Source organism: Emys orbicularis, chromosome 3 (genome assembly GCF_028017835.1).
Source record: "Emys orbicularis isolate rEmyOrb1 chromosome 3, rEmyOrb1.hap1, whole genome shotgun sequence".
NCBI lineage: Eukaryota > Metazoa > Chordata > Testudines > Emydidae > Emys > Emys orbicularis.
In genome coordinates this window covers 31203524-31347702 of record NC_088685.1, presented here as the reverse complement: position 1 = coordinate 31347702, position 144179 = coordinate 31203524, and the positions used below count along the sequence as shown (strand labels likewise).

Sequence of the window (144179 nt, the reverse complement as noted above, 5' to 3'; positions counted from 1 at the left end):
TATATGGCATTAACTGGACATCACCTATGTTACATATGGCATTCTTCCTATGCTTATTTTTCCCCTCCTATAACACTCTTCTGATGTAAATCTGCTTTGAAAACAATGACTAGAGGGAATGTTGATGGATCCCCATGGAAGAACAGTGGTCAAGGGCTCCTGCCCCACACCGCCAAATCTGCCTATCTGCCGCCTTTTCTGTAGAACGAGGACTGGGCTACAGTTATCCTTGCCTTGGTCACCTTGAGATTGGATTACTGCAATATTCTTTACATAGGGCTAGGTATTAAAGCCATTCACTTGCACATTGTAGTGGATGGCAGGATGAGGGCCACCAGGACAAATTCTGCTTTGTCACACCTCTAGTACGCCACATAATTTATTTACAGATTTCTCTCATGTCCATTAATCAATTTATCCTCACAACATACCAGTTGATAGGGGAGAGATATTGCCATTTCACAGGTCGGGAACTGAAAGACAGAGAGATCATGACAAGCCCCAGGTCACAGAGGAATTCAGAGAAGGAGCTGGAAACAGAACCCTGATCTCGTGTCCCATTTTGCTGCCTTAAGCACAAGATCACTCTTCCTTGTCTGAAATCAAGAGAATTACCATGGATTTACTCTGGTGTAGCTGAAGACAGAATCTGATGCATCATATCTTCTTTAAAATCATTCTTACTTCTATCTATTTTTAGTTTTCTCAGCCTATTGAAAGCTAGGGGGTGGGTTTATATCTTGACAAAGAGGGGTGCCAACAAGATGCCACTTGCACGATGCAAAATTTCCCCACTAGTGGCAGTGCTGAATAATAATAATTAAAAAAATCTTTGCTTTAGTATTAGTCGCTTTTGAAATGTAGGCTGGTTGGGATATTAGCCAAGCATTTTCTGTTTGATTAAATCTTTGGTCCTAGATTTCAAGTAATATTCAACCACAACATTAAGTTACATGATTTTCAGATCTGAAAGTTACATTATTTGCATGGACTTTTAAATGGAGTGTCATCTGCTATTGAACTGTGCCCTTAAACTACAGGCAGGGATCCCAGACTGCCACGTGATTGATACATCTGTATACACAGAACGTTTTCAGGACTGTGCCTGCTTCGTGTTTTTCATAGGATTTGAATTGCAAGGCAGTTGGTACCATTGTATGATTACCTCACTTGATTGCAACATACTGTTGGCTTCTACTAATGAACAATAATGTTTGCCAGTGACAATTCCTGCTACAGGGGTTCTGAAATGTGTTTACTTCATTGCTTGTCTAACTTATTTAGAAAATTTCCCCCCATTACTGCTGGTAAAAAGAGCTAATCCATTAATAAGTACAGACATTTTCTTATTTTAAAAATAATTGCACTCAACTGAACTGTGTTTTTAAGCTATTTAGGCCCCAGACTAGTCCAGTAGGTTCAGGGCAGAGAAAGAGGACAGTAGGGGTGGATAAATATGCATGACTCAGGATCCATCCCTTGTATACATGTTCCTAGGGTTCTGGGTCATGAAGCAGACAGCCCCATGCAAGCCACCTGCCTTCCCTCCTTAGTCCCACCCGAGCCCCTAATGCACTCAGTCATGCAAGCAACTTCTCTGGACTGGGCTACATGTGTAGATGGCAATCTGCCACCCCAAAACTTCTCAGCTTTTGCAGAACTCAATTCAGCAGCATGAGCCTATGTAGCCTAGCCCTACGGAGGCACAAACTGATCCACCACCTCGCATAGCATGTAACCTTCTGCAGAGTGAGGAAATAGGGCAGGGAGAGTTACGAAACCAAAGGGAAAAGAGAGTAACACCCTGAGGTCATTTTAAAAAACCCAGAGAAGAAAAAGCTTGAGAAGGAAAAAAGAACTGTAGCAAAGGGGAAGGAAAGAAAATCAAGAGAGATGGCAGAAACTTTGTCCAGAAAAGGCAGTAGGAGGACACAGGGAATGGCCTCTCTGCCAATGCCTCTCAAAAAGGGACAAGGCTCCACTAGACCAAGACTGAACTCCCCGTCTCATAGGGTGCAATTATGAAGTTCACTGAAACTACTTACATTAGTATTCTCCATTCATTTAAAAGCATCATCAGCCAAATCAAGAATGGGATTTATAACTTCATCTTCTATTGTCTATGATGCATGTTTTTGTTTTTTTTTATTCACTGACTTTTGTATTAGATGCTGTGCTGGGTCTTTTAATCTTTACATGCTGTTTAAAAAAACCTTCTCCTTCCTATCATCTTGTATACTGTTTTCACAGCATCAGCTTTAATCTTGTATTATGTTTTCCCAGCATCAGGAGGAGAAGGCAGGCTTTATAGTTAAGGTGCAGGGACTGGTTGTTGAGAGATCTGCTTCTAGTTCTGACACAGACTTTCTATGTAGCCTTGGGTAGATTATTTAATCTCTCTGTGCTTCAGTTTCCTCACCTGGAAAATGAGGTCAATAATACTTACTGACCTCACACAAGTGTTCTGGGGTTCAGTACATTGATGTGTGAACATCATGTTGTAATCCTTAAATAGACGGTTCCTCTGGAAGTGCAAGGTATTATTATACACACCAAAGAGCTATTTGCCAAGCCACCACCTTCTCATCACTCAGATCCCTCCTAAAACTCACTTTCTGTGTGTAGCAGGGTTCACTTGGAGATCAGCAGGTCTAGTGGGCAGGCCATGGCTCAACAGTCTTTCCACCCCCAAAGTCCTGGGATGGGCTTGCCTGATGGTCAGTGGGGCCAGCAGTCAAACTGCAGTCCATTGTTCCCCAAATAGAGGGAGAGGGGAAGGTAGAAGGACCCAGACTCTACCACTCCACCAAGTCCCAGCTTAGGGCCCAAGGGGGAGAGGCATTTAGTGTGTCAGATGCCTCTTTCTGGTGCACCTGACCAGCTGTCCCTGGGCCACTTCCTACCCCCCCTTCAGTTTGGGGCATTGTTACAGCCCCTACCTCCCACAGCAGAGAGTGGGGGAGGGAAAAGTGTCAGGCTCCTACTCTCCTGGTTGGGGTCTTATCCACAGCCCAAACCCTTTCCCTGTGGCTCAGTGTCCTCAGAAGCTGCAAATGGGCTACCTCCTTGCCAACAGCTTCTCCTTCACTCTCCCTGCTGCCTGTTACCCACAGGCTGTTATCCAAAAATATATGTATCTATCTATGTTTGTAATACACATACATGTTTAATGGAATCTTTAAGAATGGCACCTACACAGAATTGGGTGAACTTTTACTGTGACTCTTGTTCTGTCTCTGATTCCCCCTACTGTTCGTTTTTACTTGCTTAGGCATGTCTAAATTAGGTTCTTTTGGACAGGAATCACGTCATGCCTTTTTATTTGCGCTGGAAGGTTCCTAGCACACTCTTGGGTGTTGTATAACGAAATAATGTTAATTCAAGGGTAACATTAATTTTTTGTAAGCGTTCATGCCTCAGAAGCTTGGGAATTTGAATGTTTGCAGAACACACAAAGGCTGAAAACTCGCCTATATTTGATTTTGAATTAATATTGATGGGAAATCTTTTAAAGGATTTGCTCAGCTTTAGTTAACACCATATTTATGGATCCCATATGATTAGTGCCTTTCCTTCCATTCCCTTTTCCCTTCTTTTTTTAGTGTATTCCCTCATCTCTATTAATCTCTTTCAAAGTGGGAGGCTTTTAAATATTTTGACTATGTATTAATTCATTTTATCATGTTTTACTGCTGTAGTGTGCTTTATACATGAAATTATTATTTTCTACACTAATATAAAAATATTACTCCCGCTGAAGGAGACCAAGCTACAGATGCTGTTTGCAACCCTAGGACTCTAAGTCTGCAAATGCTAACATAGCTGCTTAACTTTACACAGTATGAGAAGTGCCATCATAGTTTTGCCACTGCCACCAATGGGGTCAGGATTTCACCCACAGTCCATAAAGTTAAGTGAGTACATCAATCCTTGTAGGATCAGGGGCTAAGTTTATTGAACCACACTAATTTTTACGATGATCAGAGCCTAAAGGACTAAACGTGAGTTCTTTCTTTCTTTCCTTGTTTTTTGTGTGTTTTGTTTTGTTTTTAATATGTGTGCCAACCTACCGAGACAATGAACAGTGGAGCAAGACAGGGAGAAAGCTATGAACTGTGGAATAAGCAGCAATCCAACACACCAGCTGAATAAACATTAACAACACTTTTGCATTTGATCTTTAGGACATGTAGAGCTAAATGCCATGTATGGATACTTAGATGATGGGGGGGGGGGGGGGAAGGGTGAGCTAGGGTGCCAGGAACCTCTCTCACCCTCTTGTATTCCTGTGCTGGGGCTAGACACAGTCCTAGGGTTCGATTCTGTGCTGTGCCTCCTAGAGGTGCAACCCTGGGGGATGAGGGGCAGAGATGGCTTTATATCACCTTTGCACCCTCTGGTTTCTGGGCTGCCCCAAGGGGACTGAAATACCTATGGTAGTCCTATGCTGTGCCTGCTTTGGGGGAATTCTTCCTCGGCCCCTTGGGGTGCATTAGTGGCCCCTATATTCCACCAGGGCTGTGAATATGGGCTGGAGGAACGAATCTGTCCCCTATTGTCCTCAAACAGGATGGAAAAGCAAAGCATGTGGGTTCACAGCCCAGCTCTACCCTTTGCACAGGCCAGTGCACCCTACAGAAGAGTAAAGAGTCTGATCAGGCCAGAGGTCCAGAGCTCCTGGGCACTCTGACTTGGGTGGCACAGTGCCTTTGCACACTGGTTGCGAAAATGGACTTCTAGAGCTAGGGAAAAAAGCAGAAGTTTTTGAAACTTGTTTTCAATGTAGCTAAAAGGTTATAATGGACATGATAGCAAGATAGGTGTCTTACACCGCATGAAAGAAGCGGGAGGAGACGTGTATTACAGCAGAGAGACTCCAAAGGGAGTTTGTTGATGCACGGATGTGCCAACCCATTTTAATTGCTAAGTTTTATTTCTCACCATTTCTCTTTGTTTATTTGCTTTTAGATTCCACTGATGAGGGATCCTGGCTGGATCCGAAATGTCTGGACTTGTAACCTGAATGTGAGTGTGATTTCAGTTGTTAACACTATTTATTTTATTGTGTGGCTCAGTCTGCAGTAGGATGCACAGGGCCACATTCAGCCCCTGCCCCAGCTTCCATTATCCCAACACCCCATATCCCAACATACCTGTCTGCATGAAATACCAACACCTCCCTGCCGGTTGGTGAGGCTGTGCAGAAACGGGTGACCCCCTAATGTGGTTGTCACTAGCAGGGGAGAGGAAAATGGCAGCAGCAGGGAAACTTTGAAGAACTTGCCCTGAGAGAGGAGAATAGAATCAACACGAGAACCATTGAACAGGGATGATGTGGGGAGAGTTCCACTTCACAGGTGTGGTTAGGGCCGCCATTGCATTGCCATTACAAGGAGCGATGCATTAAAAGAGGAAGATCGAGGCAACAACGGAAGAATTCTGTCAGTGTCTTTCGAATATATTTCTTAAGAAAAATAAAATGCTGCTGGGAAATACTCTCACTGTGGTGGAGGGGAAGGAAGTTTAGAGGCAGGACTGTCTGAAATCTGATATGGGAAGTCCATGACCCAGACCTACTAGGAAACAACTCTGCTCTCGGTTGTTGTGGCTGACTCATCTTTGTCTCACGATGCACCTTCTGTACAGGCCAGATGGCTTGTACAGCCCAGCAGCCTTTTTGTTTAGACAGGACAGATTGGGGTCAGGATTTCAATGGGGTGATGCCAATTTACAGCAGTTGACGATTTAGCCCTATATGTTTAATCTGGGATTAACAATGGAATGAAGGTGCTGTGGACAGGTGGATGACTGGAATAGACAGAAAGAGAGCTGAAGGTGGACCACAGCTGGAATGGGTTAGATTTGGACCTTCAGCTCAGTGGATGAGCTAGGTAAACAATGCAATGACCTGGAAATCCAAAACTCCTGCAGAACAACAGTCAGGGAAAGAGCTCAGATGCTAGAGAGAAGCTCAGATGATACTGTAGCTTCTGGAAATCAGTTTACTGGTAACTAAAGAAAGTTTGCTCCAGATCTAACCTCTTCACCCCAACAGTGAAGTTTCTGGAAAAATTTGGATCTGCATCCAGATGAGATTCTGAATTTACCAACACAATCTCACCTGCACTTGTGATATGCACTCATATTTGTTTGTTCTATAAGTGTGGAGAATTTATTCCTGCTATTATGTACACTGAAACACTGTAATCCAAGTGTAGTTATCAATGGTTTGCTGTCAAGCTGGGAGAGAATATCTAGTGGGGTCACACAAGGGTCAGTCCTGGGTCCAGTACTATTCAATATTTTCATTATTGACTTGGATAATGGAGTGCAGAGCATAAAATTTGCAGATGACATGAAGCTGGGAGGGGTTGCAAGCACTTTGCAGGACAGGATTAGAATTAAAAATGACCCTGATAAATTGGAGAATTGGTCTGAATTCAGCAAGATGAAATTCAATAAAGACAAATGCAAAGTTCTTTACTTAGGAAGGAAAAATCAAATGCAACTACAAAATGGGGAATAACGGGCTAGGTTGTAGTACCGCAGAAAAGGATCTGGGGGTTATAGTGGATCACAAATTGAAGATGAGTCAACAATATGATGCTGTTGCAAAAAAGGCTAATATCATTCTGGAGTGTATTAACAGAGTGTTGTAAGTAAGACACGGGAGGGAATTGTCCTGCTCTACTCGGCACTAGTGAGGCCTCAACTGGACTACTATGTTCAGTTCTGGGCACCACACTTAAAGTTCTGGACAAATTGGAGTGAGTCCAGAGGAGAGCAACAAAAATGATAAAAGGTTAAAAAAACTGGGCATGTTTAGTCTTGAGAAAAGAAGACTGCAGGCGGACATACCTGATAACAGTCTTCAAATATGCAGAGGGCTGTTAGAAAAAGGACAGTGATTAGTTGTTCTCCATGTCCACTGTAGATAGGACAGGAAGTAATGGGCTTAATCTGCAGCAAGGGAGATTTGGTTAGATATTTGGAAAAACTCCCTAACTATAAATGTAGTTAAGCTCTGAAATAGGCTTCCAAGGGAGATTGTGAAATCCTCGTTGGAGGTTTTTAAGAACAGGCTGGACAAACATCTGTCAGGGATGGTCAAAGTTTACTTGGTCCTGCCACAGCACAGGGGACTTGACTTGATGACTTCTCGAGGTCTGTTCCAGCCCATTTCTATGATTCTGTAGTATTGGAATACATTTTGAATGTATGGTTTGTCTGGGTTAGATTTTGATTTCCTCTTTCTTTGGTATCATTGCTGTTCTGTATAGCTAGATCCCCACCTTTTGTCCTGTGTACTACTGGAATGTTGCATATAGAAAAATGGAACAGAAGGGGAGAAGTGGTCTTTTAAGAATAGCTGCCTTCTAAATGTTACATTAAAATGAAATCATAGGAGATTAGGAAACCCCAGTCTGCTCTAGGAAACAGAGGATCTCAAAACATTTGACACACAAAAATCACTTTGTATGCTAAAGTGCACCTGCTTCTGGAATGAGACATGTCATCTGCACACCACAACCCTACCCAATGTCTTGGAAGAGGAAGGGAAGAACACAATATACAATTGGATCCACAAGGGGAGTTAAGGTAAACAGAATTAAATTAGTCAAATTGTAATTTGGCCCAGGCCCCTGTGCAGACATTTGATTACATGATTCCATCCACACAGGAGAATATTTCAGTGAAAACTCTGAGAAGGAGCTGGGCTGTCATCTATGGTTGTAGAGGACTGGCATCCGCTATCACCATGCTGAGTACCTTGGAAGCTTTGTTTTGTTATGTCCATATTGCAGAATGTGAGTGTGATGGGGAAAACCTGGGTGTCCAAAAAGTGTAGCTCAGAGGCAGTCATGTATGCTGACATGACTCTGAGCTACCCGTGGATAGGATTTTGTTTATTTATTCTATTAAATGTATTTTCTTTCTATGTTTTCTGAGAAGGCCTTTGTGTTATTCTGGTGCTCTAGAGCTAGATACTTTTGCATCTGTTTTTCTATTGTTTTACCTATGTGGTGTTCAATACAGAAACACAGGCATTTTTTAAGTAACCTGTACAAAATATTCAAAATAATGGGCCAGATCCTCAGCTGGTGTCAGTGGAACTGTGCTGATTTGAATGAACTAAGAATCTGGCTCAAACGTTTTTTGATAGTCTCTATCCTGAAGAGCTAACAATCTTTATTTATATGTGATGTACAGTGCTGATCACACTGGCAGTGCTAAGCAAGTAATATTAAAACAAGCTTCTCTTTCATCTATAACTAAAATCAAGGTGCTTAAGGGAAAAGAGTTGTTCCTAGCTGGTAGATTTACCTGTGAACCAAGGGAAGAGCAGGAGGAATGGAAACAAGTCTCTGATAAGCTTCCAGTTAGTTCATAGTGTAAATGAATCATGTAAAATGTACTTGTCAGGATTAAACAGAAGGTTTGTGGCATAGAGAGAGCCGAAGTCTTCCCTGGCATAGTTCCACTGAAGTAAATGATTCCAGTGTACTTTCTGAGAAAAATGCTTGCACATCAGAATAAACACCCTCAAACTCATTGGCATCAGTGGTTGATTTTTTCTGTTATTTCCTGCATGCAATCACTTCCTCACTAAGAATGTTGACATACATATTCTTTATTTTTGTGTCTACATGCAAGTGCTTGCAATTACTTTTTAATTATGCACTGAAATAAATAGATCCACAGCCAATTATGCCTGATCCTTGTGGGGAAGGGTGCAAAGAGCTTTTTCCTCATTGCACAGCATTTTTCCTTATTGCACAGCAAGCAGAATTGCAGTTCTTGGACGCTAGGGACTGCTCTGTCCCAAAATTCCTAGGGGTTCCTGGAGACTAAAATGGGGACATGTTCCCCCCCAGACTAGCCCTCTGTAGTCCTCTCCCTGGAACAAAGTGACTGAACATTGCCCCTTTACTATCTCCAGAAGATGTTGGGCGATGAGGCGGTTTAAAGACCAATGAGCTGCCACCTATAGGTCTTCTAAATTAATACATTGTGGGATTGAGAGCCTGAGTCCTCTCCCACTCTCTTCTCCCATCATAACCAGGAGACAAGGTCTCTGAGCTGGGAGCTCTTTTCTTTCTTCCTGTCTCCCTCAGGATGTGTCCCTAGCTGTGAAGGCCTCTCTTCTTCCCTCTCACCTGCGGAGATGGGGTCCTCTAAGAGAGGTTTCTCTTCTCCCATGCTGACCTTGGAGACTCTAGATAGGGCTCTAGGAAGTTGGGGGCCTGAGAGCTAGCTGGGTGGGTGGGAAATTATTTGTTGTGAGACAGAAAAAAGATCAAGAGGCCCTCTTGGCAAGAGGTGATATGTCCCTAAAAGTTTCCAGATGAAGGCACAGATTTGCTGTTTATGCCAATGAACTAGAGGGGACAGGAGCTTGCTGAGGAGGGAAGGAGGATCTGTTATGGAGCAGGCTGGAGATGAAGGGGATTTTGTGTGGATGAAGGGCTGCAGGGCCTAGTGGGGTAACTGTCTAAAGCTTATCCATATCAAAGCAACTGAGCTTCCCCAATCACTCTGCCTGTGTACACGTTTAGAATGCTGATGCTGGTTTACTGCCGGCTGTTATTGAGTTGTTTGCAATATTGATCTTAGGGTTCTGGGTGCAGTTATGTTTTGTCTGTGGTGAGTGTGGTTGGCTCTTTGCTCTCACAGGCACAGTCGAAAGGTGAATGATGGGGCTTATGTGTTTTTAATCTTATTTTTATCACGTTCCTAGGAGTTGGGCAAGTATTATAAAGAGGAGGTATTGTATCAGTATTATGATCACAAATAGAGCTGGTTGGGAATTTTCCATCAGAATTATTTTTTTGATGGAAAATGCAGTTTCTGAAAAATTGAAATTTTCCATGCAAAAAAATGTATGTTGCAGATTTTTTTAAAATTTCCCCTGGGAAAACTGATATAGGATATTTTGGTTTGGGTCAGTTTGACCTAAATTGAAATATTTCAGTTTGGTGAACTGACCCAAAACATTTCACTTAGAATCCATTCAACATTAAAATGCATTCCTCTATGGTGACACATTGCCTCATAGGAGCTGTTTGAATATATGATGGCCCTTTCTTTCCTGTGGGCCAGGCTCCCTGGCCAGATTACATTTCCCATGGTGCAATACAGTCTGCCTAACTGACCGAGAGGCATAGTGCATCAAATATTTCCAAATTAAAATTTTTCTGAAAGTTTTGTTCTGTGAAAAAAACTTTGTCCCAATTCAAATGCTGAAATACTGGAATTTCCAGTGTGATGAAAATTTTGATTTTTTTGCTCAAGTCTAGTACACGTGAGCAAGAAAAACTAGAAAAAGATAAAATTCTCTATATTCCTACAAGCCGTGGGTCTAGCATCAACAGTTGGATTTCCAAAATCAAAACATGACAATGGGGTTTCTGCAAGAACAAAGCCAAGTCTGGCTTGCCCCACCTCTGCTTTTTAGACTAGATACATTCTATCCAATCACCTTTTCTCCAGTTGCTGAACTGCACGGATAAATTCAGGGAACTTTGTGCTGCAGGTATAACCTGAAGTCACCAGTGACTATTAGAAACTAAGCAAGTCTCCAAGCTAAAGCAGGAGATGGAACATGTCTGGACGAGAACAAATTAGAAAAAGGTCTTTAGTTGTGTTCTTATTTTAGTTGAGTCCTCAGAATTGGTGAAGAGCTGTTGACTCCACCTATTGTTCTATGTCTGAGATTTGGATGACCTAATTCTGTGTCTGAACCATGTGTAGACTTGTTTCTAGGAGTTCAGCATAATTCTGATAATTATCTTATTTAATAATCCAAGGTTTTCTAAAACATATGACCTCAGGAACAGTAAGATAAAGGTAGCTTTGATCTCAGGCAGGACCAAAAAGAGAAGACCAGATATTTAGGCCTAGGATCCTTTTTCATGCTAATACATTGTCACACAATGGATAAATAGCCTGTAGAACAGTGGTTCTCAAAGCCGGTCCGCCGCTTGTTCAGGGAAAGCCCCTGGCGGGCCGGGCCGGTTTGTTTACCTGCCACGTCCGCAGGTTCGGCCGATTGCGGCTCCCACTGGCCGCGGTTCGCCGCTCCAGGCCAATGGGGGCTGTGGGAAGCAGCGGCCAGCACGTCCCTCGGCCTCCGCTGCTTCCCACAGCCCCCATTGGCCTGGAGCGGCAAACCGCGGCCAGTGGGAGCCGCAATCGGCCGAACCTGCGGACGTGGCAGGTAAACAAACCGGCCCGGCCCGCCAGGGGCTTTCCCTGAACAAGCGGTGGACCGGCTTTGAGAACCACTGATGTAGAACACACTGCTGACGGATTTCACTGAGGCAAATTACAGAGGAATCTTGATTTTACGGACACAAGTCTTACGAATGACCAGTTATACGAACCATTTTTCCCAATTGGGAAAAAAAGATCACAAAATGAAAGTGATATTGATAAAGAAGAAGTCAACATACCTACATATGCTGATACCTTCAATGCATTGGAAATCGCTTGGCAATGGTTTGAAGGACAAAAAGAAAGCAATGACGTTCACCATCTGGCAACTTATGCACCGGACCTGCTGTACTTTTGAGATGTTCAGCATTATGAAATTTCTGATTTTTATGAACTCCTCAAACCCCAATTAGTTTGTAAAATAGGGGTTCTACGGTATCCCTAATGCAGGTTTCTTGCAACAGCATCTGAAACATCTGGTTCTGACACTGTCAATGACAAGATATTGGACTAGATCAACTTCTAATCTATACCCAGCTGCAGAAGCCAGTTATGACAGCTCACCTCCTTATCATCCCTGGGCTTAGGGGATGAGTATGGGAATGATGCCAGACTATAGGAGGGAGTGGGCAGATTTGGGCTAGGAGAGGCTGTGGCCAGAACAGATCTGCAACCTAGATATTCTGTGCCTCTGCAAACCCCCACTGAAGCAAGGGTGAGAATTGCCCTAGTCTACACCAGTGGGTGCATTGACCCCCACATCCACTGAAGAGGGAAGCTTCAAGCTACCTAATCTTTTCCCCTGTGCTGGGGCAGGGATGAAGCAGACTTTTCTTTGGAGTTGAAATCTCTCATGTTTAGTCTCATGCCCTGAGGGGTGTGCATGGCTATTTATTTATTTTTGATTGAGCAAAATTTCTTCAGATGTTTTTGAGTGAGGGAAATGTGAAATCACGCACAAATGACAGAGGGCCAGACTGCCACCCACTCTCACAATAAAGGTCATAAAAGAGGGCTGAGGATGAGGAAAACTGCATGAAAGTCACATCTCAGAATTCTTCCCTGGACAAGGGTTTGTCCTCCCATCTCCATCAGGTCTCTTCACAAACCCTAGGAATCTTCAAGAGGCCCAATAATCCTGCTGCCCTTTCCTAGCCCCTTAGACAGCAGGATGATAAAAGCACCTGTGTCCTGTCTACACTGGTAGCACCCGTGCAATATACCTGACAAGCTCATTAGATGTCTGTTGTAGAAGAAGAAAGCCTGCTTCACCCAGACATGGGCAAGCAATGGACAGAGCTAAGTCACTCTCTTAGATACCACTACACTTAGCATGCATGTCTGTGTACTCGGCTGCATTAAGAAGCTAAGGAATGCTAGTGTTAGAGCAAAAGGCACAAAAGGCTGGGAGTCTTAGATTGTAAAACTCAGGGAAGTCATTTGAAAGTCCCATTGGAGTTTTACCATTGACTTCAGTGGGAGCACTACTAGATCCTTAACAATACACAGCCTATTACAATAGAAGAAAAGGTTGAATATACAAAAGACCTATATGTTATCTTAAATTGGCTACTGCTGTTAAACTCTTGCCTACTACTAAAAAGTGTTGAAAAGGGGTATTGTTTTACATAATGATGATTTAAAACAGTGAACAAACCATGCACAGGTGCCAGAAACTATTTGTCAGTCAGCTAAACAAAATATTAGAAGCTGCTGGGTAGATTAATTCAGTGTCAGCAGCAGAACTGCCCAGTGAAATTGAGGGCATGAGAGAGATAAAAGAAGCAATGTTCTCAGGGGAGTCAGTTCTCAAATGTTACTTGCCCTCCAGGATTAAACCCACTATTCAAGAGTCGGGAGGAGACATGGGAAGAGTAAAGCAAATACTATATTCCTCGGAGTATAGTGGCTCTTTGTCTAACCCTGAAGGCCCCCAAAGAAAGGTTTGTACCATTTCCTTGTAGATGGTTTAATGAACAGTATTAATTTTGTTTTACTTTTGATTTGCTATGCTGTGCTTTCAAAACGTACTATATTCAGGCATATGCTTCACTTCTCATGTGTGGGGTTAACACCTGTGAGAGAATCTTCCTTTACTTTGTTTGGCCAGGACAGCATTTGTGGAAGATGCCGCATTGTTTCCTAAAAGAGGATTGAGATGACATTGCTAGATATGTACCCAATGGATCTGATCTTGCATTCCTTAAAACCTCTGTAGATGTCAATAGGTGTTTTGTCTGAGCAGGCACGCCACTGGACTTATGAGCTCAGGAATATTTGGTCTATGGTTGAAGAGAACAATGCAGAGCAATGCAATACATTGACTTTTATCAAGACTCAGAAAGCGTTTGTAAGCATTCAGCTTCCACTTGTGTAACTTGGGCATTATTACTTACAGTGCTGAGACACAGTTCATCTGTGGTGCAACTCCACTGATGCAAGTGGAATTACATCAGTGTTGATTTATAGCCTTTCATCTCTAATTTAAATATTCCCTTTGGTCATTTGTGGACCAAAGAAGTAAAAATTTAAAAATTTAAAAAATTGTTCCAGCAATCAAATATGCCGGAGCACAGTGTTTTTAAAGAAATGTCTTGGGGTGAAACCTCTTTCAGGATGCTAGGGATAAATGATTCAATGAGGTTTGCATGACAGTCTAAGCTGAGTGGCAGAGCTGGGGGTGTGGGGGAAGAGAGATTCAGAATCTTTCTTCTGAGAACCTGTAGATTCAAGTCATGTAATTTTCTGAGCAGGTAACTTCTCAAGTGGCCCATTAGCTTCCTTATAGTTAATTTTGGTGGAACTATTTTGCAAGGGCAAGGAAAGGAGAGAAAATCCCTCATCATACAGTGCAAAATCAAATCTGGTTATCCTAGATTCTAATGCCAGAAGGGACCACAGTGATTGTCTAGCCTGACCTCCTGTGTAACACAAGCCACAGAACTTCCACGAAATAATTGCTCTTTGAACTACAGCATATCTTTTAGAAATACATCCAATCTTAATTAAAAAATTACTAATGATACAGAATCCACCACAACTCTGGCTAAATTATTCCCATGATTAATTACCTGCATTGTTAAAATTTATACCCTATTTCCAATCTGAATTTGTTTAGCTTCAACTTGCAGTCACTGTATCTTGTTACACTTTTAACTGCTAGATTGAAAAACCCATTATCAAATATTTGTTTTCTATATAGGTAGTTTTAAACTGTGATCAACTCATCCCGTAACATTTTCTTTGTTAAGCCACATAGATCGAACTCCTTGAGTCTATCACTATAAAGCATGTTTTCTAATCCTTTACCACTCCCATGACTCTTCTCCCAACCATCTCCAATTTTTCAACATATTTCTTGAATTGTGGACATCAGAACTGGACATAATATGCCAGTAGCACCAGTGCCAAATACAAATACTCTCTACTTGAGATTCCCCACTTTATGCATCCATGGTTTGCATTAGTCCTTTTGGTCACAGCGTCACACTGGGAGTTCATGTTCAGCTGATTATTCACCACGACTCCCAAATCTTTTTCAGAGTCACTGCTTCCCAGGATAGTGTCCCCCATCCTCTATATATGGGCTACAATCTCTGTTCCTAGATGTATGACTTTACATTTGACTGTGCTAAAGCACATATTGTTCTGAAATATGAGCCACAAGGGAGTGAAATGAGATAAGTTTAGTATCACTGTAGTGGAGCATTCTGTTGTGTACACATTATCTTGCTCTGGTCCTTTGGCTAACTCCAATTTTAACAGCTCCTGGGAAAGTAACTACAATTTTTAATTTGATCATTTGACAAACTGTTCTTCTCTTGTTCCCTTTTTATCTTGACTTTTCTTCTCCCCACCTTTCACTCTGACTTACAATATTTCTGATGATGATATGGTCCCCCTGAGGATGATGTCACAATCACACCTCTCAACAATGAGCTCTTCATAGGACATAGGGACGATATGGGGGACCAAAGAAGTGAGAGAAAGAAGGAAGAGAAGAGAGGGTGACAGAAGAGCCTGGTCTAATGCATCTGCGATGAAGCAGGCTATGAGACTGTAATGTATAATGTAAGATTTGTTTCTATATGGAAAACAAAGTCAGAAAGCTAAAATTCATGGAGTGCCCGGATCTCAGACAAAGACAAAGCAGATTTGAGTGTTGGTTTAGGCTGGTATCAGCTGCTTTAGTATTTGACAATTTAGACACAACACAGAAGACCAGATGGTTTCCTAGGGAATAAGGTAAAAAGATAATGCTGTATTAAGATAGGGTAGGGCTAACGTTTTTTATATATTTTTCTAAAAGCAAGTTGTTTACTATTCAGGGCTCGAGCCAGCTGAAATTGGAATCAAGGGGAGTAGGACTGGGTCCAGGAAGCAATGGTTTTGTAAGGATAGGGGACTAAAATTGATAATAAGGCACTAAAGAAAAGAGGGGAAAACATTTTAGAAGTCTGCAAAATTAAATAGCTTTTACTGAAACATGTTTCTATGGAGTCCTCGAATAAATAAGACATTTGAGAAGAAGATTAAATGCCAAGATTCACATACTGCAGCGACAGGTGCTGCTGTGACCTAAATCAAATGAGGGACAGAATCTGATATTAGACAACTGCTCTTGAACCTGAGTTAGACGAACTGTTCTTTTTTTCAATTGACGCAGCATTTATCTAGAAAATCTGCAGTCCAGGGCCCAATTCTTCTCGCATGCTTACATCAGTGTAAAACTAGAGCAACCATATACATTGACATCAGCTTAGCTACTTTGGATTTATATACTGGTCTAAGTGAGAGAGAAGATTAGCCCCAGATTCTAGTTCCATCTTTGGTTATGAATTCATTGTAAATTCACTGAAGGCCAAGCATCCCTGTGTAGTGAATGAAAATATTAATGCATGTACAGTATGCATATTAAAAGTGTAACATCTGGAAATACATGCATAGCTAGAAACTTGTGAACTGAAAGACGAGCTCTGGCTTAGAGGGGAGGAATGCTGGGAATTATCGATTATAAATTAAAGAGTCTTTTAGTTTGAGTTGGGATTTTGCTCACCTTCCAGGAAAGTCTAGTGACCCAGGTTTGGATCCAAACTTTTGACATCTCCCTGTAAATGAATATGGTTATTGCCATGTAGGAATCTGTGACTGAGTGTTCTTAACCTTGCTTGTGCCCTTAAAAATTGTAACAGTTTTACTGTCGGAACAAGAGATGGGCCAACATCAGTATCTTTAACGTGAACCCCCTTTTAATGTTGTGTGTGTGGGGGGATTCAGATTCAAATCCTGGGACACAAACCAATGTCACTACCACTCTTATCACCTTCAACAATAAATCTCGGGAAACAGCAGCGTTACAGTGCCAACTATGTGCTGATTTACAGTCTGGCAGTGGATTGTCTGTGGTCTAAGGGCCAGATTCGTATAGTCTCACTCAAACAGGTAGCAAAATAGCTTACTACTCATGCAATCTTATTGAAACAAGTGGTACTACTTGTCCAATAAGGTATTATGCAACATGAGTAAGGGCATCAGAATCTGACCCTAAGTTACTGGAGAATTTGTCCCACGGGGGTAGCCTGAAAAGTCCAGAACAACCAGGACAAGGGACTGTCAAAAAGAACAGAAAATAGTAGGTTGAAGAACCAGGATGCTGTACTGCTGTTAATGTAAATTTAGAGCTGCTTTGCAAGCACTTGGCTGCATCTGCAGTATTATATTTGCATCAAGACTATATTTTCTCTAAAGACTAGGAAGTGCAAATACTACAGAGCACATCATCATAATGGTATAATGGTTGGCCTGTGTTTAAAAAAGTGGAAGTCACAGTCAGGTTATCCCAGGCCAAGCAGTATATGGCTAGACATGTTAAATATTTGAGCACATAACTCCATAATTCCCAAAGCTAGAATTCCAGAAATTAAAGGGAAATAGATCAACGAGGAAGAGAGAGAGCACAGAGAGTAAGGAAGAGATAGAGGATAAGAGGTCATACAGAGACAATGAGGAGAGTAAACAATGGTGTGTAGCAAAAGATAGCAGAGAAGGAGAAAGGAGCAGTGAATTGAAATCATGGAAGGGCAGAAGTTTTGCTGAACTATCCCTGTGGAAGCTATAGGATTGGAAGACTAGCAGCAATCATGGACCCCGAGGCATAGAGGAGTTACATGATGTCCATTCACTCAAAGGACAGGCCAATAATGGATTAGATCAAGGGTCTTAAACTCCCGGCCCACAGGCCATCTGCGGCCCGTGAGCCTCCCCAATGTGGCCAGCGGGACTCCAGCAGTTTGGGGGCCAGGTCTCTCACTTGGCCCCACCTGCCACCCCCGGGTGCTCCCCCCTCAGGGGCCCCAGCAGCACAGCGGAACTGACCCCCTCCCCACACCCCCCAGCCCCCAAACTCCCTCCCAGAGCCTGCAACCCCTCCCACTCTCCCCCAGCCCCCAAACTCCCTCTCAGAGCCTGCACCCAGTCCCCACACCCCCTCCCACCCCCAAACTCCCTCCCCGAGCCTGCACCCTCTCCCTCTGCACCCCCTCCTGCCCCCAAACTCCCTCCCAGAGCCTGCACCTCATCCTCACACACCGACCAGCCCCCAAACTCCATCCCAGAGCCTGCACCCCCAGACCCCCTCCCCCACTCAAACTCCCTCCCAGAGCCCAACTTCTCACCCCTTCTGCACCCAAACTCCCTCCCAGAGCCTGCACCCCAATCTCCTATCCCAGACCTCCTCCCCCACCCAAACTCTGTCCCAGAGGCTTAGGCAGGTGGGGGGGTGGAGGTTTTTGGGGGGTCGGAGTTTTTGGGGGGCTGGTTCTGGGTGGCATGAGTGACATTGGCCCGCTGGGAGGATTTGAGGACTGGCACTGGCCCTAAGGTACATTGAGTTTGAGACCCCTGGATTAGATTCTAGATGCTAATACAGCAGAGTGCAGACCAAAATCTAATCACCTCTATGTCAGTGCTGGAATTATCTACTGGTATGTCTCAAGGCCTGGGATGACTACTGTCTATTGGTAAAGCATTGGATAAGAGTGGGAAAGAAAACCAAAAGGACTAAGAGTTAACTTCAGAGAACAGTAGGATATTGTTAGGGCTTTTTCCTTGAATGTTACATTGAATGAATAAGCTTGTTAGCTGTTCCTTTGTGTGAACTGTGATTCATTTTGGTTTTTAACAAAGATATAACCAATGACATAGTTTTAATTTGGGAAGTGCAGGAGCTGGAAATAAACAAAGAGTTTGAGGGAGTCTGGAAGGCTGCACAGGGTCCAGTGACATCCAGCAATTAAGCTTTGGTGGTGAGCTGTATGAGCACTAGCATCACAACTCCTTCGGGGTTAACAAAGGTGGGGAAGGGATCAGTGGAAAGAGAAAGATGTGCTGCCAGAGATGATGAGTCTGCTGGAGGGATTAGAATATGAAACCTTTTGGAGGAGGGCCTAAGGGAGAGATCAGGCAGGTGCTTTCCCAACATAACTGAAAAACTAAGAAAAAATTGAAACGATATTGAGTAGTTATTTGAAAGTGAACTTTGCACATGCCTGGATTTTGTGCTTGCAGAGGGAGCTGCACATATTAAATAGTAGCTTTGAAATCTGGCCCTAGAATACCAAAGGTAATGTGGCCCTCTTCTTCCTCAAACCTAAAGTTGTCTCTCCTTTACAAAATGTCCGTATGTGTATCATGTGCTACAGTGCCTCTAACCCATCTCTTCAGTTTAATGTCTTCCCCAACACTGTTTTTCTCTTTTCTTTTCTCCTTCTTCTCTTTTGCTATGCACCATTGTTTACTCTGCTCATTGTCTCTGTATGGACTGTTATAGTCTATCTTCTCCTTACTCTCTGGACACTCTCTCTTCCTCACTGCTCCACTCAGGGCTGGCTCCAGGCACCAGCCGACCAAGCACGTGCTTGGGGCGGCACCTGGTAAGGGGCGGCCAATCTTGGAGTGGCGGGGGGCGCTCAGGGTTTTTTGTTTTTTGGGGGGGGGTTCGGTCGGGCGGCGCTGGGGTGGGTTGTTTTTGTTTTGGCGGCTGGGGGGGGGATTCAGCAGCGGCGCTCGGGGGGGGCGGCGCAGCGGGGCGCTCCGCGGGGGGGGGGGGGTTGGCAGCGCGGCTCGGCGGTCGGGGTGTTTAGCGGCGCTCCGCGGGAGGTGTGTGTGGCGGTGGGAGGGTTCGGCGGCGCGGCCCTCCGCGGGTGGGGCGGTGTTCAGCGGCGCTCCGCGGGTGACTGGGGTGGTTCAGCGGGGGGGTTCGGCGGCGCTCCGCGGGAGGTGTGTGTGGCGGCGGGAGGGTTCAGCGGCGCGGCGCTCCGTGGGGGCGGGGGGTGTTCGGCGGCACTCCGCGGGGTTCGGCGGCGCTCTGTGGGGGGCTGGCGTGTTCGGCGGCGCGGCGCTCTGCGGGGAGCTAGGGGGGGTTGGCGGCGCGGCGCTGGGGGGGTTCGGCGGTGCGGCGCTCCACGCGGGGAGGGGATGGCAGCGCGGTGCTGAGGAGGTGTGTTATGGCGGCGCTATGGAGGGCGGCACTCTTTTTTTTTTGCTTGGGGCGGCAAAAGAGTTAGAGCCGGCCCTGGCTCCACTTCCCCTTTAATTTCTCCTTTGCATACTATCACAGCCAGCTCACCATAACAGACCTTAAGTATTTGGGATTCTCCCTAAAACCTCATTTAAATATGTTTACCATGGTTAGCAACCCCCTACTTTGAATGTATAAGTAATTCAGCGTACAAGGCTTTCTCACACTTTCTCTCTGTTATATATTACAATAGTGGGTTAATGAGAGTGAATTACTATTAGGCTAAAACCTTCTACTTTATAATCTATTACAAATAAAGATGATAAATCATCTGGTCAGGGTGGGGTGGAATTGAAAGGAGTGTTGCCCAGTGGATAGAACACTGGAGTGGAACTCAAGACTGGGTTCTCCTCTCAGTTCTGCCAGTAGCCTGCTAAATGACTTTGGGCAAGTCACTTCATCTCTCTGAACCTCAGTTTTCTCTGTCTATAAAATGGGCATAAGAATACTGTCGTCCTTTGTAAAGTGCTTTGGAATCTATTGTTGAAAAGCCCTACATAAGAACTAGATATTATTAATTATTATTACTATTCCTAGCTATCAAAACTATGGGCTAATTAAAAAGAATAATAGATATTATACGGGGGGAAATGATGAAAAATGACCTGATTTGACACTTGGACTGTTTTTGTATCTACTCCCACAACTTCTCAACCACATTACAATCCTCCCATAGTGTGTCTACTCAGACAATGTGAATACTAATGATTACCTTTAAGGATGACTAGCTCAGCTGGCCTGCACTCTTGGAACCCATTCCCTCCTGGTGGTGTCACAGGAAGATTTATGCACATTAGGATTCCATACCTTTCCCCCTAGAACATCAATGATGTAGTCCACTGGTGGTCCAAGGCCTTTGTGGTGGTCCACATAGAGTTGGCAGGTCAAGTGGTGGTGCTGATTCTCTTCCTCATTACCAGCTGATAAACTGTATTACAAAAAGCCTACAATAAATTAATCTTTTTCCTGATATTACTTCTCCATGTAAGCAACTGCTGTCATTGCCACAGAGATGTTATTTGATCATGAATGGGAAAGAAAGTCTCTTGCATGATCATAAATGGGAGATCCATGAGGTCATCTACACTTTGTAAAAGTTTGAGAACATCATTCCTAGAAGCCTTCTAAGACTTCTGAGTTCTTTCTGTTCAAAATTCTTTCCCCTCTTCAGTCCCATTACGGTAAGCTTGTAAATAACACTCTGAAGTTATCTTGCTTTCTCTCCAAGGATCTTAGAGCACTTTGTAAACGCTAATGAATTAAGCCTCACCACACTTCTCTGAAGCAACTGTTAGTAATATCCCCATTCCACAGATGGGAAAATGGAGACAGAGAGAAGTGTAGGTGCCTTGTTGAAATTCACAGAGAAGTCTGTGGCAGTTGCAGGAATAGAACAGATTGCTGACACTCTCTCCTGTGCTTTAACCACAAGACTCCTTCCCCTCAAAAATATATCTTTGGAAGTTACATTTCTGAGGTCCTTGGTGATGCGAACAGTCTGTATTTGGTACACAGAGAAGAACGCTGCAAATTCTATCCTGTATTCCTCTGCTGACTGCCATTTCCTAGTTCCTTTTCCTCTCTCTGTCCCCATCTCCCTTTTCCTTTCCTCTGCTCTCATACATGCAATCTCCTTTGTGACCCTTCGCTCCCCCTCTGCCCAATCCTGTTTGGCTCCCCCGGCAGCCTAGCAGCTTGTGTTTCTGCTGTGCCGCCCTCTGAGCACTGGCCCACTCCTTGCATGATTTGCATCTTCCTATCAGAGAGCTATGAAGATGCATTTAGCAGAGGTGATGAAGGAGCACACCCGTGGGTTGTGAGCAGCTCTCGCACTGAAGGGAGGTGGAGACTCAGTGGGAAAAAGTGCCGTAATAGCTAGGATAGATGCACGTGTCTAGCTGAGATCATCCTGGGAAAGGACCTGGCCATGGTTTTATTACTGAGTGCTACTCAGGTGAGAGAGATCAGTGTATCACAGAGCATGAATCTCCAAAGGACCCCACCCACCCACACACTAATCCCATTGAAGCAGTCAGAAATTGTGCAAAATACTTTTACTCTATGGCTAAATCACGCCACTTGCTGCAACTTCGGGGTTGAGCTCTGCCCTCCGTGGTTATATAACACCCCTCCTCCCCATTCTCATATCTGCTCGGGAACAGACCGTTTACATGACACATCCGCGCCGCAACCCCCCCCAAAACTCATGCAAACAACATGCCAAGCCAACCCCCTACTCCCAGCGCTGGCGAGTTCAGGCTGATTTTTCACCTCCCACCCAGCTGTGTTGGGCTGAGCCCAGGCAGCCTCCTGATTGGCCGGCGGGATCACCTCAGCTCTCCGCCTCCTAGCGCTGAGTCACAATACAAGAGGCGGAGGCAAGCCTGGGAGGTGAGGGCCCCGCTAGGGGGACTCCAGACAGCGGCCTCGGCGAGCCATGGGTGTGTGAGACAAGCGCGAGTGACGTGCTACGTGACGCTGCTTCCCCCCAAAAGGAAGCTCCTTGCAAGTTCTTGGTGGAGAAAGCACCCAGCGTTGCCCACTTACAGGCTGGACCCTGCATCCCCCCTCCATGCACAGAAGTGCCTGATTCCCAGAAGAGCGTGGTGTGACTCCAGATCGTCTCTCTCTCACTTAGGGTGACCAGATAGCAAATGTGAAAAATCGGGACAGGGGGTGGGAGGTAATAGGAACCCATATAAAAAAAAGCCCCAAATATCTGGGCTGTCCCTATAAAATCGGGACATCTGGTCACCCTACTCTCACTAACAGAAGTTGGTCCAGTCAAAGATATTATCTCCCACCCTGCCTCTTGTGATTCCCCGGGCTAGTCCTGTGGGTGTAAACCTAGCAGGATTGGGCCCTTAATCCGGTCACTTTGGCAGGGACGCCATATGATGAGGAACTGCATTTGCAAAAGGCGAACGCTTCTCCTTTCAGAAACCCCTTTAAAGTATCCCCCAGGTTTCTGATACAGAGCTTGATTTCCCTCCCACCCTTTAATTAATGCCCTGGCCTGTTTGCTTGCTGGCTGCTTTTTTTTTGTTTTGTTTTGGCTGGTCCACCCAGGATTGTCAGATGAGGGTGAATTGTAATTTGGGCTTTTTCTCTCCTGAGCTCTTAATTTTTTTTATGTCTGGCCAATGTATAAAATTAGGTCCCGCATTTGCCTCCCCCACCCCCCAGGTGTTGGCATACAATGTAACTTTTATTATAAAATATTTGGCCAAAGACCTCCCTGATATAATCCCACTGATGGGATTTCAGAGTAATGCCTGTAGACATCTGTTTAATTTCTAATGAACCCTATTGACTTCATCCCATTAAATTCTGTAGGACTTTTCCAGCAGGGGAGGCAGCTTTGAAATGCACCCCCACACACCAAGATCTGTCTGCACTGAATTATGAGATTTACAAAAAGTGAGTGAACATTAAAACCCCAAGGAGGCAGAGTTTCCTTACCTAGTGCCTGATCCAAAACCCATTAAGTCAATGAGAAGAGTCACTGACTTCAGGGAGCTTTGGATCAGCCCCCAAATGCCTTATCCGGTGGGATGCTGAGTCCCTCCTATGAGATGCTGGGCTGCTTTAATTCCTGCTGATGTCAGTGGTTGTTTGGGAGACCAGGTGAGTGAGGGAATATCTTTTATTGGACCAACTTCTGTCAGTCAGAGAGACAAGCTTTCGAGCCACACAGAGCTCTGTGTCTTGTCTCTTTAATATCCTGGGACCCACAGGGCTACAGCTACACTGCATACAGCAATGGGTGTCGGGGAGATTCAGAACCTCAGGATCAGGCCCCAAGCGACTGACACTTGATAGGTCTGTTGCAGTGTAGGCTGAAGGCTGCTGTTCTGAGGCTCTCCCGATTCCCCTTTCGTCCCCCCACCTACCCATGTCTGTATCCTGTGGGTCCCTCCTCTAGGGCGGGCACCAGACAGCCAGTGAGGTCAATTGACATCTCTGCAGCAAGCTGTTTGCACACAAAGGCCAGTTCCAGGACAAGGCAGTGAGTAACTGAGCTTCCTCTTAGAGCGATAAGGTGGGTTGGATAATATCAGTTATTGGACTAACTTCTGTTGGTGAAAGAGACAAGCTTTGGCGCTTACACAGTGCTTCTGCTTGATATTCTTCCCTACCTCCTTCTTTGCCCTAGAGGAGAATGAGGTGTGTGGTGGTGGTGTTTATGTGTGATGCGTTTTTGCCTTCCTGTGGTCCTGGGAGCTGTTGATGCTTTCTGTTGGGGGGCGAAGGGGCAGAGAATCGACTGATAAAAGGAGGAATTGGGGAATTTATAAAACAAAAGGAGGATTTGGAGGGGGGCCAATGTGAAAGAAAGAGCTGGGTTTTTAATTGCTTTGGGGTATCTGATCGGTACACATTGAAATCCTGAGCTTTAAGCTGGCATCACCAGGCAGGCTTTTCATACTCCTCTGGCATGTGGTGCCATGACCTTGGGGGCCCCTTCTCTCACCTGCTTGGATTCAGATCTGTGCCTTGGAAGGTCTGACCTGCCTGGAGCACCAGCCCTTTCTCTTAATTCCGGGTCTGGTTTTAGTAACAATTTAAGTGAAAATAATAATTTTGGTGAATAAATGATATAGCTTACTTTCCTCCAGCTAAATTTTGTTTTCAGGGTCATCTGGGTATTTAATTTTAAATTGGCTTGCTGGAACCATCAATGCTAGGTTTTAGAAAGTGCCCCACCAGATCCCCAAAAGGCTAGGATGAGAAATCGTCTTTCCCTGCTTGTCTCAGTCAAAAATGAGAGGAAAGGAGAGAGCTGGGTTTCTCTCTTTAGTTGTTTATTCTCCGCAAAGTGTACCCTACTCCCCTATAGGTAGCTGTGAACTGAGCAGGAAGCTAGGAGTTAGGAGATGTGGAGTCTGTTCCAAACTCTGCTACTGACTAACTGTGTGACTTTGGGCAAGTCACTTCACCCCCTGTGCTTCACTTTTCCCATATGTATTTACCTGCCTTTGAGATCTACTGAAGAAACATGCTACATTAGTGTCACTAGACTACATCCCAGCTTTATCTGAGAGGGGAAAAAGAAAGGGGGATAACCAGGCCTGGCATAGATTTAAGGTTACAGTGAAAGCTGGGTAGAGTGTAGTGGAATTTTATGTGTAAAACTGAACTTTAATTTTTGTTTTGTATTGTTTTCTTTCTGTAACAACTAGCAGTTGTTTTGAGCGATGGACCCTCTTTGTCTTTTAAGAAGAGGGATTTAAACTTTCATTATGTACTTTAATATAAGGTTTTATATGAACGTCATTATATTCACCCTCATATTTAGACTGTGCTTCAGTGAGAAGAATTTGTGTTGTGTTTTGAAGAAATGCTATATTTTGTGCGAATTATATTTTTATTATAAGACAAGAGTGTGCTTCACTACTATGTAGTAGCCTGTCTAATAATACTTGGATAACCAAGATGATGTTTTCACCACCGGTATGTGATAAATCTTAACTATGCTTTGGAGTTGATTTTCTCTTTCCTATGTAAACTCATTGGCCTACCAATAAACCCCTTAACCTCCAGTTTGTTCTGTTTTTTGTTGTTGTTTGTTTGCTTGTTTTCACTACCATGGCAGAAAATATGTGTCAGCAACTTTTAAGTAGCTATAGATAAGGATTTGTCATTGTCAGCATTTCAATTATAAAGTCAGATGGAAATTTCTGCTTGCTTTAAAACTGGCATAAATTCCTGGAGTGAATTTAAAAATGAAAATCAAGTAAAAGAAATTATTTGACAATCTCAAGGGTAAGGCTGCGAAAAATAAGAGTAATGGAACACTAATGGATTTCTGATGCTCTTAGATCTCTAATAGCTTTGTTTTAAACTAAAATCTTCATGTTATTAGCCCAGGATGTGGACTACATGCTAATATCTGCTTTCTTGACTCATGGGAGTACCCCATTCACTTCAGTGTGACATTGGGTTATCAGGAAGATGAACAGGATTTGATCGTAGGCTCTTTTTCATACATCATATGTGTATGCCACGTAGGTATGTGTGTGTATATGCACACACACAAAATGATGATCAGAAGAGCTCAAAATATAATAAGGCTTTGATTTGAAACTCTTGAAATCCAGAAGATATACAATCAAAGACTAAGAGACAAATCTCACTTTGTATTATTATAAACCATACAACTTAATTGAAAGAAAGGGACACTAGGCCACAGAGAGGTCCCAGCTCAGAGTTGAATATGCCTTGAATCACTGGACCACATACTGCATTGACTTACCTACTTAAAACTCCTTGACTTCAGTGGAATAGCCTGCAGCAGCACCAGAATATAGCCTGCTGTATTTTCTCCAATTATTTTAAAAGTTTCTAAATCTCACGTACCAATTTGTACTTTGCTGTCTATCGGTTGCATTTATTTTGACCCCATCGGTAAAGTATTGAGCACCTCAGAATCTTTACTGTATTTATCCTCACAACAGCCCTATGAGAAAGGGAAATATCCACATTGATCCTCATTTTACAGATAGGAAACTGAGGCACAGAGATACTAAGTGCCTAAGGCCACTGTGGTAAAGGAGGCAGTTGAACCTGGGTCGCTCGACTCCCAGGCTAACATGCTAACCACTGACCATCCTTCCTGCCTTTGCACATGAGGATTTATCACTACCAAACTTCCGCTCTCCAGTCTGATTGAGCTCGCGTTTTTGGTTTAAAGTGCTTTCATAAACATCTAAACACAGTACTGCATTTTTATATAACATCAACATTTTCAAACTGAAGGACTTCCTGGGCTTTTGGAATGACAGATGTTGAAAGTGATGGTAACTCCATACAAGCTAAAGGGCATTTTTACAATGACCTATTGCAGCGGTTCTCAAACTTCATTGCATCGTGACTCCTTTCTGACAACAAAAATTACTACATGACCCCAGGAGGAGGGACCGGAGACTGAGCCCTCCAGGGTGGTGGGGCCAAAGCTGAAGCCCAAGGGCTTCCGCCCTGGGCGGGTGGCCTGTAACCTTAGCCCTGGGTGGTGGGGCTTGGGCTTGGGCTTCAGACTTGCTGTGGTCCTTGTCCAACACCAGCCTTGGCAACCCCATTAAAATGGGGCTGCAACCCACTTTTGGGTCTTGACCCACAGTTTGTGTAAGATAAAGAAATACAAGTATTTGAATAAAAACATTCTTGTTCGATATGTGCTTGTGTAACACCAACAGACCCTGGTTGTTGGTAGGTAGGCTTGACCCTGGGACCTCTGGAGATTAGTGTATGAGCCTCTACTCCATGAGCTAAAGGCCAATTGGCTGTTTGCTAAGGCTGTAGAGCAGACTCATTAATCTCTTTGTCTCTCGCTAAGTGGTCTCAGTGCCACTAGATGGGACAGAACACCACACTCAGAAGGTGTGTGGGTTCAAACATGGAAATACAGAAGTGAACTGGGAACTTTATTTACTAGGGTTGAACTGCAGAATATTTCTGATATTTTAAAAATAATGGTAGGGCCTAATACATTAACAGAGGGCAGGTTACTAGGCACCTGGTAGACAAACACAACAGAAATGTGTGGGTGTGGTAGGGGCATTTTTTTAGCAACTAGGAAGCTGGTGGGCCTGATTTTTCTCCTAGGCTGCTGCCCCTGGACCATGCTTGGGAGGCCTTTGGTTTTGGCTTTGGCTACTAAGTATGTGATTAAAATATGATATAATTAAGCCATATCCCAGCCTTTCTTGTTGCTTTTCTTGCTTAATCTGATTTACAGAATAGTCTAAAGCAAACTTTTTATCTGTCATGTTGGCAATGAGATGAATTTTTAAATGCCAGGCATACCATACTTGGAGCTTATAAGGTCATATCATCATGGCCTACATAGGCTATTTCTGAATAGGTGAGTGAGTGATCCATGACTTCAAACAGGTGGAGTTTCCTCCTTATTCTTCACTTGGGTGGGTGGCAGCAGGATTTTTCCTCTTCTTCCTTGTGGTGATACCAGGAAGTTTACTCCAGTCCCTGCCCCCAAATGAGCATATCACTTGTCATCTATGGAGGCCAAAGCTGTTTGCTTAGGGGAACCTGTGTATCTGCACTGGTATTCAACCTACCCCAACTCTCCACAGCATTTTTGCCACTGGTTTCTCTGTCATTTGCTGCCCTCCTCACCCAGGAATAGCCCTGTAGGAGTTTTTCACATCACAGAGGGTGAAAGCAGGTCAGTTAATACTGACACTATCAACATGATTGCTCTGCTGAAGACCCAGTTTATTGGCGGGAGACAATGCTGTGGAGAGCAGATCTGTATCTAGCTGTGCACTGTGGACCCTGACTCCTGTGGAGCAATCACAGAGACCCTGTGTCAGAGAAAGGGGGAATGAGGGTGTGAAGATGACCCAGCATATTGGACAGCCCTATCCAGATCCACACCGCCTTTGTGTCCCCTCCACCACTATGGGCAGAGGGAACGATATGCCTCATGATGATCAAGAGTTTAAAAATTAACACACTTGGGAGGAGCTTCAAATACATGTGACCATCCACTTCTTCATCAAGCTCTCATCCCTCTCTTTCCTTATGAAAGAACCTCAGGGCATTTCTAAGATTGTATGCTTAACAGTTATGGTCCTATCACCATAATATATGAACATTTTCACAATCTTCAATGCACTGTATTTATTCTCATAACACCCCTATGAAAGAGGAAGTGCTATCACCCCCATTTTACAGATGGGGAACTGAGATACAGGGAGACTAAATGACTTGGCAGCAGTCATGTAGGAAGCCTGTGGCAGATCAGGGTCTTAAATCCATAACTCCCAAGTCCTACGCTGGTGCCCTAACTATTGGACCATCCTTTCTTTCTTCAGGAAAGGTTGGATCTAGGCTTCTGGTTTGGTTTTATCTTAGAGCTAAGCCCAAGGAATGAACTGTGAGTCTGGATATTGAATCTGCTCAACAGCTCAGGAGTGGGTGTTCACCACTGGGTACCTGGGTTGGACCCATCTCTAGTGCTCAACAAATATAAAGGACAAGATTTTCAAAAGTGACTTGTGATTTTGGGTGCCTTCGTTTTTGGATCCTCTACTTGAGATGCCTGAAGGACAGCCTTATAGTTAGAAAGTGTTGGCTTTTTCAAAGTGCCATGAGTTGATCACCCCAAAATCACTAGTTTCTTCTGAAAATCTTGGGCATAGGTTTTAGGTTTTGTATTTCAATGACAAAGAGTGGTACATCCAATTTTTGAAAATTACAGCAATGACTTTTCATGAGATACTTCAATCTAATAAATCAGTCGTTATTGTGGTTCATGTTCAGACATGTAGCATTAATCTTAATTTTGTAAATAGCCATCCAAAGAATTTTCATCTGAAGTATATTCTTCCCTTCAGCATGCTTTTAGCATAAGTCTTTCCAAAATGTACAATCTTATAAGGCTTTTTTCTTGGCAAAGAATAAGCCTTAGAAGAATGCCATAAAGTACTGTAAAAGGAGCTAGTGTTTAATAATGCAAACAGCATTGAACTCTTAGACCCCAGAAAAAAAATCAATAATAATAGGATACTGGCAATTAGAACTCATTTTACAAGTTTTAAAATGATACATTGTGGGCAAAACTCTCCATCCATTTACACTAGTATGAATAATGACTAACTCATGGAGTCTGGAGGGGCCAAAATGTGGTTTTAGGATGTAACAGTTACTCTTCCTGGTTTTACATCCTTGCAACTGAGACCAGTGAGCAGATCCTTAGCTGGAATTGTCACAGCTCCAGTGACTTTAATGGAACTATGATGAACCAGCTGAGGATCTGTCCTCAGGTTTTGGCCACTTCCAGCATTGCACTGGTTTAGTGAAAAGTTCCTGCTTATTAAAGGGATAGTATACATTATTATTAACTGTTGTAATTTGTTATTTGTATTGTTATAGTGTCTAGGGACCCCATTCATGGGTGAGAGTTCCACTGTTCTAGGTGCTGTACAGATATACCAAAAAGACATCTCTGTAGATGTTTTTTATTGAGCTTTTGGTTTGCCTTGCATTTTACCGTGCTGCAGATCATCTTCTAGCAGCCTGCCAGACAGCTTTAAGTGCAACATATTTCTGACCCAAGAACTTGTTAACGGCAACTGGAAGTGCAGAGGGGTTACAGGAATCTCCTGATTCTGCTTTGTATATTCTGGTTCATCAATATCATTGTGAAATGTATGTACAGATACTATGTAAGGAGTTATGTATATATACTGAAAATGTTATTGAAGTCTATTTCAAGGTATTAGTCACCAGAAAACAGGTTTTCTGTCAGACAAGAGATGTTTAGCCATCTATCAGTTTACGTGTAAATTGACTGTTGCCTCATTCACCATTGGTCCCTTATCACCAGTCTGAACTGAATGCAAATGAAGAATTGTAAAAAGGAATCTCAGAAATAAACTGACAGGAAGAGGAACACAGCAGAGGAAGAGAACCTTATCTTGAGGTGCATATAAAAGGTTTGCTTGAGTATATTTGGGGGTACAAGGGAGATGCCTGGGCATCCCTTAAATAGGAAGTAAATGGACAGCAGACTTGCTTCGTGAAAAAGTGGTCTCAACTAGAGTTAGCTGAAAACAGTGAAAAGAACTTTGGGTGAGATAAGCTTCTTTAGAGAGGAGGTTAACCTGTTAGCTAAGTTTAGTCTCTAGAAAGCATGTTATGATTTTGTTATTATATGTAACCATTTGTTCCCAATATTCTTATTCACTATCACTTGAATCTCTGTTTTTCGATAATAAACTTATCCTTGTGTTCACTATAAATATAGCTAAGTGCTTTGGTGTTAAGCAAATGACTGGTCCTGAGTTGACTCTTACGAGCAGGCCTGGTGATTCTATGAGTGTTCAGTAGATAAGGGGCTGGACACTACAGGGAACGCCCACAAGGCTTGGTGTGTGCCTATCACTACCTGTACAGAGAGAGAGAGAGGTCTGTGGAGGCCTGGAAGGTAGTGCTTGTGCTGCCAGAGGTTATTGGTTTCAGGGAGCTGATCCACAGCCAGCATAGACAAAACTACTTTGCGCTAAGTGCAGGTGGTGGTAAGAGCCTCAGAACCCTGGGTACCCCTGGGGAGTGGCACAATGTTACCAAAGTTGTTATTGCATGGGATTTTCAGAAAGCACCAAGTGACTTAGGAGCACAAATCCTATTGAAAGTTAATGGGACTTATATTCCTAAGTGATTTATGTGCTTTTGAAAATTCCATCCATTATTTGATAGCACCCAAAGGTGTGCTAGGCCCCCTTACAAAAGGAACAGAAGTCCTGCTCAAAAGACTTTACAATCTAAATTTTGATGTGACCTAATGAGTGAGGGTGAAGAACAGTAAGGTGGGGAATTGGGATGACAGGAAGGGTACAGGAACATGATTATAAGGTAACTCAGTTAAAAGTATGTGGACGTTATGGTGGTGCCTTTTAAAGATTTTTATTTTATAGGTATATTTATATATAAAACAGAGAATAAAGGTGTAAGACAGTGAACTTAGTTATTGTGGGAGAAGTGAACTTTTAGAAGAGATTTAAATGAGTAGGTGGTGGTGGCTTACATAGATCAGCCTGGTGTAGGTTAGTAAAATATTTAATATGACAGCTAACCATTTGTTTTTGACCTATTCATCTACCAGAAAAAGTGTCTTCATTGGGAGCCCAGTTTTGCAATGCAAAATGCTGAATGTGTCTTACAGTCAAAGTGAGATGAGGATGCTCAGCAGCTCTCAGAATTAGGCTCATGTGTCTTCAGGCTGAAAATGATATCAGGTAGTGGGAAAAGTTGGCTAAGTGCTTTTATTTTCATTGTAGCTACATGTTGTTGTCCCAAGGTACAGATCTGCCTGTACATTCTAATTCAGTACAAAGAACAAAACGATAGCAATTGGGAAATTCTAACAGAAGCCATGCAGATAGTCGGCATAATTTCTCTTTGATTTTTTTTAATGAGCTTGGAGCGGAATGGCTTTATATTTTCCCAGTAGCAACAATATTTTCATATGGTATGGCATCCACTACCATACAGAGAAATATTATGTCTTTGTACATTGTGTTCTTGTGGAGGTCAGAGGGCCACTAAATTCAGTGTAAGGAACACTAAAGGTTATAGCCCCTGAGCTGAAGTTGTTTATTCTTGGAACTGCTGCCTGGATAGCGAGTAAAAGACTTCTTGGAGCAACTGGAGTAAAACACGTTGCCAAGCCCACGTGCAGCCTCCTTGGGAATTGAGGAATGTTTCCTGGAATGCTGACATTCTCTGGAACTGACCCTGGACCCAGAATATAAACTCTCAGACCTCTGTAGGCACTGAACAATTTAAGCTTTGGTTGTATTGCTCTTTAAAAATTAAATGTGGTTGGGAATCTCAGTCAGAATTCTGAATTACTTCATGCTGTAAATAGCCTTGTGCCCCTTTCATGCCCTCGAAGTACAACCACTAAAGCATTTTTTAGAAGTTTGAAGCAATCCCAAAATTTTTCCATAGTTTTCATCAGCTCTATCTGGTGGCCAGCAGTTTAAAAAGTATCAGATCCAGTTTGCCTGGACTTCATTTTGGAATGAATGAGGATGTATGAAAATACACATAAAGATGGAATAGGATTTCTTTATGGTCAGGGAATGTTGGACATTAAACAAATGAACAAAGCACCAGAGGCAAAGGCATTATTGAGAGGTTAAAGTCATCTGAGCAGTAGCAGAGCGGTGCAAACTGCACCTTGACTCTCTGCACTCTCAGAGGGCTTCATTCTGAGGATAGGCAGTATTGCTGTGATTTCTGCTGGGTGAGGGTAACTTTAAAATCCTCTCATGGCTGCTTGGGAGTCCGACTGGAGTAAGCTGCTGAGGGGATGCACTGAATCAGCACATCCCCAATCCTCTTCCCTGGCTGGTATCATTGGGACTATGCTGGCCTCCCAAGTTCCCTCTCACGTGAGGAGAGTTTGTGGCTTCTTTGCAACCACTCACCTACTAGACAGACAGTCTGTTGTTGCAGGACTCTGCCAGGTCCTATGGCAGTATCAGGCATAGACTGGGGCGAATCAAGGACATGATGTGCTGGGCCCAAGTGTAACAATCTTTAAATTTGTTTGAGCTGAAAATAAAATCTGTTTCTTACTAGATCTTAGTTTAAAAAAAAAAATTGCCAAGTAGAAACAACGGTAATATTTCGAAAGCAGCAGTCTGTGCCCAGAGCTCTAGCTGCACTAGGATACTGCTGCCTCTTAAATGTGCATTCAGCCAGATGCATGTGTAATCAAAGAGCCCATAGAGGGAGAGTGGTTTGACCCCCTTTCTTGATAGAAGATTTTACTCCTATGCACCAGTTAGTGAATATTTCTTATTAAAATTAGTTAATCAGGAACATATTTTCTAAATACAATATGTTCCCTGAATTTAGCAGAATAAATAATGAACAGGAGACATTTCATATTCATGAAGATTAGTGAGCTCCCTGCATATGATTGTATACCTCTTTCAGCTAACTCAAAGCTCCATTGGTCATTCCAGCATCCATTGGCACACCATGTGGATTTGTGCTCCTCTCTGAAAATTTTCACACCATGAACCCATTACTTAATTACAAACATCCATATAGTATTAATTATATTACATTATTGCTCAAGTTCCCAAAACTTCCCATTATAAGATCCTGTTTTCAGTTGCTTATAACTTTGCCAGACTTTAACCTTTTGAGACAAGCTTTTCTATGCTGGAAATGAGCATCAGGCTGAAATCTTGTGGAAAATTTCAGACGAACCACTTCAGCCATTTCCAAGAATGAAGTTAGTGAAAAATACACTGTTTTGGCCATGTTAAAAAACACTGACAACCTCTCCTTTGAAAAGCTGTAGTACCCCTGTTCTTTGGAACAGGGACTTGAAATTTGGCAGGGTGGTGACCTTTTTGTTAGGGATTTGCCTTTTGCTGTCCCTGTGAAATCCACCCAAATTTGACCAAGTTATAATCCTTTGAAAAATCTCAATTTGCACATGCTGTGTGAGGAGCTCTCTGATGACCTGACAATCAAAAAGGAATCATACAAAAAGTGGAGACACTGACAGATTGCTAAGGATGAGTATAAAAAAATAGCACAAGCATGCAGGGACACAATTAGAAAGGCGAAGGCACAAAATATGTTTCACCTAGCAAGGGCAATAAAGGACAATAAAAAAAGGTTCTATAAATATATTAGATGGAAGAGGAAGGAAAGTGTAGGTCTATTATTTAATGGGGAAGGAGAGCAAATAACAGATGATGCAGAGAAGGCTGAGATGTTAAATGCCCTTTTTGCTTCAGTCTTTGCTAGAAAGGTTAATTGTGACCAGATGCTTAAGACAATTAATATTAACAACAAGGGGGAGATTCTTGGGCCAGAATAGGGAAAAAACAGGTTAAAGAATATTTAAATAAGTTAGATGTAAGGCTTTTGACACAGTCCCACATGATGCTCTCATAAGCAAACTAGGGAAATACTGTTTAGATGAAAATACCTTAAAGTGGGTGCATAACAGGCTGGGGCCCCCTTTCATTATGATATAACATTTAATTCATATTTCAAAGTCAGAAGGGACCTTGTGATCATCTAGTCTGATCTCCTGTATAATGCAGGGCAAAGAATGTCCCCAAAATAATTGCTAGAGCAGATCTTTTAGAAAAATGTCCAATTAGTATGTGATCATGAATTTTTTTGGCAGGAAAAGTCTTATGAAGTTTCTCTTTCTCCTTTTGTACTGGAGTGGGAGATTTGCTATTGACTGAAACGTGGTGGGAGAATTGGACCAGTGGAGGGGCAACGCACTTGCCCAATCCAACTACACAGGCCAGGCATACTCAATATTGAAAACAAAAGAAAGTGGTGTAGTGGAGGAGGGATATGAAACAAAAAATCTTGTCGATTTAGATACAATTGGAGCAATATTTGGGAGTTGCAGAGTCTCAAAGTCTGACTGTGGTTTAGAATACAGCTGCTCTCTGGAGTTTTGGAAGTAGTTATCACTCTGAGTTGAGCGCTGCACTTCATTTTGCCTTCTAGTGTCTGTTCAAAAGTACAGCCACTATAAATAAATTAGACTGGGTATTCCCATTCTGCGTGAAATCATTTCTTTTCTAACATGAAAATAATTCATTGCTGGAATCTAAAGGTTTCTGGATTGTTCAGAAGTCTTGACAATATCAGATTTTTTTGACTACATGTATCTTCTGTATGCTTCTTTCCAGGCACAAACCATGAATTACGTTGGGCAGTTAGCAGGCCAAGTATTTGTTACTGTGAAGGAGCTCTACAAGGGATTAAATCCTGCCACGCTATCTGGATGTATTGATATAATTGTTGTACGTCAGCCAGATGGAAATCTTCAATGTTCCCCTTTCCATGTGCGCTTTGGGAAAATGGGGGTTCTGCGTTCTAGAGAGAAAGTGGTAAGAAAACAGAAGTCTTGTTACTTTTCTCTTGTTTTCTCAGTGTGTGAACTCATTGCATGTAGTTACAGAGTATGTTAACAATGTAGCAGTCAAAGCTTTCATTGGAGGGTCTTTATAAAGACTCTAAATTGTATTTTCAAGGTTCAGTTAAAATGGTTGATAATGCTATCATTATTTTAATGCATAATATGTAGACAGTTGATCATAATAACTACAAACCAAACTACAATTAGGCAAATGTATTGACTGAAAATACAGTTTCCATGTCTACATTTAGACTTTTACTTGGAATTTCACAAGATATAACTATGGCTCATGTTATTTAACTTGATAATATTTATAGGTTTGGGTTGGCATATTGACAAATATTTTAATTAAAGTACATCTCAAGATTCCTCTCATTATAGCTAAACTTTAAAGTTTTGCTGTGGTTTCTGTTGAATAATGATCGATACATGCTCACGATGAAATACTTTCCATAATTGTTGCAAAATTCCTTTTCAATATGGCAAAAGGTTGACAGTACAGACCTAGGTTAACATTAAGTTCTCATGGTTTTACACTAGGACCTTGTTGTTCATCATGTTTATTAATGACCTGGAAAAAAAGGTGTGAATGGTGAGGTGGTAAAATTTGCAGATAGCAAAATTATTTATGTTATTCAAAGCTAGAGAAGGCTGTGAGGGACTTCAGAGGAACCTAACAAAGTAGGAGAACTGGCAGCCTCATGTCAAATGAAAGCCACTGGTGACAAATGCATGATAATTTGTACTACTTACAGTTAATTTAGAACCTAAAATGTGTGTAATCGCTCAGGAAACAGACCTGAGTGTCATTGTTGATAGCTGAGTGAAAACTGTTGCTCACTACTTTTCTGAGTCAAAAAGGAAAAGTGGGTATAAAGAGTGGGTAGAAAATACTGGATAATGTCATTATATAAATCAGTTGGATGCCCTGGCCTGAAATACTGTGTTCAGTTATGGTCACCCTAATCTCAAAAATGATATAACAACTAGAATGGGTGACTGAAATGATTAGAGGCATAGAGATACTTCCGGCATGGAGGAGAGATTGAAAAGATTGGGGCTATGACCGTGATTAAACAACAATGAATGGTGTGAAGATGGCAAATCAGGTTTTCCTATGTCTCCTTTATCATAGTGCCAAGACAGGGGCATTTAATGAACTTGAAAGGCAATACATTTACAACTGATAAAAGGAAATACAGACAAATTGTACATTGAGTGAAAATGTGATACTTTTTGACCAAAAGTATCACCGAGGTCAAGATCTTAGTAGGATTTAAAATAGATTAGAAATTTATGTGGCTAATGCAACATTGTAGGGAAGCAAAGACTCACCGGCGCTGCCTGCTGGTCGTCCTGGGAATTAGCTCTTGTCCAGCCCATAGCGTCCCTCTGCAGGCCGGTGTCTCGCCTGCCTTAGGGCCCAGTGTCCCTCCCGGATCCCGGTGCCTTTTACCTCAGGGTTCTGCCCTGCAGTACCCCCCACTCTGGGTCTCCCCTCCCAGGGGAACCCCCAAGCCTCTAAACCCACCTTGCCTCAGTGGTTACTGCCAGTCGTCATCTAGCCCCCTCTCACTGGGGCAAACTGCAGTCTGTAAACACCACTCATCATTGGCAAGGGGGTAGGACCTGCTGCCTTTGCCTGTCCCCAGGCTGCCTCTCTGCAGCCCCCAGTACCTGTTTTGGCCTTTAACCAGGCCCACAGCTCCTCTGGCCTTTCCCCAGCCCAGCCCAGCCCAGCCCAGCCCTGCCCTGCCCTGCCCTGCCCTGCCCTGTCCTGTCCTGCCCTGCCCTGCCCTGCCCTGTCCGTTCCCAGACAGCTAGGTCCTTCTCCCTCCAAAGCTGGAGAGAGACTGACTCAGTCAGTGGCTCACAGCCCTTTATAGGGCCAGCTGTGGTCTAATTGGGGCGTAGCCCCAGCTGTGGCTGCCTTCCCAATCAGCCTAGCCTTTCATAGGAGTGGAATAACTGCCCCGTTACAAATATCTACAGTTATATTAGATAAAACACAGAATTTTTTTATATGGGATAAAAACAGTCACGATTCAGGGTGCAAGCCAACCATTAATTAACAGAAACAACGAGGACTCCTCGTTGTTTCTGCTGATACAGACTAACATGGCTACCACTCTGAAACCTGTCATTAACTAACAGAGGTTAGCAAGATACTGCCCCAATAGGCAGCTTTCCCCATAATTATCTACTGTAGGTTTCTTTCACCTTCCTCTGAAGCATCTGACCAATGTCAGGGACAGGATAGAGCAATAGATGGAATTGAAATGGCAGTTCCTCTGTTCCTAAGATTGCTTAATTTTTATTGTTTTTCCCCCCAAGGTTGACATAGAAATTAATGGAGAACCTGTAGATTTGCACATGAAACTAGGAGACAATGGAGAGGCATTTTTTGTACAGGAAATGGACAATGATCAGGTAACGTCTAAAGATGATTTTAATTTGTCAACATTCTGGCGCATACACTGTGGTAGCGATTTTGAATTTAGGGCTTTTGTTTAAAAATATACCTTGATCCAGTATATGTTTAACTGGGTCATTCAAATAGTTGCTGTGCATTTTTTCTCATAGAGGAGTTTGGTACTGGATTAAATTAGCATTTCAGGTTTGACAGCTTGGCAAAGCCCATTGTCAAAGTAATAAGTAAGGCCTAAATGTGCATGTGTGTGTGTGTGTGTGTGTGCATGTGCACACAGGCACAAAAATATGCACACTTTAGCACACTCCAAATATCCGCAAATACATTGCCTAATGCACACTTGTGTCCTTTTAAACATGTGGTCTTAAAGTGTTCATGTTACTCATTAAAAAGGTATGATTCTGCACCCATTACTCACACTGAATTCGACTTAAACTAGAACTCCTGTTGAGAGACTCTGTGATTAACTGCTATGCACTTTAAATGAGAGCCACACTAATGTTGATGACACTTCCCACAAGGTAGAGAAGGGGAAACCTTTTAAGGGTATTTGCTTTAGGAGTATGCGACAATTGTTTTGATTCTCCAGCATGAGACACATTTTTAAACCCCAATGTACCAGTTTAGTCCCATTAACTTCAGTTATGAGTTGCATCCATGAACAATCTTTCTCCCCATGTCTTTACATCTAAATATGTTAGATGGTAGCAATCATTTCCAGATAAACAAGATTGCTAGGAAACTTTCCACATGTATTTTAGATGGGGTGTGTATATTATTTAGTGTATATAACCACATAAACAGAATCTTTGGGAAAGTTCTGGTCTCCCTGAAATCTTGACATTGTGTGATACAAGTCATACCTGTCACTGATGCAGAGGTTACTAGCCCCCTACTGTTTCCTGAGAGCGGTGTGATCTGCATGCAGATCATGGGGGCATGACCAGGACATAAGTTATGAATCTTCACTTAAGAAATAGTGGTTCCATCACTTAATAAGCATTGAATTCTGCCCTGGGATGTGCACAGTGCCTGCAAAGCTCCCATTCAACTGGAGCCTAAGCAATCATCTAATTTATGTTCGAGTTGCCTTGTGTGAAAAGCGAAAGGAACAATTGTGTTACAAGGCAGAACCCTAACTGAATGTGGAAGTGAATGTGCCTTCCAGGGCAGCATATGCTCCGCTGTGTACCTGGGTAGTTCCATGAGCCTTTTGTTGGGTGGGTATGGCTCTGCCTCCTCCCTTCCTGTCCTCCTTTGGCCCTGCAGGGAGACTACAGCTTGTTGGGGCACACGGCAGAAGCAGTCTCTGTGTTTAGGGAGTGTAGGGACAGTCATTGTGCCTCTGGGTGGGACAGTGTGTGGAGGCTTCTCAGGCCTCTCCTTGCATCCATGCTGGGGCCTGGCACAGTCTAGCCCAGTGTCTCCATTCTGATGTGTTAACATTTGAGATGAGCCTGAGCCACAAGCTTTGGGTATGGATCCAGAGCAGAGTCTGCGGAGGTTTGGATCTAGGATTCTGGTTCAGGCCCATTAGAGAGACAGAGGGTGCTGAGCTATTAAGATGGATCAGACTTACCCCAAAATTCTATGTTGTTTGGGTCTTCTGATTCTGGCCTATATCTAGCATCAACTGGGTAGAGACACGGGCCAGTATTAGCTATACAGAAGAACCCCTTAGTGCAGGTATCCTCCCTTGCTTCCTCTAGGAGCTGCCACCCTGAATCCGTTTCCCCCTGGCTTGGAGCCTAGGGAGCACACATGGGGAAGGGGCACTCTGGGCCTGAGTTGTTTTGATAGTCAGTTGGGTTAATGGACAGAGACCATTCTGCTCAGATGCTAGACCTATATTTTTGACTGTGGGAGGGAATAATATACCCCCTGGTTTTGATTTCTTTGTCTTCAGGAGGTAATTCCTTACCACCTTGCTACCTCCCCCATTCTATCAGAGGGAGCTGCTCTGATGGAATCACAGCTGAAGAGGAACTTGATGGACAGGGTGAGGAACCTGGACTCCACTGGATCCTCACAGGTATCAATCCCCGGGCTTGCTTCCCAGTCTGCTATAGAAAGCTCCTCGATTTGTGTCTCTGTGAAGAAAAGAAGGAAGAGGAGGAGGAAATCTACCCATAAACTTGACAGTTTAAAAAGAGAAGTCAATGGAGACACATCAGAAGATGAAGAAATGTTTTCTATACAGATTAGTTCAGAGGAAGAGAATGAGCCCGTGGACAATATGAGGTATCATCATTTATAATGCAGATCTAATGCCAGATTGAAAGGATTAAATGTTTCTTGCATGTATTGCACAGAGAGGGGACTCGGTGTTTTTCTGGGTGTGTGTGTAAAAATGTCCTTCTGAATTAATAACCAAACCCTGAAAACTAGTTATGAAATCCGAGAGACTTCTGGTCTGAAACCAACATGGAGAAAACCCCTTTTTAGTTTGGCTATTACTCCCTGGTAATGTATAGGTACAGGAATCTAATAGATTCCCAGGATCAGAGCCTTAGCTAGTGTAAATTAGCATTCCTCCATTGATTTCAGTGGACCTACACTGATATACACCAGCAGAGAATTTGACCTATACTGTATCTTGTGTCCATACAGTGGATAAAACATTCTGATGATTAATCCAGAATATCCAGATCCACTAATTACTGGAGCTATCATTGTGCAAACCCCATAGATCCTGAAGTTACAAGCATGGAGAGCCAACTGCTCTGTGGGTCCTCTCTTGGTCCCCTTTGTTCAGCTCTGCAGTTGACTCTCCCTTGTTTTCCTCTCCCTACCTGTGTTTCAGAGCAACAATAGCTCATGGATGCATTTCTGCTTTGAAATCTGGCAGAATAGGAGGGAAGCTTGTGATGTACAGTGATTACTGCTTCGGATTTATCACCTCCTACTGTACGCACTTCCCACCCCCCATACATCTACTCTGAACCAGAAAAGCTCCATCTCCACAGTCTGTGTACAGAAGGGATGTTGAGGATTCAGAGGGTGAGAGTAGCATGTAGCAGAGTCATTGCTTCCCCCTTCCATTGCCCCCATCCACTTCTTCAGATTTCAGCTTCCCTCCAGCAGCACACATGGCTGAGGAGCATCTGGCCCTGAGAATGAGTTTTAACCTAGGAAATTGACAGCAAAGTGACCAGGAGAATGATATCTGTGGAACTATAGGGTGTGAGTCAGATTATGGTTTTCTCCCACAATTTGAATTTATACCAACATCTGGGTGGCTTCTTACTAGAACAGGGATTGGCAACCTTTGGCACGCGGCTGGTTTGTTTACCTGCCGCGTCTGCAGGTTCAGCCGATCGTGGCTCCCACTGGCCACGGTTCGCCGCTCCAGGCCAATGGGGGCGGCAGGAAGTGTCGGCCCGCGCCGCTTCCCCCAGTCCCCATTGGCCTGGAGCGGCGAACCGCGGCCAGTGGGAGCAGTGATCCGCCGAACCTGCGGACGTGGCAGGTAAACAAACTGGCCCGGCCCACCAGGGTGCTTACCCTGGCAGGCTGCGTGTCAAAGGTTGCCAATCCCTGTACTAGAACATGTCTGCATTATTCTGTCTATTAACTGAGATATGAGGAAATTTAATATTCAAGCATTATTTTAACTTCCATTTTTTTTTATGCTCAGGATATCTGTTATGGATGAGTTTAGTGAAGAAGTGTCTGAAATAAATGCTTCTGCAATCAGTATGCTTTCGCAGTCTGCACCATATACCCATTCAGATGGAGAGTGGTCACCCCTTCAGAGGTACAGTATATAGAAGTATAATATATAGTTTTTGTAAACAATCTCTCCTTCCTCACTTAGTCCTACTTGCTGCCTTCTCAAGTCTTGTTGAGTGAAGCATTGTCACTATAATAGATGAATACCTTCTACAGTTGAATATGCGGTATTGTTGTAACCATGTCAGTCCCAGGATATTAGAGAGACAAGGTGGGTGAGATAATATATTTTATTGAACCAACTTCTGTTAGTGAGAGAGACAAGTTTTTGAGCAATACACAGCTCTTCTTCAGGTCTGGGAAAGGTACTCCCAATGTCACATTTTCATTTAGCTATGACGCTGGGAGAACCTTTCCCAGACCTGAAGAAGAGCTCGGTGGGGCTTGAAAGCTTGTCTCTGTCACCAATAGAAGTTGGTCCAATAAAAAAGAGATTTGAGTTCTGACAGTATGCAACAGCGTTAGGGCAACTCTACTCTCACTTCAAATGTGGACTATGCTGTGTTTGAACCCTATAATATTTGTTGCCTTAATCTGGTCACATGCCCAGTGCTGATCTTTGAAGTTGGGAATCGTGCTGCCCTAAACCAAAAATTCATTTGTCCAGAAACAATGATCTAATCCTGAAGCAATTACTCACATGTATAGTAACACTGATGGAACTTGAATCCATGCTACACAGAAAGACTTTAGTGAATTTAGTCATGAGTCTATTTTTTTTTTTTTACTTTTTTTTTTACCTACCAAGGACTTGCAAGATTGCGCCCTAATATGTAAAAAACCAAGATTCTTTATGATTCAAGAAAATAAGCTTCCTTTGTCTATTTCAAAAAACTATTTCTTTAGTTACAAAGGTGACTATAACATGGAATGTTCATTATAGATAATAAACACATATACATACAGCATACTATATACTTATATTCCTTATGCATTTCTTGTTTAATACTCCTTGTGTACACACAGTGTGGGTGTGCATACATTAGAATCAAAGTGTGTCAATTTGGATTGCATTTCTTCCTCCTGAGGGACAGCCTCAAAGCTGTTCAATTGACGTCAGACAAGTCCTCTTTCTGCATGTCGCAGTGAGGTTCCAATGAAGTCTATTTCTTGGTGACTTGGTGGCTAGTTTGAACTGTATGCTACCTTTGTGCTTCTTGATTGCAATGCTTAGATTTTGAAAACTTGAGATGTACAGTCCTGTTTTCAAATGACCTTTGAGTGCCTGAAGAGCTTGTGTTAAGTAGCACCTATTTTGAATAATGACACCCAGTTTTTCTCTCTTTCAATGTATCGTGCTATCCAGTAAGCCTATAGATTGCACAGGGCCATCCTCTCATCTCACTGTTCCAGCAGATGGAGGCCTATCTAGTTCTTGTCCTCATCAATCCTCTCACTTCCCTGCTACAGACAGGTAGAGGAGTTATTCTCCCTCTCTTGGGATGTGCGATTAATCCTTTAACGCATTAACAGTATGCGAATTTTGCCTATCTTACAAAGCTGCTTATTACTAACCTAGACACTTGGGAGGAAAATGCAAGATAGCAGAATTTCCTTTACTTACCTCCTACCTGGACTTTGAATGTAGATAAGTTGCACAGAGAAGCCCTGAATTGCACTATGATGGGTAATATAACATCAGTATAATGAGAAAAAGGATTAGAAAAATGGAAAAAAGACCAAGAAAACATCCAAGGACAAATGATCCAGCTCCTCGGCTGGTGTTAATTGCTGTAGTTCTATTGAAGTTAATACAGACATTTCCTTTTGGGCTTTCTGTAGTTTAATTAAAAAAAAAAAAAAAGTCATTTTCATTTCACAGAAAATGGGGCCTTCCTGCAGAGTTTGCTTTCCCTCTGTGGTAACACAGTATTTTTAAATGAAAAATCTAAAACCCCTCACAAGATGATGCTTAATCAGACAAGAGAGGGGGTGGCATGGGTGAGGGAGCCTTTTTCTCTTGTCCTCCTATCTTCATTCTTTGGGTGGGGGATAGAAGCTTTTCTGTACTCGGAATGTAGGGGAGAGAGCATCTATAGAGAGGAAGGATGGTCCAGTGCGTAGGGCAATAGCATAGGACTTAGGAGACCTAGATTGAAGTCCCTACTGTGCTACGTCCTGCTTATGTAACTATGGGCAAGTCACTTAGCCTCTCTGTACCACCATTCCTCATCAGCATTTAAATAACAGCTGATGAAGATATGGTAGTAGGCTGTCTTTCCCACACTTGAAGATTTCCGCTGAGATGCCATCTTTTCCAGGAGCCTTGCCACTTGATAGCAGATCAATGGCCTTGCTTAGTTCTTCTACATGGGCTCCACATCTAGCTCTGGCATGACCTGTAGAGTTGGAATTTGGTCCAGTGATTCGTTGGTGATGTTTCTTTCTTGTGTGTATACCTCTGACTTCACAAAAGTCATCTTAGTGTGCCTACAACAGCTGGTGAATCATGTCTACCCTGAATCACAGTGCGGATTCTGGGCTGGAAGATCAACTATAGACTTGATATTTTCTCTGAGTCAACTCCAAGAAAAGTGCATAGAGCAAAACTGACCATTGTATATCGCCTTCGTGGACCTAACCAAAGCATTCGACACAGTCAGCAGAGCAGGTCTGTTTGTAATACTAGAAAAGATAGGATGCCCACCAACCCTGCTATGTCTTATATGTTCATTCCACAACAACATGATAGCAACTGGCCAGTTTGATGGATCAACTTCGGACAGCTTTGAGATGAAAAGCGGAGTGAAGCAAAGATGTGTTCTTGCCCCTACACTCTTTGGAATCTTCTTCTCAGTACTTTTGAACTTCGTGTTTAAGTACATGAAAGATGGAGTGTATCTCCACACAAGATCGGATGGGAAACTCTTCAATCTATCATGACTTAACTCAAAGACCAAAGTCATAAAGGTGCTAATCAGGGGACTTCTATTCGCTGATGATGCTGCCCACATAGCCCATGATGAAGATCTACTACAGGAACTCATGGACCACCTTTCAAGTGCTTGTCAGGCATTTACTCTCACATCAGCATTAAGAAAACTGTTGTATTAGGACAGGATGCTCCACAAGAGCCTTCAATTACCTTAAATGCAAACCAGCTATAAGTAGTCCAAAAGTCCAGCTATTTAGGTTCTACAGTGACCACCAACCTCTCACTGGATGAAGAACTAAATGTTCGCATTGGAAAGACTGCTATCACCTTTAGCAGACTAACTAAAAGAGCATGGAACAACTCAAAGCTTACCATCAAGACCAAAATGCTAGTGTATCAAGCCTGCACCCTAAGCACTCTCATGTATGGTGGGGAAACATGGACAACTTATGCTCATCAGGAGAAAAGATTAAACAGTTTCCACCTATGCTGTTTACGCCACATACTCAACACCAAATGGCAGGATAAAGTCACCAACACAGAGGTTCTTCAAAGGACAAATTTACCAAGTGTGACAGCCCTGCACAAGCAAAGATGACTGCGCTGGCTGGGCCATCTGAGTAGGCTGGAAGACGGACGCATACCCAAGGACATGCTATACGGGGAGTTATCAGAGCGAACAAGGACAACAGGACGTCCCAAGCTTCACTATAAAGACACATGCAAGCGAGATATAAAGGAATTTGGAATTGATCCTGACCAATGGGAAATCTTGGCAAGTGATCATAACAAATGGCACCGTCGTCTCCCATCAGGGTATCAAACTCCGTGACAGAAGCTGGCTCCTACAGCTTGAAGAGAAAAGAGCCCATAAGAAGCCAGCAGCTCCCAATACATTTGCAATAACTGCCAAAGATCATGCAAATCTTGGATTGGATGATTCAGTCACATGAGACATTGCAAACCATCTATGTCATAGACGGCAGTTCCCACTGTCTCTCGTAGACGAAAGGATGCTGACATGACAGTGACTAAAGTAAGGTTTCCATTCCTTATTGTGCAACATCAACAGAATGCTGGATATGGTTCAGTCATGGTTTAACCTGTAATAACTCATTGAAGACAATGGAATTTCACAAGTCTCACCAAGGGCTTAATTGGAAAACAGTGGGGTTGCACAGTGATAACAGGACCTAATTCAGCCTATGGAACCTTTATTACAGATGTTGATTTGAGAGAAGGAAAGAGCCTAGTTTGAATCTCAGATCTCAGGCAGTCTTTGCCGGGTTGGTGGTGACAAAGATGGAAGCTCTCAATGCCGTTTTACCATGTCATTTTTCCAAGCACAACACCACTTTAAATAATCAAAAACACCTCCCTCCTGTGCTCAAATGCATCTTTTCTATGTCAGCGAGAAACAGATAGATAAAGAGAACATCAGTTCCTTTTAGCATTTGATCAGGCAGCTAGTGTGGTGTGAATGCTGCTTATTCCCCTGTACACAGCCATCACACTGATCCCTTGTGGTCTCTCCATCTGTTTGTCATATCCCCCTGTCTCTTATCTAAAGCTTAGATTGTAAGCGCTTCAGGCTGAGACTCTATGATGATATCTGTTAGCACAGCACCTAGCATGATGGGGTCCTGCCTTCACGGCACTACTGCAGTGCACATAACAAATGTCAAAGATAATAATAATTTCACTAGTGTTTATTGTATGCCAGAGGAATTCCCCACTTTTGCTATACTGCCTGACCTGTCGGAGCACATCACCGTGCTGTGATGGTAAGTGGACTATTTTGACAACTCTCAGTCTTATCCAAATATTTACTGCTTTAATGAAGTTCAGATCATGTTATATAGTTCCCTTTGTAAAAAATACTGTGCTCTTTCAGGCGTAGATTCTGTAACAGTTTTTTCTGGCTAAATTCAAGTCTGTTTTGTGGGATTATAATTTATCCCCCCATAGTCTTCAACATCATTCTCTAATCTCCCCACCTCTCCCACTGAGATCCCACCCTTCCATTTATTTATTTCCCTTCTGACGTATACCTCCTAGCCTTGACGTTCATGTCATGATCACCATTTTTTAAAACATGGCCAGGATTCCTTTGGGAGCCATTAATGTTCTTGAGGCTACTGACCGATGCAAGACATGCCTTCCCCAGGAGTTTAGTACATTACCTGAAGAATATTCCCAGTCCCTTCCAAGACAGAGAGCAAGAAATTAGAAGTGGGAAATGAACCTAGAAGGTCTCCTACATGGCAGGACACAATCACTAGATTACCAGTCTTACATGGTCTTTATCTTGAATACGTCCAGCTCATCCCTGATTGAAGCATGCAAAACTCTGCCATTGCTCTGGCACTTAATTTGTCCCAATTCAGTAAAAAACAAAACAAAACAAAAATCTTTGAAGACAATATGCAATGTGATCATGAGCTTTGTTAGTCTTTTATCAAAATTGATTTTGACAGCAGCTATGTGCAGTGAACACTGTCTTAAGCAGCCACAACATGGCAAAAATATACAACATGAGGTGTGAAGGCAGAAGTATACACATATGAGCTCATAAACATAGTTAGTGCCTTCATTAATAAACCAGGGGTCACTTCAGAGAGGTGTTGGTCAGTGGTAGGAGCGGTTTAACATTATTAAGGGAACATGGTGTGTAAAGAAAAAAGTCCTTGAGTTTGTCATTGTAAGCCCAGGGAAGTGCTGAGGTAGGAGGATTCCCACATCACAGATCAGGGAATTTAAATTCCTGGTGATTTTTCATATAATTCTGCCAGGCTCAATCCCTATCCATGTGGGGAGGAGTTCTCTCTTCAGTTGAGTAACCTCATGGCCCAAAAAAGACTATGCACGTCCATGGAAGAGGAAATCCTTTCCAAGCAGAGCAGTGGTAGTATGCTGCAAAGAGACGGTGCATTTGCATTATATGCTTACGTTCTTTCTCAGTCTTGGAGTCTCATAAAGTCTTTTTTTTTTTTTTTATGGTTCTAAAGGCACAGTGTGTTGCAGAGCTGCGCTATGTAGCTTTTTGCTTCCCAGTGCCCTTGGGCAATGGAATCATGGTAGATTTGGGACTTCTGTGGGCAGAAAGAGGTCCGAGGCTTTCACTCTAAGGGAGTGACAGCTCACCTCAGAATGCTAAGAACACCAACCCCAGCTTGCGATTTGTAGATGGCATGGGACACTAACCTTTGCATAATGTTCCAACCAATCTAAGTAGTAGGAATGCTTTAACATCTTTTTGTGTGTGCAAATAATGCAATATTTCTGGTGCATGTTTACATTTCTGATTTGATATTACAGCACTTAATTTAAGAGGCCCAGACATTCCAAACATTCTAATTATAATTCTTGTGCACTTCTTAAAGTTATATTAGTGTTTGTGTGTTAATCTACAAGGGGAGCTCTATAGAAAAGAATTTTGGAATGTGGACATCTTTTGCCTTCTAAAATTTTAAGTTTTATTATATCTAAATTGCATTTAAGCAAAGCCAGACATTTACAAAACGAAATACTGAATAAATATGCACTTCATTGTGCTTGTGTGAAATGCCTAGTAGATACAATATGCATTCTTGTTTTTTTGGGGGGGGACAAGGGTGGATTAGTAGGATTGCTGGGTTCAAGTCCTAACCCACCTACTGATTTACTGTGTTCCCTTGGGTAAGTCACTTAAGGACAGATTTTCAAAGGTAGTTAGATGCCTAAAGATGCAGATAGACACCTGGGCCTTGATCAATGGAAGCTAGGAGCCTAAATACCTTTGTGGATGTGGACCCTAGTGGAATTTTCAAAAGTGCATAGATGCATAACTCCCATGAAAATCCCACTAGATGCCTGTTTGCATCTTTAGGCATGTAAATATCTTTAAAAATCTTAATCTCCCCATCTGTAAAATGATGACATTGTGATGAGCATTGATTAATGATTGTAAAGAGCTTGGAAATCAATAGGAAAAAATTTTCTACAGCAAGGACCCTTGCAAATGTGCTGATTTTCTTAAATAACTAATTACTTGTAGCTGGAGGAGCTTAGCATTTGCCATGTTTAAGGTATTTCCTATAGTAAGCACAGGAAACTACAAGGGCAAAATGCAGATAATTAGGTAACCGTGTCTATTTATCAGAGGGAAAATTGTCAAGTTTTAAGATCTGCCATTGTGCTAGTGCAAAGTAATTGTTATCTGAGAACAGACAGACTAAAGAAGCTCAATCTATTTAGTTGATCTAAGAAAAGGTTAAGAAATGACTTAGTCATGACAAATTCAGATTAGAATTAAAAAGCACATTTTTAATAGTGAGGGTAATTAACTGTGGGAACAGCTTTTCCAGGGATGTGGTAGATTCTTTAAATCAAGATTGGATTTGTATTTAAAATATATGCTCTAGCTCAGCCAGAAGTTATAGGCTTGATGCAGGAATTTGGGATGAAATTTGAGGGGCTTGTGCTATGCAGGAGGTCAGAGTAGATGATCAGAGGCATCCCTTCTGCCTTTACAGTCTATGAACCATCACTCATTAGTGGCTGATTTGACCATTTGTACTATTGACTACTGATTTTATTGCATTAAACAAAGATGACTGGTGATGCCACAGACTAGTAATTTACTAATTATCACTCTTTCTTCCATGTGTTTTTATGCATTGGATGCCCTCCCTGAACTAGTCTGTACCCCCGCCACCTTCAAATTCCTCCTCAAGACCCCGATGCCTACCAAAACCTGACAGCTTATTAATGGGTGCACAGAGAGCCAGTCTCAGATAGTTATTTTGAAAATGGTTTATCATGTTTCCACATCTTTGATTTGCTGCTGAGCTCCTTAGATTTCTGAACTCTTTGGGTCGTGACTGTTTGGAAGGTGCCTAGCGTATTGTGGCGACGCTTGTAATACAGATAATAGACAACAAAATGCTGCGTAATGCAGCTTGGCCTATGCTTTGCTTTTACTTAGCTGTTTAATAAGTACCATTTTGTTTTGTTTTCCAGTCCCTCAGGTTCACGCCCTCCCACTCCTAAGAGTGATTCAGAATTAGTCAGTAAATCTTTGGACAGGGGGATGCAGAAGAATAACCCACAAATGCACTGGGCCTGGGGAGAACTACCTCAAGCTGCAAAGGTATCAAACATCGCTCCTGTTTCATTCCTTCCAGTATCTACTGTGTATTGTTAATAGGGCATGTGTACATGTGGGTGCAATATTTCACATAGCTGATATACCTGTTTGATTTTAGGCTTTTACTTCATACAGGCAAATTGAAGTCAGGATTAAGAACTGAATTATGTTGAGTCTTGAAAGATGAGGACAAGAAATTAATATCTAATGAGATAGAGAAGGGGGAGCCAATGAAGGAATTCAAAGGGGGATGATGATGTGGTTTGATGGATGGGCTAGGAAGATCACTTTAAAGGCTGCAGTTGGGAAGGGCTGGAGAGGGCATTGTGGATTTTTGGAATGACTGTCCAAGAGGACGAGGTTGCACTGATTGACATGGGAGATGATGAAGATTGGGATAAGAGTTTAGCTGTTGGGGCAGAGTAGAAGGGTTGGATCTTTAAAGTATTGCAGGGGAAGAAATGGCAAGTTAGGGACTTGGCCTAGATAGGAAATATTGATGTAGGCAAACATTTCTGCTAAACGAGGAAGGCTTTGCTTGTAAACACTTTGTCTACAGAATTAAAGGTATTTAGTGTTGTTCATATTTGTTACTGACTGAAATAGAGAACATTCCTGGCCAAGATTTCATGAAGTGAGTAGTTATTTTGGGTGCCCATCTTGAAGTATGTTAAAGGGAGCTGATTTTCAGAAAGTTCTGGGCACTCACCTTCTGACAGTCAGGCCCTTTCAAGGTGTCTGCAGATGGGCACCCAAAGTCACCAGTTGATTTTTAAATTCTTAGCCCCACCTGTAACTTTGATTATAGATAGCGAGAGACAGCAGTGACTGAAACAACCAGGTACAAAAATACTGTGTCCCACTGCCCTATGGACAGATGATGCAGAGTAAAATTTTCAAAAGTGCCTCAGTGACTTAGGAGCCTATGTCCCATTGAAAGTCAATGAGACTTAGGTTCCAAAGTCACTTAAGGGTTTTTTGAAAATTTTACCCATATATCCAACTAAGAGGCACCTTTACTATGTCTTTGTAAGCATATGGATCACAACTGTTCATTTTATGTAAAGGAATAGAGCTGCATAACAGTGAGTGAGTGCTGAAGTAAATGCAGCGTTTGGCACTCAGGGTATGGCAGCATATGGTGCATGTCTAGCTGCTGCATAGTCTAACCAATAGGCTGACTCTATGACATGACAGCCTTGCGGTGCGTATGCCTTGAACGTTATCATAATCAAGACTCAAACTAAGATCCTGGTGGTCTGTTGGCAGCTGCTCTACTAAGCAGCAGCTCTACAGGGGGGCTTAGATCCTGGGCAGGCTAATAGGAGTTGTTCTTAGCATGGCTTCTCAGAGAATCACTCTTTGTATACCTTTCACTAGGAACCACCACTTTTATTGGAAGTGTTTGTTCACTAAAGTCCCAGTGTTGTAGCCATTCAGAGTGCAGCTCCCCTTTTGAAATCAACAAGAGTTATGCAGACAGAGCATCTATTTAATTGGGCTGTTAAGAACCAATGATTCAGCTAACTGAGGTTTCCAGCGGTAGCTGGTTTTCTTGAGAATCAGCTTTCAGTGGGCATGGCAACGATAAGTGTTACGGGCCCTATTTTGCTTCCTAGGAGATGTGGAATGCCTTTACCTCCCATTGAAATCAAAACCAAACAGGGCAGTGCAAAGTAGAGCTTTGTGTGAATAGACCAGGCTAAACTCTGACTATTTTGTGTCTCTCTTTTTCTCAGGGGCTTTCATTATCCTGATCTGTTTATTTTTTCTCCTAGTCCACTTCTCTACTCAAGGCAAAGGAATCCAGCATGGTGAATATAAATCCTTCAGAAAGCACTCATTTTCGGGTAATTCAAAGTGAGTCTGCAGAGGAGATAAGCAGCTTGACTGCTTTACCTGCCATTGGACAGGCAGCTGTTGCGGCTTCTGATGTAAATGACCCCGAGCCAGTGCCAGCTGAGATAAATGAACCAGAGATAGAGGCTCTAGGAGCAGCTGCACCAGCACTGCCTGCAAATGAAGAAATCAAACAAGCTACCACTTGCTTAGTCCAGCAAGCAAGCAAAATAGATTCCCCTTCTAGAAAGAAAGGTAAAGCAGTTTCTCCTGCAATTCTACGCATGTGATTTTGCACCTAGATGCCACAGTGATTAGGCTCTTTGTAGCCAGATGAACTAATCTATAACTTCAGAGCATTTCTGGAGAGACTGAAAGGAGAGCAATATGCCTTTTAACATAAACAACAGCTGAGCATGTGTGTGTGGAGTGGGTTTTTTAAAAGAGAGCTGTAATGACAGGGAGAGAAATAATTTTCTCCCCTGGTTACTGTATTTAGCAGATCTGTGCAGATAAGCAGGGTTGCAAAACTTGTACTAAATTCTTCCCTATTTCACAAACCCAGGGGTTGCAGAATTTGGTGATCCGAGCATGATACAGATTTCCCTTTCAGCTGTACCAATAGTCTGCTCTACAGCTGTGCCACACCACTGCTAGCTGGTGGAATGCCTCCACCTCAAAGCAAAGTTGCAACATGTCCTTTGCTTAAACATCATGCATGCCACAAAGCAGAATGGTCTAATCACACATAAGCAATTTCTGTTGTGTTCAGCACACACATAATCTTCTTCAATTGTAATATAACTGTGCCCATTTTATTCCTATCTAATTTCTAAAGATGATGCTAGATTGTTTTCTGATAAGGGATATAATCTCCACATGAAGTTTACGCATTCACAATATGTATTTTGATAGACCCCAAATTCTCCAGGGTGCTGGAGTCTTTACATGAGCAGACATTATTACAGACACATTTCTCAGCCAGTTCCCCAGGGGTTCCACGTCTGTGAAGGTCAGAGTGATAGAGGTGCTCCATCTAGTATGCAGTAATTTGTGCGCCTTCACTTCCCTTCCTTTGATTACTTGTCAGAAATTCAGCGAGTGAATTGTGTGTTTTGAGTAAAGGATGCAAACTGGAGGTCACAGCTCTGGGTAAGACCCTCAGGATTTCACCCTCCATGCAGTCACTCTTCCTAGAAGTGGCTACAACAAGAGAGCAAAGATGGTCCAGTGGTCATGGCACTGAGCTAGGACTTGGGAGACCTGTGTTCAAGTTCCTGCCCTTTGTCACCAGGGACAAGTCACTTAGCATCTCTGTGCCTCAGTTTCCCATCTGAAAAATGGGGACAATAGCACTTCTAAATGGACAGGGATGTTGTGAGGATAAATATATTAGAGAGTGTGAAGTGCTCAGATAACATGGTGATGGGGGCCATAAAAGTACCTAAGATAGGTTGATAGAATTTAAGGCCAGAAGGGACCATCATGATCATCTAGTCTGGCCTCCTGCACATTGCAGACCACAGAACCCCACCCACTCCTGTAATAGACTCATAACCTCTGGCTGAGTTACTGAAGTCCTCAAATCATGATTTAAAGACTTCAAATTGTAGAGAATCCACCATTTACACTAGTTTAAACCAGCAAGTGACCTGTGTTTTATGCTGCGGAGGAAGGTACAAGGAGTCCACTAGGGTCTCTGCCAATCTGGACCTGGGGGAAAATTCCTTCCCTCCCCAAATATGGCGATCAGTTAGACCCTGAGCATGTCAGCTAGACCCACCATCCAGAAACCTGGGAAAAAAAGTCTCTATACTAACTCAGAGCCCTCCTCATCTAGTGTCCCATTTCCAGCCGTTGGTGATATTTGCTACTAGCAATTGCAGATGAGACACAGGCCATTGTAGGTAACCTCATCATTCCATCTCCTCCATAAACTTATTAAGCTCAGTCTTGAAGCCAGTTAGATTTGTTTTACTCCCACTGCCCCCCTTGGAAGGTTGCTCCAGAACTTCACTCCTCTGATGGTTAGAAACCTTCATCTAATTTCAAGCCTAAACTTGTTGCTGTCCAGTTTGTATCCATTTGTCCTTGTGTCAACACTGGCCTTAACTTAAATAACTCCTCTCCCAGCAAAACCAAACCATTGTAAAGTTTTTTTTGGTCCCTCACTTGTTAGGTATCCAAAAGAGGTATCCAGGTTAGGTATCCAAATGAGACATCATGCGTAGCCGGCATTGACTTCAGTTGGAATTGTGAGTGCTCAGCACCTCTGAAAATCAGTCTTTTGGTGTCTCACCAAGGCATCGAAAATCAGTAGCCAGTTGTGAAACTTTTGGCCTTGCAGCTTTGTGTCATTGTAGACAATTGTTTTTTCTTTTAACTATGAATTGTGTGCACATGCTTTATGTGGTTTATAGCTCCTTAAGATATAAGGTTTTTTTTAATTCTTGTTGTGTATTTGGAAGACACCAATTCATTATTTATTTACTCTGTGTTTGACAGATAAACGAAGCCGGCATCTTGGTGCTGATGGTGTCTATTTAGATGACCTCACTGACATGGATCCAGAAGTTGCTGCGCTTTATTTCCCCAAAAAGTATAACAATTTATTTGGATTAGAATATATTAGTTAAATCTCCATCTTCTCCCATCAGATTCTTAGCAGGTCTCATTGTGCCAAGATTATAGGAATACCGGCTGTCAGTAACATTCAGCTAAATGAGAGTCTAGGTCAAAAAAGGATGTTGGGAAGGATACCTAAAATTATGCAGAGAAAAGATGTTCTTGAAACTTTGTAACAGATCTATACTTGTTCATAAGAAATGTGATAGAAAATGCTAAGCATTATATACTAATCTCAGACTGCTGTGCAATTTCCGTTAACGTTATGGGAATTATACTCATGGATCAAGGGCAGTATATGGCTCTTAGCATAAAAGATACTCTAAGGGATATATATATATATATATATATATATATATATATATATATATATATATATATATATGCAATATGCTTTTTACCTTGTTTGTTACCTGAAATCACTTAAAGTTTAGTATTATTAATATTATTATTTTACTCTAACTGTACTATAGTGATTGACCGTCTAGAAATACAAATGATAGAAAATTATTTTTGGATGACACTTATGATGCCTTTATTTACGAAAATGTGTTTTCTCCCCAAATACATCATTATCATTTTGGTTTAATTTCCATTAGAGTTTCTTTTAACATTTGTATGATCCTCTTCCCAGATCATACTATAGTGGTTTTGTTGACAGAAAGCCATTCAGCAACAACTAAAGTGAGAATAATTTGAATAGTATCTTTTTCGGCTTTCTTAAACATTGTCGTTGTTAAGGATGGAATATTAACATTGAAACAAAATTGTGGTAGATTGGTAAAAGAGAGAGATTGTGCTGCAAATTCTTCTCTCAAATGCCCTGTTATAACTCTGGAAGTCATTGTAACAGACAGAATTTTGTCCCTGTGTGTTCTAGTAAATAATGACTGATCTACACACAGATTTTGATCCAATATAAGTATTTAAGGGTGATTATTTTTTTACCAAAACAGTTCTATCAGTACAGCCTGTAGTGTGGATGCAGTTCTATAGATACATTATACTGGAATAGCTTATTCCCTTTCCCATAGCTATGTTGGTAGAAGCAATATTATACCAGTGTAACTGTGTCCATGGTAGTGGGGGTTGTACCTCTTTATACTGGTGTGGTTAAAACAGTACAACTTTTGTGTATAGATGAGGCCTGAGAAAGGCCACTAATTTGAATTCCCTGCCATAGAGAAGTGATTTCCTGTTATGCCAGAGAATCACACAGTTTAACATGCTGTTTGCCTTAGTGTGTGCTAGGGTGACCAGATAGCAAGTGTGAAAAATCAGGACGGGGGTGGGGGGTAATCGGCACCTATATAAGAAAAAGCCCCAAATATTAGGACTGTCCCTATAAAATCGGGATATCTGGTCACCCTAATGTGTGCACAATGTGGGTTTGGGCTTGTGAAGGAAGAGAATTTGGGAATGATACAGATCAGAAAACAATGAGGACTGAAAGACTGTTGTTTTTTTCCCCCCCCTACAGCGGTGATAATATTGCACATGGAAAGAATGCAAATGAAAATGGAGCACGGTCGGCCAATCAGTCCCCTCACTCTGGTGGAAGTTCAGGTGTTGACAGTGGTGTTGAAGGCGTCTCAGATGGAATAAGAGACTTGCCTTCAATTGCCATTTCACTCTGTGGAGGTCTTAGTGACAACAAAGAGATAACAAAAGGTACAGAATGATCCTGTGCCTTATGATTACATGTTGTTAGTCAACTCTCAACTCCTGTTAAAGAGGAAACAGTGCCCTCTTGTGGCTAGAGGTAGGAATTTAAGGCTGAGGGAGTATGTAGCTCTTCTCATTTGGATAAAAATGATGTCAGAAGTTCTAGGATTATTAATACTATATTACTGATTTTAACTTACTGTAATATATTTTGGAAATTACTGTATTTACAGGTTCTCTTCATGCAACAGTAATAAAGGGGTGCATTTGCCATTTATTATGCCTTTTACTGCAGTGTATAATTGGTAAATTCACAGCTGTCACTACCATGGACAGGTAGGATGGCCCAATGGTTAGGGTGCTAGCCCGGGACTCGGAAGGCGTAGGTTCCATTTTCAGCTTCGGCACAGACTTCCTGTGTGATCTTGGACAAGTCATTAGTCTCTCTGCACTTTGGTTCCCCATCTGTAAAATGGAGATAACAGCTCTTCCCTACCTCGCAGGAGTGTTGTGAGGATAAATACATCAAAGACCTTTAGGTGCTCAGATATGAGTCATGGGAGCCATTGAAATATCTAAGACTGACACTGGTCTGAGCACTGTTTGGAAACTAGAAGTTAAAATATTCCATACAGAGGGTAGTTTATGATAAAGTAGTTCTATTTATTATTTTGTTAATAATCCAAATAATTGTGATTCTTGAAGGCGAGGAAGGGAAGGGGGTGTTTGTCCAGGGGATGCATTTGCATTTTCCTCCAGGCCCTGCAAGTATTGATCAGGTTTCTGGCTGGGGCTGTAGCTCTTCATCGAGTCCATCAACACCTCTTCCCTAATTAGCCAGAGACGGTCACTGAAGAGGCACATCCTTACCCAGGAGTGAAAGGCCTGATCCTGCAATGTGCTGATCACTGTAGCTTTCATTGAGCACCTCCTGTGAGGAGTTAAGGGGCAGTCAGCAGCTCAGAGGAAATACCGAGCACCTTGCAAGATTGGGGCTCTAAGCCCTGTGTCCATAGTACTGCTAGTCTCTGCTACCCCTGTCATGAAGGACTGATCCTGAGCCTGAAACTTAGCTCTTCAGGATGTTTTAATGCTAGTTATGGGGGCGGGGGGTAGGCAGGCTGTCCCATTGCAAGTACTGTACTTATGTGAGTATGTTTTAAATATTTCCAACAGATCAGTTCTTAGAACAAGCAGTAACATATCAGCAGTTTGTGGACAATCCTGCTATCATTGACGACCCCAACCTTGTGGTTAAGATTGGAAATAAGTAAGTACATTTTAGCAGGCAAAAGTCTGGACAATGTGGGAAAAGCATTTGCGTGTTTTTAGTGCTACCCTAGGGCTTACACCAGCTGCACCATTGCTGAACAAATGGGTACTCATTTTTCTACTGTAGATTCACCCTGAGAGATTCAAAGCCAGTTACAGCTAATTAAGTAACGCTCTTTGAAATCCAAATTATAGTATTGAATGCAGACAGTGTTCACACTCAATATCTAGATTAAAAATAAAATAGACTATAAACCTTGCTAAGACATTCATTCAGTACCATTGAATGATGAATATTTATGGGGAAATCATGATCAGCCTATGGCCATTCTATATGCAGAGAAAGAACCTACATCCACTGAATATATTATTACCTCGCCTCTCTGCTGACTCATTGTGTGATTTTTGGACAAGTTGCTTAATTTCTTGCCCTGGTTTCCTGATCTGTAAAATGGGGATAATACCACTTACCTACCTCACAAGGGTGTAGTGAGGAGAGGACTAATTTGGGAAGGTCGGATTAGGAAAGGTGCTGGAGACCTCGAGTGTGGTGCTGTGCGGACCTCACTCTCATGGGCAGTTGGGTGGCATTGCTGTGGATTTAGCTTCCTAACTGCCATGGGAGTTGCAGGCCCTCAGCACACCACAGAAGAAAGTCAGCACCACACAGAACCCAAACCTGAACATTTGTACAGCGCCTTGAAGGCGCAATACAGGTGGCTCATAGAAAATGTAGGTCCCTGAGCTATGGTACAGATATGAGGAATGGATGAGAAATACAATTTCTGTTTGGGGCTTAGCTTTTCTTTCATGATCGCCTATGTGACTTCTCCTGTGGAATTGTGGTATAGTAAATATGGACTGTCCTTGTACTGGAAAAGCTTTTACACCAGGTAAAAGTGCCAAGACGAGGATAGGTATTTGGTCACCCTTTATAGCAATTCAGAGGAGTAGGGTTCCCCAGCCAGCAAGCCAGAGTCTTTAACCAGGTTCTTTGAATATTAAATAATAATAATTAATGGAGATATCCCATCTCCTAGAACTGGAAGGGACCTTGAAAGGTCATTGAGTCCAGCCCCCTGCCTTACTAGCAGGACCAAGTACTGATTTTGCCCCAGATCCCCAAGTGGCCCCCTCAAGGATTGAACTCACAACTCTGGGTTTAGCAGGCCAATGCCCAAACCACTGAGCTATCCCTCCCCCTGACCAAGTAAAGTCTGATGTTAACATTTTATTGGAACTTTGCCTTAATAAATAGGCACAACCAAAGTAGTCTAAGGTAGGACATGGATTTGCAGATCCAGATCTGAACTTCATGGCTTTATTCTTTAGTTTAAATACACTCCATTGCTTTAACTGACAGTGCAATTACTGTTAGGCTGTGAATTGGGATCGATGGTATTACAAAATGTAACAGTACACAAACTATTTTGATTTCTCAGGTACTACAACTGGACAACAGCTGCTCCACTTCTACTGGCAATGCAAGCATTCCAGAAACCTTTGCCAAAGGTGAGATTGAACATGAAAGTTGGGAAAGCATGAGCTGTGGCGTTTTTCATTTCATTAATTGAAATTAAGGAAGGCAGAGAAAGTGACTGTATTTTACAGAGAGTCTGCACATCAGTAGGAGCCATTCACACATAACCAGTCACATAGCTTGTGCTGACAACATAGGGCCAAATTCAACCCAAAATTAAGCGGGACTAAGGGCGTGTCTACATGGGAAGTTAGTGTGCAGGAAATTAGGCTGTGAATGTACAGCACCCTAGCTACTTCGCACTAAGTCCCATGGGGAATTAGTGTATTAAGCTAAAGTGTACAAAGGCACTTCTAATCTGCAGTAAGAGTGTGCACACAGGGAGTTAGTGCGGACTGGCTAGTGAGCTATAAATTCACATTCTGCCTTGCTAAGCTCTAACTTCCCTGTGTAGATAAGCCCTAAAGTTGGTCTACACTGTATTTATTTGCTAGCTTATAAAAATTCAAAAAATATCTAGAGGATTATAAAGTCCAAAAGAGGATGACCCTTCTTGATGATTTATCCTCCCCTTTCTCCTTTGATTAATATTCACTGGCTTGTAACCATAGGTTATATTTACAGATAACTGTGGGCTGTAATTGAATATTTGGTGTCTGTACCTTCTATTATGTCTGCAGAGAGTATACAGTTTCAGTAGAAACGGTTAATGGACAACTATTGCAGAAGTTGTAGCCCTTGCTTTAAAGTGTCAGAAAAGTAGCATGCATTCAAGCAGGGAGATTTGTAACTTTTAAAAGTGCTTGCCACAGTTTAGGGTTCATTGAGAGGACACTGTTGGGAAAAAGATCTATACTTAGATTTGCAATTTTGCTTTGCACACAAATGATGTCTTTGGTTTTGACCCATGTGAGTTCAAATCCCCTTAATGTCACTTTGAGTTTGGAATCTAAACTCATGCAAAGCCTCAAACTGACACTTACTGGGTACCACTGCGTTACTCTCGCCTTTCCGTGAGAATCATCTTAATCTGCAAATATGCCTGGTTCTAACATAACACTGTACATCTGCCCACACTCCATGTAAACTGTATGAGTTTGTAATGAAACACAAAACCAGGAGTGTGTTTTTTCATTGAAAACATTTTGCTAAGATCTATGTTTTGGTAGATACATTAGAAGATTCAGGATGAAATCCTGACCCCACTGAAGTTAATTTCACCCTTATTTTCCTGGGTTATCAATAAAAATATAATTCACGAGCACTAAATTCACTACGTTTGTTTTTTAAAACCAGTATTTACATTCCAAATGTTGGAAACTTTCTAGAATGAACCAGGCTAATCAAATGAGGCAACAGGTACTGAGCAATACATTAGATTGGAAAGATTTACTTGGGTGAACTATAACCCTGAAAATATTACCATCCTGCTTTCTATTACTGATCTTCCAACTGATCTTACTTATTTTCATACATATTGGTAGAGCTTTGACTTGTTCCAACAACAGAACTAAGTCATTGAAATGTTAAAGGATTTTATATTTTGTCAGAAGGGATTGCATGAAGTGAATGTGAACTTGGAGCTTTTGCAAAGGCATAGTTGATATTGGCCCCCATTCAGCAAAGTGCTTAAGCACATGCCTAACTTTAAGCTTCTCAGTAGTGCTGTTGAATTCAGTGGAACCAGACACATGCTCCAAGTTAGGCGCCTGTGTAAGTATCTTGCTGAATTGGAGCCATTACTCTCAACAATTCAGATTTTGACTCAAGCTGTTCCTCTGCTTTTTTGCATTTCTTTTAAAGAAGCCCCAAAGCTTATTTGCTCAGTTTTATCTTTCTGACATTTATCTCACTATCTTTCTTGAATACTGCGTGCAGATGTGGTCGCCCCATCTCAAAAAAGATATATTGGATTTGGAAAAGGTTCAGAAAAGGGCAACAAAAACGATTAGGGCTATGGAATGACTTCCATATGAGGAGCGATTAAAAAGACTGGGACATTTCAGCTTGGAAAAGAGACGACTAAGGGGGGATATGATAGAGGTATATAAAGTCATGACTGGTATGGAGAAAGTAAATAAGGATGTGTTATTTACTTCTCGTAACACAAGAACTAGGGGTCACCAAATGAAATTAATAGGCAGCAGGTTTAAAACAAATAAAAGGAAGTTCTTCTTCACACAGCACACAGTCAACCTGTGGAACTCCTTGCCAGAGGATGTTGTGGAGGCCAAGACTATAACAGGGTTCAAAAAAGAACTAGATAAATTCATGGAGGATAGGTCCCTCAATGGCTATTAGCCAGGATGGGCAGGGATGGTGTCCCTAACCTCTCTTTGCCAGAGGCTGGGAATGGGCGACAGGGGATGGATCACTTGATGATTACCTGTTCTGTTCATTCCCTTTGGGGCACCTTACCACTGTTGGAAGAAAGGATGCTCGGCTAGATGGAACTTTGGTCTACCCAGTATGGCCGTTCTTACGTTCTTATGCATTTTAAATGCAACAGTAAAGGGGAGCCTTCGAAAAACCTAATATAGTTAGAGAGAGAGATGGACACTGTAGCTGAACTCTGCTTCTCATCTTCCTAACCATTAATAGAACTTAGATTTGATTGTGGTTTGTCTTACAAGATCCCTTATCACCTACACAATTTTACACTGATCTTTGGAGAGGAGGGGCAAAATCAGGCTTACAGTGGAAAGCTCCTTACATGAGGAGAGGCCATCTTATATTTCTATTAAAATGTCCTTCTCCCTGAATAGTCCTATAGGCAGGTTGCAAAACACCGCTGACACCCTTGTAGTTTTAGTAGAGAGGCCAAGGGCTCATGGATGTGAAAACTAAATCCTTTCACCCTTGGAAATGATCACTCCATGTCATGGATCAGACATGTTGGGTGTTGAGTTATTGAAAGGAAGTATGCACTGTTGCTTTCCACACCGTATCTCTGGATAAATAACTTCAGAGTCTAGTCCTTGTCAATCCAACACATGTCATCACTAAATTAATATAAAAAATAGTAACACCACTTCTCCCCACAAATTAATGATAAATACAAATGTTAGTTTTCTTTTAGAGAGAGTAACCCACCATCTTGCCTTTTAGTTTGTAGCCTTCGTACCTGAGACCTCTTCCAAAAAACTGGTCACCTGTTTTTTTTATATGTTTTGTAACTTACAATTTTCACTAAACAACCTCAGATCAGACTATTATTTACCCATGCTAGACATTATACTAATGCCATTTTATGCTTTCTTTTTCTTTTTTGGTTTGATCTCCTTTTCTTTTTCCTTTAAAAACTCCTCAAGTATTCATGCTTCAGTTACTTCAGTGCAGTTCTGGATGCCATTAGGTTTTTCTTTTATAAAATTTATAAACCGACAGTATGTTTCCTTTTCTTCTGTTTATCCTTGGTTGAAATTGTGTTCATCATTTTCCTTTGTTTGCATGTGTCAGGTTGTCCCTTTCTTTTGTTCCATTATTTATGTTACCATCCATTTATCACAGGCCACTGTGGAATCAATTATGAGGGATAAGATGCCCAAGAAAGGCGGAAGATGGTGGTTTTCATGGCGAGGGAGGAATAGCACTATCAAAGAGGTAAGTTTAAAAAGCAGATGGAGTTAGTTTTGAGGTTTGAATCTCATGTATCTTACATATGCATCCTCCAGAGGTTGTGCTTCTACAGACAGTACAATACCCAGTTTGATTTAGGACACGCACAAGAAAGGCATTTAGGGCCTGATCCAAAGCCCATAAGTCAATGGAAAGACTCCTATTGACTTCAGTGGATAAGGCCCTTAGCTAAACATTTGTCTATTTCACTTCCACATTTGTATTCACTGCATCTACCTTTGGCAGCATAATCTAATAGATTAGTCAGGGACATGGGAACCAAGAAGTGCTGAGTTCTTATCCTGGCTGTGCGACTAACTTAATGTATGTTATTGGGCAAGTTACTCACCCTTTCTACAGTTCTGCATCCAGATTTGAAGGATAATGATATTTATTACTAGAGCTGGTTGGAAAATTATAACAAATGCTAAATTTGGATGAAAAAAATGAAAGAAATGTGTTTCATCACTTTTTGTTAACCCCCCTGCCAGCCCATTTTCCAACAATCTCTGGGGATTGGGTGCTTTAATTACATCTTCAAAGCTGTTTATGGACATTTAAGCACTGTGTAAGTGCTATAATAACCACTGTTATAATAACCCGTTAGCCATATTTAATCTCTAAAACTGCTAATAAAAATCTATCTTCATTTAATTTTTAAAAAGTTGAAATATCTGATACTTGAGAGTTTTCGAAGTTTACATAGAATAGTCATTCTTGTGAACTTTAGTTATGGGCTTCATATAATTCGTTTTTCTTGCCATATTTTTCTGCAACTTATTGAATTCTAAGAATGACTGCCTTCTTGGAAATGTTCCCTTGTAAACTGAGCTGCGACAGCTACAATTAGATAGAAAAGGCTTTAGTTAATGCTGTCCATTTGTTTCATGATAGCCTCATGTAACTTTCATTATTTGAGATGAAATTGTCAGAGCTAAGTCTGCCCAAGGTAGGCTTGATTAGTAGGTTTTATTAATGGTTAATGGAGTTTCTATGCAGTGAGTGTCTACAGGATTGGTCCCACAATTTCCACCAATTGTTGTCATTTGAAATCAGCTCTCTCTCTGTATCTGCCAAAGAAAACCAAATTTCAGTTTCTACTGTGGTTTATACTTGCGAGTATTCTAGTGCTCTGTGTAAAAATTTTCCTACAGTAAACCCTTGATTTTTTTTATCCTATACATGCACAGAACCAAGTCCTGCTTGCCTTTCTCACATTTATAGTCTTGGTGAAAGCAATAGGAGTACCTGCATGAGTGAAGCAAGCAGGATTGGGCCAATAAGATTATTTTCTTTAAATATTTCCTCTCTCTGTCTACTATGGAATTCACAACTTCTCATATCTGTGTTTTAGGAAACCAAGCCAATGCAAGATTTGAGTGGGAATGTGCTTACTACAGAAGAGGAGTCATCACAAATGAGCATTGCAGACAGGTGCGCAAAAAGAGGACTGTAGCCAAAGTAACTCTGGACCATTTAAAAATGAAAGCAGGATACGTCAAGTCTTTGAATGGCAGAGAGGGGAAGTAACGAAATCTGGTTGAGATTTGTAATCTGTTATGCTATCCTATCTCTATATTTGATCCCTTAATATTGGTGAAATTCACCCATGGTAAAATCCACTTCACCTCCATAAAGCCTAAGGAGATGAAGTGTGGGGGGATTCTATCCAGGGCAAGGTTGTGGGGCTGCAGTACTTTGATGAGCCTTTTCCAAATTTATTAAGTCTGTAGAACTGGACTTTCTTGTTCTGGCAGCTCCATGACTCTTTCTTTCTTTCTTTCTTTCTTTCTTTCTTTCTTTCTTTCTTTCTTTCTTTCTTTCTTTCTTTCTTTCTTTCTTTCTTTCTTTCTTTCTTTCTTTCTTTCTTTCTTTCTCTCTCCCCCTTATTTGTTAGCCCTTCTGTTTTCAATCCTAGCCAGATGCAGGAAGTTTAGAAGCACTACAAATAAGTAATAATCGGGCGGATGATCTTCCAAAGCTTTTTGCACCTCACTGAAGTCAAAATGTCCCAGATCCTTGTAATATCCCTTAATTTATGAAAACTTGCACAGTCTGACATCTCCCTGTTTGCTTCTATATACCTGAGGAGGCTCAGGAGCATAAGTCATTCCTTTCAGAGGGATTCTTATACCATCTCTCCCATGAAGGGGACAGGAAACTCCACAGCTTTCTATTACACCTTCCAAGGAGAAGCAGAAGAAGGGGTTTCAAAGTCAGTAGATCCTCTTAATTTAGGCAGCTCTTGTAGTATCCCTTGCTGGTCCCAGAATCTCCACTTAGGGAGGATTCTGCTGGGCCAGCATTAAGTTACCTGCTGAAGTCCCATGGGGATGAAGTAGCAGAGAGTAGCTGTCTCCTGCCTGGTCTCCTTTTTGGACAGCCCAAATCCCATGGAGGTGCAACCGAGTGGCTTACCATGGACACAGCAGTGCCCACTTCCGTGCTGTCCTCACTCAGATCTGCCAGAGCTGGAGAGAGGGCAGTAAGACCCAGATTCAGTTCTAGCTTACACATGCTAAATTAACTTGAGGCTTTTTGGAGGCTGACGTTGCAATCCAGGAGAACTAGCTGGAATGAGGAGCCACCAGTGCTTAATTTGTGCCAGGGCTTGCCAGGGCAGAGCCCCGGCACCTCTAGGCTTGGCAGTTCACAGCCCCGGCACCTTTGCTGCATCAGTTATGAATGTAAAAAAATTGCTTGAGCCCCAGCACCTCTTTCATTACAAATTAAGCACTGGGAGCCACCTTTTGTTTTGGAGACCAGATACTGGCAGGTTAAATGTGTGGCACATAAACTGCTGCCTCAATAACATACATTATCCCAAATCCACAAGATCCATGAGTGGATCTGAGAGGACACATTCCTCATCAGTGATGTTTGGTTCTGTTGTCCCTTACTTGTTTGTTTAAAGACCCAGCCTTAAAACAGTATTGGAATTTCAATCAGACTTCACTCCTTAATTACTGTTTTGTGTTTGAGTTTTAACTGACTTCAGAAACCAATCAGGAAGGATTTGTTGCTGAAAACCATTCTATGGTTAACAGAATATTGAGTAGCAAGCAGTTTTTAGGCCAGATATAGCAACCACAGAGTCAGGCAGGCTATAGCTTTAAATGCTGCCAATCTCAACAGGCAGTATTTATGACACCAGGGTCAGGACTTCCCAACAACATGCAGAACCCAGCTGTGATGGAAAAGAATGTGAACGGTGATATATTAAAGATCACATTGGCAGTATGTTAAGAATATTTGAAGCTACCACCTAATATGACAGTTCTGTTTACCATGAAAATTCTTTCTTCTGTGAAAAATTTTCCTTGACAGGTTTTTAAAAACAATTGTGGTAGGAAAAATAGTTTTATAATGATGTATACTTAAACTAATATCCTGCACAGGAACAAAAAGTTGGTGGCATTTCATTTTAACGTTTTGAGTAGGGCAATCCTGCCAAAGTTGTCAGTAAAAATATAATCCCATTGACAAAAATTGCTGCTTTCACAAAGAATGTATGGTGCAGGTTATTTTCCATTAGAAAGTTGCATTAGTCATGTTCTGGGTTTATTCTCTAATTGCTGAACTCTTCATAGATTAAATACATTATTTTCTTTCCTCTTTTATTTCCTTAGAATGAAACTCCTTTGTAGTTGCTCACATTAGCAATTTTATACATTGTTTGAGTTTTAAATGAGTCAACCTAGACTTAAATTACAGTCCGTTAACTTAAAGTGACAATACTAGCATATAGACAAGTGAATGACTTGAAGAACCCAAATATGAATAATGGAAGACATGCGTGAATGAGAATTCAGCACTTCATTGATATATTTCTAAAGTCATGTTGTAAATAACCTCCCAAGAGACAGTACTTAGAAGCAGAGAATCAATTGACTTATTCAGTGAGTCAGTGCTAATGTATTTTTAATGGATACCCAAATGCATTTACTGAGAGATGATAGCATCATTTTCTCTGTGTGTGATGTTCCAGATTAAAGGATGAATCTTCTTCAAGTGATGAAGACCCGAGAGCTGCAAAACCAAACATTGGGTCATTACAAACAAACTCAAGTCATCTCTCATTATTGTCAGGAATCAGTTACAAAAAGACCCTTCGACTCACTTCTGACCAGCTTGTGAGTTATTTTTACATATTCCTTCTGAAATATCATTTCTAGCACAATGCAGTTATTCAGGCTAGCACAGGGTTAATGAACTCTTAGTATTTGTGCTGACTACTAGGCCTTATGAAATTTAAAAAAATAGCTTAATGTTTGAAGTAAATCTCTTGCTTAATGGAAAAGGTGTTGTATTGACAAATCAGGAGACTGAGGTCTTCCAAAATGGCAGCCTACAGTTAAACTTTGAAGTCTGCATTAAGACACCTAAGTAAGGGACCTGGTTTTCGAAAGTGCTTAGCACCCAACAGTTCCCATTGCACCTGTCAGGAGTCTGTGTATGTTATGTGTCATGGATGAAATTCTGTACTGTGCCTCTAGGAGGCGTGGCACAGAACTGGCATCCCAGGTGTGGATGTGAGTGGTTTTGAGGGACCTTTGTACCCTCCCTATCTGGGCTGCCTTTGGGGCTGGAGAGAGGCCCTGGGAATAATGTAGACAGTGCTGGGGGACTGTCTAAGTTAGGGCAGCCTCCCTGAACTGTTTGATGGCCTGCAATGCCAGGAATCACCACAGTGATGTGTGCTATGATCCTTTCCCCGATACGTCCATCTGACTCCACTCATGTCCCCAGCATACCTCCTACGCCAAGTTTTGAAGGGAGTCCTCAGAGGACAGCCTTATGGCTGTCGTGCACAAGAAGAGTCCTCCACCAGCTGGAAAGGAAGTGTTTAAGGCTCCTTTATGCTGCTCCAGCTCTTTTACCTGGCTTAAAGGGGCCAGGCGCTGTGTGTGTGTGTGTGTGTGTGTGTGTGTGTGTGTGTGTGTGTGTGTGTGTGTGTGTGTGTGTGCACTTGCATACACACACGTGTGTGTATATTTCTCTTCTCTCTCTCCCCCTCACACATGCGCGCACACACACAAGATAGCAGCTTCTAAAAGAGCTGTTTATGAATTTAGTGTGACCAGGACCATATTAATTTCAGTTCCTCTGCACAGAGGTGTTGTGATTAATGCTGATAAATAAAGCTGTTGCTGTTCAAGCCCAGGGCATTAATATTTGATTTGGAAAATTTGGCTATTTAGGAAAATGCATTTTCTCACATCCACACACGCAGCTAATTAATTTTCAGAAGTAAACACACTTGTGGAATACAACATTAGGCAGCCCACCACTCCCAGGTGGCTAAATGAGAGAATGTTCCCTGTAGTTGGCAACAGGTCTAGAATTTGCCTTAAGAAACAGATATGGTTTATTGGTCGTATTCTGTAACAAATTGAGAGTAGGGATATTCAAAGCCAGCGGGGCTTATTTTTCAGACGCAGTAGTTTTGCAGGGGCTTGAAGCCAAATCTGTTTTTTGCTGCCATGAACACTTCAGGCCATACCGTGCCACTGATTGCAAGGCAGAACTCCTTATTGCTTTTAATTCAGCTTATGAATCAAGGGCACAGCATGGCCCTTGCAGCCAAACTCTGCTTCCATTATTCAGTAGATAGTCCCATGACAGGAAGGGGATTAACACATGCCTAAGGAAATTATCATCCTCCCATTTGTGTTTATACTATTCCGCCCATTTCACCTGCACAGTTTGATCTTGCTAATAACGTTTCACAGAAAAGTCTAAAGCTCAAGAATGGCCCTAATGATGTGATCTTTAGTGTTACGACACAATATCAAGGCACGTGCCGCTGTGAAGGCACCATCTACTTATGGAATTGGGATGACAAGGTTATTATTTCTGACATCGATGGAACTATCACAAGGTAAGCTGACAAATGGGGCAAGATTTTACCTACGTGGTAATATCTCTTTCAGGCTCAAAAAATCGTTATTGACGTAGGGTTGTGGGAAGGGACCATCGTGTTCAGGCTTTGAATTTTCATGTTTAACCTGCTTTTCCAATGAAGCAAGAAATGTAGGGGGCTGCTATTACATTGACTGGATTGTTAAAGGCTGGTATGTGCCATACTGTTGATCTGTTTGTTACTTACAGGCTTTTCTGTGGTGCTTATCACAGTAGTATCTGTGCACCTCTCACACATTAATGAGTTCATTGTCGCGTCACATCTGTGAGGCAGGCTGGAGGGATGTTCATTCTGGTTTTAGAGATATGACAAATTCCAGAGCTAATCCAGTGGGACAAGGCAGTGTGATGTAGTGGACAGGACACCAGAATAGGAGTCAGGGGATCTGGGGTCTATATCTGCCACTGAGCTGATTGGGTATAAACTATGTCACTTCACCGCTTTGTGCCTCTGTTTCCCATCCCATCACCATGGTACACTCTGTCTTTTCTCTTTGGATTGTGAGCTTGTCAAGACAGGGACTGTCTGATTGTATCTGTGCAATCCCTTTCACAGTGGAGCCCTCTGTCTTGGTTGGGGCTTCTGTATGCTACATAGCATAAACAGTAATACTAAATTAATTACACTTACAATGGGGAATGCCACTGGAACCATAAAGCTATTTCCCCCATTTTATAGATGGTGAACTTAGGCCCAGAGGCACAGATCCTCAAGGGAATGTAGGTGCCTAACTCCCAGTGAAATCAATGGGCACGAGATGCCTTTGATGGTCTGGGCCAGAGGGATTAAGCTATTAGCCAAGGTCACACAGAAGATCTGTGCCATATCTTGAACTGAAACCCTGATCTCTTGAATCTCAGGCCAGTGCATTAGCCAAAAGACTATCAGCCCACCCTGCTAGCCAAATGAATGCTTAGGAGGGCATGTATCAGTACCACCCTTTCCTTAAAAAAACATTTAAAGTTGCTTCTGCCTGTTCTTTGGAAGTTATTTCTTGCAGTGCATTTTCTCTGTTTTTCCCCATCTTTATTCAGGTCGGATACTTTAGGCCATATTTTGCCCACTCTTGGCAAGGATTGGACGCACCAAGGGATTGCAAAGTTGTACCATAAAGTGAGCCAGTAAGTATTCAGCAAATCTCTTTGTGTTAATTTCTCTCAATTTAAATGCAAAACCAGATGCCTGTTCACAGCTCCAGGTGTCCTAGCAACTGTTTACAAGAATGGTGAATATAAGAAATGGGTAAATTACACTCACAACAGGAAATTGGACAGGATAAGTAGGATCAGGCTAAATGGTGAAGGACCTTAAAAGTGAGGACAAGAAGCTTGTGCTTGATGCAGTGATGAAGGGAGAACCTGTAGAGGGATGCAAAGAGCTGATGGAGGAGGGAAGGTTGATGGCATCAGTGTCAGAGAAAATTATGGTAGTCAAAATGCAAGATAAGGGCCTTGACAAGAGCTTGGCAGCCTGCAAAGACAAAAGGCTGGAGCTTTGAGATGTTCTCTTGTAAGAAGTGACAAGATTTAGACAGCCTGGATGTGTGCAACAAAGATGAGAATCAAAGATGACACCAAGCCTTAGGGACTGAGAGGATAGTGGGCTTTGTCCATGGTGATAAAGAAAACAGGGAATGGGGATAAGGACTTGGTGGGGAAAGATTAGGAATTCAGTTTTAGGAATGTCACATAGAGCTTAAATTTGTGCTGGACAGCAAGAAGGATGCTTTGATGTGGGATTGGATGGAAGGAGATATTTCATCATAAAATAAAAAAATAAATTAATGGAGACATCCTAGAACTGGAAGGGACCTTGAAAGGTCATCGAGTCCAGCTCCCTGCCTTCACTAGCAGGACCAGGTACTGATTTTGCCCTAGATCCCTAAGTGGCCCCCTCAAGGATTGAACTCACAATCCTGGGTTTAGCAGGCCAATGCTCAAACCACTGAGCTATCTCTCCCAAGGAGAATGCTAACATTCACACACATGTTGACTTAAACGTATTTTTTACAAAAACAAGGGTGACTTGATTGTTTCCCATTTACTAGTGGCGGCATTTTTGTTATGTGCATTGCTATGTTTCTTCATTCTTCATTATTATTATTATATACATGTTCGGATGACCCTTAAATGTGTGACGATCCTCAGATTCAAGGCACAGTTGTCCATTTGATTGATTTGATTTGTTCCGTGGGCAGGGGTTGTGTTCAACTTTGTTAGTTTTGTTTTCCATGGGTGATGTATTCTAAATTATGGATGATGTAATCTAAAATATGACAGACACACTGGGCCTGACTCTTCCTTTAAATAGGTATAAATGACTATACAAGGTCACTTAGAAAGAGAGTGTGGGTGAGGCAATACCTTTCATTGGACAATCTTGGTGAGAGAGAGAAGCTTTCGAGCCACACAGAGCAAGACCAATACAATCTGAAAGCTCACATAGCAGAAGGTGTTTTGTTCCATGAATAAACTCTTACTTGTATTTGAAAATAATTGTTTTTGAAGAAAATGTTTTTTTTAATTTTAGAAATTAGCATTGTTAAGTCTACCACTGGAGGCAGCTATTAGGGCTTTAATGGCCATAAATTTGGGTTTTCCTGTTAAATTACTAAATTAATTATACAGCATCTAGCTATCACAGACTGGCCCTATATAAATGTCTAAGGGTGAAATTTAATGCCCTTACTCACATTTAATAGTACTTTACTTCATGGACAGTCCTATTACTGGGCTTGTGGAGTAATGTGCTATTAAACCAGACTAAGGGTATCAGAATCTGGCCTTACGATCACTAGAACCTGCTAAGATGATATCTGGAAAATAGTAGTCTGTGAATATCCTGTGACTTCTGATAAAACCTCTATTTCAGTACCAAACCTGAAATTATCTCCAAACTCACACATATTTGAAGGAGATCGGGCATACAAAACCAACCCTTTGCTATCACAAAGCCCCACAGGTGGGTTACATTTAAAATAAGGTTGATCCAACATTGTTGCTGGATGCATAATATCCCTTTTTAAGAGGACTAATTTCAGTAAATGATGAGGGGTGTGATGCAAATACACACAACCAGATTTTACATGGGGGCCATACAAATCTCTGATATAGATTTTACTCTACTGGTATAAATCAGTGAATTTATTGGAGCTATGCAGATTTTTGCTGTCTGGCTGGTAATGTTTTTACTCCTTAGTAATAATTTGTGAGTTCTTGTGGGGTAAAGAGGTTAAAGATCTGAATCTCTAATAGTCATGGCTTATGGCCTAATAAAATATCACAATTGTGAAAATGTCCACTTTATCATTAAAGTAATTTCTTCCTGGTTTGTTTGTGTAATAGAAACGGGTACAAATTTCTGTATTGCTCGGCACGTGCTATAGGAATGGCAGACATGACCAGAGGATATTTGCACTGGGTCAACGAACGAGGAACAGTGCTACCTCAAGGACCTGTGTTGTTAAGTCCAAGCAGCTTGTTCTCAGCCTTTCACAGGTATCATTAGGTAGTAGCTTGTACCCAATACAAAATTCACCTCTTATGTGACCACTTTAAATTATTCTCAGAGTTTCCCTGACAGCATTCCATATGTGTGCTCCTGGGCTGGGTCTGCTATGGGGAATGGTGCAGGGCCAGCTACACCAACTCTGCACCGTGCAGGATTCTCTCTCTGTCATGGGGACAACTCTGTCACCTGTTTGGTCCCATTTTGGCAAGAGAGGCAGTTGTGAAAGGGCTGCAGCCCAGAGATGAACTGGCTCCTCTATTCATTATTCTGTAATGAAGCACTAAAGAGAATTAGAAGATGCCTTTGTCTTTACTTACCTTTAATTGTCATTGATGGATGACCTCACCAGTAGAAGCAGCTTAATTGACGGTAGTCCTTTGGATCTGGTACATGGTGAAATTGAAATCCCAGAGAGAGAGCATAGAGAAGCTATACAAAGGGAAGGCCATTATAATCTATTGACCCATTCTGCAGTTTTCAGTAAGGCAGTTTATATCATTACATTACATTTACCATACATCTTTATTTAGAAACTGCTGTCTATAATTCATTACCCTTGTTTAGTAGCTACATCTTTACCACACAGTTTTTAATAAAAGCTCCCTTTAGGAGGCTTGTTTTTACTTTGAACTTTATCTGTGCAAACATTTACATTTAATAGGAGCCCTGGCTTCTAAATGAAGTTGCATGGAGGTTTTTGATGCTAGAATCTGATTCGATAAAATGTATTACATAAAATAAAACAGTGGATGTACTTATGAAATACCTCCTTTTTTATTTTAGGGAAGTGATAGAAAAGAAGCCAGAAAAATTTAAAGTTCAGTGTCTGACAGACATCAAACATTTGTTTCATCCGAACACAGAACCCTTTTATGCTGCCTTTGGAAACAGACCTGCCGTAAGTAATAGCTGTGATTATTTTTGACTATGAAGTGCAAAAGTGCTGTTGTTGTTATTCAGTATTTCTTTTGTGGTAATGTCTCAAGACTTCAAATAGGAATTAAGGCCACATTTTATTAGGCCCTGTAAAAATGAATAATGTAAAGTCAGTCTCTCCCTCATCGATTTCACAGTTTAGGATGTAGATGATATGCAATAGGTGAATAAAGAGACAAACATGGAGGGTAAGGTAGCAGTAGAGATACATGTATTTGCATAAGTTAGCAGTCCCAGCAATCCCAGGTGGTTGACTGCCTAACTGTATTTAAAATCTATAAAGTTGTTTGAAAACACTGAAAACAGTGCCTTGCTTTGGGGTTGTTAGAAATGTGTGTCCAAATTCCGCTCTCATTCACACAGCATAACCACAGTGAGCAACATGTGGTTACTGTAGTATAAACCGAGGCAAAATTTGGCAAGTGAAAGTCAGCGGGACTTAGACTCCAAAGTTACTTAGCCACTTCTGAAAATTGTACCCCTGTGTCTGTTTAATCTCCTCTAATAGTATGATAATTTGGGGCTTGTCTACACAGTGCGTTAGCGCGCACCAGTGGGGAGTAAATTCTAATCTGCACTAATGTGTAGCATGCTAACTGGCCCATCTGGATCTTGTTGCCATACACCAAAAGTGCCCTAGTGCACATTAACGGAACCCATGTTACAAACAGCACTATGTTAATATGCTCTAGGGAACTTTTAGTACATGCCAGCAGGGTCCACATGGGCCACTAAATGTGTGACATGCTGGTGAAGACAAGAATTTACACTTCTCTGGTGCACACTAATGCACCATGTAGACAAGCCCTTAGTTCCTATGGATTTTGTTAGGCTTAGTTAATGTTAGTAACGTGCTATGAGAGCTTCAGATGCAGGATAACACATGTATATTCAGTGCCAATACTTTGCACTTCAGTATTCTTTATATATTCTTCTGCGCTATATATTCTATATCTATATTCTATACATTCTATAAAGAATAAAATGTATTGTGCAAAGGCAGAAGTATGGTTTAATTTTTTTTAAGTTAAGTTTTTTCTTTCTTTGCCAGGATGTTTATTCCTACAAGCAAGTGGGGGTCTCTTTAAACAGAATATTCACAGTTAATCCCAAAGGAGAACTTATACAAGAACATGCAAAAACCAACATCTCATCGTAAGTAGTAATTTGTCCTGAATACTTCATGGGCCAAATTCATCACCCAGTTGACGATGAGAGTTACACCAAGGATTTATTTGGCTCTGTTTTAGCAAAGGTTTCCTCTAACTGTTTAAAATGAAATATATGGATTGATATAACATTTGATTACTTTGATACCAAGTCTCCACTTGCCATTATTTGAACTAACAAGAAAGATACTCACTGAGCCAGCAATTTAAAAAAAAAGGTTTATTTTATTCACTTACAGGGATGCTGTCCACTTCTAATGCAGTCAGTTTAAAAAATAAGTTAAATGTAGTTTCCCTCCACCATTTTTTGTGATCTTTAAATAATTCTTTCTTTAAAGTTTCAGGTTTCAGAGTAGCAGCCGTGTTAGTCTGTATCCTCAAAAATAACAGGAGTACTTGTGGCACCTTAGAGACTAACAAATTTATTAGAGCATAAGCTTTCGTGGGCTACAACCCACTTCTTCGGATGCATATAGAGTGAAACATATATTGAGGAGATATATATACACACATACAGAGAGCATGTCTTAAGACAACTCCCACCTGTTCATGCTCTCTGTATGTGTGTATATATATCTCCTCAATATATGTTTCACTCTATATGCATCCGAAGAAGTGGGTTGTAGCCCACGAAAGCTTATGCTCTAATAAATTTGTTAGTCTCTAAGGTGCCACAAGTACTCCTGTTATTTTTAAAGTTTCAGGGTTTCTATGTGAAAGACTTAGGCAACAAAAGCTGAAACTAACTATATAGTGGGCACTGCTAAAAGTGGCTATACACAAATTCCTGTCCAATGGAAGTTAATGGGAATTTTCCAGAGTTTAAACAAACTGAACGCTTGATTTTGGAAGCATTTGCATGCACTACACGTCCCATTACAGTCAACAGAACTACTCACATGGGCAGGGTTCTACAATCAGGCCCTGAAAAAATATAAATAACTATATTTTTCTCTTTAAGTTATAGGACCCTAAGGGTAAACGGGTAACAATAGTGGATAGGAAAAAATCAGACAAATGTAGATTTAAATTTGTGTGTGTCCCTTTAATTCTCTTAGTGTCAATGAGCCAGAATGTGAACCTTGTATTCGTACTGGTGGACAGTTATTCACAAGAGCATTCCCATTGACTCAGTAACACTACTTGTGTGAGTAACTGCTCACTAGTGTGAGTGAGGGTTAGTACTCCTATATACCTGAGAGGTACACAGAATGGTTTGCAGCAGGTAACAAAGACATTTTAAAAAATCATTTTATAGAGTCACAGGTAGAGGGGGAAATAAAAGAAATAGTGTGTATAGTTATCATGCTACAGTCACTGCTTGTGAGCAGTCCTGGAACAGTAGAGGGATTGTTACAACATGATGGTACGATAAATGTCAGGACGCTGCAGTGAGTCAGCCAGGTGGAAAGAATATGGTTTGAGGTACTGAAACCTCATAAACATTTTAGTCCAAATTTTCAACAGTGACTAATGATTTTGGGTGCCTGCAGTCCTGGGTTCTCCACTTGAGACACCTGAAAGGAGCCAGACTGTCAGAGAGTGAGTACTCAGCTCTTTTGAAAAAATGAAGCCTCTTTAGGATGTCTCAAGTTGGGGACCCAGAAAAGAAGAAACCCCAAATTACTAGTCACTTTTGAAAATCTGGGCCTTAATGGTTGTTTTTTTAATAAATAATTCTTCTATGTGGGGTTCACCGCCTAACCATTCCCAAAATTAACGGTGGTAAACTCTGCTTTCCAACACAACCCTTTGAACATCACTGCTCAAAATGAATGCCGATGAAGGGGTGGAAGCCGGCTGGTTGGACTGATCATTTCATGCAGATGAGCTTTAAATTGTATTGGTAATGTGCAATAGGGTGCCTAGAGCCTTGGCTGGGCATCTTTATTTTTAAATCAAAATAAAGAAAGAATCTGAGATGATTTAAACAGTAATTTTTCCCCCCAGTTACGTCAGACTCTGTGAGGTGGTTGATCACCTGTTTCCTTTGCTGAAAAGAAGCCATTCTTCAGACTTCCCTTGTTCTGATACCTACAGTCAGTTCACGTACTGGAGGGAACCACTACCACCTTTTGAAAACCAGGATATTCATCCATCCTCATCTTAAATGCATCTACAGCCTCTTGTTCAAAGGACTGGTTATCTTGTATTTAAAAGACACAGCTTGGTTTTTGCCTTGGATAGATCAGCTGGAATCTGTGCTATTGTGAGCATTGTGTTCATTTGTTAAAACCAAATTTGGAACTGTGTTTCCATGCTTAAAGTCACATTTCCAGTGACTAGGAATGGGAGTGGTGCTCCCAACTTCTCAGCCAACATGCTCAAAATGTGCAAGTGTCTTATTAAAAAAGATCAGTTACAAGTGCAATGATACTGGTTTTCAGTTAAAAATACTATAAGGTTTAGTTAAAAAAACCCACCAGTGGTTCTCAACCTTTTCCTCACCATGTGTGCCATGAACCATCTTCCCATCTAGCCAGAACCCCCTTCCATTTAGCAGGATGGGAAGGGCAGGGTTTCAACACTCTGACACCAGTTTGTATGTCAAATTGCGACCTCTGTCAAATTAAAAATCCCTCATTTAAAAGAACGGACAGTAATCCCCTCCCAAACAAGCATAGGATTGTATAAGAGTTATTGGGCCAAAACTTTAGCTGGTTTAAATTGGCTTTTTTTTCTGGGAAATAAATAATGCACACTGTAAACTGAAAGTAAGGGAAATAAAAATATTGTATCTGATTCTGTCATCCCTACTCACCTTGAGCAGTACCTTACTCCAAAAGCAGTCCATTTGGATTAAGGTACAGTGTAAGTATACAAGTGGAAGAATTCGACTCATTGGGTGAAATCCTGGCCCTGTTGAAGTAAATGGCAAAACTCCTGTTGTCATCAGTAAGGTCAAGATTTTACCCATTGATTGCACAGAGTTGCACTTTGCTGGAGCTGACAGCTTCAAGGGATTTTTCAGAACTGAAAAGTATTTTGTGAAGCATTTTCTATGGCTAAAATGTGAACTTGCTGCTGGTTAAGGATGCATCTCATGATTTCACCTTGCAGCATTTTTTCAGTTGTGTGTGCTTTGCAGTACATCTGGCCATCTTTGGCATCAATGAAATCTTCCTTTTCACTTTCAGTTCTATACCTGAAAACTTCTTTTCTCATTTGCACAGACACTGGTTGTAGGTACTGCTCTGTTATGCTACTTACTTTTCAATGCCTTAAATCTTAACTGTGTGCATTGGAGTCAATATTGCAGATCATTTGAGAACATTTTTCAAATAATGTACTGAAGTACTTTGTTTTAAATTGTAACTTCAACTGCCATATACCAAATGATCAAAAAATTTGAGCTTGGAGATAAATAGTAAACTGATTATCTTTTTTATTTTTAAAGATATTTGGCTGGGGGGTATGTCCAAAGCATAATTGTTTTCTGAAAATGGCATCATGGGATTCTATGTTTAGTGTATTTCAGTTTCTCCCATATCAAATTTGCTCAGTTTAAAAGGAAAGGATAGACCCTGTTCCTGATTTAACTCAATGGAAGTTTTGCCACTGGCAGTGGGAAATAGATTGGTGCCCCAAAATATGGATTTTCTAACTGCTGGCCCTGCATTTTGGATGTTAAAGTCAAGGGGCCAATTCACATTGCCCTGCATCTTGAGTAATCATTTACACAAGTGCCCAAAGTCTTTCCTTCTTGTGCAGCATCACTGGATCTCTGACCCAGGAGAAGAATATTACAGGTGCATGTCAGGTACATGTATGCTGTAGTTAAGTCAGAATGAGTGCACAAGGAGGAAAAACACATTTTGACTTTCAGTTCTTAGGTCAAGTGTGCAGGGCTGGCAGTTTTAAACAAAAACAAATATATTTTTTATTGTAAACTGAACAAATTTGGTATTGAGTTCCTGAGACACCATCAATGTGGGCCTCAGGGTGCCAATTTAAGAGAGTCACGTCTCTAAGTACAACCACACTTTAATTTATATTATGTGATTCTTGGCTGTATAGGCCAGGGATTACGAGTAGTGATGTGATTTTATCTCTGTATAAAGCCTCAATGAGACCAATGCTACAATATCTCATACAGGTTTTGATGACCACATTTTAAAAAGATGTTGAAAAATAGGAGAGGGTTCAGAAAAGAGTTACAAAAATGATTCGGGGTCTGGAGAAAATGCCTGAGAGTGAGAGACTTAAAGAGCTTAGTCTGTTTAGTTTAGCAAAAAGAAGACTGAGAGGTGATTTAATTGCAGCATATGAGTACACCTCTACCCCGATATAATGCTGTCCTCGGGAGCCAAAAAATCTCACCGTGTTATAGGTGAAACCGCGTTATATCGAACTTGCTTTGATCCGCCGGAGTGCGCAGCCCTGCCCACCTGGAGCGCTGCGTTACCGCGTTATATCCGAATTCGTGTTATATCGGGTCACGTTATATCGGGGTAGAGGTATACCATCAGGAGGAGAAAATGCTGGATATTAAAGGGGTCTTTAATCTAGCAGAGAAAGGAAAACAGGAACCAACAGCAGGAAACTGAAGCCAGACAAATTCAAATTGGAAATAAGGCACAATTTCTTAACAGTGGGGTGTGGCTTCTCCATCTCTTGATATCTTGAAATCAAGGCTGGATACCTTTCTGAAAGATATGTTTTAGCCAAATACAAGTTATTAGGCTCAATACAGGGGTGTAAAATGTAATGGCCTGTGATATACAGGAAGTCAGGATGGATGATCTAATGACCCCTGCTGGCCTTAAGCTGTATGAAACTACGAAATATTCTTTGTAGATATTATTTATTACCTCCTGTCATTAACTGTTGAATTACTGGATGAACATATTAGCCACAGCCTGTCCGTATTTATTTTGCTAATGGCCTGTTGTAGTGCATTTATGATATAAAAAATTCCCAGCCACTTGATAAGATGCACTCAGTTCAGTTACCTTCCTGCAGTACTTAGGGCCTGACTTTCAGAGCTGAGCAACTGGAGTTCCCATTGATCTCACCCAGAGCGAAACACATCTGAAAGGCAGCTCCATAGCGTTTATTTGCTGATGTGCCAATAAGTAGTGAATCCAGTTTTAATCACCTTTTAGTATTGGAAACAAAATGGCAGTGTAAATGAGTAGCTGATTTAAACCATTACAGTTTGAAGACCCTACTACACTATGGGACACTGTGCTCTGTCAAAGTTTGACTGTAGCTGTATAAACACACAAAGGTATATTTCACTCTTAGCTAATATTTATTAAATTGGCTCATGGGGAGAACAGTTTGGAAAATCAAAAGCTTATTCTGTTAGCAACAAAAGATTTTGCTTCATTTTAAAATATTTTTTTAAGTACACTATATTTTGCTTTGACGGTCAGGCAGTTGTATGCATACATCTTTAAATTGGATTATTCATTCATAAAGAACAAAGTAGAATGGTTAAAGGAATTCTTACTCTTTCCGTGAAAGAAAAATGTTGCCTGCTTTCAGTTTAATGGTGGTTTCTGTTACAGAAAGAATATTTTTTGCTAACATAGTGCAAATACAGACACCCAAACCACAATGTGCTCTATTGCTACAATAGACATATTATAAACTAGACTGTGCAGTGGTGACTATTGTTTATTTTCATGAATCTGATGATTATCCCACTCAACATGGGTGGTCGTAGGAGGGGGAGGGGGAGGATAATATGTGCATCTCATCAGTTATATTGAAGCTAAAATTTATTGACAACTTTGGGGCTTGTGGGAATTTTTTATTTTATTTTTTTGGTTTGGCTCATCATTTCTGTTTCTATTTATATACAGGATTTGCTCTGTCTAGTGCATTGATGGAAATCATTGTAACACCTCATTTGGATGCGCTGAATGCAAAGGCGTTAAAGATATATTGTAATAAATGCAAAGAGCTGGAAAATAATTTTCTGCCATTTCAATTCTGCGACATCTTAAAAATAGTCAGCTTTGGCATTGTGTCTTTTGGCCAACTTGAAAGAATATTGTGTTGTGATAATTGTGTCCATTAGTAATGGCTTGTCTTTTATCAGGGTTACCCAGTGTTACGTCCAGCATTTGTAGTATTCACCCTGTGGCATCACAGAGAGCCCCGTGAGCCAAAGCTTATGGAAAATGCCATTGAAGGTGGCCTGGCCAGAGTGCCTCTGTTCTCCCACTATTCCTGGCTGTCAAAAAGCACTTTAGTGCCTGGAGCAGCCAGGCAGACATTAGAGTAACCCTGATGCGCAGGGACCAAAAAGGCCTACACGGCTTGACCCAAAATTCGAGAGCTGCAAAGGCCTAACGCCAGCTTTTTGCTCCTTTGGCCCCATCCATTCCCCCCTCTCCTCAAGTCCTGGCCTGAGCACAGCTCAGCCTGACCCCAAAATCTGGGTCTGGGTTTCCAATTCACATCCTTCAGGTTTGAATGAGACCCTGAATACATAAGGGTCTGGTCATGTCCCAGTGAAGGCAATAGGAGTGCTGTCATTGGCTGTGATGGGACCAAAACTGCACAGTAAGGTTTGTTTTGTTTTCCATTCCATTGCTGAGAAATAGACAAGAAAAATAATTGCTGCTATTTATGAAAACACAAAATCTGCATTGTGCTTCCTCTGCTGGATTTACTGAACAAATAATGACAATCAGTTCTCAGTGCTGCCAGGCTGGCATTCGTTGATGATTAAAAAATAAAAATGTTTGGAGTTAAGAAGGTTCTACAGCAGCTGAAGTTCAGTTCAAAATTGTGAAGAGAGCCATATCTGGGCAGCCCACACTCACGGCAGCACCAGGCCTCGCTATTGTCTGTGAAGCTCTCACCTGTGTAAAAGTTTACCCTAAAGCTCTGGAGATGGGTTTGAAACAAGGGCGCTTTTTAAATTAATCATCACAGAAATGACACCTTCGCCTTTGTAAGGATCTGTTTATTGCTCCTGGGATATCCTGGGAACAAAGGATGCATAAAAAGTTTGAGGGAACAAACTTTCAGAGGAGCTACACACTTAAAACTGCCTCCTGGTGCTGCAATGGAAGAAGGACCATTTCCCTTTAAATATACAGGTCTAGACAGTTGGAGTGTTTAATGTGCTTTGCAAATGGCACCAAATACCTTGGGAGATGTAAAACCAAATACAAGAAACTACTTTGTTCAATATTCAGGACCAAATATAAGTACTTGGATATATGAGGCCTTCAGCTCACCCTCTTGTGTACACCCAAGCTGGGCACCATTTTAAAAGGCCTTCTCCGTGTGTAGCCACAGTAAAGATATGGCTTTGTAAATGCACATGAGTGATGCTGACGTCTAATACAGCAGACTACAGCCCTTGTGGTTTTAGAGGAAAAGCCAGGCTTTCCTTGGCCATAATGCATTTCAACTGTGCAAGGGAAGGGCTGAGTGTAGGTGATCACCCAGGATATTGCCCCTTTCCTTCCCCTGACCCTCCAAGCTTTGTTGTGGCTCCCGCTGTGGCATCACATAGGGAATGGTGCTGCAAGATCCTCTTGTCCTGCTTGGGAGGGGGCTACTGAAGGGCCTGCAAAGGGTACTTTAGCCATTCAATCTAGCATGAGCACAATGGGTGCAGGAGCAGGGAGAGGCACATTGTGTTACAATTTAAGGGCACATCTTCATTACCCGCCAGATCGGCGGGTAGTAATCGATCTATCGGGGATCGATTTATCGCATCTCGTCTAGACGCGATAAATCGATCCCCGAACGCGCTCCCCGTCAACTCTGGAACTCCACCAGAGCGAGAGGCGGAAGCGGAGTTGACGGGGGAGCCGCGGCCATCGATCCCACGCTGTGAGGACGCGAGGTAAATCGATCTAAGATACGTCGACTTCAGCTACGCTATTCTCGTAGCTGAAGTTGCGTATCTTAGATCGATTTCCCCCTCCCCCCCAGTGTAGACCAGCCCTAAGTGCCTGTATAACTGCTCTGGGGCCTGAGAGGTAGAATGTTCCCTTCTCATCACTGCACATTGGTTCAGTCCTGAGCCCGGCTACTCGAGTCAGGCACTGGGCTCAGGCTTTGGCCTGAAAGTATTTTGCCTGAAATCGTGCCAGGCTTTGCTTTGAGACCGTTGCATGAGAGAGGGGTGAACAGGCCCGTTACGTCTGGTTTGCCAAGTAGGAGAGGATAAAACTGATCAAGGACAAATCTGTTTTTCGAGTGTCTAAGAGGGTATTGCAACCAGCCGAGGAAAGTTGCAGGTGCCATTACATTTAAATCTTAATTAAGTACAATACCCTCCTAATTTGTCCATTGAATTAGAAAACCATATAGCAGCTCACCACTCTGAAGTAGGGTATACAGCTCCATAATACCACAGGAATCTGTTTTCAAAAAAGGCTTGGATAGGCATTGTGACTCTAATTCAGCAAAGAATTTAACGATATACTTAAGTCCCATGGACTTCATCAGAACCTAAGAACATGCCTAAATGCTTTGCTGAACTGGGGCCTGGAGAGTTGCTAACAGTTCTCAGTTTTCTAATGGCTACACTTTCATATGGTTTCCAAGCCTATAGCTATGTCAGGTGTTCAGTGTACTGCCAGCACTCTATTTATTGATACAGGAAATCCATTTTGCCTTTTAATGAGTTTTGCAAGCAAGTGGCCCCTTCCTGTGACTCATTTTGTGTTTTCTGAATGGGTTTTGTGGGTTAAAGTTTCACAATTGCAAAGTAACCGCGATGTCTGCTTTTCCTTCTCGACTGGAATCTTAACAAGGAGAATACATTTTGGAACAAAGAAATGTAAATGGAATAGAACAGTTCACATTTCTTTACAAAATTATATAAACAGCCTTTTTCGAGACAGTTAAAAGAAACATGCAAACTGAAACTAGGTCATGTTTTCAAACTGATTTGTTTAACAAATAGGTTTGTTTTAGAACATCACTTTTAACACAAAAAAGACAGTTTCATTGATTTTTGTCTCAATATCTATTTTGTCTTTATTTTTGGAATACTTATTAGTTATAAATCAAAACACCAAGGGCCTTACTCTGATGTCAGTTACCACTCAGCTTCACACAACTGTAACTGACAATTACATTTTCATCCTAAATATTGAACTATCCTAAAGGAGCCTTTAATTCAGCGACTGATCCTGTAATTGCATGATTTTTAATCTTCTTAGATAGTTTTTGAATTTTAATGCATCAGGTGAGGAACTGGGAGGATTACTTCTGCTTTTGTTTTTGTCTTTTGGAAGAGGTATGGCAGAGGAGGGAGAGAATCCTATTAAAATTGGTACCATTAACATGGGATTCATAGATTCCTAGCCCAGAAGGGACCATTGTGATCATCCAGTCTGATCTTCTGCATAACACAGGCCATAGAACTTCCCCAAAATAATTTCTAGAGCAGATCTGTTAGAAAAGTATCCAATCTTGACTTAAAAATGGTCAGTGATGGAAAATCCACCACAACCCTGGGTCAATTGTTCCAATGGCTAATTACTCTCAACATAAAAAAGTTGAACCTTATTTCCAGTCTGAATTTATATAGCTTCAACTTCCAGGCATTGAATTGTGTTATACCTTTTTCTTCCAGATTGAAGAGTCTATTATTAAATATTTGTTCCCCATGTAGGTACTTATAGACTGTAATCAAGTCACCCTTAAACCTTCTTTTTGTTAAACTAAATAGATTTGAGCTCCTTGAGTCTAGCACTATAAGGCATGTTTTCTAGTCCTTTAATCATTCTCATGGCTCTTCTCTGAACCCTCTCCAATTTATCAACATCCTTCTTGAACTGTGGGCACCAGAATCTCACACAGTATTCCAACAGCACCAGTGCCAAATGCAGAGGTAAAATAACCTCTTTATTCCTACTCGATTCCCCTGTTTATGCATCCAAGGATTGGATCCTGCTTTGGCCACAGCATCACACTGCAAGCTCATGTTCAGTTGATTATCAACCATGAACCTCAAAATCTTTTTGAGTCACTGCTTCCCACCCTACAGTCTCCAATCCTGTAAATATGGCCTACATTCTTTATTCCTAAATGTATGTAGCAGTTTTAAAACACATATTGTTTGCCTGGGCCCAGCTTATCAAATGATCCAAATTGCTCTGAATCAGTGACCTGTCCTCTTCATTATTTACCACTCCCCCAATTTTTGTGTCACCTGCAAACTTTGCGCTGATTTTATATTTTCTTCCAGATCATTAATAAAAATATTAAATAGCGGAGAGCCAAGAACCAATCCTGCGGGACCCCACTGGAAACAAACCCCATTGACGATAAATTCCCCATGTATAGTTACATTTTGAGCCCTATCAGTTAGCCAGTTTTTAATCTATTTAATGCGTGACATCTTAATTTTATATCATTCTTGTTTTTCAGTCGAAATATCATGGTCAAATGCTTTACAGAAGTCTAAATATATTACATAAATGTTATAACCTTTGTCAATCAAATGCATTATCTCATCAAAAAGAGACAGTTTGACAGGACCTATTTTATCTAAATGTTGAGTTCCATTAATTACATTACCCTCCTTGAGTCCTGTATCAGCTGCTCCATTAGCTAGGCCAGGGTCAATATCACATTGACAGGCCTATAATTACTTGGTACATCCTTGTTTACCCTTTTTAAAAATTGGTACATTAGCTCTCTTCCAATTTCCTGGAACTTCCCCAGTGCTCCAAGACTCCATATTATTGGTCCAACATGTTCCTGAGCCAGCGCTTTTAAAAAATCTTGGATGCATGTTATCTGAAACTGCTGATTTAAAAATGTCCAAGTTTTATAGCTTTTGTTTAACATCCTCCAGAGATATTAGCAGAATGGAAAGAGCGTTCTCATCAGCATATGATGAGACCATATTATCTGTTTTTTCCCCAATATAGAGCAGAAATATTTATTGAACACTTCTGCCTTTTCAATCTACTAATGAATCAACATCATTGTCAGGATTCTTTTTGTTCCTAATATATTATAAAAATTCCTGATTGTCCTTAATGTTGCTGGCCATAGATTTCTCCTTGTGTCCCTAAGCTTCCCCTATCAATTTTCTACAATTCCTAACTTACTTCTACTTTCCCTGCTAAAGCGCCAACTATATTTATCTATCTATCTATCTATCTTACTGGTCTGGACTTTTTTTTGCTTGCACATTATAAATGTGATCAAGTCATGATTAAGGGTACGATTTTGTCATGGACATTTTTAGTAAAAGTCAGGGACAGGTCACGGGCAATTAACAAAAATTCACAGAAGCCATAACCTGTCCCTGACTTTTACTAAAAATGTCCATGACAAAACCGGGAGGGAGGAGGGTCGAGCACCCTGCCCTACTGTGGCTGGGAGCTGCGGCCCCTGCCCCATGGCTGGGAGCTGGGAGGGACCCCCACCTGTGGCGGCTGGGGAGGTATGAGGGATCTCCCACTGCCTGGAGACTGTGTAGGGAGATTCCTGCCCCCAGGCAGGGGAGCTGTGGAGGTCCCCCACATCTCTGGGACTGGGGAGCTGCGGTAGATCCCCCATGGCAGCTGGGGAGCTGCTGGATATCCCCTACTGCCTGCGGGGATTGGGGAGCTCTGGGGGATTTTCCCGCCAGCAGCGGCAGCTGAGGAGCTGCTGAGGATCCCCTGCCGCCTGCAGGGACTGGGGAGCTGCGGGGGATTCCTCTCCCACCAGTGGTGGCAGTGGCTGAGGAGCTGCCAGGGATCCCCTGCCACCCGTGGGGACTGGGGAGCTCTGGGGACCCTTGCACCCGCAGCCACTGGGGAGCTGTGGGGGACCCCTGCCACTGCAGGCGGCAGGGATCCCCCCACGGCCACCATGGGAGGTTGGGGTACCCTGCAGCTCCCAGCTGCTGCAGGCTGAAGTCATGGAGGTCTGCGGAAGTCACGGATTTTGTGACTGCTGCGACCTCCATGACCAAATTGTAGCTTTAGTCATGATTACTTGTAGCTAAGTTACCATTAATTTTTAGTTCTGTGATCAGTTCCTCTTTATCTGTTTGGACAAGATCTAATAAAGAATTCCCCCATGTTGGCTGCAACACTTTTTGAGTTAGGAAATTGCCATCTATAATGTTTAGACATTCCAAGGATGTTTTAGTACTGGCAGCATGAGACCTTCAACATATGTCACTCAGACTGAAGATCCCCCATGATCACACAGCTTTTTTCCTACACATTATATATAGGTGCATAAGGAGCTGGTCATCCTTATCCCTAGTGTGATTTGTGATAGTCTACAGCCGGCACCAACAAGTAACCCATCTATGAGGACATTGATCCATAAGATCATTTTCATCCACATTATCAGTGACTCAGAACAGGTAATACCGTTTTTGACACATTTTGACACATTTGCAATTTTCCCCATCCCCTTTTGCCCACTTGACCCTTCCTAAATAGGTTATAACCATTGATTTTAACATTCTAATAATATGAATCATCTCACTTGGTTCAAGTAATACCGGCTAGATAGAATTTATGCTCATAAAGGAGCAAATACAATTTTTCTTTTTTGTTACCCAGGCTCCTAACATTGGTGTAGAGGCAGTTCAAGAATTTCTTCTCTTCATGTCCTTTGGTTCCTTGATTAATGTTGTTCTTAACATCTTGCTTTTGTGCTGAGTGTTCGTATCTTCCTTCTTTTTACTCTTCCCTTTTGCTATTAGTTTAACCCTTCCTGACTACTCTACTCACCCTGTCCTGGAGGAAACTGGCCCCTCTTTTACTGAGATAGAGGCCATCCAAACTATACAACCCCCTGTCACCACAAAAGATAGACCAATATTCTATAAAAACAAAACCCTACACCAATTACCTATCCAGTGATTCACTTCCAGAATCTTCTGCTTTCTGTCTTCATCTGCTTGTGGGACAGGAAGAATCTCAGAGAAGATCACTTAGACATTCTTCGTCAGCACACTTCTGAGTTCGCTGAAGTCATCTACTATCTGTGAGATCCTGCAATGTAATGTCATTAGTGCCAATATGAACCACCACCAATGGATCCTTGCCCATAGACTTCAGAAGCCTATCCAATCTTAGAGTAACATCTCATGTCTTGGCTGTGGGAAGGCAGCACAGCATCCTGTCATCCACCTGTCCCTTGCAGAATGTTCTTTCAATTCTTCTGAGTATTGAATCTCCAATAACGATCATCTCTCTTCCTTGGATGGTTGGAGACCTCTTTGCAGGCAAGCTTGATTTTCTAATAGGTTAGGCCAAGTTGCCATCCATGTGTGTCCCGTATATATTTCCATTCCCTTGGACTTGCTGCATCTTCAGAGGCATCTTCCATAGTTCCCACGGTGAGGACCTAGTATCAATTTGAAACTTCTAGCTGTGTGGAATTCCTCCTACTCATATTCTCTCTGGTGGCCACAGCCTGCCCATCCTTATCTGTCTCCAGCCATATAGCATGCACCGTTACCTCTTGCCTCTGGTGGTTACGAGCCGCCAGGCCTCCGCTCTGACTTCCTCTCTCTCTGATTCTTTGGTGGCCAGTTCCATTCTTCCTCGAATCTGGAGTACTTGTGTTTTTCCAAACCTGGCTGTCTAGGACCTCATCATTTCCCCTGATTCTCCGTAGCATCTCAACTTGCCCCTCCAATCCAAGACTCTTTTCCTCCAGCACAGCCACCAACTTGCACTTCTTACATATAAAATCCCTTCTGGGTTCAAGTAGGAAAGAGAACATGACACATCCATTACAGGTCACCACCACAGTTCCATTGCTGGCCACACATAGGGCTGAACCTGGAAGGAAAGCATCTCACACTGAATTTCCAAACTCTCTCTGAAACTCCAGTGTTATCTGCCTCTGTTCACACCTTTCATGTTCACCTAGCAAGTGACTTTTTATACAAAGTCTTCCCGCTTAGCTTAGCTCAGCTCTGCCCCTCACTAACAGGGAGCAATTAACTACTCGGAGACTTCAAACAGCTGGACTGATCAAAGCTCCAAGGGCTAAAGCCTCCCAGCCTTTAACAGGGCATCCTGCTTACTCAGGGGGATACGCTGTCTTTCCCAGTAACTGGCAGTATTAAGGTACTGTGTGGAAGTAAGGATCATTTTAACAGTTCCATAAAAGGTCAGCTAGGTCTAACAGGTCTAAGCGCAGGGTGGTTACAGACAAAGATGTGAGACTGGAGAGCACAACAACATTTAAAAAGCAGAACTTAAGAGCAAATAAAGCCAATAGGGTTGCAGAGGTGTAACTGAGGGCAGAATCTGACCCACAGAATCATTATCATTGCACTCACCAGCTTGACTTTCAAATTCCAGGATGAGGTTGCAGAGCCATCAGTTAGAAAAAAAATCTTTGTAATCAGAAACTGAGCCAGCTGAATCTGGAAATTGTTGAGAAGAAACAAACATAGACCCCAGGATGCTATTTTACATTCACTCTTCTGAGAGGATCCACACTTTCGGTGAATGTGTTTCTGTTTCATGGACCACAAGACTGTTCAGCAACAGACTGAGAGGAAACAAATCCCCGATCAGGAAACATCTGTAAAAGAAGGAGAATGGTCCAGCGGTCAGGGCACTAGCCTAAAAGCGGGGAGGCCTGGATCCAAGTCCCTGCTCCGCCAGACACTTCCTGTAAGAGTCTGGGCAAGTCACTCAATCTACCTTGTGTCTCAGTTCCCCATCTGCAAAATGGAGTGCTAGTACTGTTTATCATTACCTCAGGAGAATAACACCTTCTGGGGTGTTGTGAGGATAAAATCATCAGTGTTTGTGAGGTGTTCAGATACTACAGTGAGGAGAGCAATATAGGTACCTATCTATTTATCTCCAGTATTTATATTGCTCCCACAATAAGGATAAGGAACTGAGGCACAAGGTAGACTAAGTGACTTGCAACTTTCATGCAGGAAACCTGGGCACAGCTGTAAATTAAACCAGGTCTTCTGAGACCCAGCTCAGTGCCCTTGCCCATAGACAACCCTTCCTATCCCCAGAACAAAGATACATCAGAATGAGGAACACAGGGACAAAGGGAATGTCTATACTTACAGTTAAATCAGTACTGCTGCGATCAATGCAGCGGTGTCAATTTAGCAGGTTGGGCGAAGACCCACTAAGTCGATGGCAGAGCGCTCTCCTGTTGACTTTTGTACTTCAGCTCCCAGAGAAGCATAAGGTAAGTCAGTGGGCGAGCATCTCCCACCGACACAGCGTGGTGTAGACACAGCTGTAAGTCAACCTAAGTGGACTTCAGTTACATAACTTACATAACTGAAGTAGTGTAACTTAGGTCAACTTACAGCTTTAGTGTAGACCAGCCCAAAGTCCTAATATATCAAACAAAAAGCCAGCTTCACTGGACTTCAAGCTTAAAAGGTAGAACATAAAGATAATCTATTATTTATGATTTGTATTACGGCAGTGCCTGAGAACTCTAGCTGTGGACCGGGTCCTCATTGTGCTAGGAGGTGTACAGAGAGACCAAAAGATGGTTCCTCTTACAAAGAGCTTACACTGTGAGTATAGACAAGAGATACAGGTGGTTAGACAAACAGACAGCTGGGGGAGCACAAGGAAACAATCTTGGTCAGCAAGATAGCCTATATAAATAAGCCAAGTTTCTGCGTTGCTGAATAAGTTCAAGTGGTTTGGGAGATTTGAACTTGAGCCATTGTGTAATATTTAATACACGGTCAGCCAGCCATTAAGCACAAAAGGTGTTTGCTAACTGGTTACATCTCTTGCTATTCTTATGACCTGGTTCCAAGTACTACAATAGAGCAAGCAGTATGTCATTTAAGCATGTGTAGATTTAACTCTTGTTGCTTATAGCCTCTGTCTATCAGTTTACATAGGCTGTCTCTGGCCTCTATAAGGATCACTCCATTGATTGATATGCAAAACAGGAAGATAGGATGTTTCTACGTGGAATGGTATTTACAGAGAGACAGTGTCTAAAGAGAGAGAGGTAGTCACAGGGTTACACAAGCAGGCCATCAATTATAGGAGACTGAGGTTAAGGCCAGCTGGCTGTTTGAAACAACACCAGGTGTTAGCAAAGGCAAATTTCCTGTGTTGCAACACAGGAGCAGAGCAGCAAGCAAGACACAGACCTCCAGTGTGATGCAGGGAGCAGAGCCTGTCATTTTCATTTTTAGTGATGTCTTGTGGGGGGGAAAAGAAATAAGTATAGAGCCGGCACACCTGTGCTTACTGTTCAGTACCTACTGGCCTTGCCAACCTAGTGTTCAGCTATAGGTCTGAGATGTCGGGGTCTGTGGGTGGAAGCATGTATCCCGCTGGGTGCACTTGCTTTGCAATAGGAAGCCTTTTTAAAAGAAAAACAACTAACAGATTGAATTAGAGAAACACCATGAACCTTCAACTGTTTAACTTGCAGGGGCAAAGATTAGGGTGCCCTGATATTTATTTTCTATGGTCAGAGCAACAGGGAGATATTTAAAGACTTTAACTATATGAGTATAGTTAAAATGGTATAACCTCTTAGTGCTTACATACTGATATAGCTTATTCCTCTATGGGAAGGGAATAAGCTACTCTGGTATAACTGTGTCCACATTTTGTGTCGTACTGGTATAAGTATATCAGTAAAACATCACATCCCTAGCTGAAATAGTTATACTGGTATAAAATGAGTGTGTAGACCAGGCCTTAATTTAACTCCACCAACAGCCTAGGCCATAGATGCTTATTCTGGATGCACTGTGGATAAAACACTGGCACGCAATGCACTTACCAGGCCACACAAATAAGGAGGGGGGGAAAATTGGCAAACATAACCTCAAGGAACCAGAAGAAAACCTTAACTGAATTTCTTTCAAACTCTGTTCTGTCTGTTAGAAATAGCCCAAATGGCTGGGGGTTTGGTTTAGTTTAAACCATAATTGTTGGTATTTTATCTTTCTAGGAGTTTGGTTTGGTTTGGGATTTGCAGCTTATATGAATTCCTAAAACAAAAATCTTCATTTACCAAAAGCCAGCAAAGATCGTTAAGTGACATCGGTGAACTTACCAATCCTTAGCATTTAGAAGCATGGAAATAAATATATAATGCCACTGTCATTTTTTAAAAATGCCCATATATTAAACAAACAATCTGATGATCATTTTCACTCTTGGGTTGTTAAGGTTGGGTACTTACATCCAGGAGCGGCGCCAGGGTTTTTGCCGCCCTAGGCAGCAGCGCTCCTCCTCAGTAATCGGCGGCAGCTCCTCCTCTGAAGCTGTGTTCTCGGCGGCGGGGGTCCTTCCGCTCCGGGTCTTTGGGGCACTTCGGCGGCGGGTCCCGGAGCGAGTGAAGGACCCGCCGCCGAATTTCTGCCAACGATCCGGAGCGGAAGGACCCCCCGCCGCCAAAATTCCGCCTAGGCGACAGCTTAGGGTCGCCTAGTGGAAGCGTCGGCCCTGCTAACATCCATTTTTGGCACCTAAATAAAAAGATGCTGATTTTAAGAGGTGCTGAGCACCTACCAGCTCCCATGGACTAGTGGGAGATCTGAGTACTCAGTACTGGTGATGATCAGGCATTTTTTATTTAGGTATCTGAATATGACATAAGATGCCTAACTTTAGGCACCTGAGTTGGAAAATTTTGGCCCTTATTCTTATCAAGTATGAAGAATATAACATATTTCACCATAAAGCACAGCCTTAATTTGGACCCATGGATACTATTTTTAATATATTCCCAAATATTTCCTTTTGAGGGATACAGTTCAGTGGGAAAGATCTTTAGTTAATAGCCTTCTCAAGTAAAGGACTTACAGTTCCTGGTTCTTGAGAATAATGTCATAAATGCAATTTAATCAGAAAATTTAAAAATCGTTGATGATTCAGTGGTGAAATTATCCTGTATGTGGATTTGTATTTGCAGCTGATTGAAATACATCATTACATACATAGACACTTGATCATGCAAACAATTACATTTGTGAAAAACTCTGCACTAGTGAAGAAATGTTTTTTTACTCCAGTGGGATTAAGTATATGTGCAAAATAAAGCACATGTGTGTTTGCAGCATTAGGACAATTATTTTTCTGTTTCTTTTTCAGAAATATTTTCTGTGTTTATATTTTATATCTTGACTTACTGATGAAAAGAATAGCATTCATTTTAAGTGATGGGAGAGAGAAGTAAATTATTGTCACTCAGCCCCAGGTCCTCAAAGGTATGTAGGCGGCTACCTCCCACTGAAATCAAGGCACCTAAATACCTTTGAGGAACTGTGCCATAGGATTTGTCTACATTGGCAAATGAAAGACATAACTTATGTCCTTCGGAGGTGTTAAAAAAACACACACCCCGAAAGACAAAAGTTTTGTCGAGGACAAGAGCTGGTGTGAACAGCACTCCTGCCGACAATGCTAATGCTGCTCGTTGTGGGTGGAAGGTTTTGTTGACAGGAGAGCTCTCTCCTGCCGACAAACAGTGGCTACACTGCGCTCCTTTTAGCGGCGCGGCTGTTGCGTCACAGCTGTGTTGCTAAAAGCTGCATAGTGTAGACATAGCCTTAGAATCCCTAAATAATATTTTTTAATGAGTTTTTATTTTACTGGAGAATTTGCCAAGTGTAGGTTTTAGGCACTTTATTTTATTTTTTAAGACGTTCCATTATTCCCCATTTGTGTAGGCAAATTAAAATGCATTTTTACAAATTGAATATAAATGGGATGGAGGGGCAGCCAGTTTATTGAATGAAATTAATAGAGCTAGCCAAACTAAAAAGTCTGTAAGCAAACATCCATGCTTTCTTAATAGGTTGAAAATGGAGGTGGAAAGAACCTGTCAGTTAACATGCACTGTCTACAGACAAGACACTCCCTGGTATCTTTGCTTTGAGGTGTTGAAAGGATTTGTTGGTGTTGTGGTGGCCGTCCAACATCCTGACAGATGAAAGGAGACGCGACAAAGTCGGTTCGTCAGTGGTGCTTAGCAATGGTATGGGGAAAGAACCTGATGTGCGAGCGGTAAACCTTCCAACAGTGGCTACAGGTCCACTCGCCAGATGGAAGTTGAAGCATACTCTGCTTCCTGGCTCACCTTGAGCCTCACCTGGGCTTTCTGAAGGCTCTCCAGGGTGACTGCACCAATCTTAACCCGGTTCTCCAAACTGAACAATTGTGGGCAGGGTTTTCCCAGTTGTCAGTGGGAACGCTGAATTTCTTGAGGCCTTGCTTGACCTTGTTTCTGTATTGGAGCTTTGGCCTTCCTCTGTGTCGCAGGCAGTTCTTCAGTTGTTAGCGGCTGTGTATATTTTCTGCCTGCTTTTTCTTTTCTTTTCTTCTTTTTTTTCGTCAACTTCAATGATGGAGAATTGTGTCTGGTTTTCAAATCATGGCAATTTTTCAAACATTTTATTATTGCAGTCCTTGAAAACTGCTTCTTGCGAGCGCCAATGTCCGAATCCACCTATCTTTCAAATTTGAAGTGTGATATGATTTTATTGGGTAGGCACAAAACACAAAGAAATGTTAGACCCTCTGTCTTGATCCTGCAAATGCTTAACTATTTGCATAACTTTACTCATGCATTTAATTCCATTATAGTCAATGGGGCTGTGCATGTGAATAAAGTTATGCATGTTTGTAGAATTAAGGCCCTTCATAAGGATTTCACAAATGAGCTATTTTTAAAATCTTTTATGAACATATGACTTGCCTGATTGGTTCAGTCCTGAGGTCTATCTAGTCCAATATTCTGTTTCCCACAGTGACCACTACCAGATACTCCAGAGGAAGCTGCAAGGAACCCTACCATAGGCAATTTTTGGGTAATCTGGGATGTCTCCTCCTCTAACCCATAATAGTTAGAGATTGGTTTAAGCCCAGTATGGAAGTTTATATACAAAAAGTACTTGCTTAGTTGTTTCAAAATGTTCAGCACGTGTGCTGTTTGTCAATAAGATTTAACCCTATACAGCTGAAAACATGAAGAGTTTGGTTTTCTTTTCTTTTTGAATACCAATATAAGCCATCACCATCACAATAAACTGCACACCCGTAGACCTAGGTGTAGACAGCTACTCCTACAGTTCCAAAAACACATGCCTCTACCACTAGAGCTAACGGAAGGTCTTTGTTACTGGTCAGTTTTCAAAGCATCCTCATGTTCTTTTTAAGCTGCAGCCAGCCAGTAGAGGGCAATATGTTCTCACAAGAACCCAAACCTTGCCCCACTGAACTGCAAAACACTCCACTGACATGGCTGAGATCAGGATTGCAATAGGAGCAGGTTCAAGCCCCAAACTGTCAACAGAATCATTAATAACATTACTTAATCACAATCTGTTATTTCCACACATAGACAGTAAAATAGTTGGACTAGATAGTCAGAAGGGATAGTAACAAGCCATTTTTGAGCAAGACCGAGATGGAGAACTTCAGACAAAAGATGAAATTGTTTCATTACTTGCAACTCAAAAGTCTGACCAATTTTCTCAAAACTTTCCAGAAACTGTCTCCTTTGCCTTCAGAGTAAATCTACCCATTTTTAGGATCCAACATTTTTTCAATTCAAAGTTATAAAGATGGTAAAAATAAGGCTTTGAAATGAAAGTTGGTTACAACCTTTACATATGATTTACAATGGCTATTATAAAAACTGGCCTAGCTGCTTTTTCGGCTTCTATGTTATGGAGGAAGAAGGCCTGAAAGGTTGTTTGTACTCCTGGCTTGTTTTTTACCTTAGGGCTTGTCTAACACAAAACTTGTCCCAGGATAGTTAAAGGTGTATGCTCCCCGATAGTGTGCATGCAGTTATGCCAGCATAAGTGTACTTATTCCAGAGTAGCTTATTTGTATATAGGAAAGGGAATGAGTTACACTGATATAACGATATCCATACTAGGAGTTGTACCAGTAACACTGTATCTGTTAAAAAAAAAATCACACCCCTGCATGACATACAACATACAACATACAACAAAAAGGGTGTGGACCAGGCCTTAGAAATATCAGGAATGTAAAATCTGCCCCTCCCTGTTTCATTGCAGGACCTTGGGAGGTCTCAAAGATGTTTATTGTGTACTTTTAACTCCTTCATTCAAAGGGTGAGGATATTAAATCTTGAGCAAAAGCTTCCATCAAAATATTACTCATTGGTGTTAAATAAGTATTAACAACAAGAAACAAAACCAAAGCATTTTAAGCACAGTCTGGCCTGGTCTACACAACAGAGTTAGGTTGACATGAGACAGCTTACGTTGACCTAACTGTGTAAGCATTCCATTACAATGACAATAACTCACCTCTGAGAGAGGTGTAGCGCTTAGGTCGATATAATGAAGGTGACGCAGTGTCTGTGTAAACACTGCATTACTTACATTGCCTGTTACCTGTCAACCCTGTGTGGGGCTCAAAGCTGGAGGATGGACAGCCTGAGCTATCAACCCCACATGGAGCTCACAGCTGGAGCCCCACGCGGGCAAGGTGTCAGCCCCGGGGAGGGGTGGGGGCTACAGCTGTCAGTGCCCCACAATGCCCCCACAGTTAAGTTGGTAGAAGTGCTCCTGGTGAGGACACACACTGTCAACAGAAGGAGCTTAGTGTGGACATGAAACACTGCTTTAATTACTGTGGTGGCTGTACGTCAAATTAATTTAAGTCAACTTAATTTTGTAGTGTAAACATGCCCTCTGTTGAAATATCCCTTCCCCTCTTAATAGCTGAGCAGCACACACTTGACTGTTGTCATGTCACTATTGCACTAGTGCTCCAACCATCATAGGTTACATTTCCACTGGCCAAAAGGTGGGCTTTTTTGTGTTTGTTTACAGGTAGATAACTAATGCCTATTAGCTATCCCACTGTGAAATCTTAGTGGAGACAAGGCTCTGTCTTTTTACTGAGAGGTAGGTAGGTCAGGTCAGCACTGTACTCCTGCCTATGGTTGATCTTGTGGTAAAATTATGGTGCCTTGTCTTCATTAGGATTTTACAGTGATCTAGCCAGCATGCCAGTTATCCTGAGATTAAAAAACACTTTTTTTTTTTTTAAAGCAGTGAAGACAGTCTTAGAATCTTTTATGCTAGACAGGTCTTGAATTTCTAACATAAAAAGCAAGCAGGAAAACAAAAACCATCTTTCAAGTCTTTTTTGATTTAAAAAAAAAAAAAAAAGAAGCTACTGCCTGGAATATTAATTAACTCTTTTCATGGTTACTCACTTGACTGACTCAACCTAAAATAATCTCCTTTCCCCTTTGAAATATCCATGCTCTATTCCTAGAACTGTAAGGGAATGAAATGGGAATAGACACGCTGCATGCTGAGTATACATATATTTTGTAGAGCAAATCAGCTGGTAACATTACCAAAATACATGTAGGATCATGTAATAGCCAGTCCAATAGACTCTTTTGCTGTGATGATCTGTCTACACCAGTGGTTCCCAAACTTGTTCCGCCGCTTGTGCAAGGAAAGCCCCTGGTGGGCCAGCCCGGTTTGTTTACCTGCTGTGTCCACAGGTTCAGCCGATCGCGGCTCCCAGTGGCCGTGGTTCGCTGCTCCAGGCCAATGGGAGCTGCTGGAAGCGGCGCGGGACATACTGACCAGCTAGCCAAAAACTCCAAAGGTAATAACAAAATGTTTTTTAAGTACATCAGAAGCAAGAAGCCTGCTAAACAAGCAGTGGGGCCCCTGGACAATCGAGATACAAAAGGAGCACTTAAAGACGATAAAGTCATTGCGGAGAAACTAAATGAATTCTTTGCTTCAGTCTTCACGGCTGAGGATGTTAGGGAGATTCCCAAACCTGAGCCGTCCTTTGTAGGTGATAAATCTGAGGAATTGTCACAGATTGAAGTGTCACTAGAGGAGGTTTTGGAATTAATTGATAAACTTAACAGTAACAAGTCACCGGGACCAGATGGCATTCACCCAAGAGTTCTGAAAGAACTCTAATGTGAAATTGCGGAACTATTAACTATGGTTTGTTACCTGTCCTTGAAATCCGCTTCTGTACCAATGACTGGAAGATAGCTAATGTAACGCCAATATTTAGAGGTGATCCCGGCAATTACAGACTGGTAAGTCTAACGTCAGTACCGGGCAAATTAGTTGAAACAATAGTAAAGGATAAAATTGTCAGACACATAGAAGAACATAACTTGTTGGGCAAAAGTCAACATGGTTTCTGTAAAGGGAAATCGTGTCTTATTAATCTATTCGAGTTCTTTGAAGGGATCAACAAACATGTGGACAAGGGGGATCCAGTGAACATAGTGTACGTAGATTTCCAGAAAACCTTTGACAAGGTCCCTCACCAAAGGCTCTTACGTAAATTAAGTTGTCATGGGAAGAGAGGGAAGATCCTTTCATGGATTGAGAACTGGTTAAAAGACAGGGAACAAAGGGTAGGAATAAATGGTAAATTTTCAGAATGGAGAGGGGTAACTTGTGGTGTTCCCCAAGGGTCAGTCCTAGGACCAATCCTGTTCAACTTATTCATAAATGATCTGGAGAAAGGGGTAAACAGTGAGGTGGCAAAGTTTGCTGATGATACTAAACTGCTCAAGATAGTTAAGACCAAAGCACACTGTGAAGAACTTCAAAAAGATCTCACAAAACTAAGGGTATGTCTTCACTACCAGCCGGATCGGCGGGCAGCGATCGATCCCCGAGCGCTCTCCCGTCGACTCCTGTACTCCAGCTCGGCAAGGGGCACAGGCAGAGTCGACGGGGGAGCAGCAGCAGTCGACTCACTGTGGTGAAGACACCATGGTAAGTCGATCTAAGTACGTCGACTTCAGCTACATTATTCAGGTAGCTGACGTTGCGTAACTTAGATCGATCCCCCCTCCTCCCCCGCCAGTGTAGACCAGGCCTAAGTGATTGGGCAACAAAATGGCAAATGAAATTTAATGTGGATAAATGTAAAGTAATGCACATTGGAAAAAATAATCCCAACTATACATACAATATGATGGGGGCTAATTTAGCTACAACTAATCAGGAAAGAGTTCTTGGAGTCATTGTGGATAGTTCTCTGAAGACGTCCACTCAGCGTGCAGCGGCTGTCAAAAAAGCAAACAGGATGTTAGGAATCATTAAAAAAGGGATAGAGAATAAGATGGAGAATATCTTATTGCCCTTATATAAATCCATGGTACGCCCACATCTTGAATACTGCGTACAGATGTGGTCTCCTCATCTCAAAAAAGATATACTGGCATTAGAAAAAGTTCAGAAAAGGACAACTAAAATGATTAGGGGTTTGGAAGGGGTCCCATATGAGGAGAGATTAAAGAGGCTAGGACTTTTCAGCTTGGGAAAGAGGAGACTAAGGTGGGGATATGATAGAGGTATATAAAATCATGAGTGGTGTAGAGAAAGTGAATAAGGAAAAGTTATTTACTTGTTCCCATTATATAAGAACTAGGGGCCACCAAATGAAATTAATGGGCAGCAGGTTTAAAACAAATAAAAGGAAGTTCTTCTTCACACAGCACACAGTCAACCTGTGGAACTCCTTGCCTGAGGAGCTTGTGAAGGCTAGGACTACAACAGGGCTTAAAAGAGAACTAGATAAATTCATGGAGGTTAAGTCCATTAATGGCTATTAGCCAGGATGGGTAAGGAATGGTGTCCCTAGCCTCTGTTTGTCAGAGGGTGGAGATGGATGGCAGGAGAGAGATCACTTGATCATTACCTGTTAGGTTCACTCCCTCTGGGGCACCTGGCATTGGCCACTGTCGGTAGACAGGATATTGGGCTGGATGGACCTTTGGTCTGACCAAGTATGGCCGTTCTTATGAGGCCTGATGTGCAGAAATGCTGAGTGCCTACCCTCATGATATCAGGCCTCAAGTTTGGCTCCCCAAAACTTTTGAAAATTTGGTAATTATCAAGATACATTAACGTGTTTAAGATGCTATTTCTTTCTTAAAAGCCATTCTACACCCTCTTTTCCATGTCCCTTTAATAACAGAACCAAAAAAATTGCCAATTATATTGGAAGCAAATAGCTTTGATTTTATTGCTAAGGCAGCAATAATGTTTGTATTTAATTACTATGGTGTGATACTCCTGCTTTCCTGATAAATCTTGTTAATATCCATAAACTGGACCTTGAGGTGTGTATTGCAGATTTCTGGGCCGGATCCTCAGCATAAGTCACTATAGCTCTACTGAATTGAAATTATTCTAATTTACACCAGCTGAGGATGTAGCCCTATAACGAGTTAGCTGTATTTCAGTGGTGGGTAAAATGACTTTGGTCATAGTTGTTGTATGTGCAAAGCACTTTGGGCTACATCAGAACAAAAGGGACTATAGAAATGCCAGATAGTCTTTATTTCATACATATCTAGGGCACTGAACTACTGCTACAGCTAATAATTACTCTAATAGACGGGCATTCAATTGCATTAACCTTGACACAACACATACTGAGTCAGATCCTCAGTTAACATGAATTGGCACAAATTGCCATCAATGGAATTAAGCTGTTTTACACCAGCTGAGGATCTGGCCCAATATTTCATTAAATATGTACCAGGAGGTTAATTCTTATCTTTGATAACTGGAGTACTAGTTCTGATTGTCTCAGAAAAATTAGCTACTGCAGAGCCATCAGGAAAGAAGGATTTTATTCTCTAGCTTAAATGACTGTAACTGCAAATTTTCCTCTATCTAGCAAGGCTGTTCTCCATATCTTAGACTAGAGATGGCCTTTTGGTGCTTACCCACTGGTTTGCTTGAATTATCTTGCCATTTTCCAATAAACACTACTTGCTCTCTTTAGGCTACTTTTGGATTTGGGTGATTATTGGGTCAGTTCCTGTGGCCCATTCCCAGACACTCTGGTGAGTGACAGAGTTGGGGTCACATGCTCTAAGATTTGGGGCTCCAGGGTGAATATTCCCAGAAGGTACTGCCAATAAGCAGGCTGCTATCGGTAAGGGGCATGGGAAAAACCCAGTGACCACAATGAGAGGCAGGGACAGGAGACCTAAGGTTACAGCTGTACTGTGAGAAATGAAGCAGACTTTGGTTTTATAAAAGTCAGAGTGAAAAACCCAAACGCTTTTCCACAGAAATATTTTCCATTGGACTGGGCTTTAGCCTGGTTCAGTGAACACAAAGCTACAAATATTGCAGCCGTGCTGTTCACTGCTCTATCGTTAAAGCTGTAGCCACACACTTTTTTTGAACTGCCCATTATGAAATGGCTTTGGTAAAATAGCCCTGAAAAATCTGTTCCAGGTGTCAAGAACTATCATTATGGAGTGAGGGCATAAGGATGAGTTGTTCATTAAGTTTGACAGAAACAGCAAGAGGTTTTCTTTTATGAAGAGGGTGACAAATCTGCTATTTCCTCCTAGTGAATTATTCATGGACCTCGCAGTCTTGAAACCTAGGTTCTAATCCTGTGATGACTTGCTGTGTAACTCTGGATAAATCTCATAACCCCTGTTTTCCAGTTAGCAGAAAAACAATGCATATCCCACAACCTCACAAGAGTGATATGTAAAAAGCTATATGAGGATTATTATTTTTAGGGGCACCCCAGAGTTTGGAAGAGCAGCGCTGCAGAGGGGAGAATAAACCCAACTCTACCGTATGTTACAGAAGTCAGCCTTGTGTTGACTTAAGGTATGTCTACCTGCAATTAGACCCCCACGGTTGGCCTGTGCCAGCTGACTGAGGCTCATGGGGCTGGGGCTAAGGGCTGTTTCGGGCTTGGGCTGAAGGAAGCCCAAGTTTTGGAACCTTCCCACTGTGCAGGGTCCTAGAGTTGGACCCACAGCCTAAGCCTGACTGTCTGCCCTGCAATTAAACAGCCCCTTAGCCTGAGCCCCATTAGCCCTGAGTCAGTTGGCAAGAGCCAGCCATGGGTTTTTAATTGCAGCATAGACATACCCTTAGTTACATGACCGACCTTTACAAGGCAAAGAGTGCACGTCACTTTATCTTTCCCTACTGTTTATGGGCCAGATTGTGCCTACAAAACCAGGGACAGTGCAGAGCCAGGCCACCTGAAGGGGATACCTCAGGGATACTCTGGACCTGGTTCTCTGCTGCTTTGCACCTTGCGCAGTGGAAAGTGCTATCACTGACTTGGCAAATAACTGCACAAGGTCAGGAAGAATCAGACCCAAATTCTCCTGGAGCTCCATGGCAAACAGTAGAAAAGAACATACTGCACCAGCCCTTAGGCAATGCAGCAGGCTGTGCCCTCCACAGGTCTGGTGGGTGTTGCAGCAGGGGGAGAGACCTAGGGCCCTGCCCATTTTTAGGAGGCATGTATCATGGGGCGCTCACGGGGAGCACTATCCATGCTGTGGAGTGTGTAGGGTTTGCAGCTGTGCACAGAGGATGCTGGGGGGTTGAGGTGGAGAAGTGGCAGATTTTACTTAATTGCCACGTGAACAGAGTCTAGAGCTGGGATTATTTTCAAAGGAGCCTAAGGAAGTTGGGTGTCCAGCTCCCTTAGGCTCTTTTGAAAATCCCAGCTTAAATCACCCAGAGAAGTTTGCTACACACTAGATCTGAGCTACAGACCCCTTCAAGTAGTAAACTACAAACAATGCCGGAATGTACCTTGCTCATTTTATAATGTGTTTCCTCTCTTGCCATCCATCTGCCCATGACATTATACTATGCTTATCACCATGGTATCTCTCTCTGCATTACCCTCTCTACGGTAGCTTCTCTTCCAGCTTCATTGCAGCCACCCTCCATTTTAACATCCCTTTCTGACACTCAAAATACTTGGCATTTGTGTTGAATTGAAACAGCGACTGCTTTTAATTTGAGCCTTGAAAACCTTTCTCTAAAGCATTTTCCAAGGGATGGCACATCATTCTCAAAAACACCATCAGACTGTCCCAAGCCATGCAAGAAACTGCTGAGCCATTCTATGCACTCTCCAGAAGATGGTGCCCCGCTGCTAGAAAACAATACTGCAGACAGCAGTCATTCCAGTTCACTGGCAGAATGTCATACAAAACGCTTTGTGTCTGTCAGCACATTCCAGGAAGGTCACAGTGAATGATGAATGCTCCTGTGTAGGAGCTGCAGATTTTTTTTTTTCCATGAATTGCATCACTTGGCAGACTCTTGGCTTCATTCATTTGACTCCTGTGGTTACAAACCTTTCCCAATTGTTGTGAGCCTGCTTCCTCCACAGGCCCTCTGTGGCCAAGGCAGGATATTCATGACTGACTGGCCTGGAGAAGCTGGATTGTTTCCAGCTACTTTCCACAGCAGCGTTGCTCACTTCCCTCCCCCAGAGGTCTGAAATATCCTGTGGTTCTGGTTAGCTTTCTCTCCGGATGCATATCCACTAAAGCATATGCATCACCATGTGACACCCAAGGTTGTTTCAGCATAGCTAATTATGAGAGAGGCTTTATTTAGACCCTGTGTCTATAAAGACAAGTAAAACAGTCCTATGTTAAGTCAGGTGGTTATTTGATTTTATCCTAACTGAAAAGCTGATTTTCACTGGCACTTAGTACTGAAAATTCTCCATTGAGTTTGGATATATGTCTAAGGTGTTTAAAGAATTCTAATAAACTATAATGTCATCTTTGCAGCTTAGTTGCTATTTCCTATTACTTGGTTTATAATCACCCCCCTTGCAGCTTACTAAATGTTCATGAAGTTTGTGCAAATGAATAGAACCGTTCTCCTTTTTTGTCCTAATACACAGAACAAAGAACGATTACTTTTCATTGGGAAGAAACGGGCACAGTCAAATCCTGCAGTATTTTCTCACTGAGAATTTTGCTGGTGTAAGGGCTACAGTATTGGGCTGCTCAATTCCTAGGCATTAATGTCACTTGTCAGATGCTGAACATTTTTGCTCAGACATATAGAACATCAGTTTCCTCGTGTCTGAAGGCAGTGTAAATGGGGGAGGGGTATGAACATGTACTGTTGGATTTTAGTCCCAATCCTGCAATGAGCTCTGAATGGGCAGGCCCACACATTTGCATACAGACAGTGAACAAGACTCTGAAGACCCAGGGGTCAACATGCTGGGCCCTAGGCGAGAGAGAGAGTGTGTATTGGGGAGAGCAGTTCAAAAAGAAATGGGAGGAAAACAGCTAGTCACATCCATTATGTTCTTTTGTAGCATAGATGTAGGCCAAATACAATACACCTGGATTTCTCTTGAACAAAGCCATGAGAAAGCACTTAGCATTGCTTCTGAGTCCAAACTTGGAGGAGGAGGGGGGAATAATCACCTTTCACTGCTGAAATTTCAAGGTGTTTGGAAATGGAAATGTTTTGAAAGTTACCGCAAAGACGACTGAAATGCAAACTGCCATCAAATAATGGCTACATTTTGCAAAATGTGGGATGAGGGGGAAAATCTGAAATTTGAAGAACTTTCACACTTACACACACACAATTTCAAGATATCTTTCATGTTCTACGAGAAATGTCAGAAAGTGGAAAGCCACTGGTTACGTACAAGTCTATTGTGACTTTTAAAAATACTTGACTCAAAGAAAGAAATTGTTTGATTTTTCTTAAATTACATTTAATTTGTTGCTGCTATAAATTCATCAAGAACCAAGTCTGCACCCACTTGAAAACCAAATCAAACACATTCTTCTTTCCTGTCTGCTCCAGTACACTGGCAAATGCACATCTGACCCCAAACTCTGCTGAGATCAACAAGCACTAACATCAAAGCTTCATGTCAAGTGAAAACTCTGTGAGCGTCATTATACGCTGCTCTGTATTGGTGGCCTGATCCAAAGACACCCATTGACTACAGCAGGCTTTAGTTCAGGCTCTAGGTGCAGTGTGGAGTTGTGCTACCCCAATGGCAGAGCTGAAGACGTACTTCTGAGGCACAAAATCTCCTAGGAGGCTCCTTATCACAGGGCACCATCCTCACTACGCCACTACATCGGAGGGTGCAGCGTGTGCTCTGCTCTCCAGCAGATCAGCTCTGCTGGCTGGTGCAGAGTGCGCAAGGCAATGACTCTTCCTTCTCCTCATCGCTTTTGGGTGACTCAGATCCCAAAAGAGACAAGGTAGGTCAGATAGTATCTTTTATTGGCCCAACTTCTGTTGGCAGAAGGGACAAGCTTTCAAGCTTCACAGAGCTCTTCTTCATGTCTGGCAGAGCTAAACACAAGTTAGGACAGATTAACCATAAGGGGTTCACGCATCCTGTAAAATGAAGTGGGCAATTGAGGGTTAGATTGTTAAGCATAAAAGGGTACTGGGTCAGACGAATGGTCCATCTAGCCCAGTATCTTGTCTCCCACAGTGGCCAATACCAAGACTGTTAAGCATTAAGGGGTTCACGTATGCTGTAGACCACTTACGTGGTCTAACCCTCAACTGCCCAATTCATTTTAAATGGTCTCCTACAGCATATGTGAACCTCTTGGTTTATGTTTAACAGTCTGTCCTAACTTGTGTTTAGCTCAGACACTCAGGTTACCTTGCTCAGACCTGAAGAAGAGCTTTGTGAATCTCAAAAGCTCATCCCTTCTGCCAACAGAAATTGGTCCAATAAAAAATATCACCTCACCTACCTTGTCTCTCTCATATCCTGAGGCCAACACAGCTAGAACAACACTGCACCAACTATGGTTCATATACCTAAAGGCACTCACAGGGAGAGATCCCTGCGCTTAGGTGAGGGTAAGGAATGCAACTTTGATGCTTGCTGCCTGAGGGTGATGCTGCTTGCACCTGTCCTCCTGCAGCTGCATAAGAGCTAGCCCCAATTTGGCCTTGTGCAGACAGAATAAACAAGAAGACTGAATCTACATTTTGAGCTGGAAATTACGTCTCCACTCCCTCGCAGGACCCTAGGTACTTATTTGGAGTGGCTCGCCCATCCTGCTTGATCAAAGCTAATGCGTGTATGTTACACAGGCTAGAAATTACACCTTCAGCTTGAAGATGCACTAAAAGCAGGTTACAGTCATTTATACCATGGCATGTTTTGTTTCTTTGCACAATGATCATTTTGGCATGGTGCACAAGGCAGAGCATATCACCCCCAATATCAGTACAGCATGCAGATACAGAATGATAATAAGGGGCAAATCATGAAGTCTTGACTGTTTTCACTCAGTCCTTATTCAGACAAATCTCCCAGTTACTTCTATGACAGGTAATAGGGCATAGTAAAAGTGAGTAAGAACTGCAGGTGTTATCTCAGAGCAATTTTACATGTACGTAATACCTATCAAACCTAAAGGAAAATAAAACTTTTAACCAGAGTTTGCATAGCACCACTGAAATGCAACCAGGGCAACAACCAACCTACTTAGAGCACAACAATGGCGAATTTGGGACAAAAACAACCCCTTCTTGTAGGAAATGCAGGACTTTTAATGTCCTTACACAGCAGATGGGATGTTGGTTTTTAAGGTCTCATGCAAATAAAATCTCCGTGTACATAAAGTATCAGTCACATTTTCTTTTCAGAAAAAGGCACTTGAATACCATAGTGTTAGGCACCTTAGAGATACCAGAGAGATAGATCAGAGGAAGCCAAAATGCCTGGAGTTTACTTGAGTCCTGCAATGGGGAAAGGCTGAGCCCTTGAAATTCATTTTCTTCCTTAAGTTCTGAGGCTGATAGGCTGGGGAGAAGAAAAAGTGAGTCCCCTCTGAGGAAAGTAAATTGTCTCCTGGGTCTACATTTGCAGTGCTGTACTTGCTTTTAGTACACATTTAGTGTGAGATTGTACCTTTAAGGCATATGCTGGGAGAGAGAGAGAGAGTATATGTATAGAGGTATTAGGCTGACAGCGCAAATTCCCCTTGGTGCTCTGTTGGAGTGTAGGCTGCAGTATGTGTCCCGCTCCACACAGCGAACCTTATGGCAGCAGTATGTGTCCCGCCCTAATGTTCAATAAGCTCTGCTGACTGGGGAGGAGGAAGGGCGGGGTCCTGGCCCTGCCCATAATCTATCCCAATTCCCTCTGCAACCCATTTTGGGGATGGGGACAATGGCTAGCCTGGAATTACTCTGCTCCCCAGACACACTGTGGCTGGCCCCTTAGGCTGTCTTCATCCACTTACACACCCATAGATGGTCAGCCACAATCTGATCCATATCTTGGGCAATTCTCAAAGTCCCACCCCATGCTCTTTTTGAAACCCATGAGAGGAAGAAGCTATGGCAGCACTGGGTTTTTTTGCCGACATTTTCAAATACTGGTGCCCTAAAACTTGCTACTTAAATCTGGATTTATGGCCAGATCCAATGCCCATTGAAGTCAATGGGAAGCCTTTAAATGACGTTGGGGGTTTTGGTTTCGGGATCTAGCACCTTAATTTTCTTTAAATGGCTAAATATGGCTTTAGGTGCCTTAAATTTAGGGACCTAAATTTGTTGTGTAATTTCTTGTGCATCCCTTAAGATTGGGGGTAAAATCATATACACATGACTTGGGCTGATTTGGTGGGGAGGAGAAGGAAAGGGACGAAAAGAGATTAGGAAGAGTAAAAATAAAACAAAGTTTTATTTTTCTGCTTTATTAGAAATATTTCTAGGATGTTATGAATTTATTACCTGAGATAAAAGACTTAATCATTACTAAACTCTTTGGCAATTGTTTTAATAACATTAATCATGATGAGCTCATTTGGTGTTAATGTGGATGTTTTAAGTACTTTTATAGGATTTTCACTGAATTCAGAATTAAATAATTGGGCCATTATTCTAAAGCGTTTCCATCATCCCTCAGGGAAGTCCCAATCTATTGGTTTGCATCCGCTCACAGTTTTATTTCTTCTCAAGCATTAATTCTGATCGCCCTCAGTAATTTTAGTGCATCTTATTCCCTTTATTATTTTGACCCTTCTAGGGGTGGACTCTAGTTGGTTGCCCTTGGTAATCCATACTGTCAATGGAGACATGTATGGGAAAGATTTAAAATGTCACCAAATGAATAGGGTGATGGCCAATGAGATAGGAATGATGATGACAATGACTATATACTATGAGGAGGCCAAGGAATATAGTGACTTTTCAAGACAGCTGGATTAGCTGTTGGCTAGTTAGGCAAATAGCATGATAAAGTCAGTACAGAATGTTTCCTTAAGGGCTTTGGCAGCATCTATGTCTAAAGAATAATATAACCCCATCAATAAACTAACGTTGCTACTTCATGAAAATATGCACAATATTTTTTGTAATAGTCAACCGGCTTTGTTAGCTAATATTCAGGTTTCTCTCAGAACAGCTTCTAGTGTGGGACTTCATCATGATTACTTTAAAAGGTATGTGCTGGTACATTTCTGACTATAAACTAACTATCCAAATCATTGTATCAAGTACAGTAAACAATCTATACTAAACATTAGCTTTATTGGTTCCATTCTTCAAGGCACTGTGCAATAATGAAAAGCATATTGTGGAATCAAAGAATGTGTAAATTTCAAAATTGCCACTTTGTTTGTATTTTTAACTACTTGTAAATTACTCAATACCTCAAATAGATTGAACAATTGCTATTATTCATTCAAGAAAAAAGTTCAACCACTACATCATCTACAACTGTTAATATAGATGTTTTTAGGATGGCTTTACCATTATGTTTGACTTTGCAATAAGTGGGATTGTTAGCATATGTTATCTTTTTACCATAGGTTCTAAGTGTCTCTATTTTGTAGGCTTCAGCTTCAATACATGCATCTCAGTGCCTAAAACACACATTGCACATGGCTCACAGCTACACTCCAACAAATATAATGTGCCCGAGACCTAAATAAAAACATATGACATGTATCCTGTTTACATTTGCACAATTATAATAATTTCATACTCTACAAAAGAATTACACAATCACTTTTCCATTTTAAGACTTTCAAATCTATCCATGCAGATACTGTACGTCAGCCGTTATTATTCACTCTGTTGCTATTGCAGGCTATAAGTGACAAGCATACCATATGTTTCTCCACTACAGATATAACTTGACTTTCTGATTACATACTGTGACAATCCAGGGTTTCCCACAACCCTGGGTTTCCTTCCTTGGATATCTGTGGCCACCACCAAACTTCTCATTTGGAAATTTTACCTCAGGGCATCTGTCCCTCTGCTTCCTTGTTACAAGGACCCATCTCCAGGAGCAGGGGTCCCCTGATAGGTATGGTAGGTGTTCTTTGAAGGCTGCTGCAGAAATCCCCAATCACCACAGCTACATTCTGGACTGAATCAACCAACATGCAACTCATTATTTACAATTTAAACCTATGAATGAACTCCAGTATGGGTCATCTGGCAATGTCAACTGTCCTCTTCAATCCCTGGAAATCTTATTTCATACCCCCATTCAGGTTTCCTTTTCATGAGCCCCAGAGTCTGATGTTCTCCCAGTCTGATCTCACAGGAGCCAGGAACTCTCATCCTTGATGGACCAGTCTCTGGAGTCTGGAGTGAGCTATCTTGGCAATTTCAACCAGTCCAGACCAAAACACTTCCAGCTGGCAAGTCTCTACACTCCCTCCTCTGAGGGCCTCTTCCTGCAGCTGACTTTTGAACCAACATTCTGGGTGGCTCCTAGCAGCCCAATAGGCCCTCACAGTTTCACACCACTATACCACTTCCACCCACATATTTTAGTTCCCACATACCTCAACAGACCACATACCCTAATGATCACCATACGTATACTGGGTCAAGTCCTGCAGTCTTTATTTGCTGCCTACGCAGGCCTAACTCATTTAGAGTTTTACCTGAGTTAGGCCTGATACAAATGTCAGTAAGGATTTCAGGATTTGGCTGACATATAACAATCAATACTAAATTAAGCCGAGTGACTGATGCTGCTGTGTCATTATTCCAGAGCACAGTCATGCTGAACAACAATAATAAAAAACAACATAAAGAAACATGTCTTGCAAGTCCAGTTTTTCATAACTAATGCTTTGGGTTACAGTAGAGTAAAAGTAATTGATTAATTGTAACATTTGTCTTCACTTAATAGATGCATAGATTTTAAAGCCATAAGGGACCACTATGATCTAGTCTGATCTCCTGCATGACCCAAGCCATAGGATTTCCCCCAGTAATTCCTGCAGTAGGTTGAATTATTCTCCACCGTTATGTTAGAACACTAGGAGGCCTATTAGGTATTATGAGTACTACTTCGTGCAGTATATTGGGCTAGATCCTGATCTCATTTACACACATGTAAATCCCAAATAGCTTCATTGCCAGCACTGGAATTACTCTGTATGTACATTGATGAAACTGAAATCAGAATCTTCCACATTGTTTTTCATGTAGTGGTAGCTGTTGAAACCTATGTCTCATACCATGAAATAAATAAATATAATGAACACGTCCACATAGTAAATTACTTTATCCTGAGGTGTGAAATTTAGATTGACTCTTTGAAGTTCAGGTAATTGGCTTCTTTTGGCCTAATCATGCATGCAGAACTTGGTCAGGTGACAAGAGTGAATCTTAATATAAATATTTTTATAGAGATTCATAACTTTTAAGGCCAGAAGGGACCATTATGGTCACATAGCCTGACCCCCTGCATAACACATGTCATAGAATTTCACTCAGTAATTCCTGCCTCAAGCTCACAATGTCTGGTTATGCTAGAGCATGTCTTTTACAAAGATATCCAGTATTGATTTAAACACTTTAACCAATGGAAAATCCACCTCCTCCCTAGCTAAGTTGTTACAAGGAATTTAGAAAGTTACATGCCTAACACTGAAGAATAAAAAGCTGAAAAAGAGTAACTTTATAGGATGAAAATCTCGGACTATGATCAACTTACATATTGACAGTCACTTCTGTTAAAATGCAGAGTCATCGTATTTTAAACAAAGCTCTATCGAATATCATCAGGAATGAAGCAGTTTAAGTAGCAGTGGCGATTCTGCTTTTCTGAAACATTCTACATCTGTGCAGCTAACTGTGCATAAATAGCAAGCAGAGATCCAGGATGACATTGCAGGCATATTAAAGTCATGTCACATCAGCCCTGTCATACCTTCCGACTCACGATAGCCAAAGCGTATGGCACTCAATTTGCATCAATATCAAATTCATTGCAGGCACCTTGACAAACATGTAAGGTTTCTATTGTCTGTTTTGGAGACAATATTGGTGTTTCCTTTGCATTGTTATTTTTCTCACTTATTTCCTGATGTTTCATGCATGATGTCATGATTCTTGTCTGAGGAGAGAAATATATAGTCATTTTTAAGCACCAAGACTAAAGTGAATATAGCCATTGTGCTATTATAGTAACCACACTTCTGAAATGATATGTTCCAACATCAGAACAATTTGTTGGCATGGCAACTGGCCTGGCCTGCAACAGTTCCGCTGATTTGCTTCTCCCCCCCTCCAACTCCTCTGAGATGGACTCAGTAGGAAATCCCCTGTTCCAGCTGAGTAACTTCAAACTCCCTTTATTCAGGCCCTGTTATTGATGCCACTTTGAGTGATGTTTCATGATGCTGCATTAGCATTCTCAGTTAGAAGCAAAAGGTAGTGTAAAGAAAACTAGCCCTAAGAATGGGCAGTAAATATATATTTTCATTGAAAATTCCCTTGTGGGAATTAGACATATGCAATCAAACCAGTGGTCCATCTAGTACTGTAGCCTGTGTCTGATCATGACCAGTTCAAGATGCTCCAGGGGAAGGTTAAAAAAATTCTGTAGTGGGTAATTATGGAATAAGCCGGTCAAAGGGTAAGTTTCTTCCTAAGGCCCCCTAAATTGGAGGCTGAGTTATGCCCTGAAACTTTAGGGTTTCTATCCCCACCAAACTTTTTCTTTAATCCATAATCATGTAACTGGAAGTTCTCATTATCCACATAAATTCTAATTAACCATTAAAGCAATACAAATGTTCTCCTTATCTTAAAGTGATGGAAATTTTGCATTGAGAACTTTCTGCTTTCATCAAAGTTTCACTGAGAAGGGGAAACAACAATACTACCAGCTGTGCTCCATTTAAAATACTGTGGTTCTCGATGGTCAGTGCTGTCTAATGGCTAGAATAAATAAAAAGCAGGCCGGACCCATGGTTCTAATCCCCGTTCTGCCTCTAGCTTGGTCTGTGATCTCAGGTAAGTCACTTGACCTATCTGAGTTCTAGTTTCCTCATCTGTAAAGGAGGGAATTCATTAGGGCTGGTCAAAAAATTTCAGTCAATACTTTTTTACAATGGAAAATTGGGTTCTCAACTAAACAAACATTTTCATGGACAGCGCCTGCTTTTCTCAAATATTTTCAGTATTTTTTGGTTGGAGAACAAAGTTAAAATTGTTTATTTTTTGGCAGTTTTCAATACAATATTTTTGAAATTTTCCTCAATGAAAAAAACCTATTTTCTGACCATCTCTAGAAATAATATTTACAAAGCCCTTTATTATCTTCAGAGGAAAGATGCTACATAAGTGCTAAGTATTGTTTTATTATTAATTTATTGATAAGAACTTACTCAAGTAAAACACCCATTGACTTAACAGTTTTGCTTGTGTAAGGGCCAAGGAGGGAATGCAGCAATAAATATTAGAGAGTTATGATTGTGAAATAATTTAGGAACCAACAGTAAAAGCATTTCATTGTTAATGTATCATAAATATTTACAATGGGTATGCAAGAGATAGCCAAGGAGGCAACGTTATTAGTGGTTCTGAAGACACTGATAAATAGAACTAAACAATACGGTGTGGGTGTGTGCGCTATGAGGAAAGGTCCCCTGCTTGTATGGGTGCACCAAACCAGTACATGCATAACTGCTGATAAGAAAGAGCTGGTGTTTGCTTAAAGGGAACAACAACCAAAATTAGACCAAAATATTACAGCCCACAGGAGACTCAAGTATGACGTGCCACAGGCGCAGAATAAGAGGCACCAAGCTGCACCAGTGCCCAAGACCCCTGAATGGAAGGGAATTGATTGAGACATATCCAGATAATCCCAGCAAGTGACCTACACTCCATGCTACAAAGGCAAAAACCCCCAAGACCACTGCCAATCTGACCTGGGGGGAAATTCCTACCCAACCCCACCTATGGCCATTGGCTAGAAGCTGAACATGTGAGCAAGAATCAGCCAGCCAAACAGCTGAGAGAAAGAATGCTAGTTATGAGCAAATAAGTGTGTTTCCCTTTATGCTTTATGTTGATTTGTAGTGGCTAATTTGTATTTTTTTATATACATTTCCAAGCAACGGTCATAGTACACAGGGCTACATCTACCAGGTATAGCAGTCTCTGAAAGGTTTCAAAGAAACATGGGATTCCTCTCACCTCAATATGCTAACTGACTTTGACAGCTAAATTTCCCCTTAAATGTTTAGAACTTCCTTTATATAGAAGTGAGAGTCACTCTGACAGGCTTAATTTGTCCTGCAACATGAATGTGCTAAACTTATTAGCCATTCAAGTTAGAAAGACTGTAAACAGTAGAGTGATGACATTTCCATGGTATGTACTATATAGTTTGTGCCTACAAAAGTAAAAAATATTTAGCCAGCAAAATGCATGCTGAAGTTTGACAGAAAGTTCATCCTAATTCACTTCTGCTCTGGACTGGATGTTTCCTTATTATATTATTGGTTGTAATGGGGAACAGAATATCTAAAAAAGAAAGATCCTTTTTAATTACATCACATTTATGTCATATTTATTCATATTTTTTCACTAGAAACTACAAAATTTACAACAAATAAAGCAATGTAAGCGATTTATTCCAATGTGGTATTATGGGTCAAAATTTAGTAAAACTGAGCAAACTTCAAGAAACAGCGGAATCAGGCCATCATCTATAATGGCAAGAAGCAAAACACTCAAACTCTGGGGAATCTGGGGTTTGTATCCGGATCTGAACTCTTTGGTTTTGCCTTTCTGTATTAAATACATGTTGCTTTTGTCTCATTCTTAATCACAAGAGATGTGGCCTGTCATTCATGTTTAGCAGACACATTTGTTTATTGCATTATGTCCTTGAGTCTCTATACAAATTGTCTCAGGAACATTCAGGTAAATCTATGGACTGAAGTCTGGTGAGATTATGGGCCAAAATCAGTCCTGGCGCTAGCAGTTGCAGTTCCCAATGTGGTTGGCTAATTCCAGGGTCAAATATGTCCTTAAGATTCCTTTGTTCAAGTTCATTATCAAATAAAACTACCAGATACTGCTGCTGCTTCAGGAAATTCAACAGCATCACACTGGACACATTATTTGAATAGCTTTCATGTTTCTGCTAAGGAAAGTCTTCTACAGCCAAATACATGGAGGTTAAATGCTGGCAAGGGAACAGTCTTTCTAATTTTAAGACTGCCTGGAGAATTTAGCTAAGAATGATAACATTACAGCTGATACTTGGGAAATCTTGGTAGCTCATTGAGCAAAGTCTATGACTGTAGTTGGAAAGGGAATGTCTATTGAGGGAATTCTCTGTTGATATCCAGCTCCATTGTGCTTCTCAGAAGTGTATTATTAGTGTGGAAGAGAGTGGATAATGAGACTACAGTACAGAATCCCAGGACAGGTAATAACAGTGGAGGTAAATCAGGGGTGTATGAAAATAAATGCTCACCTGACTTGAATGTGAAAGTGCCCTTATGTACAGTATCAGTTCTACGGCACTCATGCACACCTGACCACTCTGGATTGGTGTTCTTCACATTGAGGCAAATGCTGTTGGAAATGCATTGTATTATGACACCCACTTACAAAAGTCTGCTGCAGAGTAAAATGAATAGGCATTGTACCCATATCAGACATCTGACTCTTTTGGGGGCAATTCTATCAAGCACACAGTGCCCCATATTCAATGTATACACCTATACAACAAACATACCCTGATACAAACAGGTTCCATTACATGCATATCATTAGTATGACATTCATACAAGTCATAGATTACATTTGTCACCAGTTCTTCCTGCAGATACTCAGAGTCCCTGAGGACCAAGACCTCCACAGAAGCACCAGTACATGATGCAATCCCATACACAGAGTGGAGAAGGTGCAAGCTAAAGCTACTTGAGACATTTGATGGTGTTCTTGAAAGGACTCATCGTAAATAAGGGATTTTTGTCTCTCCACAGTTCCTTTTTGAAAAGCTCTGCCCACATTTTTATAGAGAATCTGAAAAGGGAGCAAGTCAATTCTGCTCTCTCTTGTTGCCCCAGAATCATAAAAGTAGTGTTTATTTTGGTGCAACATATACCAGCGAAGACAGTGCCCCAGAGGAAACACATATGGGCCTACTGTGTCTACGTCTGTACTTTCTCTACTCAGAGATTTCCCAAGATAGGGCCAGATTGTCTCCAGCCCTGGTACTCAAACACCATGGCAAAGACGCTCAGATGCTATGGTGAATAGGGCCACATAAATACTTAGAGTGCAGCTAGTCTTCCCCATCCTTTAGTCTCTTGCTCAAAGCACATCAGCCTTTCAGAGGAGCATATTCTGCACTATTGGAGAGGTAGCACAGCTAGCATGATCCAGGAGACACTAAGCCGATCCAAGGCACAATGTCTCATCTCCTAGCTTTCCTGCTGTGGAGAGATGACCCTATATTACGCCCAATACACAGCTGTGTGCAAAAGCCACAAACACAGCCATTAACAACTTTACTGGATGTGAAGCTTGATAGAGGGAAAGAGAGAAGGAGATCTCACAGCTCTGCTGCTAAGTCATTTGTTATGGAAACTTAATTTTAATTTGTTCCACATGAATCCTGGAAAAATGAAACATTTGAAAAAAGTGTATCATAATTCTAGTCTAGATAAACAGCGCTATAAAGAATGGAAAATATGTATTTTGTCAGGAGGCACCACTCAAAAAATGTTCACATCTGGCAATAATTTCCTCAATATTCCTTCAATATGCTACAGAAGACTGGTTCAGCATTCTTACCCTGTTGATATGGATCAGATTTATCACTGTGGTAATGTCACCTGACTTGTACAATGTTTAAGTGGTGAGTCAGCAGAGCAGTGAGCTGTAGTTATGCAGAACATACAGTATTTGTCCTGTTCTCTTTCATGCCCTCCAACCTGGACTGAGGCACCTAACTCCTTCTGAGGTCTGAGGTTTAGGCCACACCCCTCACCTTGACATTTCCCATTGACTAGTTTAATGGGCTCCCAATCAGCTCGCTGGCTTCTGTGAAAACCATTCTTAGGCACCTAAACCTCCCCATGCTTTAGATACAGAGCCTGCGTGCCCAACTCATGGCTCTGAATTCCACTGGACAGCAGGGCACCCAAAAGTTAGGCATTGCAATGCTGAGTCCAAGTCCCCTTAATGGATCTAACCCCCAGCGCACACTATCTAAGTTATTAATTTTGTAGGTCACCCTTGATAAGTTGCTCCAGCGAGCTTAGTATAGGATATCAAAGGACTGCTGTGAATGTAAACTTTCATTTGTAAAAAATCTCTAGCCCTTTTCCTCACATAAACAGAATTAAAATAACTTAATAAACTTTCTGGATGTTCTCCTCTCCTGTAGAAAATGACAGAAACACAGGAAATGTCCTCCCTGATCTCTGCCCCACCAGCCACATATCTTCAACCCACAGCCCCCTCAGGCCCAAAGGAAGGGATCTTTCAGAGATCTGTAGAGGCAAGGCCCAAAAAGAGAAACAGGAATGAAGGGGCTTCCTTTCTGTGGACCTACTAAACTCTGTGGGAAAGGAGAACTTGCAATAAAGCTTAGGAATCCCATACACAACATTTGTGAGCCTTTCAAGGAGCTGTTACCAACCCCTAAGCCTTAAGACACTCATCAGAGGGGCTCCCCTAGCCCTCCACAAGCTTCATTGGAGACCCACCACTTTTCCTCCAAGACTTAGGAGGTTCATCAAGGCCACCTCTAGATCCCCTTGTTAGCCCATAACACCATTTTAGCTTCTTCAGGGAGCAAGAGCCAACTAAAGAGCTGAGAAGCCTATGATGTTCAGGGATGGAGGGTGAATGGGGGATCTGGTAAGCACCTGAAGGCTCTCAGAGGTGGTGTAAGTGGCATGATGAGTTTCACAAGTGCAGATGGTGGAAAAATGGGAATTGTTTTAGCAATTTTTTTGTGAAAAATTCCTTATGGCTTTTTCTATCAAAATGTCAATAGTTTGACAATTTTTTATCAGAATTCTGACCAGTTCTATAGCTGGTCAGAAGACAGGATGATTATTACAGGATGTGGGGAAAAAAGTGATTCCTCTCAGCCCACCCCTTTTTTAGGTCCGAATTTGAAATTTCAATTAAAAATTGTCAGTAAATTGAATGTAAGAAAATGTTAACCATCTTTAGTCAAGGATTGTGGGATTTGGAAGATTCCAAGACAACCTCACTGGATTCACTGGGGTGGAGATGGAAGACCACTGGGGGAAGCTCCTCTGCAGAACCTGGACAGGAGAAAGCAAGTAGGAATTGAACTGAGGCCACTAACTCCTCTCACACAGACCCAGTCAGCAATAAGGTGACCAGATCACCCAGGTCAAATATCGGGATGCGGGGGGAGGGGGGGCAAAAAAAAAAAAAAAAAAAAGGTGGCAGAGCAAAAAAAAAAAAAAACCCCTCCTCCACAAGTGCTGGAGGGAGGCCCCGGAGATGCAGGGGGAGCGCGGTGCCGTGAATGAGAGTCCGGCCTGGCCCCGAGCAGGCAGGACTCAGTCGGGCGGTACTGGAGGGAGAGGAGGGGGGCGGCCCGTGGGGCCAGGCAGCGGCTGTTCTCCCCGCCTGGGCAGCGGGACTCGGGAGCAGCCGCTGCTGCAGCTCCCACTGCCGCGGGGGGAGGAAGCGGCCGATGGCCAAACTCGGCGGCTGCAGCTGTGGCTCTGGCACCCAGGCCCGAACCCCCCGAGCCTGGGCCTGCTGTGGTGACCCAGCGCGCACGCTGCGCGTGCCTAGCCCCTGGCCAGTCACGTCTGGGCTGCTGCCCAGCTGGTGCTATCCCGCGGCGGCCCCGGAGTGGGGGCAGCAGGCCCCAGCCCCCCCGCAGGGGAATGAATGGGGCTGGGCTGCCCATGCCTCCGCCCCGGGGCCGCCGCGGGATTGCACCAGCTGGGCAGCAGCCCAGACGTGACTGGCCAGGGGCTGGGCGCAGCGTGCGCACTGCTGGGTCCCCGCAGCAGGCCCGGGCTCGGGGGGTTCGGGCCCGGGGGCCAGAGCCACAGCCGCCGAGCTTGGCCATCGGCCGCTTCCTCCCCCCGTGGCAGTGGGAGCTGCAGCAGCGGCTGCTCCTGAGTCCCGCTGTCCAGGGGAGGAGAACAGCCACCGCCTGGCCCCGCGGGCCGCCCCCCTCCTCTCCCTCCAGTACCGCCCGACTGAGTCCTGCCTGCTCGGGGCCAGGCCGGACTCTCACTCACCCCGGCCCCGCGCTCCCCCTGCGTCTCCGGGGCCTCCCTCCAGCACTTGTGGAGGGAGGAGGAATGGCGAGCCTGGGGAAGAGGTGGGGATTTGGGGAGGGAGCCAATGGGGGAAGGAAGGGGCGGAGTCGGGGAGGGGGGGGCGCGAGCACTTCCGGGCTCCGGAGCATTTGCTTGTTTGTCCAGTGTCCCGACCTAACATCAGTCGGGACGCGGGACAAACAAGCAAATATCGGGACAGTCCCGATAAAATCGGGACGTCTGGTCACCCTAGTCAGCAAACGGTGACCAGTTTTGACATAGGTAAATTAAAAAACAGTGACCTGGAGGTGAACAATCTTCTGAACCATCCAGGCCCCTAAAAACATATTTTTCAAACAAAGCTGTGTTCTTTTTAAGATATTCTTAGCAAACATTACTGAGGAGGTGGACCTATGGGAGACAGAATAGGACAAACTCGCACCAACACTAGTGTAAATCCAGAATAAATCCAATGATGTCAATTCTGCCCCTTCCATTCCCCATTTTCCCTAGTTTTCTATTACACCTTCAGTATTGCCAACCCCGAATCATGAACCAAGCCCCCTCCACCCCCAAACTCATGAGATTGGCTTAAACATAATGAGATTTTAAATTAAATAAATAAATTTGAGATTCTTTTTGTTTGCCTTCTCCTTTTTGAGTCATTAGAAGTACACTCTGGTGATAGTCTCTGCACCCATGAGGGCTAGAAACTATTTTTTTTTAAAATGAAAGCTGAGATTCTTAGCTAATCACTTGACTGGGGCTTAGAAAGAACACCAAGGATTGCAATTCAATTGCTAGAGTTGGCTTCACTGTACATTTCAACCATTTTGGTTGGATTGGAAGAAAACAGGGTCTAGTGGAGAGTTGTGGGATGGAAAGGAGGGGTTTAGAACATCTAGGCAGGCTACAGAAAAGGAAGCGTGGCTGTTTAAGCGGTGGGGAGCTTCAGAAGGTCTGTCTAATCATCATGTCAGCAACATCTAAATTTGTGTGAACCAAAGTGAACTGAACTATTAGCTTTTACCAGGTTCACAGTGAGGTATGGGAGATGTCAGTAGTTAAAATGCATAATGGTGTGTGACCTTAAGGAAGAGCTTGCAAACACACACACACACACACACACAAATATCAGATTTCTGCAGCTCTAAGACTTCTAAAAAAATGTCTTGGCTCTTTGTTGATTAGACTTCAGGAAGAAAAAGGTATTTAAAATCTAACTGAGGCTAAAAGAAATTGTTTGATGGATCTCAAGCGAATTAAAATATTTACTTAATACGCAGCAATTTAACTGATATAGAGAGACGGAAATGTATTTCCCCAAAGACATCAGCTGGTTTAATGACTCCTTGAATATAAAGAAATGACTGCTGCTTGACTGAAGTGTGTCCAAAAGGCATCGCAGTTGACAAAAACTTGAACTGGTCTGCCGTGTTCATTTATGATAATAAAAGCAATATAATCTGACAACAGATTTTAGACTGGCAACATTGTTCTTCAGCTCCTAAAAGCCATAGACAAAGAGAGGTACTCTAATTTAAACAAAAACACACCAATAAAATAAAGTTGCCCAGTTAATAAGTCAAATCATCTATTCTCTTCCAATGGAGAGACCACTTAAATAACGGCAATATCAATTAATATGTCTTGATTCTTCCTAGAAGCAGGGTAACACACAAACTTGGTGTTCAATTTGTCCCATAGTCACCACTTAATAACTGTAGTGTCTTTATTCTAATGCTGTAAATTACAGTTCACATTTATTTCATTAATTTGATCTAACCCCAATCATGGTTTTGCCTTTTAAATAGAAAATGTGTGGCACTTATGAGCCTCTCTAAATGTTCTTTGAGTTTGCAAAATTAGTTCAAGTTTGCAAATCCTTCACTTCCTGTCATTTAAACCCAGACTTTTTTTTAATAAAACTAATTCAATCTAGAACAATATCCATGTTTTTTAGATTAAGGGAAGCCTCTTACATAAAATCATGACAACCAGTGCTAGCTAATTGTAATAATGAGCCAATAACAACTAGCTCTTACATAGCACTTTTCATCTATACACCTCACTTTTTTTTTTTTTTTTTTTGCAAAGGGGGTATTGTACAGAGGAGGAAACTGAGGTGCAGAGCGGCAAAGCAACCTGCCCAATAACAGGGGGCAAGAATTCCCAGCTTTATAGGCCCTGCTGATTAATGGGGAAAGAATCTCCTAAATCCATGGAATCTCCTAAATCCATCATCATGAATGGAGGGTTGCTTGCTATGCTGCTTCTCTGGCTGTGAGTCTGCCCTGGTAGGACAGCTCCTGCAGAGGAGGGGGCAATGTGGCCTGCATTAAGATCCACAGGAGCAAAATACTGTTGCTTCCACTGCCATTAGTAGACTTCTAATCCGGTAGACAAAGTGTTCACATGAAACACTAATGCTGAGTTAAATCCTCTGGCTTTGTTGACAGAGAGAGGAAGAAATTTCTTGTGACATCTTTTGAATTCCAAGCAAGACACAGTAGGCACTCAAATAAAAGCCAGAGAAGAGAATTCTGCAAGGAAAGTACCTTTCATCAGTGTGTGCAGAGAAGCCAAGTACTAATTATGATGAGTTTCGGCAAATGTGGGACATGAGTCATGACGAGTTTGCAAATGAAAAACTCACTGTATTCTAGGGTTACCATACGTCCGGTTTTTCCCAGACATGTCCGGCTTTTTGGTAATCAAACCCCCGTCCGGGGGGAATTGCCAAAAAGCCGAACATGTCCGGGAAAATACCGGCCAGGCACTTCCCCTCCCGCGGCTGCTCTGCTCCTCCCCTGACTCTTCGGCTCTGTTTAAGAGCCAAGCTGCCCAAGCACTCCGGCTTCGGGCAGCCCCCTTGCCTCCGGACCCCAGCCGCCGGCCGGGCACTTCCCCTCCCGGGCTCCAGCTGCTCTGCTCTGGCGGCGCAGGGTCCGGAGGCAAGTGGGCTGCCCGAAGCCGGAGTGCTCGGGCAGCTTGGCTCTTAAACAGAGCCGAAGAGTCAGGGGAGGAGCACAGCAGCTGGAGCCCGGGAGGGGAAGTGCCCGGCCAGGGGCGCAGGGTCCAGAGGCATAGGGGCTGCCCGAAGCCCGAGCGCTACCGGCTTCACGGTTTGCCGGGCAGCCTCCAGACCCTGCGCCCCCGGCTGGGCGCTTCCCCTCCCGGGCTCCAGCTGTGCTGGGGAAGCGCCGGCCAGGGGCGCAGGGTCTGGGGGCTGCCCGGCAAACCGTGAAGCCGGTAGCGCTTGGGCAGCCCTTTTCGCGTGGCTGGGAGGGAGGAGGGGGAGTTAGGGCGGGGACTTTGGGGAAGGGGCGGGGAATGGGGGGGGTTGGGGGGGGCCGGGGGTGGGGAAGGGGCGGGGCCAGGGCCCTGTGGAGTGTCCTCTTTTTTTATTTTTTAAATATGGTAACCCTACTGTATTCGAAACATAGAGATCAAAACCAGGCATGGCGTCCATATCACTGTAGTGAAGTTGCCTTAGCTTATAGTAAACTAAACAGCTTATTTTGGTTAGTATTTTATTTTTGGAAAAACATACATGGAGCCCCAGGTACCTTTGATCTTCTAGAGAAGATTGTTTGATTGTGCTGTAGAGAAGTCATTAGCAATCAGTTAATTAGTCAGGGCCAAACTCTGCACCAGGGTTCAGGGAGCTTTCCCACATGCTTTGCACATCTACACAGGGGACCAGCACAGTCCTTGCCACTGTGCTCCATACGCATAAGGATTGGTGTGTGTACTAATTTTCTGCTGCCTTGCACCTTGTCTAGTCACAGCAATACAAAGTGGGTATAGAATGCTACCCACTCAGAATGGTAGCATTTCACATTCTCTTTGCATTGGGCTAAATGATTACACAAGGTGCAGGACAACAGCCAATCAGGCCCAGGGCCCATAATGTCACTGGCATTTCTGGAAACCCCCAGGCCCTTCGTCTGTGCACTGGATGGCAGAGCTGGACCAATGCAGAATGGGTAGGGGAACTATATGCTGCACCTTATGAAATACTGCATTTAACTCTTATGTGTGTTTCCATCCTCAACGCTGCCTCCCTCAGGCACAGTGTCTTTGTGAAATCCTACAGGAGCAGTGCACCATCGCACCTGCTTTTCGCACATCCTGTGCCTTAAAGTCGCAATTTAAGGCCTGATCCAAAGCTCAGTGAAGTCAATGGGAGTCCTTCCATTGACTCCAGTGGATTTTGGATCAGGCCCACATTCCTTAATGTTTCTATACCACTTTGAAGATGGAAATAAATGACATATAAGTGTTAAGTACTATTATTACTGTAGAGTACACAGCCACATAAATGAACTAAAAAAATGCCATGTGCATTTCATAATGATACAGCGCACATTTGTAATTTTCTCTAGCCTAAAATCATTGTCTATTTATAAATTAGTATGCCCATGATTATCAATTAGACATTCAGAGAGCTATTCATTAAAAAGCCTTGCGCCATCACATGCTTTCAAGTAACTTTTTTAGTAAAGACTTCACCCAAATCAGTAAAGTCTATTTAGAGTCTATAGGTTAAAGTACATACTGTCTGCAGTTTCTTCATGGCACTTGCTGCTCCACTTAGCTCTACATTGTTTTGCAACCAGCTTCTGAGCAACATACTCAGGACTTTAACATTTTCCTTACCACACCAGAGGAGTTTAGCTATCCAAACATTTGATCTTTCAGAAAAAAAGAACCAATCTTCTTTAAAACAGAAAATTGTTCAAAGTTTTTTTTTATTTTTATTTATTATTTTTAAATAAAGAAAAGGGATAAAACTTCAAAATTTAGAATTGGTTTGGGAATCAGAAGGTTTTGGATCACAATTGCCTGGTCCCCAAAATTTGGGAGTGTTTGGCTTCAGGATACCAATGCACTTTATTACAAAGATAGATTTTAATCATGCAATACTGATTAGGATTCAGGTGTGACAAAGTAGTGTTATTCTCCTGTTTCATGTTCCTTTTTTGCTTGTGGATATTCCATACTTGCCACTGACGTAATCCTCCATCAGGGCCAATGCATTTACCACATTTGAACCATTTTTGTTTAGAAACAAAGTTATCCATGTTTTAGAACAGCACTCTGTGCATGTGCAATAAATAACCTATTTTCTATAGCTATTTTTTGTTTAGCATTACAGTTGAGTTGACAGTCCTTGTTCTCCTGTCCCTTCATCACAACCCTGGCCAGCATTCCCTCCACTGCAAGGACCTGAGTCCCTTTGTGCCTTATTTCAATGTACAACAATTGAACCACACTGCACATTCAAATAATTATTTGCACATTCAAAAACCCTCCAATGTGCATTTATTTAAATGTGTGATTCTCTCTTTGTTACTGGTCAAGCAAGGAGATTGGTGAAGGTTTTTGCAATGAATAATTTCCTCCCCTTTGACCATCAGTGTGAAATATTAAAGGATAATCCTAGATTATTTGTCTCAAGAAGGAATATTTTTTTATACTTTCTAAACTGTGAAATATACAAATCTCCTTCTGCCTTTTCTAAACTAAGGTAGGATAAATATAGAAATCTTAGGGGTGAGTATGTGAGATGTACCATAAATGAGAAAACAGGTCAAAGTCTCTATTAAAAAAAAACACAGTACCATTGATTCAGATGAAGCCTGGTTTAGAGTTTATTGGACCACGGAAAGGATCCAAAGCAGAATATGTGCAATAATAAGAACTGGATTTGTGGAAAAAATAATGGTGATTAAGGCTCTGATTCAGCAATGTACTTAAGTTTATGTGTAACTTTATGTCAATGGGACTAATCATGTGCTTAAAATTATACACATGCTTAAGTACCTCATTGAATTAGGGCCTTAATGCTTAGTTATAGAACTGAACTCTGTCTTTTTGTTTCTGGGAGGACATAAACAGACATTCAAATCAATATGATGCTCACCAGAAGCCAAAATTCGCCTTCTTGGAGAGCTACAGAAATGTATGGATATTAACAAGACTTACAGAGTCCATTTCTGTGAACAAATCACTTGCACATACAGTTTCTGAGCATTAATGCATGTTGCACATAAAATTAGAGGATTTACACATGCAAATGCTGTCTGAAGTCAGTTTGCACAAATGGGATTTGCATGTGCAAATTCCATTATTGTGCATACACAACTGCTAGTACTAAAAAACCATACAGGCAAAGATGGAGACCACATTTCCACGTGTGTCCCCTGAAGTATTTTTAGGCAAGACTAGCATGATTACTTAGAGAAAAATAACTAAGATTTGGAAATTAGTAAAACAAATGAAACAGCCCTGAACGGTAAGCAGGCCTTTGTGATTTGACACATTGGGAAAAGATCGCCAAGGTCTTTGTGCTGGTGTAAAAATCCTTTCACAACAGAGATCCTCAGTACTTGTTTCTAACCTATGTCCTCAAAAGGAGAAACCCACATCAGAATACCTCATAGCCCAGCATCCAAGTCCCTTTGGGTGGTCATTTAAGAATTACTTCACTGCATATTATTATATGTCCTTTTAAGAAATCCAGCACTACTGGCTTTTATTCTGGTGCTGAAGCAGATTGCTGGGACTCTGCTAATAAGACAGCATTAAATCTGTATCTATCAATGTATCTGAATTTAGGTCCACAAGACACTGGCCCCACTGAAGTCAATGGCAAAACTTGCATTAATGTCAATGGGGATAGGACTTCACCCAGTACAAATATAATCACTACACCTGAAAGAGATAACAGTCCATCCATCAAATCAAGCAAAAAGGCCGTGCTAGCCCATTGGTGGCCCAACACAGGAATATTTTGGGGCCCCTGACCCCTCTCCCACCTCGTGAAAATACTAGTTTCATTATTTCCAAAACCCAAATAAAATATACCAACAACCTTTACTAATACACTTGTGGCCCTAAAGCAATTGCTTAGTCTGCTTACGCCTACTGCCACCACTGACAATAATCATGTTGGCACACTAGCACGGGGCCCAGCATCGAATGGATATGGAAACGAAATACACATCACTGATTCTGAATACTCAAGGAGCTAAGGCTGCCTACTGCTTGCCAGAAGTCAGGTTTAGACTTGGCGATGGTGATCTATGTGTCTTTGTCCTCCAGCCTTGACTAATGTAATGCACTGCCCATAGGAATGAAACCACTGGCCTTGAAAAAAAACGCTCATTGGTTCAGAATACAGTAGTCTGCTTACTCAGCAGTACATGCCTCTGAGCGCACAGTGTCCCAGGGCTCTGTTCTTTTCACTGGCTCTCTGTTGAACATAGGTCAATTTTAAGGTTTCAGGCTCAGATCCTGAAAGGTATTTAGGTGTCTAATTTCCATTGATATCAATGGGAATTAGATGCCTAAATGCCTTTGAGGATCTGGGCCTCCATCCTCATTTTCAAAGTCCTCCATAGGATTGACCCAAATTACCTGGAAGTCTCACTTGATTTTCTCATTGTAACCTCTCATGACAGCTATGTTCCACTGGAACAATAGAACTGTCAACCTTAAAAGTGAAACTCTTGTGCATCAGCAACAAAACTTTCACTGCCCCTGGCTCTCCACTGTGGAACTCAATTCCAGAAGAGACCACAGTGACCACAAACTTCAGTGCCTTCAGAGTGAAATGCAAAACCCTCTCATTTGACCTAACCCCACCTAAATCACATATTTAAAAACAAAACTACCACCACCACCCCAGAAATCTTTCTCTAGAATGGGAGAAGAAAAGACATCTTTCTGTATTTACTTTAATAATTTTGTAAAGTGCTGATAAACCATGGTGATCAGTGTAGTAGAAGGAATGAGAGAGAGAGATAGACGGACAAGCAGGTTAACAGACAGACCAAGAGGAAGTCAGGGTTAAGATATACTGGTGGGACAATATGGGGAAGCTTGGTGATTCTGTTGTCTCTTTTCTGTGGATAAACAGTGGTGCTTGGATACTACAGTGATGAGGGCCATATAAAGGAATGGCTGAATGAATGGAGGAAGATAGCCTGTGTCAAGCCAGCACATTTCACTAACACTAAGTTCACATATAATTATTATTTGAAGCTATTCTATATTTCTGTATAAGCAGCTAGGGAAAGACTTTCCTGGAAAGAATTAAATATATCTTTTACTTCTATTTTTTACCCAGGAGAAACAAAACTCATCTGGTATTCTCACCTTTTCCCAGTGATTGAACTGCTCAGCATTCCCATTCATTCAGGGAGAGGAGGAATGGGAGAGGGGAAAGTTATGGGAGAGAAAGAAGCAAGTAAATAAGAGGAAAAAGAAATCCGTTAAGCTCAGAAGATAGAGGAAAGTGTCTCTCACTAGATACTCAAAGAGAAGGTAAAGCACAAAAGACAGGAAATAAACTGGCATTGGAGTTTTGCTGGGATTTTTTTTTTTCAAAGCACTCAGATGCCCTGATGATAAGCACAGTATAAATGCCGACATACCCTGTTATGGGCTGTATTAAAACAAAAAGAATAATTAAAAGAATGCTTAGTTAGATCTCAGTTTCTATGCAAGTGAGCATGGTTAAAGGATCATTTCCCTTTTTGAAAATGAATATTGAAAGTTTGATGAGAAGCGCAGGAAAGAAACATTCTGGAAGTCAAAGGAAATGTAATCGCTATATGCAAATGAGATCAATGAAGTTTAGCAGCCATGTATGAGTGCAAATGAGAAAACCAATGATTTTCAAAATCTAGTAATTTGATAGTCATTAGTCTCATTAGACTTTCTCTTTAAAGCTTAATTATTCAAAAATACAGCCCAACTGAAGTGTAGTTTATAGAAGACTCATTCTTAAATTAATTACAGTAGAGATTTCCCCCTATAATTGGAAGTTACAGCTGCGATTATAATCCTGTGCAGTAGACAGGAACATAGCATCAATTTAAGCATGGCACACTCTCATTTTGGGTTCCACCCTGAAAGGTGCTGAGCACCCTGACCCAACCAAGCAACACATCTAAGCATATGCATAATTTTAAGCATGTGAGTAGTCCTATTGAAGTCAATGGAGCTATGCTGATTTACACCCATTAAGGATCTGGCCCTTGGTTTTTAAGGGCTTAGCTTTATGCACTGTGAGCAGTCCCACTGATCACCCACCTGCATTAATCTTAGCAAGGTCTGGGCCTGGTTTTTGTATATTGTTTCTCAGTCATCTGAGGTGAGTGTAGGATAACCCTAGTGAAAACATCACTTCACTGACTGGCTATGAATCTGACGTCTCTGAGATATGGCCGTGAATGGGGCAAACTTGTCTGTGTAAAAACAACTCCATTACTAAAAAAAAAACATTAGCCATCCAAGCTGGGGGCCTATCTTGTTCTCCTTACGCAGGAAAAACTCATGTTGACTTCAGCAGGAGTTTTGCAAAAGCAGGGATCAGCCAATAACTAACTAGTTTATTACAATGTCCTTCATCATGCATTTTGTCTAGGAATAATTGAAATTAACCAGAGATGCCGGGCCAGTTCCTCAGTTGTACCTATTTGTACCAGCTGATTGTTTGGCTCACAGTGTTTCCAATCGGTATGTAGGGATAAGTCACTGTATTGTTATAAAACCTGTCTATCCACCTTTTGTCATCCCATGTCTCCTCCACACTTCACCGTTCCTTCATTCCCCCTTATTTATACCACGATTATAGGGAATGGGAGGTAAGATCCACTTTCATAAAACCAATTAAGGATAGCATGGCACCAGCAGAGATGAGGAGCAGCAGCAGCTGCTGCAGCCATGAGTGAATTTAAATCAAACAGTTTATGAGATGTGAGTTGTGCACGGTCAGTGGAATATCTATTAACTATACTATTTAAAATGAATCTATATGTGACAGTAATAGTGAGCCTCACTCAATAGAAACATGAATATGAAATGTAAAAAATGTTAAATTATTGCTTGTGCATCAGCAAACTGTCTGCAACATTTTATACTCTCTCCTTATAGGTGACAGGCAAATATGGAGGCAAAGGGGGGGGACACAGTTTTTAATTATAATATGTAACATCGTCATACATTTATACAGTTCCTTGCCTCTTGAGGGATCAGGATTTCAGAGGGGTTTGAAAATTAATTCTTCTTTACTCAAGGTGCCACAAGTACTCCTGTTATTTTTCAATGGTCATATTGTCATCTCAACCTGACCATATTGCTCTAGCCTGACAGAGTAAGAGAGAGATTTTAGATATCACATCACTGAAATACAGCCACCTTTGGAAGGGATAGGTTAAAGCAACATGGGGCTTGGACTGACCAAAATTTCTTCTGCGATAATCCAAAATTTCAGGCCCCCTTGGTAGAATATCTCCCCACAGACTTCCTCCCAAAAGGCAACTCAGCCCACCACAGCAGATGGCAAGCTCAGAGGAATTATCTGTGTTCTCCACAGCTGCCTGCTGCTCAGCCTCTGACTCAGAGTTTGAGCCCCCTCTGACCATGTGGCTTTTATCCAAGGTTCCTGCTCTAATCTGCCCATGACATTTGGGATAGAAAGCAGCAGCTGTTTAGGAGTATCCATCATCATCATATGATGATTTAAGACAGGAAGTGAATACTTTCTCTCGTTGAAACTACCAGACAAATTTAGTAAAATTGACTGTAGTTATCCAAAGAGAATGAGGCCAGAACACCAGGGTGAATATGCATATTCCTGAGAATAGTGTCACAATGGGTCCTTAATGAATGCAAATGGGGCTTGATCCAGTTCTCATTGAATTCAATGGGAATTTTGCCTTTGACTTTAGCAGAAGCAAGTTGATAGATAAGATAGAAGTGGAGTCCCCAGGATGAGGAACTTGATTTTGCATCTTCTCTCTAGCAGAACAGATCCTTTATATAGTGTTGGAATATTGGTTTGATACTGCTGCCCAGCAAAGAGCATCTCCTACATCACTTCTTATATCCATGGGTTTTCCTTGTATGCCTCCCATCCAGTGAAGGATCTACCTGAAACATTGCCCATCTTGGAAAAAATGTGAATACACAATCTGAGCAAAACAAATTTACCTTCATCCCAAATCTATGCCCGTCACAACTGCATGGTCAATGGAATAGCTTTCCTAGGTGAGGAGCAGCTATGTTCTTTGCCCCAGACACATTCTCCTAGGAGGTTCCACAGCAGCAAGAGGACTTCATCCCCAGCGAAGTACTGGGACACTTTCAGAAGTGCTCCCAAGTAAAGAATCTATGTGCATGTTATTGTAGAGGCTCCAAAGCAGCAGGCACAGGATTTCCTTGAGAAGCCTGTTTCCACAACTCAGCTCTAAGAGGCCCTTAATGAGAACATGTAGCGCTAAGATGAGCTGCAGTATCCCAGTTATATTTTTGGCCTAATGCTGCCACTCATCCCATCCAAGGGCTGTAGTGCCCTGCCTCCTCCTTTCCGGAAGCAATGCTTGTATGCAGGAGAGTGTCAGAATATAAGAATGGGAGCTGAGGCTGGTCCCTGAATGGGAGGGCATAAAGGACAGGGAGCTTCCTTGGGCACTGTGGTGGGCCTGGCACCTTACCACCCCTTTGGGGTGGGGAGTGGGGGATGGGGTGTCGGAACCTCACCACACCCAAGTTTGTGTGCTCGCCTTTCTGTGGGCGGCCCGATGTGGCCCGATGGCCTCCCTACACGCAATCACCCCTTAGTCAGGGTAGTGGTCCCTCGTGGCCAGAGTCCATATAACTCGCTCCCAGCGTCAGAGCAGTGCGCCTCAGTGGCCAGAGTCCATATAATCCCCCTCGCAAGTGGGGTAGTGCGGCCTAGCGGCCGGAGTCCAGATAACTCACCCCAAACCTCAGGGCAGGGTGGCCCACTGGCCAGGGTCCATATAAATCGCTCCCAGTGTTGGAGCAGTGTGGCCCAATTGCCAGAGTCCATATACTCCCCCTCGCAAGCAGGGTAGTGCAGCCTAATGGCCAGAGTTCATATGATTCCCGTGCTGAGCCACCCCCCACAACCCGGGTGAGGGGGCAGGAGGTAGGGGGACCGGGGCCTGCCCTCTCCACCGGATCCTGACCCAGGGCCCTGGTAGTGGCAAGTTCCCCTTGCCACCGGCTTGGCGGGGATCCGCCTGAAACACCGTTTTCTTCTAAAGTTCCCCATGGTCACTTCCTACCAGAACCTCCGGGCCCTCCGTGTCTAGGGGTCCACCAGTCTGTTCCCCTGCGGCAACATGCTCCGCCTGGGTGTCAGGGTGTGTCCCAGCTTGGCTGGCTTCCAGATCCTGGAGCACAGGCTGTCCCTCCTCGGGAGCTGGTGGCGTGCCTCCTTCCCCTCCGGCAGTCAGCCCAGACTGAGCAGCTCCGCAGGCTTTTATGCCGGTTCTCCAGTTGGATCATGCCTAGCAGAGCCTCAGGCGCGGGGCTTCCTCTGGTAGGAAGGAAGGGTTAACCCCTGCGGTACCAGTGCGGGGCCGCTCCGTCCCGTCACAGGCACCCAGACACGGTTCAGCCTCCATCTGCTATTAGATCTATTATGTCTAAACAAGGTGATTGTATGACCCGTTCAGACCTGGTCTGTATAGAGTCCTAGGTTCATGGGCTGGTTAAGGTCATACATTTATAATATAAATTGTAAAATTTAATTACAATATAAATTATAAAATTAAATGTCACAATTTAAGTCTCTAAACAGTTTGGAGACAGTTTATATGCAAGACAATATATAAAGGAATATTGCACTGTACTGTATGATTCTTTATGGGTTTCTTCTACTTTAATATTATATAAAATTCATGTTACTAGGTGCCATATTTATGGAGAAATTTATAGCCAAAATATAGCTATTTTATTTTATTTTATTTTATTTTGCTGCAGAAGCAACACAGAAAATTGCATTTGACCATCTCCCTATTTAACTTGCATGGAGATTCTGCTGTGAACTATGGAATCCATTTTTGTTTAAAATTAATAAAAAAAATCCACATTATAAGAGCTCTAATCATTTTGTTAATTATCAATGCTTTTATTAAATCAGGAGAAAAATATAGGAGCTTTCCATGGGCCAAACCAACATCTGTACATTTCCATTTGCATTAACCAAAGACTGTGTAGCCTAGAGATACAATTAGTGCCAGGTTGCTCTCCTCCTCAGATCAGAGGTCCCATGTGTGGGTTTATGAACCATTTGTGTGTGTGTGGTGGGGGTATGTTAGCACTAATTGCATCTCTCTGACCTTTATCAGTTAAATAGCTAACCTCTACTGTGGATTTTTGTATAGATGTAATTTTACAAGCCAAACTTATATTTACCAAAAATTGCATTTTTATATGTTAAATGTTACATATCGGACAAAACGGTATATGAAATACATAGTGGCAAAATAAAGAGACACTTGATTAAAATAATATTTCAAACATGAACATTTAAATGAGAATAAAAACGCCCCAGAGGCTGTCACCGTTTCCCATCTTTGTGCTATACGTGAGTGCACTTGTAAAAAAACAAAAAAACAAAACAGGGCCACAGATATACACAGGCATTGTTCGATGGTCATCAGTGCGGATGGAAGAGTGGTCTTTCAAGACCAAAACCACAGGCCCCCATCATTTACCCTAAAGGAGAAGTTCTTCAGTTATGAGATAATAGTGGGCTTTGTTATCACTTGGACCAAGTACTAGACAACATCATAAACGTCAGGCCATGGAATGACACATCAGCGGAGCAGAGAAGGAAGCTCCAGGATAGGAGGGTAGCAGAATGTGGGAAGTGAGGAGTTCTTAACTCCCTGCTATACTACTTTTTTTGTATTGTGTCCTTACAAAGCCTTCTTCTCTCCCTTGAATGTGACATGCTGCTTCTGAGCCAGTATCTATGGCCTTCTGCGGCGTGCGGGGCTGGAAGGCTTGGAGTCTCAGCCATGGAAAGGGCTGATTTTAGACATGTCTAATATTATATTTGGTCACACAGATATGTATGTATGTGTTGGAAAACACAAGTTATTCAGCTCTTCCCAAATAAGTGCCAATAAACAAAATTAGACTGAATCATTGTGTATTTTGTTCAAGTCATATTTTGGAGAAGCTATTTTAAAAAACATTTATAAATGGAAAGAAAGAAAGAAAGAAAGAAGTTTTCCCTGCTCTCCCCTGCCTTTAAAGCTCGGTTGCCTAACTTATTGTGTACAGTACATGCCTCAATTATGTTAAGGTATGAAGTGACACAGGTTTTTGACACAGTCCCACATAACATTTTCATATGCAAACTAGGGAAATATGGTCTAGATGAAATTGCTATAAGGTGGTGCACAACTGGTTGAAGGACTGTTTGCAAAGAATTTATTCAATGGTTCGCTATCAAACAGGGAGGGTATATCTAGTAGAGTTCCGCACGGGTCAGTCTTGTGTTCAGTACTACTCATTAGTGACTTGGATAATGGATTGGAGAGTATGCTTATAAAATTTTCAGATGACACCAAGCTGCGAGGTGCTGCAAGCATTTTGGAGGATGGGATTAGAGTTCAAAACTACCTAGAAAAATTGGAGAACTGGTCTGAATTCAACAAGATGAAACTCAATAAAGAGAAGTGCAAAGTACTTCACTTTGGAAGAAAAAATCAAATACAAAACGGGGAATAACTTGCTAGGTGGTAGTACTGCTGAAAAGGAACTGGGGGCTATAGGGATCATAAATGTCTCAACAATGTGATGCAGTTGCGAAAAAGGCTAATATTCTGGGGCATATTAACAGGAGCATTGTATGTAAGACACCAGAGTTAACTGTCCCGCTCTACTTGGCACTGGAGGCCTCAGCTGGAGCACTGTGTTCAATTCTGGATGCCACCACTTTAGGAAAGATGTGGGCAAATTGAAGCTCAACAAAAATGATAAAAGGTTTAGAAAATCTGGCTGAGGAGGAAAGGGTAAAATAATGGATATGTTTAGTCTTGGGAAAAGAAAACTGAGTGGGGACCTGATAATAATCTTCAAATATGTTAAGGGCTTTTATAAAGAGGGCTGTGATCAACTGATTTCCATGTCCACTGAAGATATGATAGGTATGAAGATAAGACAGGAAGTACTGGTCTTATTCTGCAACAAGGGTGATTTAGATTAGATATTATGAAAAACTTTCTAACTATAAAGGTAGTTAAACTCTGGAATAGGCTTCCAAGGGGGTTGCGGAATCGCCATTATTGGAGGTTTTTAACAACAGGATGGACAAACACCTTGTAGGGATGGTCCTTCATTAGTGCAGGGGGCTGGACTTGAGGACTTTCTTGAGGTCCCTTTCAGCCCTACATTTCTATGATATTATCAGGGAACAAATATAAAAAAGCCTTAATCTGTATTAAAATTTTGTTTAATTTAATCAGGGACCACAAACATTAGAATGCCTTAAACATATAGTTATTGCATGATATTACTACAGGGCAGAGTTAAGGTCGTTTCAATGCCTACACTGTGCATTTCCATACCTTAATGTTTGGATTTATTTTTAAGTGTAACATTAATTGTGAATTTTCTGGGTTTATAATAGTTAGTTTGGGGGTAATTACAAAATTCCAGTAATGTTCTTTACCGTTAAGTGACCTTATTTCCATCTTAATGCATTTTTTGTGTGTCTGGGAATAGATAGATACATACAGACATAAATATATATATTCATTTACAGTTTAAATCTTTCACTATTTTCCCTTATTAGTTCTATGAAACATTTTTATAGAGAAACAATTTGCAGACCATTCTCGGAGTCATCGTAAACCTTTTTATGAAAGCATATTTTTCCATTTCACAGACTTTTAAATCCTTTAGGATGCAGCATCTGGTTTTGTGACAGCTACTGCAAACCTGGAAAAGTGCAGCTACAAACATGCTTTGAAGTGAAAGGGGGAGGGCATCAAGCAAGGAAGGATGTTAGTGAACAAAGAAATCGAAATACAGGTTTTTCTTTTTAGGGCCATCATCTAGAACACCCTTCTCAAAATTAAAAATAAACAGTCAACAAACAGAAAGACATAGGAACATTCCTGTCATTGTGTAACATCCACATCATTATCCATTAAAGTTAAATAGCTTTGTCTCTTGGGAGGTGGGGGAAGGGAAAGTAGTTATGTGATCTAATCACTGCAGTATGCTCTTGTTTTTTTTCTCCATGATCAGTTCAATCATGTATTTATTCACCAAACTCATTAGAATTGCAATGGCAATCAGAATGAGGAAATGGTCTCCATCTATCATCCTGATTCCAACAAGAAGAGGTAACAGACCATTTTAGTTACAATGTATTAATGCTCATTACTGCCCTAATAAAGATTTGTGTTGCTTTTCCAAGAAACGAGCTAATCTGTGATTTCCTTTTAGCTTTCAAAGAAACATCAGACTGGTTTATACAGGACATAAGCTCACTGGAGCAAGGAAAGAGGTATCAATTTCACCATCATAAAACATACTTTCATAAATAAAAGGAAATTAATATAAAGAAATTGAGACAAAATCTAGTTAATGTAATTACAGGAGCCTACATTCTACTGGTGGGGAAAACACTGAATATCTCTTGATTGACTGTCGATCGCTGTGTATAAGCAGAGCATTGGAAATCAGGCTGAAATCATCCCTGTAATATGGTTCTCACTGGAAAAGCTTAGATTCCATATCTACACAGTACATGGACAGTACTAAATCAATAGCTAGCCTCCGATCTAAGCACATATTCTTGTGCCATGTTCCACTTGCCAAATGTAAACCAGACATTTTATTTATTGTCTGGATTTACACATAATATGGATCATCAGCTCAAGAACATTTCTAAGTACTTTGGAAGACTAGAGTCAGAAGAGATCATTCAAAATACCATTTCCTGATTACTTTTCTTGATGTACCAGAAAAAGTCCAGAGGGTATATTAACACCTACTGTGCACTGGACCTTTCACTATGTCATGTGTACTATCTCACTAGATTTCAAAAGGAAGCAGCATGTTGTGGCATACTGCATGTGTACCAGTGAAATGAAATATATGTCACAACCCCTCTTTTCTGGTGTTGCACATCACGACCATTTTGTGGCATGGCGTGTCTGAAAAGCAGGTGTGACAGATCTTTCACTTGCACACGTGGTGTTAGAAAACATCGCCTCCCAGGTAGAATTTTGGATAAAGGTTTTTATTTTGCTGTGTTCTCTCGTACATGGTGTTAAAAGTTATAGAAAATGATAAACATTACATTAGTCCCAAAAATCTGAAATATCAGCTGTCAATGGCCACATGAAATGTCATACATTCACGTTTATTTATGTTGAGTTGTGCATATCTTTTTAAATTATAGACTCATGATGTGAGGAAAATTAGACCCTTTAAATGGGACAGTTCATATGGGATTAGAATTATAACTGTTTAATTCTACCATGATTTACAAATGAAACTAAGTATCTTCAAAGGTGATTCCAAATCCCTGCAATATTTTTGCCTACTGAAGTTTGTGTTATCTACAGTCAGTCACAAGCATGGTCATACATTTAGGAACAAAGAATGTAGGTGACATAGAGTGCTGGGCGGTATCCTGGAAAGCTGTAATTCTGAAAAAGGAATCAGGGGCTAGTGTGAGAAACCAACTGAGTGTGAGCTCCCAATGCAGTGCTGTGGCAAAAAGGGCTAATGCGATCCTTGGATTTAAACCATTACTGGTCCAGTTCTGGTGTTCACACTTTAAAAAAGGTGTTGAAAAACTGGTAAGGATTCATAAAAGAGCCAAAGGAATGATTTCAGGTCTGGAAAATCAGTCCTTACAGTGGGAGACTAAAGAAGCTCAATCTATTCAGCTTATCAAAGAGAAGGTTAAGAGGTGATTTCATCACGATCTATAAGTCCCTATGTGGGGAGAAGATAGCTGATAGCACAGGGCTCTTTAATCTAGCATACAACGGTATAACAAAATCCAACTGCTGTAAAATGAAGACTGGAAATGAGATGCAAATTTTTAATAAAATGGATAATGAACCATGGGAACAAGCTAGAGTTATGGTGGATTCGCCATCACTCAAGTCTTTAAATTGAGGTTGAATGTCTTCCAAAAAGATATATTGTAGCTGAACCAGAAGTTATGCTCTTGAGGCAGGAATTACTGGGTGAAATTCTATGGCATGTGTTATGCAGTGGTTTGGACTATATTATCACAATGGTCCCTTGTAACAGGAAATTGCTAATAAGTTGTTTCCATTTTTCATCAACATTTTAGAATTTTCAAAATGTTTCAACCAGCATTGTAACCTTTAGCAAATGTATGTATGAAAATATACGTACACAGTCCTAGTGGAACCTTTATTATTAAGGTTGCTATAGGCCACTCATTCCATCTGAAGGCCGAAATAACCTTTTCAGGTGAACTAGCCTTTCCATAGGCAAGTATCAAGACAGAAGAATCTGATTCAGTGGTGTCTTGTTATAAAGATGCCCATTTATAGCCAAATCATGTTCTTTTGGGGATTTCTTCTCTCCCCCCACCCCAAGGTGGATCCAACATAAAATGTTAGTTGGAGTAAGTACTCCTCACTTACTGCCCTGATTCAGGAACATACTGAAATACAGATCTAACTTTAAGCAGGCCCAAAGTGTTCTAGTCCCAAGTCACTTACCTGAGATTTGTACCAAGGATCTGGTGGAAAAAGTTGATCCGTAGTGACTATTTGATGTTAGAACATAAAGCATTTAAGAGGAAGGAAGACTTAGGAGCATGGAAATGCATCATAAGGAATGACCAATGTGAGTGCTGTTTGAAGATTTTTAATTTTGTTGGCCTGAACTCTTTGGAAATAAGAGAACCATTTATACTTGGAAGTGGGCTTGCAAAACCATTTCCTCTGATGTATATCTTGTTCTATGGACGTAACAGAATATTCCATTTCTGTAAACTTTAATAATGGTAAAGGAAAAGGTGTGTGCAGAAGCAAGGAAAGCCAACTTTTTGACCCAGGCTATTGCTGTCTGTTCCCATGGTTAAGCATAATATTGCTGATACATGATTCCTTCTTCCCGTGGAAAGAATATCTGCGGTAAGTAGAATTTCTGCCTTTCCCTGAAAGAGTAACCCTTTTACTGGTAGCAGCTTGGCAGGTACTTGTTTTATTTTTCAGATATTATGGTTACAAAAATTAAAAAGTGTTCTGGGGAGGAGGGGAAAGATTCTCTTTCTAGATTATATCAATTTGCACCAGACCAACTCCATTGACTTTGGAGGAGTTACTCCTGACTGACACAGGAGTAAGTGAGGAGATTCAGGTCCTGAGGTTTAATTTTTGTTTGTCATGTAGGGAAATACTATATTACAAGAAGAAAGACATTTAAGTAGTACTATGGTCTATTTCTGTATGGAAGTTATATATCACTGGATTAGATTTCTTATGGCAGTAAGCACTATGCTCTGTAATAGGGGTTTGAATAATAAGGACTTTAATTGTTAACAGCTGTTTCCACATATTTAATAAAGTGTGCATAGCCAATTTAATCTTTATAAAGTCTGTAACACTGTTTTATAAAACATTCACTGGGGCCATGCACATTTTTCAAAGAACACATCACTCATTCTGACTATTGAATCCTGTCTATCTTTTGATTTCAGATACAACTTTTTGAAAGCTCATCTTTTTTTGAAGGTGTAACAGTGGCTTGAGCAATTCTTTAATATTTAAAAAGAACTATGAAAACTCTCAGGCAAAAATGTCATTAAACATCCCTGTTGTGCTTTTTCCTTTATGATGCTTAAAGAAGAGAAAAAAAGGGATATTTTTTAAAAGTTTGATTTATCCCTGTTTTCTTTTCTCTTTTTTTTTAACGTTAGAAGTATCAGGAATGTCAAATCTATTGTTCACCAAAAAGTTGTTGGAGTTCTCAAATATGTAGTGCAAGCTTTCTTAACCCTTAAGTGAAGGAGCAGGGGAACTGAATTTTTAACAAAGGCCCTTTCTATACTGAGAATTTTGCACCAAATTCCCAGTGTAGATGCACTACATCAGTGTAATCCAGGGGTCGGCAACGTTTGGCACGCGGCTCGCCAGGGTAAGCACCCTGGTGGGCCGGGCCAGTTTATTTACCTGCTGATGCGTCAGGTTCGGCCGATCGCGGCCCCCACTGGCTGCGGTTTGCCGTCCCGGGCCAATGGGGGCAGCGGGAAGCCGCGGCCAGCACATCCCTCGCCCGCGCCGGTTCTCGCCGCCCCCATTGGCCCACGACGGCGAACCGCGGCGAGTGGGGGCCGCGATCGGCCGAACCTGCCGTGTCAGCAGGTAAATAAACTGGCCCAGCCCGCCAGGGTGCTTACCCTGGCGAGCTGCGTGCCAAACGTTGCCGACCCCTGGTGTAATACAAGGCTTATAAGCTACCAGGGTAAGTCTCACTGGTCCAATAGCAGTTTGAATCCATGCAGTATATAGAGAGGGCTTTTGTTAAAGGTTTGATATCCATGTGCCTTCAATTAATTTTTAGTTACTCGGGTCAAGATAAGCCCAAGCCTCTCACCCAAGTGTGTTTTAGGCAAACTAGGTGTTTCCAAAGAACCCAAGCAACAGCAACCATCTAAAATCTCCACCTCTTCATTGCCCAGCATTCACTTTCTTGTGATCGGAATTTTTTTGAAGAAATATTTTTCTGATAGTAAGTACTGTTTTGTCAAAAGTGAAGCATCCCAGCTCCTTCCAGCCAGGATCCCAAGGCTTCCAGCATCTCTAGGCTGGCACATGGATAGCCTTAGAGCTGGGCCTTCCAGACTCCTGGCAGCCCTGAGAACCCCAGTTACTAGACTCCTGCCTGCTGGGCTGCTAAGGTTCCAGGCAGTTTGGGGAGTCCCAAAAATGTTTTGAAATTACAGTTGGAAATTTCATTTGCCATTCTGTTTCAGAACGTTTTTTTAAATTTTGGTATTTCCCACAGGATGGGAATTCCAGTTTCCAGCCAGCTCTGCAAATAACCACGTTCACTAATGATATATAGTATTCAAGGCCTAGCTCTCAGGGTTCTGGTCGCTTCTGAAACACTGAAGACAGCGAGGAACACTAGAGGGCTCACAAACTATTTGAAGGGGTACTACTCAATTCCTGTACACTAAGCAGCTCAAGTTCTGAGCTGTATCCCAGATGCAGCTTGAGAGGCAGTTAAGAAAAAACTGACCTGGTTTGGAGGGGAAGTGAAGGCAGCTATAAAAATAATAAAAATGATATATAAGAAATGGAAGAAAGGGGAAGATGATGATAATGAATATAAAGAAAAAGCTAGGAATTTTAGAAGATTGATATGGAAAGTGAAAAGATGCACAAGGAGAAATCTATGGCAGCAAAGTTAAGGACAATAAGAAGGAGGTTTTCTTAAATGTATAATTAGGAATAAAAAAGCTCCTTACAGCGGTATTGGTCCATCACTACGTGGACATGGTGGAATTATCAATAATAATGCAGAAAAAGCAGAAGTGTTCAACAAATATTTCTGTTCTATTTGTGAGAGGAAAACAGATGATGTAGTCATATTATGTGATGATAACACTCTTTCCATTCCACTAGAATCTCAGGAGGATGTTAAACAACAGCTACTAAAGTTATCCATTTTTTTATCAGCAGGTCCAGATGACTTGCATCCAAGAGTTTTAAAAGAGCTGGGTGAAAAGCTTGCTGCACCATTAATGTTGATTTTCAGTAAGACTTAGAATACTGGGGAAGTTCCAGAAGACCGGAAGAAAGCTAATGTTGTGCCAATATTTAAAAAGGGTAAATGGGATGCCCGAGTTAATTATAGGCCTGTCAGTCTGACATAATTCCTGGGAAGGCAAATGGAGCAGCTAACATGGAACTCAATTAATAAAGAATGAAAGGAGGGTAATAGAATTAATGCCCATCATGACTGGTTTATGGAAAATGTATCTTATTAAACTGCATTTTATTTGTTTTTTTTTACAAGATTACACGTTTGGTTGATGAAGGCAATAGTATTGATGTAATATACCTACACTTTTGTAAGGAGTTTGACTTGGTACCATACGACATTTCAATTTTTAAAAAATAGCAAGATATAGAATTAACAGGGCACACATTAAACAGATTAAAATCTGGCCACCTGATAGGTCTCAAAATGTAACTGTAAACAATGGAGAATCATCATCAAGTGGATCTGTTCCCATAGGGATTGGTTCTTGGCCCGATGCTATTTAACATTTTTATTAATGACCTGGAAGAAAAACTCATCACTGATAAAGTTTGAAGATGACACAAAAATTGGTAAATAATGAAGAGAACAGATCACAGATACAGAGAGATCTAGATTGCTTGATATACTGGGCACAAGCAAACAATATGCATTTTAATTAGCTAAATGTAAATGTATACATATAGGAACAAAGAATGGAGGCCACGCTTATACAACAGGGGAATCTATCCTGCAAAGCTGTGGATAATCAGTTGAATAGTGTAAAGCTGTAGCCAAAAGGGCTAATACGATCCTGGGATGCATAAACAGGGGAATCTCGATTAAGAGCAGAGAGTTTATTTTATCTCTGTATTTGGGCTGGTGTGACTGCTGCTGTAATACTGTTCCAGTTCTGGTGTACACAATTCAAGAAGGATGTTGATAAATTGGAAGGGTTTCAGGGAAGAGCCATGAGAATGCTTAAGGATTAGAAAACGTGCCTTATAGTGCTAGACTCAAGGAGCTCAATATATTTAGTTTAACAAAGAGAAGGGTGACTTGATTACAGTGTATAAGTGTCTACATGGGGAGCAAATATTTAATAATGGGCCCTTCAGTCTGGAAGAGAAAGGTATAACATGGTCCAGGCTGGACGTTGAAGCTAGACAAATTCAGACTGGAAATAAGGTGTAATGTTTTACATGGTGAGAATAGTTAACCCTCGGAACAATTTACCAAAGATCGTGGTGGATTCTCCATCAGTGAGAATTTTAAAATCGAGATGGTATGTTTTTCTAAAAGATCTGCTCTACGAATTATTTTGGGGAAGTTCTGTGCCCTGTTATACAGGATGTCAAACTAGATGATCATAATGGTTCTTTCTGGCCTTAGGAGCTAAGAACTGTCATTCAGCCACAGAGCCCCCTGGGAAGCCTGGGGAGGGATTTTTCCTCAGACAGGAAGCTCACTCTGAGTGGCCCTGTGCATATAGTTTGGTTGTACCAGTTGCACCATCCATCTGGGTGGTGCTGCTTGCTCACAAATGTAGCTGGCTGCTCTGTAGGCTGGGATGGATGTGGGGAGGCTGTGACCATACCTCCTGTCTGCTTTGGTGTGCCATGTGTCCCAGGGAGTTTGAAAAGAGCAGTCCTGTACTCCCTCAAGCAGAGGGGCTGCAATAGTGACAGGGCCTTGAGTGGCCCACAGAATCAGGGAGTCTCCTTGGATGCCCCCAACCCTGGTTTATCCACAAAAGGGCTTGTCGCAATGTAGCCCAAAGAGTTTAACAAGCACTAATAAATTGTAAGAGGTGTCTGACTGTGTGCGTTTGAGTGACCGGTGCAAATTAATGTTCGGTGGGTCTCATTTGAAACATTTTTCTAAACTCTAGGCCAAAAATCAACATCTATCAAAACACAAGGGTCCAGTTGCTCAGTGTATTTTGGGTCCTATTATACAAGCAAATTAGAATATTTTATTGATGCTGTGCACTTGTTCCAATGGGCAGGGGATAGCAATTAAATGGCCAACCTAGTGTACAACTCGTCATAACTGACAGTCTCAGTACAGAGACCAGGAACTGAAGGAGTATGCAGATTAATCTGCCCACTTATTAAAGTTGTTCCCTCCAAGTCAGACCTGGGACACATGGAAGGAGCAATGCAGGGGGTGGATAGAAAGCCACGGTGACCACTGGCTCTTCTGTACATGTTCTGGGGTTAAATAGAGGATTTCTCCCTCTAAAGTTGTTAGCCTCTCTCCTTTTACAAACACTAAATTCTATTTTAAAAAAACCTCTAGAGAGAGAAGGCGGCTGAGGTAATATCTTTTACTGGACTAACTTCTGTTGGTGAAAGAGACAGGCTTTTGAGCTACACAGAGCTCTTCTTTCACCAACAGAAGTTAGGCCAATAAAAGATAGTCTCAGGATATTAGAGATACTACCATGGCTACAACAATGCTGCAAACATTTAAAATACTGTACTGTAAACTCAAGTGGCAACCAGATGAGAGATTGTGGATCATAGGAACTTCTGGACTGGATCAGACTGATGGCTGATCCAATTAAATATTGTGTTCCTGATAGTCGCCAACACATGATGCTTCAAAGGAAGGTGCAAGAAACCCTGCTGTAGGTAGTTATGGGACAAACTTCTCCCAGGGAATGTTTCTTTTTAGCGCCCATTAGTTGTGGAAAAGAGAGTGGCAACTAGCATTTGAATTTTGTGCTTGCCAGCTTGGTCACAAGTAACTTTTCTTGCCCCACTGGCTTCTCTAATCTAGGGTTTCAAAGAGTTGGCAAATTATTTCCTGGAGCTGAGATTTGTGCAAGTTCTCTCCCTATAGCTGATTTAGCATTATTCCACAGAACAGGCAATTTGTCCATTGATCTTTCATGCGACCCTTAATATTTTTTCCAGTAGTAAATACACCATAGAGCCCCTTCAGCTTACTCCCGCCAGACATCCTGTCTTCATAAAGCCACGTGATGAAAAAATGTAAGCGAGAAGGAACAGGATATGGGGATCATAATATTTTAAGCACAGTTTGCTGGAAACCACACAGAAATACTCCATTCGCTCCTGCGAATGGGTGACTCATTGTGTATTTGTTTTTCATGGCCACATTTCATATAGTGTCACTGCACTCACTCATTTCACTTTGCTCACTGTGAGCCTGATGGGCACATTCTCGGTTGCCATGAAGATGAAGTTTACCAGGCAAATGGCAGAATGCTCGGGAGCTCAATAAAGCAGTGGTGTGAACAGCTCCCTAAAGTGCCAGTTTTCAGGTCATTAAGCAGACAAATATTTCTCCACAAAAAGCGATAACTCACCTCATTAGTGTGAAAGGCGCTTTTGAGATTTATTCTCTTAGAAATGAGATGACGGGGCTAAGTAATGGAGAATGAGAAAGTATTATACAGATTCACTCAAAAATGTATGATCAGCCAGCGAGACAGATGACTCATAGTTAGGAAAACAAAGATCATGTGTCAGAGCTGATATCAAACTTTAATTCCCTATTTGCGCAGCTCATATACATTAGAATTACACTGCATGCTTAGACTCAATCTGCATATGCTGTTTCTATTCAGTCTCACAACCAGTAAACATATTAGAAATGCATTTTAATGCTCTCTATCCTCATGAAGCTGGATACACCATGTTCCATTAATTTGCTTTGTAAAGCAAGTGTAGTGTATATGTATTAATACATTCTTGCTTGTTCTCTCTCAACATGACATTAGACATCACATGGCATTAGAACTTGCATTACTAGAGCATGCTTAAAGATAGGTCTGTTTGGGAGGTTGGGTGGTTTAAGAGATTGGTACAAAGGCTACACAGATATTTATCTTTAACTGAATGACTCAAATCCATTCCCTCACAGTCCTGTGTGGGTGTGTGTAATTACATTAGACACAGCTACAGTACAATGTTCAGGCCACATCCTGCAGGTGGACCCCTGCATGAGGATCTGTCCATGTGGCTCCAGCTACAGGATCTGGCCCTTCATTTGTACAATATTACAAAATCCCTGAACGCCCTGTTGGTCTCAGAGTCAATCAGCGAATAAGAATATAGTTTGATGGTGTAAATGCCTCTGCTTTGTTTTTTCATTTGTTCTGCATTTTGCCAGGTATCCTGGTGATGCTGGGTACAGGAGGTATGTTTACTCCCATGCCTGCAGTTCTGTTTGGTTCTTTTAACAAAGTCAGTTATTTTTCCTCTCTCACTTCCAGGCTCTCAGGGCCAAATCCCAGCCCAGCTTATCTCAAGAGAGCCCACCCAGGCTGCGTAGGCCTGCTGGAGTCTGAGGCTGCAGAAGCTGAGTAAACTGCTTAGTCCGATTGTGATGCTGTGTATAAGAAAGGTGACCATTTATATCACTGTTGTTACCACTATTACACAATTACCACAAGTCTTGTACAAAGTATGCCATGTAAGGTATCCATGGAAAAGTTATGATTTGCTAAGTCTGATTATCCTGTTTATATGCATGTATCATATTTGTATCTGAAATTATGAATATTGGCTATGTGCTCATATCTTAAACATGTGCTGTAGTCCTGGGTGAAACCACCCAGACCGATTTACATCAGGACTAGACAGCAATGTATGGATGGCCCATTAAGGACACTCAGCTCTCACATTGAAGAATCTCATCCCCAGCAGGTCTTTCCTGCAGATGCTTTAGAAAGCAAGGAGCCAATGGCCACCCCTTGTGATTCAGCAAAGCATGTAAGGGCATGCGATATGCTCATGTGACCCTGGACTCCATCTTGGCCAGTAACTTTCCATACACTGGGGCTGTAGGCTTTGTTTGGGACAGTAAATTTCCATGAACATGGCAAAGGATATAAAAGACCCCTTCATTTTGACAACTATATTTTGCCTCTTTCCTGATCTAATTCTCTGTACTGTGATTTTACAACTAAAAGGAGCATCTTGAACTATGGACTGAAGACCTTCCAATTGGAAGTTACCAGAGAGGCTTTTGCAAGCCAGCAATCTAGTCCATCACTGCTACAAACCTGATGTAAGGACATTGCAATCATTTGTATATATATGATCTAATAACAATTTATAACTCTGATTTTCTTTTATTAATAAATCTTTAGTTTACTAAGGATTGGCTGACAGTGAGATATTTGGGTAACGTCTGAAATACATATTGACTTGGAGTAAGTGTCTGTCCTTTGGGATTAGTAAGAACCTCACATATGGTGAATTAGGTTTTCAATAACCCATCAGTATATCAGACCTGTTTGTCTGGATTGGACTCAAGGGCTGGAAACTTACAGGGGACTGTGTTTGACCTCTGGTTAACCACTGTGGTACTGCAGAAGCAATTTTGTTACTGGCTTGGTGAATCTAATTATAGAGCAAACCACCAGTTTTTGGGGATTGTCTGCCCTAATGCTTGCAGTCTGGCCTGAGTGTGGCATTCTCAGTGTGGTCCATCCCAGGCACTGAGTCATACCGACTATAATAGGGTGTTGGTCCTTAGGTGTATGCATGTCTCCTAGCACCATTTCAAAGCTCTAGCTGATAGCAGCGTGAGATTGCTCAGGGTCAAAAGATAGAAGCCTGGAGGTCATACCTCTTATAAGATGGCTGCCAGCTCATATAGTCAGAAGTTTGCAACATCTGATGATAGTTCAATGACCTGTGTTAAAGGATTTGGTGGTCTCAATTCACTGTATAGTAGACTACTACCCACATTGCAAAAAATCACAATCTGCTCTATTTGGCCCTCTTGCCATCTTTGGATGTCAATCAGGCACTTTTCAAAAGCACTAAGGTCACTGAAATACAAGGAATGTTTTAGTATAACATATAAAGTCATATACACACATATAACCA

General features: G+C 41.9%; 1 protein-coding gene across 2 annotated transcripts; it reads left to right on the top strand.

The window, feature by feature from the left end:
* The first annotated feature begins 35004 nt into the window (after positions 1-35004).
* Positions 35005-75547, top strand: LPIN1 (lipin 1). Of its 2 annotated transcripts, XM_065400975.1 has the most exons (20): positions 35005-35205; positions 37569-37664; positions 39572-39906; positions 41303-41422; positions 42704-42811; positions 49274-49403; positions 51179-51494; positions 53745-53838; positions 55345-55535; positions 56706-56799; positions 58244-58313; positions 61792-61884; positions 63254-63333; positions 65888-66032; positions 67632-67780; positions 68857-68943; positions 71167-71319; positions 72116-72230; positions 73320-73423; positions 75388-75547. In XM_065400975.1, the coding sequence occupies exons 1-20, from the start codon at positions 35014-35016 to the stop codon at positions 75545-75547; spliced, it is 2832 nt and encodes a 943-aa protein (XP_065257047.1). In that variant the 5' UTR covers positions 35005-35013. The 2 variants fall into 2 exon arrangements, with proteins under 2 accessions (XP_065257047.1, XP_065257048.1); XM_065400976.1 differs by lacking the exon at positions 42704-42811.
* The last annotated feature ends 68632 nt before the right edge of the window (positions 75548-144179 follow it).

Coding starts and splice junctions, on each gene's coding strand:
- LPIN1 (XM_065400975.1), top strand. CDS start 35,014: ATGAATTACGTTGGGCAGTTAGCAGGCCAAGTATTTGTTACTGTGAAG. Junction 37,665..39,571: donor AGGAAATGGACAATGATCAG/GTAACGTCTAAA, acceptor CTTTGTCTTCAG/GAGGTAATTCCTTACCACCT. Junction 58,314..61,791: donor TCCAGAAACCTTTGCCAAAG/GTGAGATTGAAC, acceptor CATTTATCACAG/GCCACTGTGGAATCAATTAT.